This window comes from Aulonocara sp. 'chitande type north' Nkhata Bay, linkage group LG6 (assembly GCF_057382095.1).
Source record: "Aulonocara sp. 'chitande type north' Nkhata Bay isolate Kocher_YH1m ecotype deep benthic linkage group LG6, A_spYH_male_GT1.1, whole genome shotgun sequence".
Taxonomy (NCBI): Eukaryota; Metazoa; Chordata; class Actinopteri; order Cichliformes; family Cichlidae; genus Aulonocara; species Aulonocara sp. 'chitande type north' Nkhata Bay.
The window spans coordinates 8,160,932-8,305,110 of NC_141349.1; the positions used below are offsets into that span (position 1 = coordinate 8,160,932).

Here is a 144,179-nt window from a genome sequence, read left to right on the forward strand (position 1 = left end):
ATTTATCGTGGTGGCACAGGGCCACGGAGAGACAATCACCACATCCTCCTCCCTGTCATTAGTCTCCTCTCTCTTCCTCTCTCCTCTCACTCCTGTGTCTTTGTCTGGATTGAGGCTTTGCTCGTGTGACGGCAGAATGCCGCAATGCCTCGTCTGTCCTGGGAGATTCTTAACAAACATCTCCTCCTCAAGAAGAACAGCAGCACCGCCGCCGCCTCCCCCTCCTCCTCTTCCCCTTACTGCTCAAGTCTTAGATAATTATAATTATTTCTCACTTGGTCACTTGGTTCAACAGTCTGGTTGATATTCACCTCATGATTGGCTGCGTCTCTCATGTGGACACTCTGATTGGCTGGCCACAGCAGCCAAGGGAATATGGGGACAGATAGACCTTCCTCATCAATAGTGTGATTATTAAAAGGTGCGGTTAAAACAAAAGAAGACAGTCGGACCACGGCGTCCACGCGCGCACACATACACACACACACACACACACAGCACTGACGTGCTCGGTCAAATGTACCTACGCCCAATTAGTTTCAGATTTGCATTCGAATAGCTCATATGTATGCACACACGCACGCATGCAGCAACATATTTGGCAGCCTGTTCTCTTGTTGTTATAGACAGCTCACCCACACACACACACACAAACACAGATTTACACACACAGACCCACACACAGAAGTGGATACAGATATACAGGAGGGGAGAGTTTGGCAGGGATTTGCATTCTGTGAAGAAAATGGAGTCGAGACAGAAATGAAGCAGTGGTCGATGGAAAATGATGGTTCACGTAATGAAGCAACAAGGGACCCACACTATTTAGCTGCTTCCTTTGTGTGTGTATGTGTGAGAGCGACCTAGGGCGGCAGCAAAGAAGAGAGAGAGAGAAATGTATACATAAAGAGGCGGCGAGACAGAAAGATGTAAACAAAGAGAATGGAAAACAGAGAGACAGGCGAGGACACGGAGAAAAGAGGGAGGGAAGAAGACGAGAGAAAAAACAATTGGGGAGATGAAGAGAGGGGTGGGGAGAGGAAGAGAGGGGGGTGGGAAGTGTCAGAGTCCTGGCTGCAGTTTTGCTGCTGTCCCATGCAGGAGTACAGGATGTTTAAAAGGCAGCAGCAACTGGACATCTGGGAGGAAATTTGTAGATTAAAAATCCCCTACTGCAAAAAAATCTGAGTGTTGGAGATTTGCGTTACTTATAAGGGATTTTTATGTTTTTAAAAAAATATCCAGGAAGAGTCGAGCTGTAGTCATGACATGCAGCGTGCCCGCAACACATCTGCACGTTTGATATCATACACATATACAGACTCTGTGCTGTGTATATGTCACTCTGCAGGTGTGTGTGTGTGTGTGTGTGTGTGTGTGTGTGTGTGTGTGTGTGAGAGACAGGGGGAAAAAGAAAGGTATGCCGCTCTCGGAGGCAGACAAAAACAAACAGCCACTCATCTCAACCTCTGTGCACATACCACCCACACACCCACACACACACACACACACACACACACATACAGACCTTGCAGAGCTGAGCACCCAAACCACCCACACACAGTGACAGACATGCGCAGTCGCCCCATGAAGCCAGACACACACGTATGCAGCACATAGATCGAGACGCAGACCCAGCCTGGCATAGGCATGCGCATTACACACACACACACACACACACACACACACACACACACACACACACACACACACACACACAGTACCACTGTCAAAAGCTCTTTCTAGTGAGGAGGCAGACATTAACATGCCATAAATGGAGATAGAGGGAAGCGAGAGGAGAGGAAAAAAACTGCATACATACATTAATATGCGCACACACACACACATTAAAAGCACACCCACACATTCTGTTCGCCCACAGATACACACACACACACGCACACACAAAGCCTTTACAAACAGCTCCCCAACCCACCCTGCAAGAAACCACACACACACACACACGTACATACACAGCCGTATGCATGCATGCATTCACACCAAATCATCCGAGCGTCCCAGCCACCACCCTCCCCCCCTCTTCATCCGTCCCTCTTCTCTATGGAGGCTTACACTGTCCTCTCCTTCCCTCTCCATCTCTCCCAGATTCTTTTTGATTCCCTCATTTAAGACAGTGCTCTTACACAAAACACTGCGAATGAGCCAACGCACAGAAAAAGAAAGCAAAACAAAAAAAGTGCAAACTGTCCATCCCCCCCCCCCTCCCTCTCCATCCTATATCTTTCTCTTTTTCTTTCCTTGTTCATGTCTCACACTTGTTCTGTCCCCAGGTATCGAACTTGGTAGAGTCTCTGTGGATCGTACCATGTGGTCCATCACAGAGGGTGGGGCAAGGCGCCTCCCCACTTCCTCCTCTTGGCCTTTAGGTGCTTGTCTCAAGACTAAGGGTTCTTTGACTAAAAGCATTTGATTTACATCTAAATATGTATATTAAAAAAAACAAACAAACACATAAACATCTTTCCTCATAAAACAGGTTTTAAAAAGCAGACAATTTTTTTTCATAACACTGATCTATAAAAACTGGTTTCGTTCAACGCGCCCCAGAGGTTGCTTTTTTTGGTTCCACACTAAGATCTTGTACAGGGTTGTTTCTGCGTTTCGCTTAAGAGACAGTCTGACTACAGACTCTTTGCTTTGCGTGTGCGAGCGTGTGTCTGTATGTGTGTGGGCGGTGGGTAGAGTCACAACAGCAATATGAAACTGTGACAATGATATTAAACAGTTCAAATAGCTCCACTTGCCCACTTCACTAGCATTAAGGTGCTTCAGGTTTCTTCTATCGCAAAAACACGGGCCACGTATGATTAGGAAAAAGAAATAAAACCTGTGTCCCGTTTGGGTTTTGCCGTGCTCAAAAAACAAAAAATCCACATTTTTGATGTGTTTGTCACAGTGGAAAATTGAAAGTAACGCACGCAGGAAGACAGGAATTAAGAAAGGGGGAATATTTAAAGTGACAAAAGATTTTAGCAAAGCCTGACTGACACTGGGATTTAGAGGAACAATGAAAACTGAGATCAAAGATGCATTAATCTGCTATTTAGGTTTGATTGTGGGCTGATCCATTTGGTTCCATTCTTAATTGCTCTGTGTGGAGGCATTTCGAGCCTGCTACTCTTAACTTTGACTAAATCTAATAAAAAGTTCTTCCGTCACTCTCATTAGGTTTGCTTTAACAATTCTTAGAAAGCTTTTATTAAACTTGGAGTAATGTAACAGGGTTATCTCCATTAACTCCATTAATATTATTTGACCTCACCTGTCTCTTGTCAGCACCAGTCGCAGCACTATTTCAGTCTTGATTCAGTCTCAAGACTGAAAGAGAAGCATCAGTGCACACCTGTGCTGTCTATTCAATTACAAGTTATAGCAGGATAAAGATTTTCACATATTTTTCTGGATGTGCAGGTATATACAGTCTCAGTCCTCTCCATTGCAGCACCAACTGTCATACTGCAGTTCACCTCACTGCCAACTTAGTGACTTTGCTGGAACATTTAGCGCCATTTACTGACCTTTTCCTCAAAAAAAAAAAAAAAAAAAAAAAAAAAAAAACTCCTAGCAAAAAGCGCTACTTCACAGATCCTCACCACCTACAAGAACTCCCCTCAGAGTCAGATGCATCTCTCTCCTCCTGCTGCTTAGCGAAGCACCAACCAAAATCTGAGCTCTGCGTGATACAACAATGCATTTCACAAACTAGCACTGCGCTCTGAGACCGCTAAGAATATTGTAAACAATAAAGTGGAAGTCGCTCTTTCCATTTCTACATCGCTTCAAGGATGATTTTCTTTTTCAATAAAGAATAACATATATGGAAATACAGATTCATCTGTATTGCCAATATTGCCCAATCAATATGTATCAGTCAGGCTCTAGTTATTAGTTCATTGTTATTGATTGCCACTGCTTTGATTTGAACAGGCAAGATTAAAGGACTGAAATTAAAAGCTGGTTATAAAACACACTGAACATCCATTTCAGGCAGCACAGTGGCATTGATGATCAGAGTACCAGTGGGACTAAATCAAACGTTCCTCTGGACCTGCATTCAACTTCAAACTGAACAAGAGCAGAAAGCCCTTTCCAGGGTTTTCTTGATGACTGTATTCAGCTGCGTTGCCAAAGCTGAAGGCCAGTTTTTTTTAAAAGAAAAGATCTACTTCTGCACTCTTGTTCTTTTTTTTCTTGAAAGCTACCACTCACACACGCAAGTACCAAAAGCAACCATGACTGCAACGACTTTCAGGGTTGTTTCTATGCCAACATTTCTCTGACTTCTATCATTTAGCAGCTTTCCTTTTTTTGTCATTATAAGCACTTATAAAGCCAGGAATTTCACTTTCAAACAGACGCGCACAACTTTGAGCCACTTTTCTATCTGCTGCATTCTCCTCAAACACAAAATGTATCTGAAACGTATCGCTTCGATGCGATTCCCCTTTAATTCCCACGTCGCTCTGGTGTACTGTAGCCGATGCAGCTGACAGCCCCCAAATGCGTATTAGCGCATGTATGTGTGCTCACTGCAGTGATGGGTGAATGAATCGCCCAAGCGTGTGTGAAACGCTCTGTCTGGCCTCCCTCTCTCTCTCACACTCTCTGCGGCAGCACAAACTGTGCGGCCATTCAGACGCACACCTACATGCGCGCACGGAGCCGTGCTGCTCGCCATGTACCGCCGTCTGAATTAGCACCTTTGTCCGTGCCAGGCGAGCACATATCCAGGCGGGCAGAGCCTGAGGAAGCCCGTTCCGTTAATATTCTCGGAGAAATCAATTTAAACATGAGCTGACATGAAAAGAGCACCGCCGCTGTATCCTCTCTCACACACACACACACACACACACACACACACACTCAATTTGTCACTAAGCTCACAGGCAGAAACTCGCTTTAAGACAATTCTCGACTTTCGTTCAGATTTTTTTTTAAAAAGGGGAGAGGGGGAGTTAAACAAACTTAGAGATTGGATTCTAGCTTTTTCTTATTTTTCTCTTTTTTGCCTTTTTTAAAATAAAGCCACACCGTTTTCTCAGTCCGATACATACAAAAACTTAGTTCGATTGTACTCATACCGCAGGAAATAACACAGTGCATTTATCACACGCAAACTCTTTTACAATCATCGGTAACAAATTTCCTCTCCTTCAGGAGTCTCGGCAAACATCACACACAAAGGTGACAAAAAAAACAGAAAAAGTAAACAAACTGATATTTTATTTTTTGTTTTTTTAGAGTTTAACGGCCAAAATGTGGGGAAGGTTTGGGAGGGGGGAAGGTTATTGATTAGGCTTTAAACTCGCTAACAAATCTGAACATATCACCAGCCAATCGAAAAGCTGCTGTCCAAGTCAGAGCATTTCTCTGAAGACCAGTAGGTCAGCTTCCCGGCATGGCCAGCTGGGGTTAAAGAGCAGGCTGAGGTCGAGGAGATCATAAACCATGCCAATATACATATTAATATTCATTTCAACCCCTGACCTCACCGAGCCCAAACACTCAGAGAAGCTTTCATCTGGCAGATGAAACAAAGCAAACCAAAACAACAAAACAAAAAGGGCTCGGCGCAACCTCACTCAGCTGCATCTCGAATGCTTCGCCACGCATACATTCAATATGAAAAACAACAGTGTTACCGAAGTTTGGAGAAGGAGCCTTCTCCAAACTGGATTACCCCTCCCCGCCCCCCTTCCCCTAGGGAATGTCTGTGATTATGGTAAGAAAAGGTTTTTAGTGACAGTACACACTCTTAAAAACATAAAAAAATAAAGGCTGAAATCAGGTTTCTAAAGGTTGCAGAAGGATGAGGAACTGGGGGGGAGCGAACCTCCTTCTGCTACCTTTCACCATCTCTCTCCACAAGAGCATTCAAGAACAAACTGCAGAGATTCATTCTGAGCTGTGGAGACAGACAGAAACGTGGACAAACAAAGGAAGGCAAGCAGAACAAACTGAAGAAACATATCCCCAAACATAAAGCGGGCTAGGGGAGGAGTGATTACTGTCAAGACCAGAGTGGCCATCGTTCTGTTCTCATCACCCCAGAGATATTCCACCCCTCCTTCCATCAATCTGTCCATTCTATCTATCTGTCCGTTCACTCACTCAAAACAAAGTGCTGCTATCTCCCCCCGCCCCCTGCAGGCCGTCTGCCGGCGTGGCTCCGCTTCCCGCTTCGCTGTTGTTGGCTGCTGCCGCTGCAGCCACGGCTTCCAGTGAGGCGGGGTCAAAGCCTTGCTCCGTCCCCAACGCGTCGGCCTCCATCTTCACGCTGTCGGCCAGGAACGCGGAGTAGGCGTCGCTGTCGGCCATCAGCAGTTTCAGTTTGGGGATCCAGCTCTTGCGGACGACGCGGCGGGCGTTGGTGCACATGTCGGCAGCGATGGCGTTCATTTCGCTCTCCTTGAAGCTCGGTGCGAAATTCTGGCAGTAGACTGGAGCGAGGCAAAGAGTATGTAAAGGGACAATAAGAGGAAATGATGGGAGAGAAAAACATATGGCAGAGAAACGCAGAAACGCATTAGAGCCTAAATTCTAAAGCTGCAGCTTTGCATACTGACATGCAATCACAGACTGTATATAAACATAGGCCAGTGTGATGTCATTGATTTGTAGACTTTAATTTTGAACAAAGGGGAACCTTTGGGTACATCATACTATTTATTCATCTCTGGCTCTCTTCCACAGCATGTTTTTTGTTCTCTCTTCCTTCTCTCACCCAAACTGGTCCCTGAGCCTGGTCCTGCTGGAGGTTTCTTTCTGTTAAAAGGGAGTTTTTCCTTCCCACTTTCACCAAAGTGCTTGTTCATAGGGGGTCATATGATTGTTGGGTTTTTCTCTGTATGTATTATTGTAGAGTCTACCTTACAATATAAAGCACCTTGAGGCGATTGTTGTTGTGATTTGGCGCTGCATAAATAAAATTGAATTGAATTGAACTGAACTTGAGGCTGGCTCCAAAAGCAAGTATCATAGACTCCCAAGCCCAATTTGTCTTCTGTAGCTAATGTACATTTTCATAACAACTGTTATAGTTTGCCCTCATATTTATTAGCGTTTAAAACTCTGGGTGTGCTTGCTTTATGTGACTAGTTGATGCTGGTAAAGGCGACTGTAGCTTCCAGCTCTCTGCTCGGCCTCAGAGCCACTAATTTGAGTCACTTAACTGGATGTCTAGACATGGAGTTTTGGTGTTGGTGTACTGTGAGGAAATTCTACTATAAATATCTGACAAGTCTCCTTGCTTTCTGTGCAGTCAATTCAGTGAATTGAGTGAAATTTTAGTGCGTTATTTGTAGGCTATTTAGCATTAATTAGCAGGTATCTGTACCTGGGCCATGTCAATGACAATCCTTTGTGCTAGCGTTAGCTTTTAACTGAGCACATTACCCTCTTCTTTAAATGTGGTCACTTCTTGCTTCAAACTGAAACAGACAGCGGTGACCAAAAAAGCTAACATACCATTTCAAAATGGCACTTCACAGCACAAAAGGTTACAATGGGTTGTGTACATCTTTTATATACAGTCTATGATGCAGAAGCCTGAACTTTGACATTTTAGTCACCAGAAAGCAACATGGTCTGAGGTTTAAGGCAATTTCATTTTGGCTTCACTTTTCCAACCCGACGGGTACGTCCATCTTCCTTATACAGTCTATGCATGTAACTCTCAGTATACATACACTGTACGTCTTCTGTATGACTCACATTTGACAGCGTGCAGCACTCTGTTGTCCAGAGGTTTACGACTGGGATCATTGGTTGAGGAGCGGATGCCGGTTCCACAGCTGTTAGCCAGAGTGCTCCTGAGCAAGTTAAAACAAAACAAAAATACACATCAACACATAAAATACTTGAATGGACAATGCACATCTTTGTCTGCTGTCAACAAGCGCAAAAATGATCAACCATAAAATCTTTATTATATCAGTCTTACAAAAATAACCCCCCAAAATCAGACACTGACCTGTCGAAGAACGCCGCCAGAAGGCGTCTGAGCAGCACTTTGTGGCGGGTGCCGGCGCTGACGTGGCAGTTCATGAGCTGGGCGCGGGAGATGAACACAGAGGTGCCGCTCACCAGTTCCAGCTTCTCAGCCGGGTCTCCTTCCTCATACAGCTTTGGGTGGCAGCGGTTTCCGATCTGGCTGATGAGCTCGGCGGGCAGCGATGCTAGTTCCTGCCGGGACCGCCCCCCTCTGCCCCCCCGCCCGCCCCCTGAGTCTGGGGCTAAGTCTGGCAGAGCCTCCACCCGCTCCCCGACAACTGAGGAAGGGAAAGATCGAGTGTTACCTTTCTTTTTTTTTTGCAATGAGGGTTAGGGATCATTTAAAAATTTTATATAGTAGCAACAGCTTTTCAGCAGTGATACAAAACTTCTAAAGGGAATTACAAAGGGGGCCAGCTCTCAGATGTTAAAAAAACTGGATGCAGGCCGTTCAATCATACACGTTAGCCATAAACTTTTAACATCCAGTTCTAAATGTACTTCTGTTAATGGTCCTTCTTGTTTGAAACCACTGCATATTTACTGTAAGCACATGATGCTGCTCCTTCGAACTTTTCAGTCTCAAGTCTGATCCTAAAACATTCAATAAACAACAAACCTCGCTGTGCCCCAGTTTCCAATTCCTGCATGTAACAAAATACCGTTCGACCAACTTTATTCACCATCGTTCCATTCAAACCTCCATGTGATTGTCCTCAAACTAGTGATCAAGCAGACCATAAACAGCTCACAAACTTAAAGCAGGACCACAGCTTTCAGCGGTTTCAGTGTTTTGAACATTTCGCTCTCGCTAACATCCTCCACTATTGAGAAAGTTGGATAAACAAACTTTCCACCATTCGTACTCGTAAACACACTACAAGCGCTGCAGAGATCAGAGGAGGAAACTTTTAGACGGAGCTGCACAGTAACCCTGGAATGAACTCACCCGCTGATGCATTTATCCTGCTGTCAGCGCTTACCTGCTGCTCCGGCGTTCAGCATGCTGTACATGGTGTACATGTTGCAGATCTGTCTGTACTGCTCTTCAGTCTCATCTGCTATATCATCCTCCTCCTCATCGTCGTGGTAACTGATGGGCGAGTCGCTGGTGTACATGCTCAGGGTGCCCGGGCTCGTACCCTCTGGGGTCCCGCCGTTGTTGTTGTTATTGTTGTGGTTACTGTTGAGCACAGCTCCTCCCACTAAAGCGCTGCCTCCGCTGCCCACCAGAGAGGCGTTAGCGGCAGGTCCGCGGCCAGAAGCGTCCTGGGTTATTGTATTGGAAGAGGACGAGGAAGAGGAGGAGGAAGAATAGCGTGCGGCCTTCCTCAACCCGCCGCCCCCGCCCCCTCCTGACCCCCCTCCCCCATCACGGTTACCCCCCTCCCATAGCCGCTTGGCCACAGGGGTGCAGACCACAGAGTAGGGAGAGCCCTCCGGCTGAGGAAGAGAGAGAGGGAGAGAAACATGCTGGTTATAAACCAGCGCCTGACTGGAACACTCAATAAAACACAGTAATAAACAAATGTCATTTCATGGTTTCGTGGCTTAGAGTACAAATGGTACGTTTCCCATCTCAAGCAGCATCAAACAAATATCACTGGAGGTTCTGGCAGCACGTTTTTAATGCACATATATTGAACAGAGGTGCCGGCCTCAGCTGAAACAGAGCACACATGCTCGTTATTAGAAATGATTTGACTGTAATGAAGCGAGATGGGTTTGAGATAAAACATTCATTCAGCCACTCATTGTCAGTTCGTCAAATGCCTCCCACTGACCATCTCAGACAGGGGAAGATGTACTTCTTACAAGTACAAAATTCCAGGTCGCTATGGTCATAAGTTTATCAAAAAAGGATTTCAATAGATGATGGTGGGTTTTCTTTTTAGTACAATAGAATTCAGCTATGTAGAAATGATCTTCGGTGTCAAACTCAGGACCTTCTTTCTGTGAGGCAACATTGCTAACCACTGCGCCACCATGCTACCCTGCATCCCCGTTTGTAATTCAAAAAATCACACTGAGAAAATGACAATAAACACAAATCACAAATTCTGCATATATTATGAACTGAGTTGTTCTGGTACATGGTGTCATACCTGGGCAATGTCACACTGATGGTGGATGCTTTTTTCTCTATTCTAGCTTTAACATCTCAAGCCTTTATCAGTTTTCAAGAATATTATATGCCTCGTGTGTAAGAAACTGTGAATTCAATATCAGTCATCTAAAGGCCCCCAGATCTGCTGATAATGATTGGACATCCTAATATTTTAGGGATTCTCCATACTCATGAAGACATAATACCAGCACCGCACCCATCTCTTAAAGTATTTTTTAATGACAGCATAGATCTGAAATTTTGCATAAGAAGAAGAATCTTTTCCCAGGAATTTTTCAGGTCAAGTTAAGATTTTTTTGTTTTGTTTGTTGCTTTTTTAATTGAGATGAATTGAGATGGAAGGGCAAAAAGGCACAATTTCACACAGCCAATAATATGTAACTGAGCTATCGGGAGTATCAAATATATGACCCAAAGGCCAGAATCAGCCTTCCAAGGGGGGGGGGGGAATCCAGTCCACTGAAGGCTTTGCAGAGAATGAGAGCATGAAAATGAAAGATGCGGTTACATTTTCTGCGTGTAGTTTTGGCAGCAGAATGACAAAATGCAAATCTCAGGATGTTCATTTGCTTTATATAAAGTTTATTATTTAAAATTCCATCCATCCATCCATCTTCATCCGCTTTATCCGAGGCCGGGTCGCGGGGGCAGCAGCCTAAGCAGAGAAGCCCAGACCTCCCTCTCCCTAGCCACCTCATCCAGCTTATCCGGGGGAATACCAAGGAGTTCCCAGGCCAGACGAGAGATATAATCTCTCCAGCGTGTCCTGGGTCTGCCCCGGGGCCTCCTCCCAGTGGGACATGCCCGGAACACCTCACCCAGGAGGCGCCCAGGGGGCATCCTTGTCAGATGCCCGAACCACCTCAACTGGCTCCTTTCGATGTGGAGCAGCAGCAGCTCTACTCTGAGCCCCTCCTGGATGGTTGAATTTCTCACCCTATCTCTAAGGAAGAGGCCAGCCACCCTTCGGAGGAAGCTCATTTCTGCCGCTTGTATCCGCGATCTCGTTCTTTCGGTCACTACACACAGCTCGTGGCCATAGGTGAGGGTAAGGGCGTAGATCGACCGGTAAATTGAGAGCTTCGCTTTTACACTCAGCTCTCTCTTCACCACGACATACCGGTGCAGCGTCCGCAGCACCAATCCGTCTTTCGATCTCCGGCTCCCTTCTCGCGAACAAGACCCCGAGATACTTGAACTCCTCCACTTGGGGCAGGAACTCATCCCCAACCCGGAGTGGGCACTCCACCCTTTTCCGGCTGAGAACCATGGCCTCAGATTTGGAGGTGCTGATCCTAATTCCTGCTGCTTCACACTCGGCTGTGAACCGTTCCAGTGCGAGCTGGAGGCCATCATCCGATGAAGCCAACAGAACCACATCATCCGCAGATGATGTGGTTCTGACGAGTTTCTGAGGCCACCGAAGTGAAAGCCCTCCACCACTTGGCTGCGCCTAGAAATCCTGTCCATAAAAATTATGAACAGAAATGGTGGCGGAGCCCATCATCCACCGGTAACGAGTCCGACTTATTGTCGGCAATGCAAACCAAGCTCTTGCAACGGTTGTATAGGGATCGAATGGCCCGTAGCAATGGGCCAGACACCCCATACTCCTGCAGCACCTCGCACAGGACACCCCGAGGGACACTTATTATTTAAAATTAAAATTAATTACATTAAATGTGTCAATAAATAATCAAAATGTACTTCTTTACACTAAAAGAAAAATAGGAATATTTGTCTCAAATATGAACTCCAATGATGTTAACACTCCTGATTTAACAATCACATAAATAAATCATAACACAAGCTGTAACAGAAACTGATTAATTGGGCCCAACTTTTATTAAAATAATTATATTTAATAACCAGCCCTCTTGCTATTTTTCTAAATCGTCTGAAAATATCTGATGATCTGTTTTCTTGGCACTATTTCAATATTCAATATTTCAGTCTCTGTTTGTTTGTTTTTTGTTGTCTTTTTAACTGTGAAAACAAATCAGTGGTGGAAAAAGTCTGACGTCTACAGGTTAACATTTCACTTACAGAAATGTTAAGTGAAAATAAGAAGTAACATGCAATATATCAGCTTTAACAAGATCGCACGTCTCACACACAACTAACGTTAAATCTGCCACTGATGGGGAAACACTACACCTGACAAATATGATGATGTTTGCTTATCTATACCAAAAGTATGTGATGATGATCACACTGCCCCTAAAGAGATATGCAGATTAGCAGCACTTGACATCACATGAAAACTATTTTTGGAACTCACAACAGATGCTTTCCTCCATTTTCAATGAAAAGACATGAACATATCCAGTATATATACTTCGTTATTAGGGTAATCTGACTCTACCTGAAGCTGAAGTAACCGAATAAGGAGTCTGACCTTTAAAAAAATTCATGTTCCTTCCTCGGAAAGTTTTTGGACTCTTACTTCATTTCAAGATTATGATTCATCCGCCAAAAAAGAAAGAAAAGACAAAAGCATGTGGGGTTGTGTAGCAAGGCCCAGACCAAACCTACCTGCTGTGGCTGTGGAGCTGGCTGAGGTGTTGTGGCTGTATGTTCAGTCTTCACCTTGGACACGAGGGGAAGGGGTGTCAGGCAGGAGGCAGGCCTCCCTACAGTGGCAGCACCGATGCCAACTCCGCCCACTCCCACTGTTTGAGTGACGGGGCTCTGAGGCTCAGAGGATGGGGTCTCCTCGGTGTGGAGACCCTGGGAGTCACAGCTTGGAGAGGAGACCTGGTGTGGGGAAAGTTTCATGAATATGATCAAAACATATTATGCCATTAGAAGGGTAAATCTACTGTAAACATACTGTATGTCTGATATCTACTCAAATCTGATGGTAGCACTGAAGACAGGTAAAAAGAGACAGCACTATTAAATATATACATATATTAAATATTTACTGAGGGAAACTTGGTTGTTTGATGGAGCTGGGCTTAACATTTCTCAAATAAGGTATCAAAAATGTGTCCAGCACTCTGTTTTAAATCTCAGGCAACACATGGCAGCAGTGGTGTAATAATTTAGTAATAAAGAACGTAAATGATGACATTAGGAAGCATCCTGAGCTTGAACAAATGAAGCCAACACTTGTATTACAAAACCTGCAGTTCCTCTAGTGGACAACAGAGGCTCGCTCCAAAATTGAGTTGATCCTCTGTCCGAACATACCCAAATATTAAATTTCCGAAAACAATCCTTAAAAGGGTGATTCAACAAACAGAGCTGGAGTCTTTGCATCATTGTTTTTATGAGGCGGAGGGGGGGATCACTGATCTATTCTTTTTCTTTAAGGCTTAAAATTAGGGGTGTAGCTTATGTTATCAGAATATTTTGTCATTTTATTAGAAGTAACTAATAAAAAGTCTGTCCAAGAAGTTTGCACTTGGCCTCAGTTAAGAAGAAACTTCTGTTTTATTTGTATGTTACTTAGCACTAGCTAGCTAATCTTCTATACACAATCTATGGAAATGACCAAAGTAATTCACACCTGAAGTTCATGTATAATGGTACAAAGAAGCCAGAAACAAATGACCATACAAGCCATCAATGAGCCAGTGGAATGCTCCAGTAGTAGTTTAACAATAAAATAGTAATATCTGAAAAATATGTGCTGATTAAAAGGTTAATATGTTCATGTTATTGTGGTTACAATCTAAAGCAGTATAATCAAATTAAGCGAAAAGTCCTGGAGTTCAAAATTGACAGTCTCCATATTATAATGCTGAAAAGAATTCTCCTTAATGAAACATTCACACACACAAAACATATAAGGCAACTTTAAATCTAGTAATCATGAATCAAACATGGACATCCTGGCTACTTAACATCACAACACTACTGGGAACTAAAAGATCGTTCATTTTTAGCACTATTTGGTCATTGTATTAACAATTCTATCAAAAATTTCTGCCAAAATAGCTGATGGAGTAAGAAAACTACAAATAATGAACATTTTAGGAACAGTAAACTGTGATTGCACGATATGACTTTTCTAGTATCAAATCTTGTTGTATTGATCGTTTTTCTACTGGTCTACTAGCACATAGCTGGCATTTTATCAACCCTGTGTCTAGAGGTGTTAAGTGGAACTTTCAAGGAAATCAGTCCCCCTCATTAATATGCTAATTTATGCAGCCAGGCACTCCAGATCTAATCAGATCATCTGCTACTATAGAGGGAACCTGTAGTGTCAGTACGACGTTTCAATTATTCTCGATTCACGAGAACGTGTCTACAAACAGAGACGCCCCCATCACAACATAATGCCACGCATAATGTCACGCACAACAGGTAACACGGCGGCAGCACGCAGAAACGGCTATTTTTACATCTGCTTCATTTTGATTACATTTAAATAATCCTCATATTCACAGAAGTGTTCCTATGGATGCTCTTCTACATTTGCATTCAACTTTAACAGACGTTTAAATGACTCGATTTGTGATTGCTTCATTATCAGCTTACCTTAAGGAAAAACTCGGTGCCTTTCTCCATGATCTGTTGGATCTGGAGGAAGCCGGCGGTGTACATGAGCAGAAACTGGTCTCCCACATTCATGCTGAGGCGCCCCGTGTAGCAGAAGGCCAGGATCTGCTGGAAGCTCTGCGGCTGCACGGCCGGGGGTAGCTCCACCACCGAGCTCTTCCCCCCAGCATTGAACAGGTCCCGGAAGTAGGAGCTGCTGGCTGCCAGCACTGCACGGTGGGCCTGAGGGGTAAACAGCAGGGGTAGTGAAGTCGTAAGGGTTTAAAAATACATAGACTCCGATGCAGTAAACAGTATATATCAACATCCATATCCGGAGATTTGCACTTGCTCATGTTTGTTGTCAGTAAGGCAGAAGACATAAACAAACAGGAAAGTAGTAACAGAAGAAGACTAATACATTTTTATTGTTAATCTCTGGTTGAATTTATTTTAATGCAAAGCATGAAAATTGCATCCTGTTGTAAAGGAAACTTCACGTATTGCTCAACAGTAACTTTTGAAGCACTGCCAAAATTAGTGTCTTCAGGTTACGATGTCAAATTGCACTAAACAGTCCAAAACTAAGTTTACTGACTGATCAGGAGAGGCAGACAAAGGAAGCTCAAAAAATGTTGAGACTATTAGTTTTTGACCCGAGGCATCGTTTTTTTATCCTACCAAGAGATTCTCACCAAAATCCTGACACTACATGCACAAACAGTACTCCAGGCAATTCATCTGCACATTCTGGCAACAAGGAAACACGAGGACCTAGAATTACCAGCTTGTCGCTGTGTCTCTCAGTGAACTGAGTCAAGCTGCATTTTACATCCGTGCTTGTCTAGACTCATACGTAGAAGACTAAGGTTGCAGTGGCTGAGATTTTTCCAGTTCAAATACGACACCTTGGCTTGGGTTATCTTCCATTTAGTGAGTAGCTGTCAGACACCAATGTCAAAATAATAAGCTGTATTCACTCTGAGGAAGAGACTGGGAGTCAGTCTTTATGTGTAAGCCAACATGAGGCTCTACTTAAACACTAACTTTGTAAAACAAACTGTGGCAAATAAATACACCCAAGAATAGAAATGTATTGAATTGGTATGTCATAGTAATTATTAGCATGTGGAGTGGAACTGACAAGAGACAGATAATGTGAAAATATATTCATGGAGTGCAAAAAAAGCTCCCCAACAAGTGTTACACTGAACATAGTGAGAGAGAAGGGACGGCAACAGCCATGTCGCTGTCAAAGCTTCTCAGTCCCGTCAAGTTATATGTCCATGCTGTGCAGTTTGCATTAAGTCAAAAGTTACTGCAAACTTAAAAGAACACTTACTGGTGAAACGTGTGAAATACCTCCAAACATACTGCCAAAAGTATTCGCTCATCTGCCTTCACGTGCATATAAAAAAGAGTTCTTAATCCATAGGGTTTGATATGATATCAGCTTCAATTTATCTGGGAGGGCTTTCCACAATATTTAGGAGTGTTAATGGGAATTTTTGACCATTCTTCCAGAAGTGCATTTGTGTGTTCAGACACAGATTTTTGGATAATAAGGCTCACAGTCTCTGCTCTAACTAATTCTAAAGGTGTATGAGGCTGAGGTCAGGACTCTGTGCAGGCCAGTCGAGTTCTTCCACACCAACAGGAGCAAACAGAACAACACAGAATTGACTGCAAAGAATAGATGACTCCCACAGATCAGTTCGCTCACCTTGATAACAACTCACTAACAACTACATCCCTAAAAACAACTATAAAGGAATTTGATAGGCTGACACCAAAGATCAGTGTCACCAGGTCATTATCTGTCCACTGATGAAATATGGCCACAATCTCTTCTTCTCTTTTTCACTTATGACGTTGAAAAATTAATAACACTAGTGCTTTTGCATTTGGGTCATCCGACATAAATGTTGTCATAATCAGTAAAAGTTTTCTTGAGTTACAAGCAAAAACATCTTTTGAAATGTCACAGTGACATTGAGATCCTTTCATACTTTAGTGAGAGTGCACATTTCTGCCAAATTTGGAGAAATTCAAAGTAAATAGATTACAGTAAAGAGTTGTATTCAGCATGGATGGGTGCACAGACAACAAGAATGTGTTTGGCAATGAGAGTAAGCTATGTGGAGACATAAAAAGATAAATTACTTTTAACTTTAAATATGCGCTTTTGATTCTGCCTGTATTCAGGTCAAACAAAAACGGCGTTAGCTATATTAGTTTGAATGAAGTCGTCAAAAAACTTAATTCTGACCTTGAAGGCATGTCCCTTGACGACCACGGAGACGTCACAGTAGAGGCCCTGCAGCCGCTGCTCGTTCAGACACTCCAGGACATTGTTGCCAAAGTTAGGGATCGCCATCTGCAGCGTCTGAGCCATAACGCTCTGCCCAGCACCACAGGGTCTGCAGGAAGTAGAAACAAGTTAGTGTGTGGATAACAGGAGCACTGGAAGGTTAAAAGGAAGGAGTGGGTGATGGAGGAAAGGAATTATCTGGAAGGACGGTAGATGACGGGATGATGGGGACATACAGGTAATTGGCAGGAAGGTCAGGAGAGTTGGGAATTGGTACAGGAAAAAAATGAGAGACGTGATGGAAAGGAGACGATAAAATGAGGCAGCGTGACAGGGGCAAAGGAAACCAAATAAATGAGTTATGAGATAAGAGCGCAAAGAAGAACTGGAAAATATGCAAAAAACACAAGCAAGGCAGAGTTAAGGAGGGACGAAAGAGACTTAAAATAAAGAAATGGGGTAAGTAAAGTGTGTGATGATTAATGAATTAAGTATCTGGTAAACAACTTTAATTCAAAACTCTATCTTTCAAATGAAACAGAATTTGGGGCCACCAGCCACAGTTACATAAGCCTTTATCTTTTTTCTTTAAAAAAAAAAAACCCTTGTTTCATGACATCTAATTCTCAGTTAATAAACTGTTTTGGTGGTTTTTGGCCTACTTTGTTATTTTCTTGTCGTTGCTTCCCAGTCAAAACACAGCCTCTTACATAACTCATCTATTTCACTCGTCTTCGTCACCATCCAACAAAGAAGCTTGTGATCAAAAGTGGAAGAACTGTCAAAGTACAGAAAAGGAATAAAATAAAGCAGGACTTTATCTCTAAAATCAGTGTTTCTCATGACTGAAGTCATCACTTTTTTGGTTTTGTTTAAAAATGCACAATACAAACACAGAACGACTCGAACGCCAAGTATGACAAAGCAGAAGTAAACAGACGAGAGCACAAAGGTGAGTCACGACTCCACTGAACAAATACGTTATATAGAGGATCGTGGCCTCCGAGTGATGGATGGTGGCCGAGCTTAGCTGACACCGACAAGTATTTGGAGCGCAGCTTGTGGTGAGGAGCTGATGATGATGAGCTCCTACCCTGGCTACAAACCCAAACAAACCACTAATAGGAAACTGATTAGCCTCGTTCCTCCACTAGGAACGAGGCTCACAGACCAAGCCTAGAACCTACACACCAGCTTTCTAACTCCGGTTCTCCTCATACATTTGCGGGAGTGTGTACAGTGATGCAGCAGCAGACACTTAAAGGTTAAAAAATATCATATATACAGCTTTTCTTGAGGTTGCTCCCTTCTGGGGCTGCACCAGCAGATGATCTGCTTCCCTCTCACCCTATTCCTAAAATCTAATTCTGTCACACAAATACACAAACTTCATGTCCTCTTTCACTACATCCATGAACCTCCTTTGTGGGATTCCTCTTTTCCCCCTGCCAGGCACCTCTATATTCAACATCCGTTGTCCAGTAGATCCACTGTAGGTGTTTTTCGAACAAAGACTTTTTGGGATTCCCAAAGGGTAACTACTTGGGGTCCACCGATTTTTCGGCGGGCTGATATTGTCGGTCAATATTAGCCATTTGGTCATCTATTGGCAGACAAAGGAAAATACACAAAAAATAACTGATCTGCGAAGCATGGGACAGAGCATTATAGAATAAATAAATTTAACAGGTTTTGTTAAGATGTGTCTGAAATAATAAAAAACATACTTGCAGATACATCAGATTTTTAAATCACCAAATCCATATCAGTCTTAAAAATCCTTTATTGGTGAGGATCTAGGAGCTGTTCCAAGACCTACTTACCTCGGACAGCGTTTTTTCTGTTTTCATTTTAACCACTAATAAAAATGCGAACATGACAAAATGGCATTTGACACTGCAGCAGCAACAACAACTGCAAGGAGATAAAGCGTGAAACACCCAGTATAACGTCATTACGCTACATGTGGCGTGGACAGAATAGTGTAGCATGAAATGCAAGCTAAATCTTTAGTCAGTGTTGTGTGGTTTGTTTTTTTTACTTTGGTCAGCTACATGATGATTCGCTGGTATTACACAGCTAAACTTTACATGGATTATTTTTGTCAGTCATCAGCAGTGTTGGTCAAGTTACTTGAAAAAAGTAATCAGTAACTAATTACTGATTACTTCCCCAAAAAGTAATCCCGTTACTTTACTGATTACTTATTTTCAAAAGTAATTAATTACTTAGTTACTTTTTAAAAGCACGATTTGCAACATGAATAGGTAATAAAGCGATAGATCTTTCAGCCCAATTCTACTTTTTCTACATAATCCATCATACAAAATGTAATCAAATGGAAAAGTCTCTTTTTTTAACTTGTTTTATCAGTTTTAATCTTTTAACTTTATGCATCAAGAAAAAATTTAATTATATGCAACATTCTCTGACTTGAATAAATTAGTTTAACATTTAAACCTATTTTCTACACATTCCAGCACATAAGGAACAACTTGTGTTTCTAAGGCGAATATTTTTTTTCATAGATTGTCTCCTGCTTTGTGAGTAGCTTGAGTAGCAAGTCAACATCTTCCACACAAACTATTGCCAACTGCAACAACCTGCTAGCAACCAAAACAACAGCACCAAGTGCCTCTTTGAAGCAAGGTTCCCATTAACAACTGCGAGAAAAACCTCCCCAGCTTGTCATAGAATACACATTTTTTCCTTGCGAGTAGAAGTTACCAGATGGTTGCCTAGTTGGTCTCTAGGCCTGTATGACTGAGGCCTTACTCAAAGGTCTCGCTTGTGATGTAAAATACTTTCCCTAAAGTTGAAACTAAAAAAGAAAATGCAAGAGGTTCTCAAGGGAACTAAGAACCAGTGCCACTTGAGAAATAGCTTCAAATGTTTTAAAGTATCAGATTTCTATGCCTCTGAGCTTATCAATTCCTTTATCAATGCCTGCAGGTGCTGGCAGTGTGCACTTTGATTGCAAAACAACCTCATACACATGTCTAGTGCTACCACATAAAGGAGTTATGGCAGAGAGGAAGAAGAGGCTCAGAGCATGACTTGATTTCAGTAAGAAAGAAGAGAACAGTTGTGTTTACAAAGTCACAAAGTGATTATTTCAGGTAGGGATGGAAACACCAGCAACATGCTGAAACATCTTACACACAACGTGAGCTTCACTTCCATGTATGTGACGCTCTAAATACATGCAGAACAAGTGCTGTTGCTACTGTCGCCCAACAGTGCTGCTCAGTGGTAACTGGCACTAAATAAGCTGAAATATAATAACATTAGCACCATGCTTAAAGCTTAAATTGAGGGTTGGGAAGAGGGTTCAGAGGGTTGGGAAGCTCATCTGTAACCGGAAGGTTGCCGGTTCGATCCCCCTGCTCTCTCTCTCTTGAGCAAGACCGCCTGCTGGTGTTGGCCAGAGGGGCCGATGTTGCGATATGGCAGCCTCACTTCTGTCAGCCTGCCCCAGGGCAACTGTGGCTACAACTGTGGTTTACCTGCACCAGTGAGTGAATGAATAGTAGAATTGTAAAGTGCTTTGGATGCCCAGAAAAGCGCTATATAAATGCAATCCATTATTATAAATTAAAACAAATGCCACACAAACATGCTCTCATTTCCTCCACCTCAGATGCCAGCTAGCATTAAGCAGTACTCTGTTTGGGACTTTAGATAATGAAGCTGTTCTGACAAAAAAACCTCGCTGTACTCATTTTCTCACATAATTGAGCCAAGAATTGATAAAGAACCAGATCAATAAGCACATCACATTAAAGAAATCTACAAAATCTTATCAATTCCCATCTCTAGCCTTGACACAAAAAACTACCTGCCATTCAGAATGGGAAAAGCGTGACTGATCCATGTTGCTTATTTGAACTGTCACAGGAATGTTAATGGAAACCTGGATGTAATAGCATAAATCATCAAAGTGCGCCGATGCAAAGAGCTTCTAGGGTAGGTACTTCAATTTCTGGTAAAAGTTTTCAATATCTGGATTCAGATTTTTTCATAACAACTTACTGCCAAACACGCCTGTCCCTAGCATGTTTCAAAGCCTTTCAGTGACTTTTTAAAAAGTCAAAATCATTGACTCTGGGACAATGAATCATGTACTATTCTAGTCTTCTTAACTCTGATCTAATATTCATCACACATCTGACAGAACTGCTGGATCACTTCATCAGCTGGAATCAATAGAAAAAACATCTTGATAATAAGAAATTGCTCACCTGACGTATATTGTAATCTTGAAAAGGTCTAGAACTCTGTAGGTCATTACTTCTTAAAGTCTGATTAACCTCCCTCACTTGAGGTCATAAACAGATTGAGTACAGTTTTATTATGTAGACACATCATCAAATCACAAAGAGCTCATGTTATAGAAGAATATTTATTCATCTCTGGTTTACAATAAAAGAAGACAATTTGACTGTCATTAGCTACTTTATAATACAGGTTCCTTCACCCCCACGCCACATGACCTGCTAATTGTGGCTTTCTTTATTAATTTACATCACCTGACTTACTGTTTACTTTACCGAGGAATGGCAGAACTGGCTTCATGCCTGAGTACACACCGTACTCAGGTCTTAGGTAAATGTTAAAGGATTCAAAATGCCACCATCACACAATACAAAAATGATTATTTGGAACGTAGGGTATTTTGCCTTAATAACCAAGAACAAACTTCTGGCAGACTAAATTAAGTTTACCTTTTATATGACAAAATTGATCACATGTGAAATGTTAAAACTGCAATCCAATTGTTAAGTGATGACGTGACGAATCCTACTTCCGGGTCTAAAGTAGTCTGCGTTTAATATGGCTTTTGTGTTGTTGACATGTTTAATGTTATGTATTTTCTTCTATTTAATCTCAAAAAGCTCCTAAAACAGTCAGTGATCACTGTTGACCTCCCTCGGCTTTTATTACCGCTAATCATTTATTTAAGCTCAGTTTTTAAAACCTTAGGATGTAACTACAGCCCAGCCCATGCAGCAGTATATGAATGACTAACCTCGTATTGTGGATGGATTATCTCAGTTGTTCTCCTGGCTGAAGTTTGGTCCTTTTACAGCATCCTGCCATGCGATTACATTTGTTCCTGACCACCAACAACACTCACGTTAACTTTTATCCAGTGGGAAAAAAGTTAGCTTGTTTATATTATGCTAACATAGCTGTGTAGCTAGTGGTCACGTAGCACATCATTATATACCAGCTAGCCCAACTTCAGTAACCCTACAAACGTCACTGCTGTTTAGTTTCCTGTCTTGATTTATGCTGGAAGTGATAGCAGAGCTGTACGTTTTAATTTGTTTCCAAAACCCCGCAGTCAGGACATGCTATATTGTATTTAGATAGAAGCTAGCGAGCTAACTCCCTGCTAACTTCTAACTCCATTAAATGTCATAAATTCCGTTTTCATGGATGCCTGGATGTTAAACTCAATTGTTACACCTGGTAGAGCAGAACGCTGATCATTTTATTAAAGATGAAAGACTTTAGACAGTTTTCCAACTCTCAGTAATGCCATAGTGATCGTTTGATATATGGACCTGCAGCGGAGTTTAGGTCCAGACACGGCTAGTGACGTCAGACTGAACAACCGGATAAGTAGAAATCAAAAACAGGCAACCCCCCCCCCCCACATGAGAAAAAACAATAAGAAAGACAACAAACATAAGAACCACAGCTTTTCTTCACCTTTGTCTAGTAAAAAGCCATGGTTATGCACATGCTCTTATGCCATGTCATTTGCCTTCGAACAGTCGAACAGGACTCAAAGCCATTCTGCATTAAGTGAATTTAAAAATGTCTTTGTACAGTGGATTTTATTAAAATTCAATTATAATTTTCTAGTTAATGTGAAATATTCTACAGCCTGGCCAGAAGTGAATGTGGGCTTTTAGGAAGTGAAAAAAAGCAATGGACAAGGGGTGCACTGGATTATCATACTGTTTTCATAATTGATGAAGGCCAAAGTAAAGTTTGATTGATTCCCCGGCCTTACTTTTTGCTATTTACTCTCAATCTGGGTTTGGCCAAAGTATTCCATCTAGATTTTCTAAAGCCAGAGGCCAGGCTTAAAACAGTAAGTCAAACTCCAAGTATCTCCAGTGATTACAGTCATGATCTGATTTAACAAGTGATTTGTTGTGCAGCTGTAATGAACAATATTAAGTCAGCAAAGACAAATGCCGAATAAGAAATGCTGATGCATAACTTCCCCAGCACTACACTTTGGTAGTTATCCATTCAGTCACAAGTGAACAAAGAAGGGCAGAGGGCTTATAGCCTTATAGTACAGTTTTTTTATTTCATATTTCTGTATAGTTTTTTTATTTCATATTCTGTATAGTTTTTCATATTTATATCCTGTTCATATCCTGTACATAGCTTGTACTCACTACAGCCTGTACATACATATAGTTATAGCATATTCATAACATACTTCATACCGTGTACATTATAACATACCATAATAGATCCATTTCTGTAATATACTCACATATCTATATTATTGCTAATATATATTTGTAATATATCTATATCATGGCTAAAGCACTTCTGGATGGATGCAAACTGCATTTTGTTGCCTTGTACCTGTGACATGTGCAATGACAATAAAGTTGAATTCTATTCTATACTATCATAAACAAAATGTATCCCCTTACAGGAAATTCCATCGCCACTTAACTCAAGCACAATAGCCCTTTTTAATGCTCATAAATGGCAAATACATGTTTAGTGGGTGGAGCTCAGTTGGTGACAGAAAGTGAATGTTTTCCAGTTTCATATCTTGTGGGAAAACCCAGCAAATGTACTGAAGACAATTCACTGACGTACCAAATACAGCAGGAGGCAAGGCCATAGCATGTAACTGTAAAAGACGTAGGCTATGGACTTTCCACACACTACCTCTGTTCTGAAGAAGTAACAGTGAGGGAACAAATTGTGGACTTTTAGATCCCCTGAGAGAAATCCTCTATAACCACATAGTCACATATCACATTGTTCAGTCTACTGAAAGTGGCAGCTTTGCAGTTGCTTTACTAACTACATCTCTAACTGTTCCTTTATGTGTGTTTAAGATCTTCTATCTTAAAAATGCACTCAAATTCTGAATGGTTTTGTTCACTTTAATCTGCTTATTTAAGCGTTGGAACTAACATTATTCCTCATCGCTAACATTAAGATATCACAATGCTCTTTGTCTAAAAAGTGTTACCTTTCTCATGAAGTCCCAGACTGAGGCTGAGAAAAGGCAACAATGGCTTACACTCCAAATTGGTCTACAAACACAGATGGAAATCTTACAAGCAAGCACGACATGGTCCCAAGTCTGTAACTGACAGACTGTTGTGACTATGCTGGACAGCTTTTTCCTTTGGGTCATGCTGCTAAAGCAAGCCACCATCAGTTCGTTCTTTCTACAGGAAACCAACAACCAACTTGATTTGGTTCAAATGCAGTGATCTGAGTGTAAAACAGAATCTGCCTACTTCACAATGCACTTTATTCCTGAAAAAAACTATCATGCAACAAATAAACCTACAAAGGGATTGGAAGCACCACTTTGCAAGGAAACTGGACATAAACTGATGATAAATGGGCAGAAAACCCACCAAATACTCATACAATACTGATACCATATGTATGTCCATGTTTTTCTCTTGTAGATAAAAAAAGCTGACCAACTGTCAAAGTGACAACAACAAAGTTTACATAAATTGAAAGTGAGTGTGTAAAAATTTGTCTTACACCTCCCAATTCAACTCCATGATTCAAGCTGCTGTAGGACAAACATGTTTTAATCAGCCAACATATCAAGAACATTAAATTTAGACTGCACCCCATGAATGCTGCGGCCAGCTGGCATGTTTCTGTAACAGTTTGGACCGGCTCTGCCCCGCAGTTTCTCCCTATCTATGGAAATCTATCAATCCATTGTTTACCTCAGCTGTCAATGCTGGTTGAAAAGCATCTACCCTTATTTAATCTAAACGAGGCTGTAAAACTTTGTGAAAAAATAAGGATATAGGTCAGTGTTTCAAAGAAGCTCACTTCTATCTGATGACAGCCATACCGCCGTATTGTGGTTTTTGCCACAATAGCCGCTGGTAGTCAAACTATCCCTGAAGTAACTTTGTTGGAGTCTCTGGAGAGAATAAACTTCCATGAGATAGGAAAGTGTGATTTTTAGGGTATCGTGAGGGAACATGGTGACTTCCACAAACCACAAACCTACTCCTGTGTATTTTAAATTTATATTAATGATTTTTTTAATTGACTGATGTAAGTTTTTAAGTTTAGGAGAACGCATCAATTAGTTGGAAGACATAATTGTTCACTAAAGTATGTATATTGATGAGTACAATTTTTTTTTCTATTAAATAACCTCAAAAAATGACTAACTCCACTGTTAAGGGGTGGGTTGTTTTTTGTTGACTTGCTCTCTCACAATAACACAAAGTGGGTAAAAGGCAGACATACAGATTTCTATGCAACCAGATTCAGCCCAAAAATCGGATCTGCAGCAATACCTCTAACTTTGCTGAAGTGGTGACAACAGCTATAACTTTGTCATAAGAACAAGCCAAGACACATGACAATGCCTCTAGTTCCAAACCCACTTAATAACTGCACATTCAGCATACAGCCCAAAAGTGACCAACGCTTTAATCACCGGGAGTCCTTCTGGGAAACGTTGACAAAGAAGGTTTTGCAAAGGTTAACAAAACAAGAAAATTACAACTTTTCGCAAACTAACCTCACTCCTGGAATGGCTTCCATCGAAATTACAAAACAAATGTCTGGAGGTGGATTTTTCCCTCTAAACCATAACTCCTTCAGTTGAGCTTCTCCTTGGCCGGTAATAAAAGGCAGTGGCTGTATGGTGTGAAGCTTCCAGGTGTGAATGGTGGGTGCTGCTCTGGCATGCACGCTCAGCAAACCTTCACTGGCTGAAAAATAAAGGGTGAACAAATTGGACTAAAGCAGTCCTGAGCTCCTGCCTTACGCCTACATAAGGGCAGCGCTGAGAATAGGGGGCCATCATAATTAATTATGTTTATAGTGACTAATTAAATCTGATTGATGCAGGCATGAAAACTATGACAGTGGACTGAAAGGGAAGAGTAAAATGTGATTACTTACAACTCCACTGCCACACATTACATCAAAAGCATTTTAATTTTTGTTTTAATGAGGCTTGATCTAACCTGCACAGATCAGCCTTGGCTATCAGCATTTTTATATACAGATAGACAGAGAGATAGATTTCAACACTAGCCACCACATAAAGTGGAATATAATGCCTTAAAATTGCAAAATATTACTATGTTTATTAATTGTGTAAACTGCTCGACAATATAATTACACTTAATTAATTGTGCAGTCCTGTTCTGTACGAGGACAATTATGATCACAAACGGATTATTGGATTGGGAGCACTCTGTACAATTTGTTCTGTAAAAAACAGTCTCATTATATCGGGTCTCTGTTACCGAGTGCATTGTATATAGGTTAGTTTTCTCCTACCTTTTCTTTTTTAATCGATAAAGCTTTGGCAATAAGAAAGTTCGTTTGTGCCTTGCTATTGTACCTGGACACGTTATTGTGGCTTGACAGTTTGTGTCGATGTAAAGAAATCAATATGCATTGAATAAGTGCAATTAAAATTCAACTGTAGAGGCTCCGAGTGATATTTACTCAGCGCAGTTTGGGTCCTATACAGGATTTGTTTACACGCATTACTTCTACTTTAATCAGAACACAACGATCTTACTGGGAAATGTGGGTCGTTGTCTTTACAAAACAGTGTTTTGATAGCGAAGAAAGTCTAAAAATGACTGTTTCTGATTCTATGGCACTAAAAATGCACGATCTGCTCCGCTAACATCTGCACTTCCCATGGCCTTGAGCAAGCAATTGAACTGACAAATGTCCCAGTGGAGCATCTCAGCGACCAATGGTGAGATGTCTGTGGCTGTTTCCAGGTGTAAATATGTGCAGTCGTATGAATAATAAGAAGCTGCCAAGACAAAGCATGTCTGCTGAAAAAATAAATAAATAAAATCTCCCCACAGTATTCGAAGACAAAAAGAATAAAAATAAAGCAGCGAACGCATCGAGTGACAGTGTGCACAGTTGCTGATAATGACAATAATATGCTGGCGATGCTGATAAAAGTTTCAACATTTTAAAAGCAGAACATTTTTTTTCATGCAAGCTGGTTTCCATTCACACTGCTTCATTGACATGTCATGTCACACAGGGATATGGTACCAGGCACCTTTTGCTCCTCACAGGTCAGAGGTCACAATAACTTCCAAGAAACAGAAAAGGAGAGTTAACTCACACTACTTGACCCTTGCCCTGTATTCCCCATGTGCCCCACTATGTGCTTTGACTCCACAAGAAAAAAAGAGTGTGTGACTGCGTGTGTGTTTCAATCATCTGCAACTTTGAAAATTGTTTTCCAGCACCAAAAATAAAGCAAAAATATATATATATACTCAGGTTTATGCAAACTAACCACATGCTGCTGCTAATACCAAAACACCAACATCAGATTACCGCAGTCATTTTGTTGCCAGATAATAAACCCGAGCAACCACGTGAACACGGGCTTTTGATATCAATATCAATCACTGCCTAATCATATTCAGTTTCCTGGTTTGGGGAGGTTAAAGGTGGCCTGTTAGCAAGTAGCAGGCTAAAGCTAAGGCTAACACTGGCAGAAGTAAAAACAGTTCACACATGCACACAACTCACAAACAAGGCTCCAAATCACGTGTAATAAACGCCAGCCTTGGGTGGCCTTTAGTTTGCAGCCGTTTGGGCTAGAAATCCTGTATTTACCGAAACTCGTGAGCAGACAGGCATCACAATGTGGCTATAGTCGTAGCCTCCCTTGAGCACGACTAGAGCAGAAACTTCAAAACCGAGATATCATTTATACACATTAATTATACATCAATTAATCTCACATGAAAGTCTCGCAGAGTCTCGCTGGCGGACGCCTCGGAGAGAAACAGCCCGCCGCCACCAGCGGTGCAGCAGGGCAGTCAGAGCGGGCAGAGAGCTCTCGGTGCCCCGCCGTGTGCCAGCCTCGATGCCCGGTAGAATTTGGGAGTCCTCAACTGGCCCGGGCCGGTGTGTGCGTGCATTCAGCGGAGGGAGGGGGCGAGGGAGGGGGCGGCAGCGGAAAATGGACAAAAAAAGGAGAATGAGAGAGCTCCTCTTTTTTATTTTTGAATGTCAATGATGGTTTTTAACTGCCCTCAACACACACGTTTATCGTCTGGGGGACCAGGGGTACGAAATATGGCACAAAAATAGTCGGGGGCGGGGGGTAAAATATTCAGCAGTTCCCGTCTCCCCTCCACTCCGTGCCAGCGCGGTGTGATGTCCGTTAAGACCGAGTTCCCTCCTCCTCCTCCGGCCGAATGGCAGCTACCAACATGGGACAGACACGCGTTGTTCCCCCTCCAAAATGTCGCTTATACTATATCACAGCGAATAAATGCTTTATTGCATCTCCACCAAAAAGCGGACTCGGGAACCACGCGGGGCTATCTTCACTCTGAGGAACTAAGATTCTTAAGGTATTTTTCTAAAGGAGAAGCGGGGGGTCTACAGCGGAGGGCGATCCTGGCACTCCATCTTTAGCCGACATCAACAGGTCATCCCGGGACACAAATGCGCTGCAACTGTGGGCGAGACAGACGGATGGATCCGGCATGGCGAGAGAGGAGAGGAGAGGAGAGGAGGGGAAAGGAAAGTAGGGGGCTGGCTGTAAAATCTTAACCCATTTACCGACAGCAGCCTATGCCATGAGATTACACAAATAAGCAACTACCAGCGTCGTTCAAATGCAGCAATGTCTAAAAGGAAGAGGGGAATAAATTCACCCCTCGCTCAAACCTCAGGTAGTTTCTGAGAAAGTTCAGGAATGCTAGAGAAAGAGGAGCATAGGTCTCACGAGAAGACAGTCGCCCAGGGGTAGCCCGAGGCGACGAGTGAGTGGTGCCGGTGTGAAGTGGTTAAAGTTTTGGTCTGTCCCCAAGCACCCATCCCCCATAGGAGCCAGCACAACTTTACCACCCCACTCCCCTAAAAAACAATAGCCTAACCTCCACTTCAACAAAACGCCGAAGTCCCATACACCACCCCTCCATCTAAATTCACCCACAGAAATGTAAGCATATACAAACACGCAGTGGTGGGCACGGGCAACTAGCAAACCCGGTCCCCCAACCACCCTCCCCAACGGGCCGAGTCCGAACCGTTACACACGGTGACCCGCCGAGCTTCCACTCACCCCTCGGCTGTGTTCGCTGGAAAGTGTTTCAATGGAGGAGCAAAGCAGAAGTGGTCTAGTGTCTCCCTCCGCCTCACTACAGACACTCATTCTCTGTGACTGTACGCCGTGAACCAGCAGCGGAGCACGCATACACATACATTACTTTGCGAGCGCGCAGGATGTCGGGCGTGCACGCACGCACACACACGTGCCAGCGAGAAGAGCGCGGAGCTATCGAGGAGGACGCAGAGGAGCAGAGCGGGGATTTTTTTTGAAACTCTCCCAGGGGTTGCAGACAGATCGCAGAGCTACCGATGGACAGACAGACACACACACAGAGGCTGTATGCACTATTTTATTGGGCACTTTGTTTACTGTGTGCTATATTGTCAGCAGGTCACAGGTGCGTAATCTAAAATGACTAGCCCACCTATTGATGTATTATTAGTGTCTTTACATCAAAAAAAGTCAGAGTTGCATGATGTCATAACTTCAAACCAAAGTAAAATAAAAAAGTTTACCTCAGTGGTAATCAAAATAAACCTCACCAAATCTTTAATTTGTCTCCAAAGCCTTTAAAAACAAGTTAAGGGGTAAATTATAGGCTCGCCCACACACTCACTCTGTTTTCATTCAGTGCAGACAATGCGGAGCAAAGTTTACATTTTTCTGCATTTAAAGATATAGCGATTTTTTTTCATGTCAAAATGCATAGATGTTTTTTCATCGCTTTTATTCGTTTTATATGAGGCTAAACTGTTTTGTTTTTTCGTTTTGAAAGATGGTTAAATAAGACAGAAATAATTTAGAAAGCCGGTAGAAATGCATAGAAATACAGAAATAGTCACACGGGTAATGTAAATACAGATGTAGCCCAACAGCAATAAAACTGGCGGTAATCAGATTACATCCGAAGGAATAACGGATCACGGGTTCGAGCCCACGCGCCGCTGCGGGCAGGTAGACTGCCAGCGTCCCCAGCCGACCCGACCGTCTGAGCCCCACCCACCAGTCCACCCACTCAACCCCACTCACTCACCGGCGTGTCTTTGGTGCTGGAACCAATTCCCCTCCGATGCCCGACACCGCACGGACGTGAAGCCTACCGGGCCGGCGGTTCGATCCCCGCTGTCTGATCTGTACTGAGAGTGCGTCTAGACTCCGGGCAGGTGAGCCCTCCGGGGCCTCCAGGCGCTGCGCACAGTGAATACTAAACAGGATGAGACTGCATTCAGGCACGGCACTGCGCTCCCCGCTCTCTCTCCCTGTCATGCCAAATACTATTAACTCTATAATTCTCCTGTGTCAGATGTATAGCGCCACGCTCTCTGGGCATTCATTGTCACAGCGCCCCCATCCAGATGTTCAGGCTCGTGTGCGTACAGTAGAAGCAGAACCCTCTATTTTTTATTTTTCCTCTTATTTACAGTCAACCATGTCCCATTTTGTGGAAGCTGGCTGCAAACCGCTCAATAAGCAGATGGTAGATATTTGATAGTGAATACGAGAAAGCCTGCTGTATATGCAATATATTGCTTTTCAGTGTAACTCATTCGCTCTACTGTTCAAGTTGTTACCTATAAAATATTTGTAGCCAGGTGAAATTCCAAACAGCACAGAAAACAAAAACCATCTTTAGGTAATCAGGTATAACTTACACTTCACCAGGAGAGCTGGAGCTCTGTTTCAGGAATAAAATGGTAACCATTGCTGTACTTATTTTATTTTAATTTCAGGTTGTTGGGTCCCCCGCCCCCCCAAATTGCTTACATTAAAACACAGCGTGAGATCTGTGCCAAAAGCGCACATGCCCTCTCTGCATGTCAGCTAAAGGACAATCTCAGGATTGAGTTTGACAGTGTGTTCATTTAGACTGATGTAACAGGGAAATAAAGGAAATGTTCTTCTACCACACAATATTAAAATAATACAGGTTAACCCAAAATACAAGCTGAATCTAATCTGAGAAACAAGAACCAATTTTACTGTATATAAATAAATAAGATTGTGGGAATTGTATCAGATATTTATATATGGCATAGATGTTGCCCGAGGCAGTGTTTATGCAAAGTTTCATCAAGATTGGGCACTTGTCTAGGATGCAATAGTGAACACACAAACATACATATACTACAATCATCATTATCATAATTATTTATATTATTTATATTATCTTCATTATCATCATTATTAGTAGTAGTATTAGTAGGATTGTTGTACAATGTATTACAATGCAAAATGTGCAATACTGTAATAATTCAGTTCAGCTATTTTATTGTTAGCACACGCAGAAGACTTGTTAATGTAAAAAAAATATAGTGAGAGAAACTGTACTTAAACCAGTAATGGCTTTAGCAGTTGTTACAGTACTCATATAGCTACAAGCTACAACTGTGGTTTCCCTTCACCAGTGTATGAATGTGAGAGTGAATGAATAGTGGTATTGTAAAGCACTTCGAGGGGTCCCGAAAAGCGCTATATAAATGCAATCCATTATTATTATTATTATCATATAGAATGCTGTAGTGTACATTTCCATACATCTTATGCTTCAGTAGAGCTGTAGGTGTAGCAGAGCACCTTGTTGAAACCTGAAAAAAACATGCAAGTATTTTATCAAAATAATCTTGGCCTCAATGCAGGCTCGTAGTAAGACTCATAAAAGTTGCAATCAGCTGATTTTGAAGGCATTTTCTGTGGCACACATTCAACAACGTGTGGAAGCATTCCTCTGAGATTTTGGTCCATATTTGACATGACAGCATCACACAGTTGCTGCAGATTTGATAGCTGCACATTCATCATGTCAGCCTCCCATTCCACCAATCCTGAAAGTTGTCTACTGGATTGGGATCTGGTGACTGTGGACACTACTTGAGTACAGTGACGGATCTGAAGGATGGATCCATGCAAAGATGCCTCACACCAGACAGCATTTTTCCAATCTTCGCTTATCTCATTTTTTTGAGCCCCTGTCAACTGTAACCTCAGTTTCCTGTTCTTAGCTGACAGCAGTACAGTCTGCTGCTGCTGTAGTGCACCTTCTTCAAGGTTTGACATGTTGTGCATTCAGAGATGCTCTTCTGCATACCTTGGTTTTAACAAGTGGTTATTTCATTGCTGTTGCCTTCAGCTTGAAGCAGTCTGGCAATTCTCCTTTGACCTCTGACATCAACAAGGCATTTTCACCCAGAGAACTGGGGCTCACTAGATATTTTGGACATCAAACGTGAGCAGGCTATCTTGACCATATCTACCGGTGTGAATGCACTGAGCTGATGTCATGGGATTGACTGATTCAAAAACTGAATTTACAAGTAGATGAAGAGGTGTAGCTGATAAAGTGTCCAGTGAGTTTATGAATCACAATGTTTTCAGCATGTTTTATGCTTTTAAATAATGAGTACAAAGTGATAGGATTTCTGCAGTGGCAATAAAAGATAATCGAATAAAGGACAAGCATCTGAAATAGGACATAACTGTCTAGGAAGTCGGGCTTATTGTAGGGGAGATCATGCTTGCTAGGAACTGCTGGGTTCTAATGTTCGCCACATTATCTGAATAAAAATGTCGTTTTTATCTACTGGGATATTAACAGACCCGCGTTTGCTGTGTGGTAATTAGATTGCCACAGAAGGACAAAACAGAGACAGTGACACAGTGACCCTCTTCTGGACTGCACTGCTGATATTGTGCAAAAAGCCCTTGTAGTTGGTGCGGCTACAGCTTTCCAGCATTGTTCTCTATAATAAAAATAAGACAGGAAATACATACTCACAGTACCCTGGGTGTGACAGCATTGTCATCTGCAAGAAAATGGCAAGAGCAGCACAAACGCAAGCTTTTAATTGTCTCATCATTGTCACGCAATAACGACCTACATTTCATTAACCGCTCCTGTACAACGCGTACAGCCGCACGGCACTGACCCGAGCTGACCTTATTCTCTCTAAGGCAGTTTTTATCTCCTCACATCATAGGTCTGAGTTAATCCATAGGCTATGTTTAGCCTTTTCATCAGAATGCATCACTAACTTCGGGCACGGTGAGATTAAATTAGATTAATCATGATGTGTTTTCCAGTTTCCTCGCATGTTCACTGCGGGGGAAAGTAGGCCAGTTTGCGCAGCGGCAGAGCGATAGACCCTCTCTCTCATGTGTCCTCACGTTACACAGTTTCCCTTACATTACATGGCTGTAGGCGGAGGTTAGGGGAGGGGGCGGGGAGCAAGCCTTTTTAGCGCTCTATTTTCTGCCCGCGCGGGCCTCCGTAGAGTCGCTCGCTTCAAACATGGCAGCTTCCATGTGTTAATGTGAGAGCGAACCGCAAGCGGTGTGTAACAGAGAGTAAACAGCTAGCACAGGGGTGCCCGTTGCTTTGGAAACAAAATAATAAAACTTCTGAGAAAACAGGAGAGCCAGTGTCCACGCAGAGGAGGTGACACGGGTAAAAGCACTTAACCTTTGCTTATTTAGCCTAGCTAGTCAACATGCTAATTAGTTTGCGGCGATAATGTATGTTGTATGCAGAAACGTTACCGTAGTAACATCCGTTTCTGCTCCGTTTCAACAGAGCAGAGATTTACTCACTGTTATTTTATTGAACGACTGAACTGTAGAAGCTACAAAGGTGAGTTAAAAGTACATTTTAGAGGATATTCCATCAGTGACTGGGCGAACCTGTACTCTGCAGCAGCTGTGTAAGCCATTTAAAAAGTTAAAACTTCTTTGGGGACTCAAAGGATACCATTAACGTTTTGATGAGCACGATAAACTAGTGTGCTAAAATGCATATGAATGTGTTCATTCACACTCCAGTGAAAGGAAAGGCTCGGGTATGTGGCTTTTTGTCACATCACAAATGAAATATGAGTTTCCAAGTTCGGTCAGAAAACCTATTTACCGTTTAAAGCTTTTCTAAGAACACTAAGAAAATTGCACCTCTCACTTTCATTTATTTTTATTAATCAAAAAAGTGATTAACAGCTGCTTAGCTGCTCATTCAAAGAAATCAGCTAGAGATCATCTGGTTAATGGTTAATGGCAGAACACCCATTGATTCTTCAAAAGCATGAACTCCAGACGAGTCAAGCTCTACTGATGTGGTATTGTCATGGTTGTAGTGTGTGCTGTCTCACACAAAATAACCCATATTTTTTGAGATCTGATGACTGCCAAGGCTGTAGTGTACCATTAAGAATTGCATGTAACGGCTCTTTATTGAAGGTGTGCGTGATTCAAGTCTGTGTTGAGGAAACTGTGAGGTTGTTCTTTTTTTAAGCCAACATATTACTTAAGACATTTTAAATGTGTGTTTCCTTGCAGCCATTGTGGCTTTATGCTGGTGCGGACAGCCCGGCTGTTCCCCTTCATCATCTCCCATCACCTGCATCCCTCTCGCACGCATTCAGCCGGACACGGATTTCGGTGGAGTGCAGCTGCTGCTAGCAGGGGAGTGAGATTCATGGAAACTGAAGTTCCTGCCTCTAACCCTCCAGCTGCATCTGCTGAATCTTCAGCAGATGGCACGGGCCAGTCCGCCACTATCTCTACAGGTGACCAGGAGAAGATGCCTTCTGTGGGACTGTTACCAGGAGAGACAGTGGTTAAAGAGGGAAAGGCAGCCATCTTGTTCCCCAGTGCCAATGAGGTGTTTTATAACCCAGTGCAGGAGTTCAACAGAGATTTAACGTGAGTATGAACTTCGCCTTTATTGCCACTTGCAAAGTATCCACAACTGTCTCCATGTTAAAAGAAAAACTGATGGAACAGTAACAGTCAAAGTGTGATTTAGATAAAATAAGGTGTCTAAATCCAGGTTTTTCCAGGCTCATTGAGATGTGATATAAGCATGTTTTGACTATGTCATTGACACTTTATGAAACATATTAAAGAGAGACAAGGCCCTACTTGTTGGGTCTATATGTCAGAGAGTTGGACAAGCTAAACTCTGTAGGTATGTAATTAAGACTGATTTTTGTAGCTCTGATTAAATCTAATAATAATAATAATAATTGATTGGATTTATATAGAGCTTTTCAAGGCACCCAAAGCGCTTTACAATGCCACTATTCATTCACTCTCGCATTCACACACTGGTGGAAGCAAGCTACAGTTGTAGTCACAGCTGCCCTGGGGCAGCCTGACAGAAGGGAGCCTGCCATATCGCGCCATCGGCCCCTCTCACCAACACCAGTAGGCGGTAGGGTAAAGTGTCTTGACACAACGACCAGGACACAGAGCCCGGGGATCAAACCGGCAACCTTCTGGTTACAGATGCGCTTCCCAACCCCCTGAGCTGCGGTCGCCCCTAGAATGCAGCTCTGTACCCACTCCTGTAACCTGTGCGGTAGCCTTAAGTATACCCTCCTAATAGAGCTGGGCGATATATCGAGTTTTTAAAAAATATCGATATATTTTTATACGAGATATAAGATCTGACAATATCCTTTATATCGATATAGTCTATGTTACGTTATAATTATACTTGTGTAGCCGCAAGTTTGCCTCTCTTTCGTCCACTTCCGTCTCTACGCAACGTTACTCGGCCTCGCCTCTCTTTCACTGAACACAACTCCCCCTCCTCCCCCATCGCTTCACCTGCAGGAAGCGACAAGATGGACACGGCAAATCTCCGTTAACGAGTTACTGCGCATCGCCCCGTGCGTGGGGCTGGACGGCGTCAATGTGTTAGCTAGCTAACCACGCTAACGAGCTAACCACGCTAACGCCATGCAGCCCAGAGGTGCTGCACGGACTAAAATCCTTTCATTTTCTCAAAAGTTGACAGCGCGCCTTATGTATGAATTCTGGTTGTGCTTGATGGCCGCGAACCGATTTTATGTGGAACACGGCGCTCAGCAATCTGTCAAAAAATGTTTTAGTACGACTTTGGTAAGCTACGGAGCTGCACCGCTTGATGGATTGTCGGAGCATTACGGCTGAGCCTCGCGGAGTGATACGTACTGTGCTTCAACGTAATATTACCCTACTGTGTATAAGGACCATAAATGGCACCTGTTAAGAGACGTGGTTGCGAAGCGGATTTCAAACTCCAGGCTGTCAGTCACGCAGTACAAGTAGGGAACAGAGCAGCTGTGAAATCTGTCTTTGTTATTGTGCTCAGCGTCTTTTAGTTTACATTTTGACTGCACAATTGTGAGCTTTTTGTTATGCACAAAAACAACATTGTTTTCTTTTATTTATGGAGCATTATTATTTAATAAATGCTCATAATTTATTTTTGAGTAAATTTTATGTACATCTGCTCTATGTTAATAAAAGTGCCTGTGTGACATCTGGGACACAGCTTTGACTAAGAACTCTCTTCTTGTTCTTACTTTATGGCTTTAAAAAAATATATCGAGATATATCTTATATCGCCATCCAGCTAAAAAATATCGAGATATGAATTTTGGGTCATATCGCCCAGCCCTACCTCCTAACATTAACACTAAAGTGACTCAGTGAACTGTGACATGTGCGTTTAGTAGGAATATGTGGTGTAAATAGAGCGTTTTGTTTAGCACAAGGATATTACTTCTGTAAAACAAATTACAGCAGGTGGTAATTGTGTCTAGCATGCCCATTATACTAATAAAATAGTACGTATTCCCCAAACATATGCACTGTGAACATATGCAGTTTCTTTATTTTCATGGCTCAGATGATCCATGCATTGACTCTGTCCTGAAGTCTCACTTCTTCCTGTGTTTCTGTTATAGTAACTCGTGTTTAATTAATTATCCAGAGCAACACAGACACAAACCAGTATATAATCCCAAGTGCAAAAAGTTGGGACCCTGTGTAAAATGTAAATAAAAACACATTGCAGTGCATAAACTGAGACATTTTATTAAATTATTTGCTCATTTTGAATTTTATGGCAATTGCACGTCTTAAACGTTGGGCTGTGGGGAATAAAGGCTGGAAAAGTAAGTGATACTATAAAGGATCACTCGGACAAACATTTTTCAACTAATTAGGTTATTTGGCAACAGGTCAGTAACATGAAGGAGAATCAAAAAAGCATCTTAGAGAGACAGTTTGTCAGAAATAAAGTTGGCCACAGGTTCACCAATCTGAGAAAAATCAAAATCCAAAAATTCTGTAAAATTACAGAAATCTCTGTGCGGACTGGACAAGGCCATAAATCATTACTGGATGCCCTCAGGCAGCACTGCATTAGAAACAGGCATGTTTTGTTTTAGGGGCCAAAGCCCATTTAAAATGGACTGAGCCAAAGTGGAAAACTGTTCATAATGTGCAATTCTGTTTGGGAAAACGTGAACACTGCATCATTTAACATGGTAGTAGAAGAGTCCCGGTGGTGAAGTGGCCTGCCTCGGGGCAGGATTTCACTTTCATCAGACGGTGACGTCCCTGTGGCTTCATCCATCCTTTATGTACAGTAATAATCTGCTTTTCCTGTCATTTCATTAACAAAAGTGTGTTAATTAATAGAAAAAAGTCACAAAAACCCCTGAAATGCTGGTGACTTTCCCTGGTCAGGGAGAAGATTGTTAGAAATCGCTTCTACAGTGGCCTCAAAAGTATTTGCATTGTTAAACAATCAACAAACTTCCTGAGCTTTGTTGACCTTTCTTTTTTACAGGATGAATTTTTAAGAACTTGCCATTAAAACAAAAAACAAACAAAAAACGAACCATAACATATATTTTTTACTACTGGCCACATAGTGGCACAATCGAGACCTGCTCTTTGTTCTCAAGAAACCATCTAGATTCATTAAATGTGTCTTTTTGCAAGGTAGTTTTGAGAGACGAACACTTCAGAGCAACACTCAAGACTGAAAACCTAAAACCTTCAGCAGGACACGGCTGCTCTCTTTACAAAGAAAACTCATCACTCAGTTGCTGTTTGACAACCTTGTTTGAGCATCTTTGGAAAGATCGAGCCACAACTACAAGAAACTACAGAGCAGGATTTGTGATTTTTTTTTTTCTCTCTCTAATTTTCTTATTGGTCTTTCATCTGTGTGGACACATCTCCCGTGTCACAGGAGATGTGTCTGAAGGAGAGAGAAAGTCCTGAGAGTTACTGCTCTGCCTGGACCCCGTTCTCATTTTTCTCTCACGTGTGCGTTTATAAGTAAACATTCCCTTTCTTCTTTCCAGATGTGCTGTGATCACAGAGTTTGCGAGAGAGCTGCTGGCTCAGCGAGGGGTGAAGGTGGTGGTGCCAGGCGAACAGGAGAGGGTGGTGGTCTCTCTGTCAGAGGAGACAAACGAGGCCGAGGCACAGACGGAGGAGAAAAACGGATCAGAGGAGCCAGCTGTAACGGCAGCTGCGGGGGAGAGATGTGAGGTATGTAAGAGTGATTTATTTATGTATTTTTTAGTGCAGTGGCACACCAACAGGCTTTTATTGCTATGTATGAATACAAATGCAGGATTTTAATGGTACATGTATCCAGCTTCTAGTTTAGAAGGTTTTGTTCATGCGTACGATCCAGAGCCTGATTTATTCACGTGTGGAAGTTAAATTAAATACCATCTGAAGACTTTAGGATGATAATGAACATGAACAAGGCAGAACAAGTGGTGTACTTGTATTTCTATGTGAATGGTTCTGTATCTAAAAGCCAGGTATTATTACTGCCCAGAGGGACCTCCCATGCTAAAATCATATGCACTGGTTCCAGTGGAAAATCCTTCGATAGAGGCCAATTTCACACTTTGGGGGCCACAAGTGGTCGAGAGGCAATTGGATCATTTTCAAGAAACTTCAAAACATGTTATGAAGTTGATATAATCTCATTAGTGTCATTAGACTGAAGGTTTTTGTCTTTGTTTTGTTAATTAGAACAGTTGCTGGTGATCCCAGCTTTCCCTGAATACAGCTCTCACATTTTTTTAATTAGTTTCAGTTTCACTTTGAGTTGATTAATTCTCAATAAGGAAGGAAAAACATGAGAGCAGCGACCAGCTTCAAAATGAAAATGTTTTTTTGGCTACGTTCACACTGCAGGCGAAAGCACATCAAATCCGATTTTTTTTTGACCCTATGCGACCCATATCCGATCATGGTATGACAGTGTGAACGGCACAAATCCGATATTTTCAAATCCGATCTGGGTCACTTTCGTATGTGGTACTGAATCCGATACATATCCGATGTTTTAGAAAGCGACTGCTGTTTGAACGGTCAGGTCGCATTAAATCCGTCTTTTACGTCACTGACACAAGACAGACGCCAATTATCAGCGCCAGAGAAGCGCCAGAGAAGCGCCAGAGAAGACATCGCGAACGCTTCTCTGGCCATCCAGTGTAGATGTCAGTGAAACTGTTGGGAAGACGATGTTGGAGAAACGTGAACATTTTATTTGTACTGTATAATCTGCAGATTCTGACAGAAATCTGCAACTATCCTTTGAAGCACCGCTCCTCTCTAAAACAGCAATAAGGATCATTATTAGGTTATTTACATTATTATGTAAATAACAAAATAACTTAAAGCAAAAATTGGGAAATGTAAAGTCCGAACTCTTTATATTAAGGGCCATCAGTCAAACAATACTGTTTGCTCTGGGTCTAAACAGAGCGCGTTGTGTGTGAAGTCTTCTTTTGCGCATGCGGGCCGCTTTGAGCGTTCACACTAGAGCGCGTTTGCTGTCGCATTTTATTTGTAGTGTGAACACGCAGACAAAAAAATCGGATTTGATCAAAAAATCGGAATTGAGCATTAAGACCTGCAGTGTGAACGTAGCCTTTGAGGGAATATGTACACAGAGGGAGCAACGTTTTCACATTTTCTGTTCCAGCAGTTGTGAATTGACCTGAGAAAAATAAAGAGTTGTTCCATATAAGTAAACATAAAATCCTCCTCAGCACTGTTTCTGTGTCTTCCAGTCAGTCTTTGCATTCTTTTGCAGAGTCGATGATCAATCATGAGCTCAGTGAAGAATGTTGTTGTTAAAGAGTTGGATTCTTTTTTTATTGTTATTATCGAGTTATTGGAGACCAAAATGAAGCGAAATGAGAGTAAATCTAGTTGTAACTGTAAACTTGCTCTCTTGTGGGAAAATCTTACTCAAGGTTTAGGAGTGCTTATGGGAATTTTTGAGCATTCTTGTAGAAGTGTATTGTGAGGTGAGACACAGATATTGGATGAGAAGCCCTGGCTAACAGTCTCCACTCTAATTCATCCCGAAGGTGTTCTGTCGAGTTGAGGTCAGGATTCTGTGAAAGCCAGTCAAGTTGTTCCAAACCAAACTCGCTCATCCGTGTCTTTATGGACTTTGCTTTGTGCACTGATGTGCAGTCATGCTGGAACAGGAAGGGGCCATCCCCAAACTGTTCCCACAAATTTGCTTGTTTTTATACACCTGTGGCCTTGGAAGTGATAGGAACACCTGAATTATATCAGAGACTACTACACCATATATTTGGAAGATGTGGTGTATATTCAAAAACGTAAAGCAACTCTTTGATTAAAGAGCTCGTAATTTTTGGCCGGCAATGTGTAATTTTCGTTTTCAGGACTTGTTTCTGTTGCTGCCAAGAGGCCAAAGAGTGCGTGTGTGTGTCTTTGTGGAACGTTAAGTGTGTTTCCCCAAACCTTTTGTGTCAGCGTGGTCTGCGTGTCCTGGAGGGCCTAGCAGCATCTGGTTTGCGCTCGGTGCGTTTTGCTCTGGAGGTCCCAGGCCTGCAGAGCGTCACTGCCAACGACTTCTCTGCTAAGGCGGCGGCTCTGATCGCCAGGAATGCCCAGTACAACGGAGTGAGCCACCTGCTCCAGGCCAGCTGCAGAGATGCCAGGTATGACTAGTCAGCATGTTCTGCTGCTTTACTTCCCACTTTTATCAGCTCCACTGTTCAGTACCATCTTCTTTCCCCCCCATTACTTCTTGTTTCATTGTTCTTCACTTTTGACCTTTGACCTCCTGTTCACATTTCTCATGAGCATCTTTTTTTGTTGCTTTTATCCAAATTTACCATTTAAGATAAATAAATAAAAATTTCTCTCTCGGGTTTTAAACACAGCATGCTGATGTATGACATGCGAGCGAAGAAGGATCGCTATGACGTCATTGATCTGGATCCCTACGGTAGCCCGGCCTCTTTCCTGGATGCTGCCGTTCAGTCTGTCAGTGAAGGAGGTGGGTAGTTCACCGTAGCAGCTCCTCTAGGTTTCATCACTTTCAGGGATGTGGAAAGTTTCAGATCACTGTTGTAACTGCAAATATTCAACTAGTGCAGAGGCTGCTGACACATGCATGTATGCAGTCTTTTAAAAAGCCAACAGCATGGTGCATGTGTGTGATAGACTAAATGTTAACTGGCTGAAAGTTTCAATTAAATGTGATTTTTATAGCAACAAATCACAACAACAGCCACCTCTAGGTGCTTCATATTCTAAAGTAAAGATCGTACACTAAGGAGCTCGGTAAAGTGCTCCTTGCCAGCTTAATGGCCTGTTGTATGTAGCCCAATAATGGAGGTAGAAGCTGACACCACACGGAGCTGTTTTCAACACTGCGTTGCATCTGAAGTGAATTCAGATTACTTTTCAAAATTCACCATAAAATCAGTTTGGCAGCTGCTCAGAAGTGGGCGAGAGATTGTTAGTGAAATAATTCTTGTTTGGTTTGATCCACTTTAAGTGTCAAAATCACTTTGTTTGTCACAAAGCAGAGAATAGCGTGTGCGTGTGTGTGTGTGTGCGTGTGCGTGTGTGTGTGTGTGTGTGTGTCTTTTTGTGTATATGTATGATGTCTAATCTACACGGTTAAGCTGCCACTGCAGGTTTATAAATTTCAGTCTTTTAGATTTCTCGTCTTCTCTCTCTCTCCCCCCCCCCCCAGGTCTTTTATGTATAACCTGTACAGACATGGCGGTGATGGCAGGAAACAGTGGAGAGACTTGCTACAGCAAATACGGTTCAGTCTCCATCAAAGCCAAATATTGTCATGAAATGGTGAGGGCACAGAGTATACACACAAACAAACACTCTCCACACTCTGGCTCACTCTCAGAAATGTGAAAATGACACATTGCAGTACATGCACAGTCATGTTTGCATTAGTGTGTAAGCATGCAGAATGTATCTGAGTGAGACGGTGACGCTGTAAGTAATCGTACGTTCAATTTAGCCAAGTGAGTTTTCGTGACGTCAAAAACAAATGATATTTTATTCTTGTTGCGATTGTCTGAGGTTATAATCCTTCAGTGTGCACACTTTGGGAAAAGAAATAGCAGAGCAATGATTGGCTACCTCTCCAGAAGTTCCTCTTCTTGTGGATCATCTCCAGCTCCTCCATTTTGGACCGCAGATGGTGACTCTACTTTCTGTTCAACCTGAAGGCATCAAGCCTGCACTTGCTTCAGGTACAGTGTAAGTTGGACCTCCGGCTAGTAACGGATCACCGGGACAGCCGTCACCAGCTGCAGTCCAAGATGTTGGAGTCAGTTTCGGGATGAGAGACTCAGAATTGACTGTTTTATTACATGTAATTAGAAAACTCCCTGAAAAGCCTTCAGTTGATCCAAAATGATGCAGCGAGAGTACTGACAGGGACTAGAAAGGAAGAACATATTTCTCCTGTTTTGGCTTCTCTTCACTGGCTCCCTGTTAAATCCAGGACATAAAAGATCTTTAATAATCATCCCCCATCTTATCTTAAAAACCTCAGAGTACTGTATCACCCCAGTAGATAACTTCACTCTCAGACTGCAGGCTTACTTGTGGCTCCCTTTCCTGTTAAGATTTGGGAGACAAACACTCTCTACCTTTAAGATTAGGCTTAAAACTTTCCTTTTTGATAAGGGATAAAGTTAGGGTTGGATCAGGTGACCCCGAATCCTCCCTTATATATGCAGCAATAGGCCTTGGCTGCTCGGTGCTTCCCCTGATCCACTGGGTGTTTCTTCTAAACTCATTATGTGTTTAATTATTAGTAATTGATTAATCTTTGGATCACGTTCACAGTATGCCTTTGTCTCGTCTCCCTCCCCTCATCCCAACGGGTCACAGCAGATGGCCCCGCCCCTCCCTGAGCCTGGTTCTGCTGGAGGTTTCTTCCTGTTAAAAGGGAGTTTTTCTTTCCCACCATCACTAAGTGCTTTCTCATGTTTTGTCAGATTTGTGAGTTTTCTCTGTATTATTGCAGGGTCTTTACCTTTATAATATAAGGAGACTGTTGTTGTGATTTGGCACTATATAAATAAAAATGAATTGGATTGAAATGAAATATTAGTAAAATAACAAAATATATGCAAAAAATACAGAAAAAAGTAAAAGACATAAAATATATACCACACAATTCTACATGTTTGAAAAGCAGAAGGATAAATTTTACACTTATTTGATGAGTGAAAGTCACGACTGTTACCTGCCTGTAGGGAAACATGAGACAGGAAGACTGTAGGTGGCTTTTTAAAATAAGGGTGAAGGGCTTATCGAGTCATCTAAGTCAAACATGCAGCTGTCTCAGTGGGATCCAGATGGATAACAATAAATTACACAGTATGCTTGGGCAACCATCCAAAGAGTCATCGTGTAGACAACGCCGTTCTCGTTGAATATTTTCTTTGGCAGAAATACAAGAAAAGAGCAACTGGTGAATGTGTTTGCACCACAGCCAGAACATGTGTGGTGTTCTCATAAAGGTCTTTTCTTCTTTTTCCCACCTTCTCATGTGCTATCATGATCTGATTTCATGCTGCATATAGCACAAGTAGTTTTCCACACAGTAGTGGAATTCACACAATCTCTAGCTGTGAGTGGCAGTAATGGAACATAAATGCAAGGATCATTAAAAAAAACTCATAAATTCTATTTGATTTGATGAAAAAGAAACCCCTCTGCAGCTGAATAAAACTTCTTATCCAACATAATTTCCTCACATCCCTGTAAACAGATCCGAGATGTTTTCCAGATTTTCACAGCAAGAGAAAAAAAAAGTGCTGAATACGTGCCTCTCTCCATCTTTGAACTCCAGGCTCTGCGTATCATCCTGCACAGTTTGGACCAGAGGGCAGGAGTGTACCAGCGATACATCCAGCCCCTGCTGTCCGTCAGCGTCGACTTTTACATTCGAGTCTTCGTCCGCGTCTTCACAGGACAGGCTACAGTCAAAAACTCAGCCAGGTGCTCGCTCACACACACGCACACACTGTCTGCTAACAAAGGCTGATCTATCCTGTGTGATGAAAGATGAATGATCCTGAAACTGGGTCACTGCAGGAACAAATGCACAAAGTAACAGCAGCAGGGGGATTTGTGAGGGTAAAAGTAAAGTGCTAATAGAATAATAGAAATCTGGGTACGTGACACTAAAAGATGATATTATGACTGATGTGCTCAGTATTGAAACACAAAATGACACTGCAGTTGCGTCCCGTCTCTCTTTGTTGCAGTAAGCAGGCGCTGGTGTACAACTGTGTCGGCTGCGGGGCTTTCCACTTGCAGAGAATGGGCAGGAGAACAAGCAACGGAAAACAGTGAGACACTAAACACTCTGCTGCTGCTTCTAATGAGGTTCTGTGTGTGATGGTTCAGTCGAGGTGTGCTCATCAGTGAACTGGCGGCTTGAAATAAAGTCCTCAGTTTATGGTGTTTCTGTTTCTTTTTGGATGTAAAAATCTTAGGTTGAACTCAATCAAAAGGTTGACTTCAAGGAGCCATGGATGGATACGTTTGGCTAAATGCTTTACTATTAAATGTGAGGTTTGCTGTTCAGAGAACCCCTCTGTGTTACTTGATGATCACTGCGTGCGGTAAAGTCGATGTCTGTTTGATTTCAGCATGAAGTATTCTGCTGCCACCGGGCCACCGGTTGGACCAGAATGTGAGCACTGCGGACAGAGACATCAGGTGATGCACAAACACGTCACGTCAGTGTGCTAGCATTCGCTCTGGGTTACAGTTTTTGTTTTGGTGGTTATGGCAGAAATGTCCCACTTCTCAAGCATATGATCACTGATACATTCACAGTACTTGGCTGGGCCTCCTCCTTACCACATATTACTGTATGGAGGCGATCAGCTTTTGGCCCTGCTGAGGTGTTACTGAAGCCCAGGTTGCTTTGACAGCTGCCTTCAGCTTGTCGGGTGGATCTTCCTCTTGAAAATACTTCACAGATTCTGTGTGGGGTTTACGCTAATCGAGCACAGTAATAACATGGTTGGCAAACCATTTGGTACTAGTTTTGGCACTGTGGGGAGGTGCTAAGTGCTGCTGGGAAGTGAAATTAGCATTTCTATAAAATGTCTTAGCAGATGGAATAATGAAGTACTCTAAAATCGCCTTCATTGACTTTGCAGCACAAGTTATCAGACTGTGGAAACTGTGGATTCAATTGAAAAACATCAGAATGTCGAGTGTAGTGCTGGTTCATGCAGGACTAACACCAATCACATCAGCTGATCTTATGTTTGTAATACAGAGCACAGTTTTGAAGCTGTTTTGTCCTACCTAGAGTTTGTGGGCATCTGTAGGTTGCCTAGCAACCCAACTCCACCTGTTGTGCTGTGTCCAGTCAAATCAGTGTGGTTGTGTTGTCATTTACAGGGAGTGCAGAATTATTAGGCAAGTTGTATTTTTGAGGAATAATTTTATTATTGAACAACAACCATGTTCTCAATGAACCCAAAAAACTCATTAATATCAAAGCTGAATGTTTTTGGAAGTAGTTTTTAGTTTTAGCTATTTTAGGGGGATATCTGTGTGTGCAGGTGACTATTACTGTGCATAATAATTAGGCAACTTAACAAAAAACAAATATATACCCATTTCAATTATTTATTTTTACCAGTGAAACCAATATAACATCTCCACATTCACAAATATACATTTCTGACATTCAAAAACAAAACAAAAACAAATCAGCGACCAATATAGCCACCTTTCTTTGCAAGGACACTCAAAAGCCTGCCATCCATGGATTCTGTCAGTGTTTTGATCTGTTCACCATCAACATTGCGTGCAGCAGCAACCACAGCCTCCCAGACACTGTTCAGAGAGGTGCACTGTTTTCCCTCCTTGTAAATCTCACATTTGATGATGGACCACAGGTTCTCAATGGGGTTCAGATCAGGCGAACAAGGAGGTCATGTCATTAGTTTTTCTTCTTTTATACCCTTTCTTGCCAGCCACGCTGTGGAGTACTTGGACGCGTGTGATGGAGCATTGTCCTGCATGAAAATCATGTTTTTCTTGAAAGATGCAGACTTCTTCCTGTACCACTGCTTGAAGAAGGTGTCTTCCAGAAACTGGCAGTAGGACTGGGAGTTGAGCTTGACTCCATCCTCAACCCGAAAAGGCCCCACAAGCTCATCTTTGATGATACCAGCCCAAACCAGTACTCCACCTCCACCTTGCTGGCGTCTGAGTCGGACTGGAGCTCTCTGCCCTTTACCAATCCAGCCACGGGCCCATCCATCTGGCCCATCAAGACTCACTCTCATTTCATCAGTCCATAAAACCTTAGAAAAACCAGTCTTGAGATATTTCTTGGCCCAGTCTTGACGTTTCAGCTTGTGTGTCTTGTTCAGTGGTGGTCGTCTTTCAGCCTTTCTTACCTTGGCCATGTCTCTGAGTATTGCACACCTTGTGCTTTTGGGCACTCCAGTGATGTTGCAGCTCTGAAATATGGCCAAACTGGTGGCAAGTGGCATCTTGGCAGCTGCACGCTTGACTTTTCTCAGTTCATGAGCAGTTATTTTGCGCCTTGGTTTTTCCACACGCTTCTTGCGACCCTGTTGACTATTTTGAATGAAACGCTTGATTGTTCGATGATCACGCTTCAGAAGCTTTGCAATTTTCAGACTGCTGCATCCCTCTGCAAGATATCTCACTATTTTTGACTTTTCTGAGCCTGTCAAGTCCTTCTTTTGACCCATTTTGCCAAAGGAAAGGACGTTGCCTAATAATTATGCACACCTGATATAGGGTGTTGATGTCATTAGACCACACCCCTTCTCATTACAGAGATGCACATCACACTAATATGCTTAATTGGTAGTAGGCTTTCGAGCCTATACAGCTTGGAGTAAGACAACATGCATGAAGAGGATGATGTGGACAAAATACTCATTTGCCTAATAATTCTCTACTCCCTGTATGGCTGCTCTGTTCTCTCACCTGGCTTTCCATATGACCGGTCCCAGAGCAGCGCCAAGTGGCCACATAAATGACTGCTGATGGAACAAAACAGTCTGACTGTAGAGGTTCTGACTGAAATGTGATTCTATTGTATTTGGGAACAAATGTAAAGGTAGCTGACTTTTTTTTCTCCATTAAAGTTTTTTTAAAATGACTTTAAAGTCAAGGGTGCAGTGGCCCACTTAAAACCAGAAAAATCCCACAGGGACCTCCCAAAGTTTTCACTCTAATCAAAATACAAGAGAGAAAGATGGATTCATTGAAATTTTCATTCAAGAAACATAAACGACTCTGGCTGTTGGCTATTAATTGCTAATGCTACCCAGTCACATGCACCGTGTTAAAGCAACACACCTGCCAAACAGGGCATCAACTTCAATATAATAGCAGTGAATTTAGGTTGGAGTAATGAGTAATATCACAAACTAACCACCTGCTATTACCAGCTTTAATTCACTTTTTTATTGAAATAAATACATTTATATAAATGTATTACTGTACATAGATGTAAGTTCAAGCTGACTGCCTGCATTACCCTTGCAACTCTCCAGGGGTCCCCAGCACATACTTTGGGAATCACTGACTTAAATGGTTTATATGTCCATAAACTGGCCTGCTTGTTTCTGGTTGTTACTGTGTGGGCATGCATAAAACTCCATTTGAAGCCTCTACCTCTCCTCTTTGCAGCTGGGCGGTCCGATCTGGGCAGAGTCCATCCACGACCTGGAGTTCGTCCAGAAGGTTTTGTCTGCCGTGTTGGGGAACCCTTGCAGGTTTGGGACATCTAAACGCATTGAGGGCGTGCTGAGCATGGTGACTGAGGTACTCATTCCCTTTCTTATATATGCTCTCACTGCTGGAACAGGTGCTATTTAATGGGATTGTCCTGTGGGTGTGGTTGGTGGCGTTAGCCGGCTTTTTGTTGTGTGAGATAGACTGTGATCACGTTTCAGTCGTAGTTTCCTGTCAGACTGAAGCTTCATTGCCTGTGACGTGCTCTGTGTTTCAGGAGTTGGAGGATGTGCCGCTTTATTACACCGTGGACAATCTGAGCAGCACGATGCACTGCAATACTCCATCCCTGCTCCAGTTTAGGTACACACACACACACACACACACACACACACACACACACACACACACACACACACACACACACACACATACATACACACACACACAGTTTGCATCAACTGATGGTCTGTATGCATTTCTTAAAGACTTACAACTCATGCTTTCTTAAATTTAGTTGTAGGTCGTAAGCTGCGACCGCACAGGAAGTGATTCACTCGATGCATGTCACTTTGAAGCAGTTGGCAGCGGTTATTTCACCCGCAGTCATTTTTGATCGTGGAGTGTTGTTCACGCGCTCTCTGATTGCCACTTCGCTTCGCTGGTTGATACAGCTTTACTGTGAAAGAACTCTTTGCAAATGTGTAATTGTGTAACTACACACAGACACTGTTAGACACTACTGTCTTTAAAAAAAAGTTTTTATTTGATTAGAGAATTGTCAGTGACAGCAAAATGTATTCTTTAGAAAGGTGTCACACACCCAGAAAGGTTACAAAGCACTGTGTAACACACACACACACACACACACACACACACACACACAGACACACACACACACACACACACACACACTTTGCTGATAGAAGGAAGTCAGCAGTAACTTGAAAGAGCATCTCTTTCCACATGACATGTCAAACCTTGATATTGAAATCTGACACACGGCTTTGACTGAGGCATACCACCTGTTGTTGCAATCTTTTGTTTGCAAGGGTCAGCCAATCAGAAGAAACAATCCTGAAAGGGGAGAGGGGAAGGCAAGGGAGCTGAAATGGCTTCTTTCAGACAGACGATGAACTCGGCTGCTGCACCAAAGCCCTGGATCAAATTAATAAGAATATTTTGATTATTTTAAACTGTCAAGTATACAAAGCTCCAGTATAATCCTTAAATAAAAAATATGGAGTTGGAAATGAGCATAGCTGCCCCCGCTTTAAAGCTCTCATCCATTTATATCTAACACGGTCTGTGGCATCTTCTACCTTGTTGTTTAGGTTATTCTCCTGCTGTGCATGTGTGAATGTCCACATTTGTTTGTTTTCAGTGATTCCAGGAGGAAAAAAAATATCTTACCCGTGGCTTTCCGTTTGTCTGTTTGTAGGGAAAACCTTCCTCCTCTCACATTTCTCACAAACTGAATCATCAGCGCATCCTTCCTCTATCTCACTCTTTTCAGGTCTGCTCTCCTCCATGCTGGCCACAGGGTCTCCCTCTCTCACGCCTGTAAAAACGCCATCAAAACAGACGCCCCTCCTGCAGCCATCTGGGACATCATGCGATGCTGGGTAAACTTTACAGGAGAAAAAGAAAAGCTATTTTTTGTAATCCTGAACACAGCCACACGCTGTTGTTGCTTAAACATTTCCATGTCCTGCTGGAAATGTCGACACTAAATAAAAAGTGAACATGCTTATTCAGAATCGTGTAACACATTTAAAGTCACACATGCATGTTTGATGATCTGCTGCAGGAGAAAATCAACCCTGTAAAGAGGGAGAAATTATCTCCGACCAGCCCCGCATTCAAGATCCTCTCCACTGAGCCCAGGTGAGCCACTTTGAGCCATCAGGAGCACATTTACCGCTTTAAAAGATTCCACTGTCTCTGAAAAATGCACAGCCCTAACCTGCAGATCTGTAATGTTTGTGTGTTTGTAGCTTTGAGGCCTGTTTCACTGTAAGGGAGGACGCCAACCCTCAGTCCCGTAAGCGCCACCTGACCCGGTTCCAGGAGAATCCTCAGGCCTTCTGGGGACCCAAAGCTCGCGCCAAAGCTGGGTAACCATAACAACAAGTTTGTTCGTTTTTTTTAATAGTCCAGAGGTCACAAGTGTCACATGCTGATGTTTCCAAAGCAGCTAAAATGTGTGTCAGTTGAATCAAGAAGTACGGTGGCCTTGAGTGGTCAAACACACTGCAACTTCAGAAAAAACTGCAAAGACGCACAAAACACAACAGAAATACGAGGGCAAACCCAGAACTAAGGTCTCCAAAGCAGTGGTGACGTAGAGAAACTGTTCATACGGCTGTTTGCCACACTGTTGTGATCGGTGCTTCCTCCACTCCCGAACAAGCATGCGCAGCTTCGCTGGGACGCTCCATCTTGGCTTGGCAGCCCTATGAAAATGGAGCTCTCGCTGAACGCTACCGCCAAGTGCGTGCAGGGGGTATTGTTGGTTGACTTTCTGCCACAATAAATGCTGACAGGTACTGTGAAACACTGAAAAAAAACTCAGAAGGGCAATTCAGAACCAGAGAAGAGGAATGCTGAGCAAGGGCGTAAGCATTCTCCACGACAACGCGCGACCGCACATCGCTCGTCAAATTGTCACTCTCCTGCAAAACTTTGGTTGGAACTTCATCACCCACCCATCCTACAATCCGGACTAGGCACCCAGTGACTCCCACCTGTTCCTAAAGTTGAAAGAATATTTGTCCAGAAGGTGATTGTGTGGCGCCAGCAAGCGGGTATGACATGGGCATTGTAAAACTGCCACAGCATCTGCAAAAATGCAGCGAGTGAAATGGTGATTATGTAGAAAAATAAATAATTCTTCAACCTTTAAAATGATGTAAATATTTCTAAAACGATAGGTGACCTTACTTTTGAGATTGCCCTCGTAGGAAAAAACCCCAAACCTTAAATACCCTGAATTAGTTTAGTTACTTAAAGTAGTCCTGAGTTTTTCTTTGGAGAGAAAAAAAAGCTGTGTCCATGTTCTTCCAGTGTTCTTTGTTTCTTGCACATGTTGCTCCTTCTATCATCTCCACTTATTTATTTTTTTTATTCTCTTTTCTCTGGTTTCCTGTTAATCTTTCTCCTCATTTGTTCTCTCCTTCAGTGGTGGAATCTCTGCTGACCTGCAAGACAAGAGGAAAAAGTTCCAGAACAAGAGAAAGAACCAGATCACAGACTCTTCTCAGCTCAAGACCTTCCCCTGCAAGAAGTTCAAACAGGTCAGATTTACTAAACACAACCTAAATACACTTTTTTTTTTTTTTTTTTACATTAAAAACTCTTAAATAGTGCTTTTACCTGCATCCCACTCAACTGAAGGTGAAAATGGTGACTAGCTGGTGAACATAGCATAACATTTTGGTAATGACTTGGTGGAGACCAAAATGATGCTGTTCTTCTTCTAAGAGGCCATCTGTGCAAAAGGCTGCCCACCCCAGGCATGGTTCTGCTCAGAGGGGTTTTCTCACAAACTAGGAGTACGTGAAAAGGGTTTCTGCCTGTTTAACATTTAGAACTATGTTTGTGCACAGCACAGTAAAATGAGAGGAAGAGCAGAAAGCATCGTTACTGTTGCAGCAGCTGACGGAGTCGCTGCAGGTGAGGATCGCTTCAGCACGTCGGGTTCTTTATCATACTGTTGGCACACTCAAGTCCCTCTGAATTAAAGGCAGGCAATTACCTAAATACTAATTAGTCCCGTAAAGTCTCGATGTCCTGGGCGGAAAATGAAACGGCAGACTCGTGCTGACGAATTAGTCTTCTCCATAGGTTGCTTTGGCAGGTCGCCACACACTGCTGGTTTCCTGCCAGAGAAGCTGCGCGCTGCCTCGGCAGCCACAGCCAAAACATACTGCTGGCTGTTCAGACGTTACTACATCAGAATCCAACAGCTTTCATGAGTATTTCTTTATTTTTGTCTTTCAGGGAACATGTACCCACGGAGACGAGTGCTGCTACTTCCATGACTCGGAGCAGACAAATGAACAGAAAACAGAGTGATGACTCTATATTTTTCCTTTATTTTAAAATAATCTTATTTCTGGAATTTGAATGGATGTTTGAATGTTGCGCAGCAGACTGTTTTGGCTTTTAAAAGTTACTGTACATAACATTTCCATGATTTAGTTCTATACCAGAGGGTTTTTTCTTTTTGACTGTCAGCCTGTGTTCACACCAATAAAGTCATTGCTGTGAGACTGTTTTTGATATTCATAAATAACATCAGGTGGACGATTATAATCTGACACACCTTTGTCACTCAAAAGGTCAAATCGTTATGAAAAGCACCTCTTTGTATAGTTTTCTTTACGTTTCCACTACAAAAACAGTTGCTTGTATAGCACCTCAGCAGCCATTTAGCTTCTCACACTAAAAAAACACCAAAAAACCCTTTTTGATCATCCGAGGCTTCACATCGCTGCGTGGTTGAAGACACGCTGGAGACAGGCACAGATGACTGTCACTGGAAAAGGTCTGCAGCAGCAACAGCACAACATCTGTTCTGATGTCAGATTATCAGCAGTTAAATGCTGCTTCACTGATTATACACAAGATTTGTGGCACAAACACGAGGGCAGGACAGTAAGGAGGATTGATTTTTATTATTAGCTGCTTCTTGATAAGTAGAAAAATCTAAGTATACACAACATGGCAGAAATGCAAAGATTATACTTTATTGCACATATCACTTTGTGGGAGACGATATTCTGTTACTGCAACAGCACAAAAAATCCCCACAAATATAAATGTTCTCAAAAATGTTAAAGGCAGCTTTAACAAATTCAATCTTATTCAGACATTCTGTATCAAAGGCTGAAGGCATCCTGAAATGACTTTTGCCCAGGTCAGTCCGGGCTACAGCTGTGATCCGATTTTAAGTCGTAGGCAGCGTGAATACAACTTCTCATTCATTTTTCCCCTAAAAATCCACACTTTATTAAATCAGCAACGTAAACAAGCCACAGGAATGTCAATATACGATAATTCATCCTATAAAATCTCATGTGTGATTGGCTATCTAAGGTTGACTTTGAGAAGAAACGTTCGGATCTCCATTGGCCTTAAGGTCACCTCCCACGTGGACGGGTCTTGAAATGTCTTCAGCAGTGGCTTTTCTCCTGGAAAACAGACACATTATGTGAGCACAATCACAAACGACACAAAGTGTTTTTGGTTGGTTAATCTTTAAACACACCAGCAGTGTGAATGTGTGTGTGAATGGGTGGATGACTGGATATGTAAAGCGCTTTGGGGTCCTTAGGGACTAGTAAAGCGCTATATAAATACAGGCCATTTACCAGTGACACGGGTCAGTGATCAGCAACCAAGTCTCCTCACAAGGAACAAAATAACATGTTGAGCTCCAGAAACACCTTGTAGTATACATTACATTATGAAGCATATCAATCTGTTTATGACGCTTTATGGCTCCCTGCTGGCTTAATTAGCACCTGCAGGGAAACTGTTAAGTCGATGACTACAATCAGAGATTTCTATCAGCCCAGCGCTCCTTCAGTGCATGGTCACCTGCCAGATGTTGAAAAATCCAGATGTTGCCAGTCTTTATATTACTATATAAAATATTATAAATAATGTAATGAAATTGTGACAACACTAAACGAAGGCCAAAATCTGCAAATATCAGGGAATCCTCACTATGGAAGTGTGATTGAAGAGCAGTGTACTACAAAGCCAGAATAACGGATTACTGAATTATGTTAAGTGCAGTATATGTTTGCAAATAAGTTTCGTATTGAAGCCATACATTAAAAAAAAACACTGACTGAAGCACAGACTGTGCACTTCATTGTCACTGGATTATAAATGTATTCAGTTGATGATGCAGAAAATGTGTAAATGTTTATATACTTTATTTTGCTGCTGCTACATTTCTTTCACACAGCTGGAACTGCAGCTACGAGCGCACAGAACATGCATCATTTAATCTATTAAATTATTTTCACTTTGATCTGACAACGAACCAAAGTGATTTCCACAGAAGTTCATACCTGGTCTCTGAGATTTTACCACCGACCTCCAAAATGCACAAAGCTCAAAGCAGCTGAGTTGGAATCCATATTAAAATAAGCCCGAGGAGACGACATTCATTGAAATTTAGCCAAATTTAAATCGAGTCAGACTGGAGAACACATCCAGCTTTGAATCTAGGGTGACGTTCAAAACTGCAGTGGTGAACTAACTGACACAACACTGGTGTCCTGTACCTTTCTCAGGAGTCCAGTCAAAACGTTTCATTTCATCTTTCCACTGATTGGCCGACAGGTTCAACTCAGCCACACCCAGAACCTCCAGAGTTGAAAACAGCTTCTGCACAGACAGGAAAGACGATGGGATTAGTTACAGCAAAACGACATTCCACTGCATTGCAAACGAGAAACGACTGAATGACAGATGACCGTACGGTCGCTTTGAGTGTAACAAGGTTTAAACTGTTTCTGAATGTCTGACCTGCAGGTTGACTGTGACTGGCTGAGAGCTCACTTTGCTCTCTGAGCTCTGGTACTGATGCTCCAGTCTCAGCAGCACTGAGTCTTCATCCCACTGACTGAGTGTCAGCAGGTGGACAGCAGGGGGCAGTGCAGCCAGGAGCCCTGAGAACTAAAAGACAAAGACCCCTCACTCACAGAAACCATGCCTTTAAAAAAAAAAAAAAAAAAAAAAAAAAAGATTATTTAATGTATTCCAACCACATTTTCTATAAAATTACTACATAAAGTTGATATGAATTTCGACCAATCGCTGGCTCTGAAAACATGTCAGCAGCAGTTGCCGCTAAAGGCAACACAGCTTAGCTCAGTTCCCCTGAGAGCGAGTGAAACCATGTCTAAAAAATGCAAATATGTACACAGCAGGACAGAAATGGGTTATAACCAGCAGCATAGACAGTTGGAGACAATGACTCAAAACAAGCAGCAGACTCTCACAGGAACAGCCTGCAGTTTGTACAGTGCAGGTCACAGCACTGTACAAAGCTTTTCTTAAGCTTACACACAGGAGTTTAAGGTGTTTGAACAGGAACCTGCAAGATGGAGGCCAGCTGGTTCTTGCACTGCTAATATTTCAAACACAGATCACATCACTGTGACTTCTGAAACCCGATTAGTGAAGTGTGTTAATAACATGTCTTTAAAATACATGCAGTATTTGTACAAGTACTGTACGAATGTGCATGTGATTGGGTGAATGAGTAGAAAGGCACTATACAAGTACCAGTCCGTTTACCATTTACATACCTCCAGCTGAGTGTTTGGCTTCAGATCTCCATCAGTAAACGTAAGCAGCGGCTGCAACACCATCCCCTCTGCGAGGGGGCGGTGCGTGTCGGCAGCAGTCTGCGGGGGATTGAGGGTGAGGAGGAGGCGGCCGCGGACCACCAGCCCGTCTGGGAAGATGCCAGAGATCTCGTTGAGAGGTTCACCAACACCACGGAAATCATCGTGGAGCAGCCGGCGGTGGAGCTGAGGGTGAGGAGGTTGGATAGAGAGACTTTAATAAGAACTCCTTGTGTGCGCTTAGATGGGGTCAACATGCTAATGGTGATGAGCTACGACTTTATGCCTCACCATGATCTCCAGTGAACCATTCTGGATGCTGCCTCCACCCTGAGAGCGATCCGTTACCACAGTGAGTTGGTCCACATCATCCTGAAGACACACAAGTGAAAGGAAAACATCACTTGTGATAATTCATAATAATGGATTGGATTTATATAGCGCTTTTCAAGTCACCCAAAGCGCTTTACAATGCCACTATTCATCCACTCTCACACACTGGTGGAGGCAAGCTACGGTTGTAGCCACAGCTGCCCTGGGGCAGAGTGACAGAGGCGAGGCTGCCATATCGCGCCATCGGCCCCTCTGGCCAACACCAGTAGGCGGTAGGATAAAGTGTCTTGCCCAAGGACACAAAGACCAGGACAGAGAGCCCGGGGATCGAACCGGCGACCTTCCGGTTACAGATACGCTTCCCAATCCCCTGAGCCACGATCGCCCCGTACTGTCATAGAACTGACAGTCAATGCTTTTTGTTGCCTGTCTCTCCAAATGGAAGCTAACAAACACACAAACCTTGATATAAGCGCGAGAGTTGATTGGGTAGTAGTTTCCAGCAATGGGCTCTGACTGTTTCAGGTTCCAGGTGGGCCGGAAGTCTTTCCTGTTTGGGGGGGATGGGACACACACACACTAAGTGTACAGAATTGGATTCTTTTAATGTAAAACTATCACATAACTGTACAGCTGTCTTACTTTGTATATAATCTGTAAAATATCAAAATCCAAAACAACTGCAACAACTTTAAAAGGTTAAAGTGCATTTTCCATCATCAAAAAACAAAAAGCAAACTCTTACTTCCTCTGCAGAACTTCTCTGCCGTTGGAATCAGTGTAGAAATATTCAGAGGTTTTGATGCTGGTGTCCAGACGAGTGATCACCTCCTTCCCCAGGCTGTCACTAAAAGGTCAAGACAGCAAGTGTGACGTGGGTTAAAGGTGGGTGGTGTGGGGAGCATTTTGGCCAAGATTCCTCACTTTTCCTTGAATTTATTTCTCTCGCTCACAAATAAAAAAAAAAAAAAAAGGCTAAAATAGACCTGAAATTATGAGCTAAATCTATTCCCCAGTGGGTGTGCATGGAATCTTATGGTCTAAAATTCCCTCTTTCCATGTATTTATAATCTGACATGGGGAAAAAGATAACAGCGATCTAAGCCAATCACTTGCTATGATATGAGGAAATATTTAGAAGGGCAAAGCTCTGCCACAATATTGCCCCATATGAGGTTTTTCTCCCCTGAAAGATCAGTTGACATTAAGGCACTGAGCTTTTAGAAAGGTTGAAGAGAACAGAAATTTCAACAACCACTTATCTCTAAAAACATCTCCATTACATATGTAGTGTGCACGTGTTAAACTCACTCTATCGGCACAGGTCCCACAGTCCACTCGAGCTCCAGAGCTCTGCTGTCAGCATAGAGACGAACCACCTGAGACACCCAGGGAGCAAACCACTGCCTCACCTCCTGCACCACTGACGTCTGAGGATGAGAGCATTGCAGTACAAAATTAGACGCTGCATATTAGCCTCTAAACAGGGAGGTAAAACATGTTGGCACGTTCATTCTGACACCCACACATATAAAATGACAGCAGCCTATAATTTAGAAGTAAACTGAATAACAGTGTAAAAACAAAGCTTTGATACTAGGAATCTACGTCTGGATATGAGCAAACATCTCTACCTTAATGATCTCCGTCTTGGCCGTCCGGCTGATGATGAAAGGTGTGGAAGAGTTGGGTCTGAAGATGTAGGCTCCAGAAGGCTGCCTGCTCTCTACGTTGTTACCGGCACTGGCGTTGTACCTGGGACGTTTTAACAACACATCATTTGGAAGCTCAACTTAAAAAAAAAAGCGTGTTCATTTTGTTATTTTTAGAAACACTAACCAGTAGAAATTCTGTGTCAGTTTGATGATCTGTTTGGTCTCCTGATTGTTGAGGCTGCTTATCAGGCCTGTCTCAGGGTCAAAGGTCACTTGTAGGAACTAGAGTGCACGAAAACAAACAAAAACAGTTCCTTTTTCAGAAGATTTTGTTTATTTATTTGAATATTTTGGACTTTCTTCTGTGTTCTGACCTTATTCTGGATCACTGGGGGTGCGCGCTGCTGTGCAGGTGCAGGTGGAGGTCCGTCCTGGATCAGGGCCACCGTGTACGTGGTGTAGCCCAGAGGAGGTGCCTGAACCTGGAACACCAGCTCATTGACTGCAAAGCCTCGTTGTCTTCTAACTTCGTGAGTGGCCTGTGACACGTGAACCACCTTCAACGCAAACACATTATCGAGTGTTATCTTTGTTTATATTGAACATGTTGAGTGATACAAAAAAACCAGTGCTGTGAAAAAGTATCGCAGACTTCATTCTCTGAGATGAGATCCATCTATATCTTGTGTCTGACAACTGCACAGCTTGTTTTGGATCATCTCATACTTGCTGCTGGCACACATACTGACCTGGCAGTCCACCGCTTTGCCACTAGCATCTGACACGCTGTACGCTGTTCCATTGACCGGCAGCCTGACGGGCCAAGTGACGGGCCGAGCGAGAGGGTTGTACACATTGACTGAGAACTGAATGACAGACAAAAAGACAAGCGAGAGAAAGGCAGCGTCAGCATTCAGTCTTATCTGTAATTACACAGAATGTATTTACAATAACTGTAGCCCAGGTTTTTTAGGCTGTACACCTTGAATACACTGTTTGTTCCGAGGATAAATCTCAGAGGGTCAGAGTGTTCAGAATTACATTTAAGATGACAAATTGTGGTTTTTTTTTATTATGTTACCGGTGGATGGTTGTTAAACATGGTTTAAATGACAGGATCAGTACATGTACAAGTAAGACTTATGAGCCAAACCTTCAGATTTTAAATGCTCACTTTCAGACAGGATAGTGACTCGGGCACGCAGCTGTGACTCTACCCACTTGCTGTTCAAATGTCTTGATGCATCCTCAGTCATCCAGGTAAGGAACTCTTAAAAATTAATTCTGTTCATCTGGACGTAGAGTTTTCAGTGGGAGAAACATTTCGTCACTCATCCAAGTGACTTCTTCCGTTTCGGCTGACCGCAGGTTTCACTGATCACATTAACTGGGTGGACCATCACATTAGGTTCACCTGGGAGGTTATGGCAGGTTAGCCTTCTTAGACTGTGAGATTTACACCAGTAAAGGGGGACATTTAAAGTTGATGTGTACTGTAAACAAATGCTCACGGGTGAGTATTTAAGGTTTGACTCTCATCATCCACTGGAGCACAAACTGGGTGTCATCAGGACGCTACAACAGACACAGCGGCCAGGGAAGTAGAAGAACATCACATCATGAAGGCCCTGAGTAAATATGGTTATCCCAGCTGGACTCTTGTCAAAGCTTGGAGGCGCCAATCAATTCAGGAGAGAAGCAAAACTGCTGCCTAAGCGAAAACCCTAAGCGATCCCGTATGTGTCAGGAGAAGCAGAACATTTGAGATACATTTTTTTCTAAACACCGGGTCTCTGAGGCTTTTAAACCCCAAAACACACAATGCAAAAATTGATCCACCCCAAGGATCGGGTCCCCCGACACAAACAGAGTAACATAGTGTACACTGTTAAGTGCCAGGAGGATTGCCAGGATTTATACATCGGGGAAACCAAACAACCTCTGGCGAAGCAGATGGCTCAACACAGAAGAGCCACCTTGTCAGGCCAGGACTCCACAGTCTATTTACACCTACAGGCCAGTGGACACTCTTTCAATGATGTACACATCCTGGACAGGGAGGAACGCTGGTTTGAGCAAGCAGGCCAGGAGGGGGCCTAAGGGTACATCTTTCACCATCTTACAATGCTGTGACTGCAGCCATTCCCCAACTTTCTGTGAATGGTACTCATGGTTGTTGATCAGTGATTGTTGATCAATGGTCATGACAATTTGCATATTAATGATCAAGAAACTGACCTCACAGCAGATTGCACAATGACTGAAACCAGCCCACTGAAGGAACAAATGTACTGTTTATAAGATTGGGGAAACCTGCGTCAGCTGAGTCTGAAGAATTCACTTGGATGAGTGACGAAACGTTTCTCCCACTGAAAACGTCACATTCAGATGAACAGAATCAACCTTTTTGGGATTGCTGTTCAAACCTTTTGCCAGTGGGTGGTAATCAGACAGATGACTTAAATAGGACTCTAAATTGGGCTGCACCAGTGCAAAGATTACTAAGGATTTCACTGTAAATCATGCAAATCTACTTTAGTCAATTCCAAAAAATAAAGATGAGTTGGAAATGAGTAAAGCGGGTCCCCTTCAAAGTCTATTTTCTGTGTTTTTTACCTTCTTGCTGGATTCAGTGAGAGGACACACGCTGACGTTGAGGTTATCACAGTAGATTCGCTCAGCAGACAAGCCGCTGAGAGCAGCCAGACTGTTACTGACTAAAACCTGAAAGAGAGACAACAGTTAGACAAGAAACCTGTGCAAGAAAGTTTGGACTGAAGAACACTTCAGGGATAGCTCAGTAGGTAAAGTGGTCGCCCCATGATCGGAAGGTCGGCGGTTCGAATCCACTTAACGGCTACCCTGAGGTACCCCTGAGCAAGGTACCGTCCCTACACACTGCTCCCCGGGCGCCTGCTTAGTGGGCTGCCCACTGCTTCACTGAGTGAATGGGTCAAATGCAGAGAAAAACAAGTAATTTCCCCATGGGGATCAATAAAGTATCCATTATTATTATTATTATTATTATTATTATTATTATTATTTCTGCTAAAGACATGATAATATATTTTCCTGTACAGAAAATGACAAATTTAGCACAAGTAACTTCTGTTGGGTAAGATAATGTACTGTGAAGCCTGGAGTACCTGACAGTGTTGCCAGCCGTTAGCAAGCTTCCTGGCGTAGTCATTTGCTACGTGTTGCTTTTCTGTGCCCGACACAGCGTCATGGTGCTGAGCCACAGCCATGGCTTTCTCTACCAATGAAAGCAGCCGTCACTCAAGCTCTTGTCTGACATCCAATTGGTCTTAGTAACACAAATACAACTTTTAAAAAGTGTCCATATTCTTAACCGGTTCACCAATTCACAGTTGTGGGGAGGCTGGAGCCCATCCCAGCTCTCCTACATCCTGGACAGGTCCATCACAGGAGTAGCACTTGAAGACAGCCAACCATTTATGGTCATGCTATTACATGTTAACCTAATACGTAAGTCTTTAGACTGTGGCAGGAAGCCAGAGTACCTACAGTATGCCTATGCAGAACCCACTAAGGAGACACAAAAAAGATTCAATCAAATCTTACTCATGGTCTGGCTTTCACCTTCCCCAAAGGGTCCTTTCCTGGAAGCTGGACCACCAAATACCTCCAGCTGGTTACAAGTCTATTAAGAGGGAAAAAATGAACACAATTTAAACATATTAAAATAAACACAATTTAAAAAGTCTCACAGGTATAAATTTTCCACCATTAAACCTATATTTCCACATCTTAAGGTAGTTCTATAGACGCAGGATACCAGTGATAGCTTTATTAAGTGCCAGCTAACAGTGTGCTTCATGCTATATATTAGCATTTATTTGCTTACAGTTCATGTTAGGAGTTAGATAAACTTTGTTTTCCCAGAACAAAATTTAAAGCTTGTTAGTGTAATGTGACAATGTTATACTTATCTAGCATATGTCATGCTAACATTCTTAAAGTTTGAATGTTAGCATGCTAACTACCATCTACACTAAAACAATTAAATTTTTCTGAAAGCTCTAAAGTTGTGGGACAGGACTTACAGTTACAGAGGTAATTCTAGAAAAGCAGAAATTTGAATGTTGTGATGTCGTCGACACAAAGTGTAATGCTGAGCACACTGTAAAATCGCCCCGCACAAAGTAAATCTCAGAGTACCTGCAGGTTGCTGTTGCTGATCCTCTCATATCGCTTCAGCGCTGGTCTGCTTGTAAAGTAGCCAGTCCAGAAATCATGAGCGTCGTCTGCATAGGGGAAGAAATCATCTGTCTTCAATGGCCTGGATAGAAAACCAATGGATTTAGCTGACATTAAAATGCAAAAGACGACACTTTTTACAATAGAGTTTAACACCAACAGTGCTGCTAGAACAAGAAAACATTATCCTGCCCCTTTAAAGTTCACAGTACCAGGTGAGGTTTGCTCGGTGCAGCTCCTGCAGGTAACAGGACGGTGTAGAGTAGAGCACGTTGACTTTGCTGCCATTTGCCTGCCGGGCATTTACATAGTGGATCAGCTTGTCCAGGTTCTTGTACCACAGGTTGGCATTCTCATATTGAAAGTCTGAGCCCATGGTCATGATGATGTGGTTGGTCTTATAGACCGTAGACTAAAAAAGGAAGAGGAAATAATGCTTAACAGATTAAACTAAACAAAAAGGAAGAAAAGGGAAGAGTGAAATTAAACAATTCACACATCTCTTCAATCACACACACCTCACACTATTCAAAGCACATTTATATGATGGCTAAAGTGGTGAATGTGGATTATTAAAGGAGGACATTGCATTACACTATCTGTAGATGTCTTTATTATTGTGATCATGACAGGTTCATAAAATAAAACCAGACAGGTTGAGAAAAGATTTATGGGGACCTGCATGAAGATATGCTGACATTACTTGAAACAAGAGGTTCCTACTGAAATTTTACATGTCATGTTAGCTAGTCACAGCTGTATATGGGCTGGGATAAAAAGCACAGTATCCCTTCTGTTTCCTCTTTTTCTAAATCAGAAAGCGTTGTTTGATGTCTTTTGATTTAACATGAGCATTTTTTTCGTAGTGTTAGTTAAACATGCGGTGTTAAGAACACCACGTGACTGATAAATCAGTGTCTCTGTGCGCCAGTGTGGAGTTGTGTCCAACCTGACTGTTGGCGATGACAAGGAAGCGTCCCACCACATCATCAACATTATAGTCTTCAAGATCAGGATCGTCTCTGATAGGTGGGTCACTGCAGAGCTGGTCCCAGCAGAAGCCCTCAGGAGGGTTGTAGCCATTAGGAAGGATCCCTGTTGGTTAACGGGGGCAAACGGTTAAAAAAATAATGTGACACCGTCCTGTTGCTGAGTCCAGAAGTCATTAACATAAAGGGATGAAGAAAGAAACTTTGCATACCAGTAAAGAGGTCAGCCATTGGAGGAGTGAGGCTGTCGGAGGCTCTCCATAGAAGCTCCTGCTCCTTATTCCTCATCCTGCGAGCCCGGTCTTGATAGTCTAGACGACCAAAGAAGAAGCCATCGAATCCCATCTGCAGCAAAAGACAGACAGTTAATGGTTAAAGGAAAGTCAAATGGAAAGCCAGTGAACTAAATTGTGCCTTCATGTAATAATGCAGCATTCTGGAAATAAGCCCATTTGATTCATTGCAGAGCAGCAAATCTGATAATGACGATACAGCCAAAAATTTGTAATGAGAAAACGGAGAGTCTTTCTCGACGTGAGTGCTACCTTAACTCTAATTAGCCTCAACTCTCTTCTTTAACTGATAAATTCTCCCATTTTAAGTCTCACTAGAAATCAGGCCTTCCTTAAGGTGACCAATTATGCTCATCCTTCTATTCTGCCCTATACTGCTGATATTAAACATGGCCAACGTTTGAAAGTGTGACAGTGAATGAGCTGAGCAATTCTGAAGTGTGACTCGTACAAAACTCGAAGAATAAACATAAAGAGCTATGCTACCTGTGCAAACATGGAGGCGTGTTCCCGGGCGTGGCCAAAGGGGTCGATGTGCCAGGCGACGCGGGGACGGCCACAGGCTCCAAAAGTCTCATTAAGGAACCTCAGACCAATGGTCATCTGGTCAATGACGGCGCTGTAGTGTGTGGCAGCCTCGTCGCTCATACACCAACCACCATTCACAAATTCCAGACGGCCTGCGGGAGGAGCAGCTTTTGGTAAGGATGCACTGAAACACTTAACGCAGCTGTATAGTACTGAATGGGTATTTACCTTCATTAACCAGCTGTTTGACTGTCTGCTGCATGCTGGAGCTCTGACTCTTCCACCAGCGGTAGAAAAAGGCCGTCTCCACATAGATGAACCTCCTGTCTGGATTCTTCAACAACTGATCCACAACTGAGTCCAGGATGTACTGAACACCAGCGTGCTGGATGTCATTACGATCTACGCACACAAATGTGCACAGATTTAGGACAAAAGAGACATTATTTTGTAACACAGAAGTCAATGCTTCAAGAAGTGGTCAGAATTTAGTTGCTGTGTGTCACAGTTTGAAAAATATTTATTTACACTAACGTATCTTAACAGCAAGAAAGTATATGTGCTCATCTGCATTCATGCATATGCCCAAACAAACCACCCTCAGTGCAGATGAGTTCTGCTTACATATTAACCCAGACTGGAAATCAATATCAGATGATGGTCACCTGCACAACACCTGGCCTTACAACTTACTATAAACAACATGTGACATTAAAATAAGCAAGCTCGACAATCAATTGCACTAAAAGCATAAAACTCTAAAGCAATGAAGAAGTAAACTGTTGCAGTAAACAGTACATTATGAGGCAGTGTGAAATACACGACAGAGTATAAAATGAAACGAAGGTGTTTTAATATCGTCTTCTGATACATTTCAACAGTGGCTCGGGCCACTTCGGGGGTGGGGTGCCCTCGGCCTCTCGGCCTGGGGCTCGGTCACTCTGGCGCAGCTGGCTGCCGGCGGAGCTCCCGGGCACGTCACTGCAACCCCCCCTGGCTTCTGCTCCACAGCTGCTGAGTGAGCCCTCATCTGGGGCTCTCCTCAGCTCTTTCTGGGACAGTGGCACAGCTGCCCCTCCGTTGGTCTTCCTTGGTCTCTTGTGCTCTGAGGGCCTCTGAATGTCTGGAGTCTTGATCTCCTCCATACCTGCTTCATGCCCTGGAGGACGGGGCTGTGGCCCCCCACACCCTCTAGCAGATCATTACATGAAGGAACCTTTTAAAAACAAGCGCGTCCATGCTCACAGGTGTACACACGGGTGCTCACACACACAAACTACACCCTTTTTGGCTCCTACCTCAAGGCACACTGTGCGCTGTCGATCTTACGTGCTGCACAATAATGTTTAACATTTAGTATTTACTGTTATATTGCCATAGATCATCATGATGTTGTTTATTCTATTGCTCTAGTCTTCTTCTGCTTGTTTTCTTTTTTCTTTCTCAACAGGTGATCCAGGAAAAGAAAAAGAGAAAAAAAAAGGTGATGAAGCAGATTTTCATTGTCTTTTCTCTCTCTTTTCTCCTTTTTCTTTCCCTCTCCTTCTGTTAACTTTCTTCTGAACTTTTCTTCTTGTTTTTCTTTCCTGTCCCCGAGTCCAGTCTGGCCTGATTACAATATCTTAGAATAAAAATAACTAATAAAGATCAAATAAACTATGACAATCAAGTGGGCCAGTATAGCAAAAGGCCCACTTGGGAAAGTAAATCTGTTGGGCATTTTTCTTGGCCTTCAGACAATAATTCTGATTGCTACAGTGCCAGACAGGACACAAAAAAAAGAAAAAAAAAAGATACATTTCCACATTTCGCACAGCCCCAACAACAGAGAGTAGTTCGAACATGAGTGATGGCTGTCACTCCAGTTCACATTCAAATCAAATCCAGAGATCATGTCCATGAACCACCATTAAAACACATCATAGGGCTTTAAAGCAGGAGGATAACGCTGCTGGTCACAAGACCCACAATCACTTGTAGCAGCAATCAGGAAGATATTTAGTACCAGTCAATAGAGCAGATTTACTTGCATCAGCAGAACTACTAGAGTAAATAGAAACATATGCAAACATTTGACAGAGTAAACACAGAGCAGGAGGTTGGCTAATAGCTTCACAGTGTTTTTTCTGTATGTGTCACACTGACCTCCATAGAAGTACTGGTCCACGGTCTTGAGCCAGCCAACGTCATCATGTGTGTGCGGGACCAGGTGGACATTCAACATGCCCGGCTTGGTGGCATGACATGACTGCACACAGACACACACTCTATGAATACAGCTGTACTGCTCTGTCGGAAGAGTCATAATGTCGACAAATATTAACTCCAAAAAGTGATCGTCTGCCAAAAACTGATTTCTGGTATTTACCAAAAAAAGGATTGCTCGCATTTAAACTGCTATACATAACTTGTTAGTCTATAATATGTGAAACCTATATCAAATGTATCCCTCATGAATGATATAAGTCATCTTGAGCCACAAACAACATTCCTGTAACAAAGTAGAAGCTGCAATCAGTTTTTGGCAGTGACTTTTATATATCCTTTATTTATGCAGTTAAAAGAAGCTTGTTGACATTAAAAATGTGTTTTAAAGAAGAATCTGGCCAAGAGGACAGCAGATATTGAAAGACATCTAACAATAGTTCTGTAAACATATTTTAAGTGGACAAAAATGATGGAATTGGTTGTAATGTAAGTGCAATAAGACAGAGTTGAAAAAGATGTAACTGTAAAATGTTATATCTAGCCCCTTTGTAAAGCCTGTTGACCGAAGTCTATTTGCCAACATAGGTAAAGATATTACACATAAAAACACAGGTAGACATTGGAAATCAGTTTTTGGCAGGCGGGCACTTTTTGGCACAACACCAGCACTTCCTTGTATGTGAGCACAGTCATGTGAGTGAAACAGAAAGTAGCGCTAACAGCTCCATTGAGCTTTTTGACATGTACCTTAACCCTAACACATGTAAATAAAATACAAAAGCGCGACATAAAGTAGCTAACCTCGTATCCGCAGGTTGGAACGTCTGTTTTCTTCTCGCCGACAGGAAAACTTAAAACTACGCTGAGGATAAACAGGAGAGCTGTAGCCAGCTGCTGCGACCTGCCCGCCATGTTGGAAAACAACCCGAAAATCATGTGACATCTGTTTATGTTGAGCTGGGTCACGTGACCGTCACCCTGTCTACCGCATGGCTGTGGAAGCTGGAGAGCACTGAATTGTTTTCCCTCCAATCTGACTTGAAGGCACTGGGGAAAAGTAAGCGACAAACCGCGGAATGAGAGGACTCAGCGAAAATAAACATAAGTTAACATGACAAAGACTGACATTACATTACAGTGATATATATATATATATATATATATATATATATATATATATATATATATATATATATATATATATATATATTCTCAGTGTACTCTCAGTGGCAAGGGAACAATAAGAGAACAGCACCACCAAGGCTGGAGACGGAGCAATACTGGAAGAGCATATGGGAGAAGGATGCAACCCATAACGGCAATGCTCAGTGGCTAGAGGATCTGAGGGCAGACCACAGCGACCTCCCTGAACAGGGTCCAGTAACCATCACAGTGGCAGATATCCAAGAAAGGGTCTCCAGTATGAAGAGTTGGACAGCACCAGGGCCCGACATGGTTCACGCCTACTGGCTGAAGAAGCTAACTGCACTCCACGAGCGTCTGGCAGCACAAATGAACCAGCTGCTAGTTAACGAGAGACACCCGGAATGGCTAACTGAAGGCCGGACGGTCCTGATCCCCAAGGACCCCAAGAAGGGACCGGTCCCCTCCAACTACCGACCAATAACCTGCCTCAGTACTACATGGAAGCTCCTGTCAGGCATCATATCGGCTAAGATGAACAGGCACATGGGTCAATACATGAGCGGGACACAGAAAGGAATTGGCAAGAATACCAGAGGCGCAAAACACCAGCTACTGGTAGACAGAACAATCAGCCGAGACTGCAAGACCAGACTGACCAACCTGTGCACTGCCTGGATTGATTACAAGAAGGCCTATGACTCAATGCCCCACAGCTGGATACTGGAATGCCTAGAATTGTACAAGATCAATGGGACCCTAAGAGCCTTCATCAGGAACTCAATGGGGATGTGGCGTACAACACTAGAGACTCCAAGCCCATAGCACAAGTCACCATCAAGTGCGGGATCTACCAAGGAGATGCTCTGTCCCCACTGCTGTTCTGCATAGGCCTGAACCCCCTCAGTGAGATCATTAACAAGACTGGCTACGGATACCGACTACGGAACGGAGCAGTTGTCAGCCACCTCCTGTACATGGATGACATCAAGCTGTATGCCAAGAGTGAACGAGACATCGATTCACTGATCCACACTACCAGGCTATACAGCAATGACATTGGAATGTCGTTCGGACTGGAGAAGTGTAGTCGGATGGTAACAAAGAGAGGGAAGGTAGTCAGAACTGAGGGGATTGAACTACCAGAAAGCAACATTGCAGATATAGAGGACAGTTACAAGTACTTGGGGATCCCGCAGGCGAATGGGAACCATGAAGAGGCCGCTAGAAAAGCTGCAACCACCAAGTACCTGCAGAGGGTCAGGCAAGTCCTGAGGAGTCAGCTGAATGGTAAGAACAAGATCCGGGCCATCAACACGTACGCCCTGCCCGTGATCAGGTACCCTGCTGGGGTAATAGGCTGGCCAAAGGAGGAGATAGAAGCCACTGACATAAAGACAAGAAAGCTCCTTACCATGCATGGAGGGTTTCACCCCAAGTCCAGCACCCTGAGGCTGTACGCTAAGCGGAAGGAAGGGGGCCGGGGACTGGTGAGTGTCAGCACCACAGTCCAGGATGAGACAACAAACATCCAAGAATACATTGGGAAGATGGCCCCAACTGACCGAGTGCTCAGTGAATACCTCAGGCAGCAGAAACCCAAGAAAGAGGAGGGAGACGAGGGACCATCATGGAAGGACAGGGCCCTGCACGGTATGTACCACCGGCAGATAGAGGAGGTGGCTGATATCCAGAAATCCTACCAGTGGCTGGACAAAGCTGGACTGAAAGACAGCACAGAGGCACTAATCATGGCAGCACAAGAACAAGCTCTGAGCACAAGATCCATAGAGGCTGGGGTCTATCACACCAGGCAAGACCCCAGGTGCAGGCTGTGTAAAGATGCCCCAGAGACAATCCAGCACATAACAGCAGGGTGCAAGATGCTAGCAGGCAAGGCATACATGGAACGCCATAACCAAGTGGCCGGCATAGTGTACAGGAACATCTGTGCCGAGTATAACCTGGAAGTCCCGAGGTCAAAATGGGAGATGCCCCCAAGGGTGGTGGAGAATGACCGAGCTAAGATCCTGTGGGACTTCCAGATACAGACGGACAAAATGGTGGTGGCTAACCAACCGGACATAGTGGTGGTAGACAAACAGAAGAAGACGGCCGTAGTGATCGATGTAGCGGTTCCGAATGACAGCAATATCAGGAAGAAGGAACACGAGAAGCTGGAGAAATACCAAGGGCTCAGAGAAGAGCTCGAGAGGATGTGGAGGGTGAAGGTAACGGTGGTCCCCGTGGTAATCGGAGCACTAGGTGCGGTGACCCCCAAGATAGGCGAGTGGCTCCAGCAGATCCCGGGAACAACATCGGAGATCTCTGTCCAGAAGAGCGCAGTCCTGGGAACAGCTAAGATACTGCGCAGGACCCTCAAGCTCCCAGGCCTCTGGTAGAGGACCCGAGCTTGAAGGATAAACCGCCCGCAGGGGGCGTGCTGAGTGTTTTTTATATATATATATATATATATATAACTTAATTTTTACCTTTCTTTGTTTATTATCATATAAACAGTACAGTGATTACATGCATTATATACAGTGATATATATATATATATATATCACTGTATATAATGCATGTAATCACTGTACTGTTTATATGATAATAAACAAAGAAAGGTAAAAATTAAGTTAGTTAAATATATCAATTAATTTGCAGACATGACCTTTTTGTACCCTTCCTGCCACTAAGCAAGAGTTCTAGCATTTGCAGCCCAATAATAAAACTAAAAACATGGCAGACCAAATCCAGCCTCAAGTTTAGACTTAGATAGATCAACTTTTGATATCCTATGATTTTTATAGCCCCAAACAAATGGTAATACTACTGACTCGATCATTTGAAAAATTGCTTATTCAAAAAGATAGGTACGTTTAAAAACAGACATAAGAATTTAGGGAGAGAAACCATTTTGATTGCATTTATGCGACTCATCATGCAAATAGGGAGAGCCCTCCATTTCTCAATGTCCTTTTACAGTTTTTTCAACTTGTTCAAGATAATTCAACTTAAAGATCAATTTAGGATCATTGGGCAAAAGAACACCAAGGTATTTAAGTCTGTCTGTAATTTTCTTTCTTTCTTTCTTTTTAAATTATAAATATGTATTTATTTGATTTGATTTTCGGTTGTTACAGACAGGACAGACATGACTGGGGGATAAGACAGGGAGAAAGAATGAAAGAAAGAGAGGGGGAGAAAGAAAAATAGAGGGGAGAAGAGATGGTGAGAAAGGTACGCAAGATCGACAGCGCACAATGTGCTTTGTGGTAGCAGCCAAGAAAGGTGTAGTTTGTGTCTGTGAAAACCCGTGTGTTCGCCTGTGTGCACACCTGTGTGGATCAGCATGCTTGTATTCAAAAGGTTTCTCCATGTAACGATCTGTGGGGTGTGTGGAGTGTGGGGAGCCATAGCCCAGTCCCCCAGGGCATGAAGCATGTATGGAGGAGATCCAGGCCCCAGACATCCAGAGGCCCCAGAATATGAGGACCCAAGGAGGACCACCAGGGGGGCAACCGTGCCACCCTCCTGGGAAGAGCTGAGGAGAGCCCTAAACAAGAGATCACCCAGCAGCCACAGAGCAGAGGCCAGAGGGAGTTGCAGTGGCCAGCACCTCCTCCCAGCCCCCCTACCCAGACGGTTAACAGAAGACCCCAGACATCCCTCCACCCGCTCATATGTAGTGTTGCTGCGTCCTGTTCTTAAGTGCATTTAATTATTATTGTCTGTAATTTTAAAAAGCAAAGTTTTCAAGAAATCAACATCCAGGTTTGCAGTTAAAGCCACAAACTCACTCTTCTACCAGTTAATTGCATAACAAACAACCTCACCAGATCTAATAGTACAGGAACAGATCGCTCAGGATTTGACAGGACCAAAACTGCATATATATTCCACAATCACATAGGGATGGGGGTGTGTGTGTGTGTGGGGGGGGGGGGGGGGGGGGGGGGGGGGGGCTCGTGTTTACTGATGTTTGTTGCATTTGAAATTATCTGACAGTTAAAATGTTTTATTATTTGTATTGCTCAAAATGACAGCGTGTAATCTGTTTGTATTTAATTAAATATTTGAGTTTAGGGTTTAATGGGGTTTTTTGATTTTCTTCTTTAGTGTTTAGTTTATTAACAAACTAGATTGTACTGCATCGGTTGTGATTTATGATTGTGTTTGTTTTGTTACCCCTCATGTGTCACAATGGTCTGATCAGCCATTATATATACCCTTGTATGTTATTTCATGTTTAGGTCAATTATGTATGTTTGGGCAGTCATTTGGTCAGTTAAGTTTGCAGTGTTTGCCTGAGTTCAGTTTTGTTTCTTTGACCTCTTTTATGAGCTCAACATTTATTACTCTTGTAAATATAATTTTTGGGGTTAAATAAATGGAAACTATATTTTTCTAATAATTCCTGGGACTCCTGTTTTTCAACTCGGTCCATCACACACACTCTAGATCTTGTTTTAACATACGACATAGAAACTGAACATTTAACAGACAGCTCGTAAGCTGGAGATGAAATGGTGTGCAAAAATGTAATAGCTCATCATTTAGCCTGCTTTATTAAAAAAGCTAGAACATCTTACTATTCATTACTGATTGAAGAAAATAAGAACAACCCTGAGTTTCACTTCAGCACTGTAGCCAGACTGACCAAAAAGTCAGAGTACCATTTAGCCAACCATTCCCATTCCTAGCCTCCATTTCTTGATGGTTTTGAGATAGAACAGGCTTCAGACTGACCTCCTAGTGTCCTTCTACCGTGCCACTATCGAGAGTGCGCTGGACAGGCTCGGTCGTTGTGTCCTTGGGCAAGACACTTCAACTGTTGCCTATTGGTGGTGGTCAAAAGGCCCGGTGGCGCCAGTGTCCGGCAGCCTCGCTTCTGTCAGTGCGTCCCAGGGTGGCTGTGGCTACAATGTAGCTTGCCATCACCAGTGTGTGAATGGGTGGATGACTGGATGTGTAAAGCGCTTTGGAGTCCGAAAAGCGCTATGCAAATACAGGCCTTTTACCATTTCACCCCTATTTATTTTATTATATAACTGCCCTTGTATACACCCACAATGTTTCTGTTTCAATGTTTCTTACGCATACACCATGTATATAGTTGGTTATTTTTTTCCCTCGTTGTACATTGTTTTCTCTTCTTTACTTTCATTGCATCTCCAGCCCACATCTCCAGCCACTGTACTTAAGGGAAGTTGGGACAATGTAAAAGACTTTCTTTAGGCAATTGCATTTGAATTACCTAAATTCATGACAGGCATTCAAGCAGTAATGCCTGGACTGAGAAACAAACACACCAAGCTTCTGTGTTGTTTGAGCCAGAGACTGGACTTGTGGATGAACAATACAAACATTTTATGTTTATTATGTCAGTAATGTAACTTGCAATAAAAAGTTATGGGAAGCTTAGACTTAGTTTCAGAATAATTACATCTGATAATTTGTTTTATTGAAAAGGTTATTAAAGTTTTAAATTGTATGACAAATAAAATAATAAATTACTAAAAAAAACACCAGCTACAATATTGGTAATATGTGTGTTGTTCAGCAGAACAGTGTCCAGTATGTTAGTTGATATACTTTATTTACATTTGAAAACAAAAGTTGGCATTACAAGGAGTGTTTTTAATTCTTAATTTTTAAATAAACATGCAGTGTTTATATTAAGTGTTGAATTAGAAAAAGATTCAAGGATATTATGTCAGACAATGGCAGTAAGAAACATAGTGTTAAAATAGCTGTATATAGCATTATCTCTTTGATCTGAAGATTAATCTGGAGAAGAGGTCAAAGGTCAGTTATCGTTATGGGGTCTTGCTATATGCTATGACACAAACATAACACAGTTGTAAATATCACACCGAACGCGATGGACGCGAATAGAGCGTCAGGTTTACATGTAAAGTCAATGGAAAGGCGCGATGACACGCGATTGCGGGTCCCGCGAAAATTCGGAAGCAGATTTGCGTCGCGAAAACGCCAAAACGCGTGAAACGCGCGTCAGTGTAGCGCGTCTGGCGCGTTTGACTCGCGAATAAAACCACGCGCGTGAGTTTTTGTGTTGCATTTTGTGCATACGCGCGTTTCGCGTCTACCGCTCGAGTTGGAAAAATCTGAACTCCAGCGTCAAATCGCGCCGCGACAACCAATCAGGAGCCTGGTGACGTGGCTGTTACCTAGGTCAAAGGGGCAGATCCAGCCAAAGCCTTTCATACTTCAATGGAGGGGAAGGCTAATCAATGCGGTAGCAAACAACTCGGAGCTGTACAACACCAGCTGCTTTCAGTACCGAGACAGGAATAAAAAGGACCGAGCTTGGAGGAAGATATGTGAAGAGATCGGGCAACCTGGTAAGTTCATTCATTTCTCTTTTGAAAGTTTTCACTGACCCGGGGAAGCCGCACAAAAGCTAGCAAGCCACCGCTATTTTCCCACTGACGTACAAATACCGTTCTGCTTTTATGCATGTTATCATTTAGGAATATATTTTATTGTTTATTAATAAACAGCACACAGTGGTCCCGCTGTTCATCCGTCACTGCTTTGCTTTTTCGCTAATTTTTTATTGCACAGTACAGCATTGCATTCTGCAGCCTGATTGACAAATCTCCTGCGCTTGCCAAATTTATCACGTTTGGTTTTGATAACCATCGCGTCCAATAGAAAAAACAGCACAAAAACACCCATAACTATGAGCCTCATTCGGAAATAGACACCTGCACCGTGAGGGAAAAAGGCGCACGAAAGTGGCGGGCAGATGAAGACAAACCGCGGCATAATAATACTTTTACGTTTTGCAATCTACAAAGGTTTGCACTTTGAGAATCAATTGTGAGAACTGTGACCAGGGGCTAGTTATTCTGAGAACCCCTGCAATAAATGAGGGACCACTGTCTACTCTACGATTATTATATCGAACCTGTTAACATTTAATACTGTATTGATAGAACCAACTGATTCTGCAGCAGAGCATCCCCAGTCCCTGAGCTCCTGCTGCTGCACCCACAGATATGTACAGCAAGCACTGATACCTTTTTAGTCGGTGGGATTCCCTTGTGATCACCTTTACTAAATATCTACAACCAATCTGATTATATCCTGTTATTGTTTTTTTTTTTTTTTCAATGTTGAAATTAAAATCTAGTAGCAGCCTTCTCATTTCTTTGTGTTTTGTGCTGTTTTACAGGCCCACAGAGGAGGACGGCTCCGAGGCAGATGAGGGACGGGTCCCAGGACGGTCCATCGGCGGTGGAGCTGGCCATCCTGGAGTCCCTGAAGAGGCCACACCAGTCTCCAATGGAGCATTTCCTCCTCAGCCTTGTTCCTGCTCTGGAGAGCAGCTGGTCCTTTTTATTCCTGTCTCTCTGTAAATTCTTATATTTTATATATTTATGTTTAATGTTTTTCTGTTTGAGACTTTTAATATTATTTCAAATAAATGTTTATAATGACTAATGTCTCAGTTCTACTACACAGCAAATGTTGGCACACAACTTGACACATGTAGAATTTATTTCATATTATACTAATGACAAAATATACTGATACAGTGGGATGCAGAAGTTTGGGCAACCTTGTTAATAGACATTATTTTCCTGTATAAATTGTTGGTTGTTACAATAAAAAATGTCAGTTAAATATCATACAGGAGACACACACAGTGATATTTGAGAAGTGAAAAGAAGTTTACTGGATTTACAGAAAGTGTGCAATAATTGTTTAAACAAAATCAAGCAGGTGCATCAATTTGGGCACCACAAAAAAGAAATGAAATGAATATTTAGTGTATATCAATGTGTGTGTCTCCTATATGATATATGGGGTGCCTTTGTCTGGATGTGCTTCCCATCCAGAGCTGCACAGCACAGAGGAAAGTTCCAGCGCTCCTGGAATCCCTCTGTGATGGAGCGCCAGTCTCCAGGTGAAGGCACAGCCATGAAGTCGTCCACTAGACAGTCCCAGATGGACGTCGCTGCCTGGGGGGTGATCTGGCTCACCGTGGACACACCGACTCTGAAACTGAACGCGATGGTCCTGAAGGAGTCCCCGGTGACAAGGAACCTGGACAAAATTGTTCAAAATCAGTATTATGTGTACTGCAGTTACAAAATACATTATTCAAATTCCAAAATACTTTTGTGATGTCAGATTTAAATCACAAAACATGAATCTTACATAAAACCTTTTGTAATTATAAGGATAATTACAAAATGTATATTAGATAATATCTAAAACAGTTGTGTTTTGTTTTAACTTTAACATATCATAATTTGATTGGTAGCAACTTTCACAACTACAGTGAGCCAATCACTCATAATTCCTAAACATGTCAATCAGGTAGGAATGAAGTGAGACATTAATAGAAATAAAGAGTTGTATGTTGACATGTAGCCCTTTCCTTGCTTAAATCATTAATATTTTTGAAAAATTAATCTGTGATAAGACATAGCTTATCAAGATAGAACCATGTAACTAGAGATGAACCAAACTGTTCACAGTTTTATCTAACTCTGTTTTAATAAAGGCTGTGACCCCTGCTATAGAGTCTGACAGCTGCAGGGATTATATACAAATATTCAACTATCCCAGAATTAAACCAGGTCTAAATAAAAAGGAGTGAGTATCACTACAAGGTTAACTCAGTGGTCCTAATGCTACAGTTTGATATCAGCAAACACCGAGCGCATACATTGATGTGACACCACAGCCATGCTATCATTCAAACACTGATAACAGCATAAATCGAATTAAATCGGGACTTGATGAGACCTTCTGAGTATCACTAGAAATATTATAAAGAGTCGTCTCTGTACCACAGTTTGCTTTCAGTAAACACCGACAGCATTCACTGTTAGCATAGCACATCCATGTTAGCAGTGTATAACTGGATGGATTAGCATATTAGCACAGATATCAATAAAGGACTACCGTATTAAATAGTTTTACTAACCTCAGGCAGACGGACAGGCGCTCTGCAGGTGGGATTGAGCGTCTGTAGTTGGTGTCTAGGCGGGCAATGCTGGGACCGACGAGGGAAAGCAGGTCCTCAAACTGGCCGACGGTGATAGCGCTGGAATCGGCCGTCATCCAGGCGCAGCTCCTGGAGCAAGTGGTGAAACTCACCAAACTGCTCATGCCTCTGGAGGACCTGATGGACCCAGGTACGGCGAGGACGTCTTTTACGCTGCTGCTCTGCTCTCCACAGTACATAGAGAAGGGAGACTCTCTCTTCAAGCGCTAGCTCGATAGCTGCCATCTTGCAAAGATACCGGTCTGGCACAACTCCCTCCCACATTCCTCCCACATTTTGACGCGCGATGGATTTTTCTTGGACACGCGTTGAGACGCGAATGTACACGCGTCAAATTAGGGGCGTTTGGGGCGTTTTATTGGCGTCCATCGCGTTCGGCTAATTAGCGCGGCTAGCATTTTAATATCTGTTAAATGGTGTCATTGCTAACATATACCTGTTTTACAGCATGGTGAGTAGCGAGAACGCTAAGTTATTGTTAGCTTCGATAAGAAAAATGTGAAGATGTAATATTACCATGAGCTATATGCTAATGTTATTCACTCAAGCAAACATCTCAGTTACTGATTTGCTGCTTTCTAATATCTATGTTTATTTCTGGATATACCTATACCTACGTGCTTATATTACATCCCATATAAAGGGTGACAACGGCAGTAACTATAAATGACCATAAATTAACTGTAAATTACATTGCAGTGAGCTCCATTCTTATAGTTTTATTACGTGCACACGCAGTTGGCAACCGTAACCAAGGCGAGTGTTTAAATGCACTTCCACAACGTTCCATTCGTTCTTTTGTGCTGGCTCGTGAACTTGTCTTGACCTGCTCCAAACTCAGCTTGTGGAAAGATAACTTTTGGAGAATATTTCTACAGAAAGCGGAATTTACTAGAAAGCGACAGTACAAACGACTCGAAGAAGTCGTTTGTACTGTGGCTTTATGACGTGTTTCATAACAGCAAAGCTGGCTGGCTCGTTGTGGATCCGGACTCATTGAAAGTCACCTGGCTGGTACGTTTCAAAGATTCTTCAATTATTTTAAGAGTCACTAGACAACTATAATAATTTAACAAGTTCCAGTGTGAATATCAAATTTTAATGTGATCAAAATATGTGTATTCCAAGATTTTTCCCGGTAAATTGCTTGTATGCTTTAAATTTTGCGGGACAGCTGTAGAATTCATTAACGAGTGGCGTATGAATGTGAAAAAAGGTGTTACTTTGATTGAAGGCTTCAAATTTGACACTGCCCCCCAATAAAATGGTTAAACTAGCTAAACGGACAAAGATTCGTAAAATACTCCCCAAAAAAAGAATAAAAATAAAATCAGTTTCTATGGTAACAGCATTTCGTCACAATGATAGAACATGCAGGTGAACACACCAGATCCCCTGTAGCTCCTAACATCATTTTCTTCTCTGGATCAAAAGCTTCATTAGGTAAACTATAACGTTTTTTCCCAGCTACATAACGCAGTGATAAAAAAAATAATCAAAATAAAATAATATAAAAATAATATTGAAAACATTAAGCATAGTCAAAATAATCATGAAGTCAAACCTTTATGTGTGTGTTTTATTTTGTGTTTTATTTTAAAAATATGTGCTTGGAGTTCCACTGCCTTTGTTTGTATTGGGAACATTTAGGACATGAAATTGGTACATTAAACCTCTGATGCTGTTTCAAAATGTGTTACATTGTTAATGAAAGAATCGTAATAAATAAATAAATAAATAAGAGAATGAGCTGCCTAGTTAGTTATACATTTCCTGTAGTATAATTATGTAACAAGCTATTTATGTCCAGTTATTTAAAAATGAGTACCTATTATCCATTACCGACTCCAACGTAGTGTTTGCATAAAGGTTTAAAAAGGACAAATAAAACAAAATGAATGTATACAAAATAAAATAGTGTTACCATAAAAGTGTAGTGTGCACAGAGTGAGCTGCCTTGGGGGAGGTTTGGTGCTCTTCTATTAAAAATGGATGCTTCACTTAATGATGTGAACTTAGTTGACATCTTTTGATCTCACATGAAAAAGTCGAAGTGTCACTCAGTCTGACATAAATGTAGCCTAAAATGCTCTTCTGTCATCATCTGCTCAAACTAACAGATGTAGGTCTGTTGCTTTAGCACTGGCTGTTTATTACATTCCTAATGTTATTTTAAACTTGTTTCCTTACAGACTGTCTTGACTATGTGGTTGAGCGTCCTGCAGAAGAAGGCCTTCCTCAAGTCATCAGGATCCTGGATGACAGTCTCCTGAACGCCATCTCTTCTGATGAAGCACAGGACACTGATGCCCAGCGTGTCGGTGACGGTGAGTATATCCCTCCCTCAGTCTTCCCCTTTTCTCATAAAGAACTGGATGCTGATGCGTGTCAGCGAAGTGCAAGATGAAAAAACCCTCCCTGAAAATGAGGAATCAATGCTGGAAAGTCATTTTATTACTTTTAGGTCTGTTTGTTGCAAATCTCTTTCACTTGTCTTTATGTCTTGTAATATTTAAGTGTGTATTTATGTCTTGTATTGCTGGTAAGTAACTTTCTTGCACTGAGGTCTGTTTATTGCAAATATCTTTGACTTGTTTTTATGTCATATAATGTTTATGTGTGTATTTATGTCTTGCATTTCTGGTAAGTAACTGTCTTGCACTGAAGTCTGTTTATTGCAAATATGTTTGACTTGTTTTTATGTCTTATAATGTTTGTGTGTGTATTTATGTCTTGCATTTCTGGTAAGTAACTGTCTTGCACTGAGGTCTGTTTATTGCAAATATGTTTGACTTGTTTTTATGTCTTATAATGTTTGTGGGTGTTTATATGTCTTGTAATGTTTATGTGTGTATTTATGTCTTGTATTGCTGGTAAGTAACTGTCTTGCACTGAAGTCTGTTTATTGCAAATATGTTTGACTTGTTTTTATGTCTTATAATGTTTGTGTGTGTTTATATGTCTTATAATGTTTGTGTGTGTATTTATGTCTTATAATGTTTATGTGTGCATGTATGTCTTGTATTTCTGGTAAGTAACTTTCTTGCACTGAGGTCTCTTTATTGCAAATATCTTTGACTTGTTTTTTTGTCTTATAATGTTTATGTGTGTATTTATGTCTTGTAATGTTTATGTGTGTATTTATGTCTTGTAATGTTTATGTGTGTATTTATGTCTTGTAATGTTTATGTGTGTATTTATGTTTTGTATTGCTGGTAAGTAACTTTCTTACACTGAGGTCTGTTTGTTGCAAATATCTTTGACCTGTTTTTTTGTCTTGTAATGTTTATGTGTGTATTTATGTCTTGTAATGTTTATGTGTGTATTTATGTCTTGTAATGTTTATGTGTGTATTTATGTCCTGTAATGTTTATGTGTGTATTTATGTTTTGTATTGCTGGTAAGTAACTTTCTTACACTGAGGTCTGTTTGTTGCAAATATCTTTGACTTGTTTTTATGTCTCATAATGTTTATCTCTGTATTTATGTCTTGTATTGCTGGTAAGTAACTTTCTTGCACTGAGGTCTGTTTATTGCAAATATCTTTGACTTGTTTTTATGTCTCATAATGTTTATCTCTGTATTTATGTCTTGTATTGCTGGTAAGTAACTTTCTTGCACTGAGGTCTGTTTATTGCAAATATCTTTGACTTGTTTTTATGTCTTATAATGTTTATGTGTGTATTTATGTCTTGTATTTCTGGTAAGTAACTTTCTTGCACTGAGGTCTGTTTATTGCAAATATCTTTGACTTGTTTTTATGTCTTATAATGTTTATGTGTGTAAGTATGTCTTGTAATGTTTATGTATGTATTTATGTCTTGTATTGCTGGTAAGTAACTTTCTTACACTGAGGTCTGTTTATTGCAAATATCTTTGACTTGTTTTTATGTCTCATAATGTTTATCTCTGTATTTATGTCTTGTATTGCTGGTAAGTAACTTTCTTGCACTGAGGTCTGTTTATTGCAAATATCTTTGACTTGTTTTTATGTCTTATAATGTTTGTGTGTGTATTTATGTCTTGCATTTCTGGTAAGTAACTGTCTTGCACTGAGGTCTGTTTATTGCAAATATGTTTGACTTGTTTTTATGTCTTATAATGTTTGTGGGTGTTTATATGTCTTGTAATGTTTATGTGTGTATTTATGTCTTGTATTGCTGGTAAGTAACTGTCTTGCACTGAAGTCTGTTTATTGCAAATATGTTTGACTTGTTTTTATGTCTTATAATGTTTGTGTGTGTTTATATGTCTTATAATGTTTGTGTGTGTATTTATGTCTTATAATGTTTATGTGTGCATGTATGTCTTGTATTTCTGGTAAGTAACTTTCTTGCACTGAGGTCTCTTTATTGCAAATATCTTTGACTTGTTTTTTTGTCTTATAATGTTTATGTGTGTATTTATGTCTTGTAATGTTTATGTGTGTATTTATGTCTTGTAATGTTTATGTGTGTATTTATGTCTTGTAATGTTTATGTGTGTATTTATGTTTTGTATTGCTGGTAAGTAACTTTCTTACACTGAGGTCTGTTTGTTGCAAATATCTTTGACCTGTTTTTTTGTCTTGTAATGTTTATGTGTGTATTTATGTCTTGTAATGTTTATGTGTGTATTTATGTCTTGTAATGTTTATGTGTGTATTTATGTCCTGTAATGTTTATGTGTGTATTTATGTTTTGTATTGCTGGTAAGTAACTTTCTTACACTGAGGTCTGTTTGTTGCAAATATCTTTGACTTGTTTTTATGTCTCATAATGTTTATCTCTGTATTTATGTCTTGTATTGCTGGTAAGTAACTTTCTTGCACTGAGGTCTGTTTATTGCAAATATCTTTGACTTGTTTTTATGTCTCATAATGTTTATCTCTGTATTTATGTCTTGTATTGCTGGTAAGTAACTTTCTTGCACTGAGGTCTGTTTATTGCAAATATCTTTGACTTGTTTTTATGTCTTATAATGTTTATGTGTGTATTTATGTCTTGTATTTCTGGTAAGTAACTTTCTTGCACTGAGGTCTGTTTATTGCAAATATCTTTGACTTGTTTTTATGTCTTATAATGTTTATGTGTGTAAGTATGTCTTGTAATGTTTATGTATGTATTTATGTCTTGTATTGCTGGTAAGTAACTTTCTTACACTGAGGTCTGTTTATTGCAAATATCTTTGACTTGTTTTTATGTCTCATAATGTTTATCTCTGTATTTATGTCTTGTATTGCTGGTAAGTAACTTTCTTGCACTGAGGTCTGTTTATTGCAAATATCTTTGACTTGTTTTTATGTCTTATAATGTTTATGTGTGTATTTATGTCTTGTATTTCTGGTAAGTAACTTTCTTGCACTGAGGTCTGGTTGTTGCAAATATCTTTGACTTGTTTTTATGTCTTATAATGTTTATGTGTGTATTTATGTCTTGTATTGCTGGTAAGTAACTTTCTTGCACTGAGGTCTGATTATTGCACATATCTTTGACTTGTTTTTATGTCTTATAATGTTTATGTGTGTATTTATGTCTTATAATGTTTATGTGTGTATTTATGTCTTATAATGTTTATGTGTGTATTTATGTCTTGTATTTCTGGTAAGTAACTTTCTTGCACTGAGGTCTGGTTGTTGCAAATATCTTTGACTTGTTTTTATGTCTTATAATGTTTATGTGTGTATTTATGTCTTGTATTTCTGGTAAGTAACTTTCTTGCACTGAGATCTAATTAATGCAAATATCTTTGACTTGTTTTTATGTCTTATAATGTTTATGTGTGTATTTATGTCTTGTATTGCTGGTAAGTAACTTTCTTGCACTGAGGTCTGGTTGTTGCAAATATCTTTGACTTGTTTTTATGTCTTATAATGTTTATGTGTGTATTTATGTCTTGTATTGCTGGTAAGTAACTTTGTTGCACTGAGGTCTGTTTATTGCAAATATCTTTGACTTGTTTTTATGTCTTATAATGTTTATGTGTGTATTTATGTCTTGTATTGCTGGTAAGTAACTTTGTTGCACTGAGGTCTGTTTATTGCAAATATCTTTGACTTGTTTTTATGTCTTATAATGTTTATGTGTGTATTTATGTCTTGTATTGCCGGTAAGTAACTTTCTTGCACTGAGCCTGTTTGTTGCAAACATCTTTGACTTGTTTTTATGTCTTATAATGTTTGTGTGTGTTTATATGTCTTGTAATGTTTATGTGTGTATTTATGTCTTGTATTGCTGGTAAGTAACTTTCTTGCACTGAGGTCTGTTTATTGCAAATATCTTTGACTTGTTTTTATGTCTTATAATGTTTATGTGTGTATTTATGTCTTGTATCGCCGGTAAGAAACTTTCTTGCACTGAGGTCTGTTTTTTGCAAATATCTTTGATCTGTTTTTTTGTCTTGTAGTGTTTATGTGTGTATTTATGTCTTATAATGTTTATATGTGCATGTATGTCTTGTGTTGCTGGTAAGTAACTTTCTTGCACTGAGGTCTGTTTATTGCAAATATCTTTGACTTGTTTTTATGTCTTATAATGTTTATGTGTGTATTTATGTCTTATAATGTTTATATGTGCATGTATGTCTTGTATTGCTGGTAAGTAACTTTCTTGCACTGAGGTCTGTTTATTGCAAATATCTTTGACCTGTTTTTTTGTCTTATAATGTTTATGTGTGTATTTATGTCTTATAATGTTTATATGTGCATGTATGTCTTGTATTGCTGGTAAGTAACTTTCTTGCACTGAGGTCTGGTTATTGCAAATATCTTTGACTTGTTTTTATGTCTTATAGTGTTTATGTGTGTATTTATGTCTTGTATTGCTGGTAAGTAACTTGCTTGCACTGAGGTCTGGTTGTTGCAAATATCTTTGACTTGTTTTTATGTCTTATAATGTTTATGTGTGTATTTATGTCTTGTATTGCTGGTAAGTAACTTTGTTGCACTGAGGTCTGTTTATTGCAAATATCTTTGACTTGTTTTTATGTCTTATAATGTTTATGTGTGTATTTATGTCTTGTATTGCCGGTAAGTAACTTTCTTGCACTGAGCCTGTTTGTTGCAAACATCTTTGACTTGTTTTTATGTCTTATAATGTTTGTGTGTGTTTATATGTCTTATAATGTTTATGTGTGTATTTATGTCTTGTATTGCTGGTAAGTAACTTTCTTGCACTGAGGTCTGTTTATTGCAAATATCTTTGACTTGTTTTTATGTCTTATAATGTTTATGTGTGTATTTATGTCTTGTGTTGCTGGTAAGTAACTTTCTTGCACTGAGGTCTGTTTATTGCAAATATCTTTGACCTGTTTTTTTGTCTTGTAATGTTTATGTGTGTATTTATGTCTTATAATGTTTATATGTGCATGTATGTCTTGTGTTGCTGGTAAGTAACTTTCTTGCACTGAGGTCTGTTTATTGCAAATATCTTTGACCTGTTTTTTTGTCTTGTAATGTTTATGTGTGTATTTATGTCTTGTATTGCTGGTAAGTAACTTTCTTGCACTGAGGTCTGATTATTGCAAATATCTTTGACTTGTTTTTATGTCTTATAATGTTTATGTGTGTATTTATGTCTTGCATTGCTGTTAAGTAACTTTCTTTCACTGAGGTCTGTTTTTTGCAAATATCTTTGATCTGTTTTTTTTGTCTTGTAGTGTTTATGTGTGTATTTATGTCTTATAATGTTTATATGTGCATGTATGTCTTGTATTGCTGGTAAGTAACTTTCTTGCACTGAGGTCTGTTTATTGCAAATATCTTTGACCTGTTTTTTTGTCTTGTAATGTTTATGTGTGTATTTTTGTCTTGTATTGCTGGTAAGAAACTTCCTTGCACTAAGGTCTGGTTATTGCAAATATCTTTGACTTGTTTTTATGTCTTATAATGTTTATGTGTGTATTTATGTCTTGTATTTCTGGTAAGTAACTTTCTTGCACTGAGGTCTGTTTATTGCAAATATCTTTGACTTGTTTTTATGTCTTATAATGTTTATGTGTGTATTTATGTCTTGTATCGCCGGTAAGTAACTTTCTTGCACTGAGGTCTGTTTATTGCAAATATCTTTGACTTGTTTTTATGTCTTATAATGTTTATGTGTGTATTTATGTCTTGTATTGCTGGTAAGTAACTTTCTTGCACTGAGGTCTGTTTATTGCAAATATCTTTGACTTGTTTTTATGTCTTATAATGTTTATGTGTGTATTTATGTCTTGTATCGCCGGTAAGTAACTTTCTTGCACTGAGGTCTATTTTTTGCAAATATCTTTGATCTGTTTTTTTGTCTTGTAGTGTTTATGTGTGTATTTATGTCTTATAATGTTTATATGTGCATGTATGTCTTGTATTGCTGGTAAGTAACTTTCTTGCACTGAGGTCTGTTTATTGCAAATATCTTTGACCTGTTTTTTTGTCTTGTAATGTTTATGTGTGTATTTATGTCTTATAATGTTTATATGTGCATGTATGTCTTGTGTTGCTGGTAAGTAACTTTCTTGCACTGAGGTCTGTTTATTGCAAATATCTTTGACTTGTTTTTATGTCTTATAATGTTTATGTGTGTATTTATGTCTTATAATGTTTATATGTGCATGTATGTCTTGTATTGCTGGTAAGTAACTTTCTTGCACTGAGGTCTGTTTATTGCAAATATCTTTGACCTGTTTTTTTGTCTTGTAATGTTTATGTGTGTATTTATGTCTTGTATTGCTGGTAAGTAACTTTCTTGCACTGAGGTCTGGTTGTTGCAAATATCTTTGACTTGTTTTTATGTCTTATAATGTTTATGTGTGTATTTATGTCTTGTATTGCTGGTAAGTAATTTTCTTGCACTGAGGTCTGATTATTGCAAATATCTTTGACTTGTTTTTATGTCTTATAATGTTTATGTGTGTATTTATGTCTTGTATTGCTGGTAAGTAACTTTCTTGCACTGAGGTCTGGTTGTTGCAAATATCTTTGACTTGTTTTTATGTCTTATAATGTTTATGTGTGTATTTATGTCTTGTATTGCTGGTAAGTAATTTTCTTGCACTGAGGTCTGGTTGTTGCAAATATCTTTGACTTGTTTTTATGTCTTATAATGTTTATGTGTGTATTTATGTCTTATAATGTTTATATGTGCATGTATGTCTTGTATTGCTGGTAAGTAACTTTCTTGCACTGAGGTCTGTTTATTGCAAATATCTTGGACCTGTTTTTTTGTCCTGTAATGTTTATGTGTGTATTTATGTCTTGTATTGCTGGTAAGTAACTTTCTTGCACTGAGGTCTGGTTGTTGCAAATATCTTTGACTTGTTTTTATGTCTTATAATGTTTATGTGTGTATTTATGTCTTGTATTGCTGGTAAGTAACTTTCTTGCACTGAGGTCTGATTATTGCAAATATCTTTGACCTGTTTTTTTGTCTTGTAATGTTTATGTGTGTATTTTTGTCTTGTATTGCTGGTAAGAAACTTCCTTGCACTAAGGTCTGGTTATTGCAAATATCTTTGACTTGTTTTTATGTCTTATAATGTTTATGTGTGTATTTATGTCTTGCAATGTTTATATGTGTGTTTATGTCTTGCATTGCTGGTAAGTAACTTTCTTGCACTGAGGTCTGTTTATTGCAAGTATCTTTGACTTTTTTTATGTCTTATAATGTTCATGTGTGTATTTATGTCTTGTAATGTTTATGTGTGTATGTATGTCTTATAATGTTTATGTGTGTATTTATGTCTTGTATTGCTGGTAAGTAACTTTCTTGCACTGAGGTCTGATTATTGCAAATATCTTTGACTTGTTTTTATGTCTTATAATGTTTATGTGTGTATTTATGTCTTATAATGTTTATGTGTGTATTTATGTCTTGTATTGCTGGTAAGTAACTTTCTTGCACTGAGGTCTGATTATTGCACATATCTTTGACTTGTTTTTATGTCTTATAGTGTTTATGTGTGTATTTATGTCTTGTATTGCTGGTAAGTAACTTTCTTGCACTGAGGTCTGTTTATTGCAAATATCTTTGACTTGTTTTTATGTCTTATAATGTTTATCTCTGTATTTATGTCTTGTATTGCTGGTAAGTAACTTTCTTGCACTGAGGTCTGTTTATTGCAAATATCTTTGACTTGTTTTTATGTCTTATAATGTTTATGTGTGTATTTATGTCTTGTATTTCTGGTAAGTAACTTTCTTGCACTGAGGTCTGTTTATTGCAAATATCTTTGACTTGTTTTTATGTCTTATAATGTTTATGTGTGTAAGTATGTCTTGTAATGTTTATGTATGTATTTATGTCTTGTATTGCTGGTAAGTAACTTTCTTACACTGAGGTCTGTTTATTGCAAATATCTTTGACTTGTTTTTATGTCTCATAATGTTTATCTCTGTATTTATGTCTTGTATTGCTGGTAAGTAACTTTCTTGCACTGAGGTCTGTTTATTGCAAATATCTTTGACTTGTTTTTATGTCTTATAATGTTTATGTGTGTATTTATGTCTTGTATTTCTGGTAAGTAACTTTCTTGCACTGAGGTCTGGTTGTTGCAAATATCTTTGACTTGTTTTTATGTCTTATAATGTTTATGTGTGTATTTATGTCTTGTATTGCTGGTAAGTAACTTTCTTGCACTGAGGTCTGATTATTGCACATATCTTTGACTTGTTTTTATGTCTTATAATGTTTATGTGTGTATTTATGTCTTGTATTTCTGGTAAGTAACTTTCTTGCACTGAGATCTAATTAATGCAAATATCTTTGACTTGTTTTTATGTCTTATAATGTTTATGTGTGTATTTATGTCTTGTATTGCCGGTAAGTAACTTTCTTGCACTGAGCCTGTTTGTTGCAAACATCTTTGACTTGTTTTTATGTCTTATAATGTTTATGTGCGCATGTATGTCTTGTATTGCTGTTAAGTAACTTTCTTGCACTGAGGTCTGATTATTGCAAATATCTTTGACTTGTTTTTATGTCTTATAATGTTTATGTGTGTATTTATGTCTTGTATTGCTGGTAAGTAACTTTCTTGCACTGAGGTCTGGTTGTTGCAAATATCTTTGACTTGTTTTTATGTCTTATAATGTTTATGTGTGTATTTATGTCTTGTATTGCTGGTAAGTAACTTTGTTGCACTGAGGTCTGTTTATTGCAAATATCTTTGACTTGTTTTTATGTCTTATAATGTTTATGTGTGTATTTATGTCTTGTATTGCTGGTAAGTAACTTTGTTGCACTGAGGTCTGTTTATTGCAAATATCTTTGACTTGTTTTTATGTCTTATAATGTTTATGTGTGTATTTATGTCTTGTATTGCCGGTAAGTAACTTTCTTGCACTGAGCCTGTTTGTTGCAAACATCTTTGACTTGTTTTTATGTCTTATAATGTTTGTGTGTGTTTATATGTCTTGTAATGTTTATGTGTGTATTTATGTCTTGTATTGCTGGTAAGTAACTTTCTTGCACTGAGGTCTGTTTATTGCAAATATCTTTGACTTGTTTTTATGTCTTATAATGTTTATGTGTGTATTTATGTCTTGTATCGCCGGTAAGAAACTTTCTTGCACTGAGGTCTGTTTTTTGCAAATATCTTTGATCTGTTTTTTTGTCTTGTAGTGTTTATGTGTGTATTTATGTCTTATAATGTTTATATGTGCATGTATGTCTTGTGTTGCTGGTAAGTAACTTTCTTGCACTGAGGTCTGTTTATTGCAAATATCTTTGACTTGTTTTTATGTCTTATAATGTTTATGTGTGTATTTATGTCTTATAATGTTTATATGTGCATGTATGTCTTGTATTGCTGGTAAGTAACTTTCTTGCACTGAGGTCTGTTTATTGTAAATATCTTTGACCTGTTTTTTTGTCTTATAATGTTTATGTGTGTATTTATGTCTTATAATGTTTATATGTGCATGTATGTCTTGTATTGCTGGTAAGTAACTTTCTTGCACTGAGGTCTGGTTATTGCAAATATCTTTGACTTGTTTTTATGTCTTATAGTGTTTATGTGTGTATTTATGTCTTGTATTGCTGGTAAGTAACTTGCTTGCACTGAGGTCTGGTTGTTGCAAATATCTTTGACTTGTTTTTATGTCTTATAATGTTTATGTGTGTATTTATGTCTTGTATTGCTGGTAAGTAACTTTGTTGCACTGAGGTCTGTTTATTGCAAATATCTTTGACTTGTTTTTATGTCTTATAATGTTTATGTGTGTATTTATGTCTTGTATCGCCGGTAAGTAACTTTCTTGCACTGAGGTCTGTTTTTTGCAAATATCTTTGATCTGTTTTTTTGTCTTGTAGTGTTTATGTGTGTATTTATGTCTTATAATGTTTATATGTGCATGTATGTCTTGTGTTGCTGGTAAGTAACTTTCTTGCACTGAGGTCTGTTTATTGCAAATATCTTTGACCTGTTTTTTTGTCTTGTAATGTTTATGTGTGTATTTATGTCTTGTATTGCTGGTAAGTAACTTTCTTGCACTGAGGTCTGATTATTGCAAATATCTTTGACTTATTTTTATGTCTTATAATGTTTATGTGTGTATTTATGTCTTGTTTTTCTGGTAAGTAACTTTCTTGCACCGAGGTCTGTTTGTTGCAAATATCTTTGATCTGCTTTTTTTTGTCTTATAGTGTTTATGTGTGTATTTATGTCTTGTAATGTTTATGTGTGTAATTATGTCTTGTATTGCTGTTAAGTAACTTTCTTACACTGAGGTCTATTTATTGCAAATATCTTTGACTTGTTTTTATGTCTTATAATGTTTATGTGTGTATGTATGTCTGATAATGTTTATGTGTCTATTTATGTCTTGTATTGCTGTTAAGTAACTTTCTTACACTGAGGTCTATTTATTGCAAATATCTTTGACTTGTTTTTATGTCTTATAATGTTTATGTGTGTATTTATGTCTTATAATGTTTATGTGTGTATTTATGTCTTATAATGTTTATGTGTGTATGTATGTCTTATAATGTTTATGTGTGTATTTATGTCTTATAATGTTTATGTGTGTATTTATGTCTTATAATGTTTATGTGTGTATTTATGTCTTGTATTGCTGGTAAGTAACTTTCTTGCACTGAGGTCTGATTATTGCAAATATCTTTGACTTGTTTTTATGTCTTATAATGTTTATGTGTGTATTTATGTCTTATAATGTTTATGTGTGTATGTATGTCTTATAATGTTTATGTGTGTATTTATGTCTTGTATTTCTGGTAAGTAACTTTCTTGCACTGAGGTCTGATTATTGCAAATATCTTTGACTTGTTTTTATGTCTTATAATGTTTATGTGTGTATTTATGTCTTGTATTGCTGGTAAGTAACTTTCTTGCACTGAGGTCTGATTATTGCAAATATCTTTGACTTGTTTTTATGTCTTATAATGTTTATGTGTGTAATTATGTCTTGTATTGCTGTTAAGTAACTTTCTTGCACTGAGGTCTGTTTATTGCAAGTATCTTTGATCTGTTTTTTTGTCTTGTAATGTTTATGTGTGTATTTATGTCTTGTATTGCTGGTAAGTAACTTTCTTACACTGAGGTCTGTTTATTGCAAATATCTTTGGCTTGTTTTTATGTCTTATAATGTTTATGTGTGTATGTATGTCTTATAATGTTTATGTGTGTATGTATGTCTTATAATGTTTATGTGTGTATTTATGTCTTATAATGTTTATGTGTGTATGTATGTCTTATAATGTTTATGTGTGTATTTATGTCTTGTATTTCTGGTAAGTAACTTTCTTGCACTGAGGTCTGATTATTGCAAATATCTTTGACTTGTTTTTATGTCTTATAATGTTTATGTGTGTATTTATGTCTTGTATTGCTGGTAAGTAACTTTCTTGCACTGAGGTCTGATTATTGCAAATATCTTTGACTTGTTTTTATGTCTTATAATGTTTATGTGTGTAATTATGTCTTGTATTGCTGTTAAGTAACTTTCTTGCACTGAGGTCTGTTTATTGCAAGTATCTTTGATCTGTTTTTTTGTCTTGTAATGTTTATGTGTGTATTTATGTCTTGTATTGCTGGTAAGTAACTTTCTTGCACTGAGGTCTGATTATTGCAAATATCTTTGACTTGTTTTTATGTCTTATAATGTTTATGTGTGTATTTATGTCTTATAATGTTTATGTGTGTATTTATGTCTTGTATTGCTGGTAAGTAACTTTCTTGCACTGAGGTCTGTTTATTGCAAATATCTTTGACTTGTTTTTATGTCTTATAATGTTTATGTGTGTATTTATGTCTTGTATTTCTGGTAAGTAACTTTCTTGCACTGAGGTCTGTTTATTGCAAATATCTTTGACTTGTTTTTATGTCTTATAATGTTTATGTGTGTAAGTATGTCTTGTAATGTTTATGTATGTATTTATGTCTTGTATTGCTGGTAAGTAACTTTCTTACACTGAGGTCTGTTTATTGCAAATATCTTTGACTTGTTTTTATGTCTCATAATGTTTATCTCTGTATTTATGTCTTGTATTGCTGGTAAGTAACTTTCTTGCACTGAGGTCTGTTTATTGCAAATATCTTTGACTTGTTTTTATGTCTTATAATGTTTATGTGTGTATTTATGTCTTGTATTTCTGGTAAGTAACTTTCTTGCACTGAGGTCTGGTTGTTGCAAATATCTTTGACTTGTTTTTATGTCTTATAATGTTTATGTGTGTATTTATGTCTTGTATTGCTGGTAAGTAACTTTCTTGCACTGAGGTCTGATTATTGCACATATCTTTGACTTGTTTTTATGTCTTATAATGTTTATGTGTGTATTTATGTCTTGTATTTCTGGTAAGTAACTTTCTTGCACTGAGATCTAATTAATGCAAATATCTTTGACTTGTTTTTATGTCTTATAATGTTTATGTGTGTATTTATGTCTTGTATTGCCGGTAAGTAACTTTCTTGCACTGAGCCTGTTTGTTGCAAACATCTTTGACTTGTTTTTATGTCTTATAATGTTTATGTGCGCATGTATGTCTTGTATTGCTGTTAAGTAACTTTCTTGCACTGAGGTCTGATTATTGCAAATATCTTTGACTTGTTTTTATGTCTTATAATGTTTATGTGTGTATTTATGTCTTGTATTGCTGGTAAGTAACTTTCTTGCACTGAGGTCTGGTTGTTGCAAATATCTTTGACTTGTTTTTATGTCTTATAATGTTTATGTGTGTATTTATGTCTTGTATTGCTGGTAAGTAACTTTGTTGCACTGAGGTCTGTTTATTGCAAATATCTTTGACTTGTTTTTATGTCTTATAATGTTTATGTGTGTATTTATGTCTTGTATTGCTGGTAAGTAACTTTGTTGCACTGAGGTCTGTTTATTGCAAATATCTTTGACTTGTTTTTATGTCTTATAATGTTTATGTGTGTATTTATGTCTTGTATTGCCGGTAAGTAACTTTCTTGCACTGAGCCTGTTTGTTGCAAACATCTTTGACTTGTTTTTATGTCTTATAATGTTTGTGTGTGTTTATATGTCTTGTAATGTTTATGTGTGTATTTATGTCTTGTATTGCTGGTAATTAACTTTCTTGCACTGAGGTCTGTTTATTGCAAATATCTTTGACTTGTTTTTATGTCTTATAATGTTTATGTGTGTATTTATGTCTTGTATTGCTGGTAAGTAACTTTGTTGCACTGAGGTCTGTTTATTGCAAATATCTTTGACTTGTTTTTATGTCTTATAATGTTTATGTGTGTATTTATGTCTTGTATTGCCGGTAAGTAACTTTCTTGCACTGAGCCTGTTTGTTGCAAACATCTTTGACTTGTTTTTATGTCTTATAATGTTTGTGTGTGTTTATATGTCTTGTAATGTTTATGTGTGTATTTATGTCTTGTATTGCTGGTAAGTAACTTTCTTGCACTGAGGTCTGTTTATTGCAAATATCTTTGACTTGTTTTTATGTCTTATAATGTTTATGTGTGTATTTATGTCTTGTATCGCCGGTAAGAAACTTTCTTGCACTGAGGTCTGTTTTTTGCAAATATCTTTGATCTGTTTTTTTGTCTTGTAGTGTTTATGTGTGTATTTATGTCTTATAATGTTTATATGTGCATGTATGTCTTGTGTTGCTGGTAAGTAACTTTCTTGCACTGAGGTCTGTTTATTGCAAATATCTTTGACTTGTTTTTATGTCTTATAATGTTTATGTGTGTATTTATGTCTTATAATGTTTATATGTGCATGTATGTCTTGTATTGCTGGTAAGTAACTTTCTTGCACTGAGGTCTGTTTATTGCAAATATCTTTGACCTGTTTTTTTGTCTTATAATGTTTATGTGTGTATTTATGTCTTATAATGTTTATATGTGCATGTATGTCTTGTATTGCTGGTAAGTAACTTTCTTGCACTGAGGTCTGGTTATTGCAAATATCTTTGACTTGTTTTTATGTCTTATAGTGTTTATGTGTGTATTTATGTCTTGTATTGCTGGTAAGTAACTTGCTTGCACTGAGGTCTGGTTGTTGCAAATATCTTTGACTTGTTTTTATGTCTTATAATGTTTATGTGTGTATTTATGTCTTGTATTGCTGGTAAGTAACTTTGTTGCACTGAGGTCTGTTTATTGCAAATATCTTTGACTTGTTTTTATGTCTTATAATGTTTATGTGTGTATTTATGTCTTGTATCGCCGGTAAGTAACTTTCTTGCACTGAGGTCTGTTTTTTGCAAATATCTTTGATCTGTTTTTTTGTCTTGTAGTGTTTATGTGTGTATTTATGTCTTATAATGTTTATATGTGCATGTATGTCTTGTGTTGCTGGTAAGTAACTTTCTTGCACTGAGGTCTGTTTATTGCAAATATCTTTGACCTGTTTTTTTGTCTTGTAATGTTTATGTGTGTATTTATGTCTTGTATTGCTGGTAAGTAACTTTCTTGCACTGAGGTCTGATTATTGCAAATATCTTTGACTTGTTTTTATGTCTTATAATGTTTATGTGTGTATTTATGTCTTGTATTTCTGGTAAGTAACTTTCTTGCACTGAGCCTGTTTGTTGCAAACATCTTTGACTTGTTTTTATGTCTTATAATGTTTATGTGTGTATTTATGTCTTGCATTGCTGTTAAGTAACTTTCTTTCACTGAGGTCTGTTTTTTGCAAATATCTTTGATCTGTTTTTTTTGTCTTGTAGTGTTTATGTGTGTATTTATGTCTTATAATGTTTATATGTGCATGTATGTCTTGTATTGCTGGTAAGTAACTTTCTTGCACTGAGGTCTGTTTATTGCAAATATCTTTGACCTGTTTTTTTGTCTTGTAATGTTTATGTGTGTATTTTTGTCTTGTATTGCTGGTAAGAAACTTCCTTGCACTAAGGTCTGGTTATTGCAAATATCTTTGACTTGTTTTTATGTCTTATAATGTTTATGTGTGTATTTATGTCTTGTATTTCTGGTAAGTAACTTTCTTGCACTGAGGTCTGTTTATTGCAAATATCTTTGACTTGTTTTTATGTCTTATAATGTTTATGTGTGTATTTATGTCTTGTATCGCCGGTAAGTAACTTTCTTGCACTGAGGTCTGTTTATTGCAAATATCTTTGACTTGTTTTTATGTCTTATAATGTTTGTGTGTGTTTATATGTCTTATAATGTTTATGTGTGTATTTATGTCTTGTATTGCTGGTAAGTAACTTTCTTGCACTGAGGTCTGTTTATTGCAAATATCTTTGACTTGTTTTTATGTCTTATAATGTTTATGTGTGTATTTATGTCTTGTATCGCCGGTAAGTAACTTTCTTGCACTGAGGTCTATTTTTTGCAAATATCTTTGATCTGTTTTTTTGTCTTGTAGTGTTTATGTGTGTATTTATGTCTTATAATGTTTATATGTGCATGTATGTCTTGTATTGCTGGTAAGTAACTTTCTTGCACTGAGGTCTGTTTATTGCAAATATCTTTGACCTGTTTTTTTGTCTTGTAATGTTTATGTGTGTATTTATGTCTTATAATGTTTATATGTGCATGTATGTCTTGTGTTGCTGGTAAGTAACTTTCTTGCACTGAGGTCTGTTTATTGCAAATATCTTTGACTTGTTTTTATGTCTTATAATGTTTATGTGTGTATTTATGTCTTATAATGTTTATATGTGCATGTATGTCTTGTATTGCTGGTAAGTAACTTTCTTGCACTGAGGTCTGTTTATTGCAAATATCTTTGACCTGTTTTTTTGTCTTGTAATGTTTATGTGTGTATTTATGTCTTGTATTGCTGGTAAGTAACTTTCTTGCACTGAGGTCTGGTTGTTGCAAATATCTTTGACTTGTTTTTATGTCTTATAATGTTTATGTGTGTATTTATGTCTTGTATTGCTGGTAAGTAATTTTCTTGCACTGAGGTCTGATTATTGCAAATATCTTTGACTTGTTTTTATGTCTTATAATGTTTATGTGTGTATTTATGTCTTGTATTTCTGGTAAGTAACTTTCTTGCACTGAGCCTGTTTGTTGCAAATATCTTTGACTTGTTTTTATGTCTTATAATGTTTATGTGTGTATTTATGTCTTATAATGTTTATATGTGCATGTATGTCTTGTATTGATGGTAAGTAACTTTCTTGCACTGAGGTCTGGTTGTTGCAAATATCTTTGACTTGTTTTTATGTCTTATAATGTTTATGTGTGTATTTATGTCTTGTATTGCTGGTAAGTAACTTTCTTGCACTGAGGTCTGATTATTGCAAATATCTTTGACTTGTTTTTATGTCTTATAATGTTTATGTGTGTATTTATGTCTTGTATTGCTGGTAAGTAACTTTCTTGCACTGAGGTCTGATTATTGCAAATATCTTTGACCTGTTTTTTTGTCTTGTAATGTTTATGTGTGTATTTTTGTCTTGTATTGCTGGTAAGAAACTTCCTTGCACTAAGGTCTGGTTATTGCAAATATCTTTGACTTGTTTTTATGTCTTATAATGTTTATGTGTGTATTTATGTCTTGCAATGTTTATATGTGTGTTTATGTCTTGCATTGCTGGTAAGTAACTTTCTTGCACTGAGGTCTGTATATTGCAAATATCTTTGACTTTTTTTATGTCTTATAATGTTCATGTGTGTATTTATGTCTTGTAATGTTTATGTGTGTATTTATGTCTTGTATTGCTGTTAAGTAACTTTCTTGCACTGAGGTCTGTTTATTGCAAGTATCTTTGATCTGTTTTTTTGTATTATAATGTTTATGTGTGTATTTATGTCTTGTAATGTTTATGTGTGTATTTATGTCTTGTATTGCTGGTAAGTAACTTTTTTGCACTGAGGTCTGATTATTGCAAATATCTTTGACTTGTTTTTATGTCTTATAATGTTTATGTGTGTATTTATGTCTTGTATTTCTGGTAAGTAACTTTCTTGCACTGAGGTCTGATTATTGCAAATATCTTTGACTTGTTTTTATGTCTTATAATGTTTATGTGTGTATTCATGTCTTGTATTTCTGGTAAGTAACTTTCTTGCACTGAGGTCTGGTTGTTGCAAACATCTTTGACTTGTTTTTATGTCTTATAATGTTTATGTGTGTATTTATGTCTTATAATGTTTATATGTGCATGTATGTCTTGTATTGCTGGTAAGAAACTTCCTTGCACTAAGGTCTGTTTATTGCAAATATCTTTGACTTGTTTTTATGTCTTATAATGTTTGTGTGTGTATTTATATCTTGTATTGCTGGTAAGTAACTTTCTTGCACTGAGGTCTGTTTGTTGCAAATATCTTTGATCTGTTTTCGTTTCTTATAATGTTTATGTGTGCATTTATGTCTTGTATTGCTGGTAAGTAACTTTCTTGCACTGAGGTCTGATTATTGCAAATATCTTTGACTTGTTTTTATGTCTTATAATGTTTATGTGTGTATTTATGTCTTGTATTGCTGGTAAGTAACTTTCTTGCACTGAGGTCTGATTATTGCAAATATCTTTGACTTGTTTTTATGTCTTATAATGTTTATGTGTGTATTTATGTCTTGTATTGCTGGTAAGTAACTTTCTTGCACCGAGGTCTGTTTGTTGCAAATATCTTTGATCTGCTTTTTTTTGTCTTATAATGTTTATGTGTGTATTTATGTCTTATAATGTTTATGTGTGTATTTATGTCTTGTATTGCTGGTAAGTAACTTTCTTGCACCGAGGTCTGTTTGTTGCAAATATCTTTGATCTGCTTTTTTTTGTCTTATAATGTTTATGTGTGTATTTATGTCTTATAATGTTTATGTGTGTATTTATGTCTTATAATGTTTATGTGTGTATTTATGTCTTGTATTGCTGTTAAGTAACTTTCTTACACTGATGTCTGTTTATTGCAAATATTTTTGACTTGTTTTTATGTCTTATAATGTTTATGTGTGTATGTATGTCTTATAATGTTTATGTGTGTATTTATGTCTTGTATTGCTGGTAAGAAACTTCCTTGCACTGAGGTCTGTTTATTGCAAATATCTTTGACTTGTTTTTATGTCTTATAGTGTTTATGTGTGTATTTATGTCTTGTATTGCTGGTAAGTAACTTTCTTGCACTGAGGTCTGTTTATTGCAAATATCTTTGACTTGTTTTTATGTCTTATAATGTTTATATGTGTATTTATGTCTTGTATTGCTGGTAAGTAACTTTCTTGCACTGAGGTCTGATTATTGCAAATATCTTTGACTTGTTTTTATGTCTTATAATGTTTATATGTGTATTTATGTCTTGTATTGCTGGTAAGTAACTTTCTTGCACTGAGGTCTGATTATTGCAAATATCTTTGACTTGTTTTTATGTCTTATAGTGTTTATGTGTGTATTTATGTCTTGTATTGCTGGTAAGTAACTTTCTTGCACTGAGGTCTGTTTATTGCAAATATCTTTGACTTGTTTTTATGTCTTATAATGTTTATGTGTGTATTTATATCTTGTATCGCCGGTAAGTAACTTTCTTGCACTGAGGTCTGTTTGTTGCAAATATCTTTGATCTGTTTTCGTTTCTTATAATGTTTATGTGTGTATTTATGTCTTGTGTCGCTGCTAAGTAACTTTCTTGCACTGAGGTCTGTTTATTGCAAATATCTTTGACCTGTTTTTATGTCTTATAATATTTATGTGTGTATTTATGTCTTGTATTGCCGGTAAGTAACTTTCTTGCACTGAGCCTGTTTGTTGCAAACATCTTTGACTTGTTTTTATGTCTTATAATGTTTATATGTGTATTTATGTCTTGTATTGCTGGTAAGTAACTTTCTTGCACTGAGGTCTGATTATTGCAAATATCTTTGACTTGTTTTTATGTCTTATAGTGTTTATGTGTGTATTTATGTCTTGTATTGCTGGTAAGAAACTTCCTTGCACTGAGGTCTGATTATTGCAAATATCTTTGACTTGTTTTTATGTCTTATAATGTTTATGTGTGTATTTATGTCTTGTATTGCTGGTAAGTAACTTTCTTGCACTGAGGTCTGATTATTGCAAATATCTTTGACTTGTTTTTATGTCTTATAATGTTTATGTGTGTATTTATGTCTTGTATTGCTGGTAAGTAACTTTCTTGCACCGAGGTCTGTTTGTTGCAAATATCTTTGATCTGCTTTTTTTTGTCTTATAATGTTTATGTGTGTATTTATGTCTTGTAATGTTTATGTGTGTATTTATGTCTTATAATGTTTATGTGTGTATTTATGTCTTGTATTGCTGGTAAGTAACTTTCTTGCACTGAGGTCTGTTTATTGCAAATATCTTTGACTTGTTTTTATGTCTTATAATGTTTATGTGTGTATTTATGTCTTGTATCGCCGGTAAGTAACTTTCTTGCACTGAGGTCTGTTTGTTGCAAATATCTTTGATCTGTTTTCGTTTCTTATAATGTTTATGTGTGTATTTATGTCTTGTGTCGCTGCTAAGTAACTTTCTTGCACTGAGGTCTGTTTATTGCAAATATCTTTGACCTGTTTTTATGTCTTATAATATTTATGTGTGTATTTATGTCTTGTATTGCCGGTAAGTAACTTTCTTGCACTGAGCCTGTTTGTTGCAAACATCTTTGACTTGTTTTTATGTCTTATAATGTTTATATGTGTATTTATGTCTTGTATTGCTGGTAAGTAACTTTCTTGCACTGAGGTCTGATTATTGCAAATATCTTTGACTTGTTTTTATGTCTTATAGTGTTTATGTGTGTATTTATGTCTTGTATTGCTGGTAAGAAACTTCCTTGCACTAAGGTCTGGTTATTGCAAATATGTTTGACTTGTTTTTATGTCTTATAATGTTTATATGTGTATTTATGTCTTGTATTGCTGGTAAGTAACTTTCTTGTACTGAGGTCTGTTTGTTGCAAATATCTTTGATCTGTTTTTTTGTCTTGTAATGTTTATGTGTGTATTTATGTCTTGTATTGCTGGTAAGTAACTTTCTTGCACTGAGGTCTGATTATTGCAAATATCTTTGACTTGTTTTTATGTCTTATAATGTTTATATGTGTATTTATGTCTTGTATTGCTGGTAAGTAACTTTCTTGCACTGAGGTCTGTTTATTGCAAATATCTTTGACTTGTTTTTATGTGTTATAATGTTTATATGTGTATTTATGTCTTGTATTGCCGGTAAGTAACTTTCTTGCACTGAGGTCTGTTTATTGCAAATATCTTTGACTTGTTTTTATGTGTTATAATGTTTATGTGTGTATTTATGTCTTGTATTGCTGTTAAGTAACTTTCTTGCACTGAGGTCTGTTTATTGCAAGTATCTTTGATCTGTTTTTATGTCTTATAATGTTTATGTGTGTATTTATGTCTTGTATTGCCGGTAAGTAACTTTCTTGCACTGAGGTCTGTTTGTTGCAAATATCTTTGATCTGTTTTTTTGTCTTGTAATGTTTATGTGTGTATTTATGTCTTGTATTTCTGGTAAGTAACTTTCTTGCACTGAGGTCTGATTATTGCAAATATCTTTGACTTATTTTTATGTCTTATAATGTTTATGTGTGTATTTATGTCTTGTTTTTCTGGTAAGTAACTTTCTTGCACCGAGGTCTGTTTGTTGCAAATATCTTTGATCTGCTTTTTTTTGTCTTATAATGTTTATGTGTGTATTTATGTCTTGTATTGCTGTTAAGTAACTTTCTTACACTGAGGTCTATTTATTGCAAATATCTTTGACTTGTTTTTATGTCTTATAATGTTTATGTGTGTATGTATGTCTGATAATGTTTATGTGTCTATTTATGTCTTGTATTGCTGTTAAGTAACTTTCTTACACTGAGGTCTATTTATTGCAAATATCTTTGACTTGTTTTTATGTCTTATAATGTTTATGTGTGTATTTATGTCTTATAATGTTTATGCGTGTATTTATGTCTTATAATGTTTATGTGTGTATGTATGTCTTATAATGTTTATGTGTGTATTTATGTCTTATAATGTTTATGTGTGTATTTATGTCTTGTATTTCTGGTAAGTAACTTTCTTGCACTGAGGTCTGATTATTGCAAATATCTTTGACTTGTTTTTATGTCTTATAATGTTTATGTGTGTATTTATGTCTTATAATGTTTATGTGTGTATGTATGTCTTATAATGTTTATGTGTGTATTTATGTCTTGTATTTCTGGTAAGTAACTTTCTTGCACTGAGGTCTGATTATTGCAAATATCTTTGACTTGTTTTTATGTCTTATAATGTTTATGTGTGTATTTATGTCTTGTATTGCTGGTAAGTAACTTTCTTGCACTGAGGTCTGATTATTGCAAATATCTTTGACTTGTTTTTATGTCTTATAATGTTTATGTGTGTAATTATGTCTTGTATTGCTGTTAAGTAACTTTCTTGCACTGAGGTCTGTTTATTGCAAATATCTTTGGCTTGTTTTTATGTCTTATAATGTTTATGTGTGTATGTATGTCTTATAATGTTTATGTGTGTATTTATGTCTTGTATTGCTGGTAAGTAACTTTCTTACACTGAGGTCTGTTTATTGCAAATATCTTTGGCTTGTTTTTATGTCTTATAATGTTTATGTGTGTATGTATGTCTTATAATGTTTATGTGTGTATTTATGTCTTGTATTGCTGGTAAGTAACTTTCTTGCACTGAGGTCTGATTATTGCAAATATCTTTGACTTGTTTTTATGTCTTATAATGTTTATGTGTGTATTTATGTCTTATAATGTTTATGTGTGTATTTATGTCTTGTATTGCTGGTAAGTAACTTTCTTGCACTGAGGTCTGATTATTGCACATATCTTTGACTTGTTTTTATGTCTTATAGTGTTTATGTGTGTATTTATGTCTTGTATTGCTGGTAAGTAACTTTCTTGCACTGAGGTCTGTTTATTGCAAATATCTTTGACTTGTTTTTATGTCTTATAATGTTTATGTGTGTATTTATGTCTTGTATTGCCGGTAAGTAACTTTCTTGCACTGAGGTCTGTTTGTTGCAAATATCGTTGATCTGTTTTCGTTTCTTATAATGTTTATGTGTGTATTTATGTCTTGTGTCGCTGGTAAGTAACTTTCTTGCACTGAGGTCTGTTTATTGCAAATATCTTTGACCTGTTTTTATGTCTTATAATGTTTATGTGTATTTATGTCTTGTATTGCTGGTAAGTAACTTTCTTGCACTGTGGTCTGATTATTGCAAATATCTTTGACTTGTTTTTATGTCTTGTAATGTTTATGTGTGTATTTATGTCTTGTATTTCTGGTAAGTAACTTTCTTGCACTGAGGTCTGTTTATTGCAAATATCTTTGACCTGTTTTTATGTCTTATAATGTTTATGTGTATTTATGTCTTGTATTGCTGGTAAGTAACTTTCTTGCACTGTGGTCTGATTATTGCAAATATCTTTGACTTGTTTTTATGTCTTATAATGTTTATGTGTGTATTTATGTCTTGTATTGCTGGTAAGTAACTTTCTTGCACCGAGGTCTGTTTGTTGCAAATATCTTTGATCTGTTTTTTTTTGTCTTATAATGTTTATGTGTGTATTTATGTCTTGTAATGTTTATGTGTGTAATTATGTCTTGTATTGCTGTTAAGTAACTTTCTTGCACTGAGGTCTGTTTATTGCAAGTATCTTTGATCTGTTTTTTTGTCTTGTAATGTTTATGTGTGTATTTATGTCTTGTATTGCTGGTAAGTAACTTTCTTACACTGAGGTCTGTTTATTGCAAATATCTTTGACTTGTTTTTATGTCTTATAATGTTTATGTGTGTATGTATGTCTTATAATGTTTATGTGTGTATTTATGTCTTGTATTGCTGGTAAGTAACTTTCTTGCACTGAGGTCTGATTATTTCAAATATCTTTGACTTGTTTTTATGTCTTATAATGTTTATGTGTGTATTTATGTCTTATAATGTTTATGTGTGTATTTATGTCTTGTATTTCTGGTAAGTAACTTTCTTGCACTAAGGTCTGATTATTGCAAATATCTTTGACTTGTTTTTATGTCTTATAATGTTTATGTGTGTATTTATGTCTTGTATTGCTGGTAAGTAACTTTCTTGCACTGAGGTCTGATTATTGCACATATCTTTGACTTGTTTTTATGTCTTATAATGTTTATGTGTGTATTTATGTCTTGTATTGCTGGTAAGTAACTTTCTTGCACTGAGGTCTGATTATTGCACATATCTTTGACTTGTTTTTATGTCTTATAATGTTTATGTGTGTATTTATGTCTTGTATTTCTGGTAAGTAACTTTCTTGCACTGAGGTCTTGTTGTTGCAAATATCTTTGACTTGTTTTTATGTCTTATAATGTTTATGTGTGTATTTATGTCTTGTATTGCTGGTAAGTAACTTTCTTGAACTGAGGTCTGTTTATTGCAAATATTTTTGACTTGTTTTTATGTCTTATAATGTTTATGTGTGTATTTATGTCTTGTATTTCTGGTAAGTAACTTTCTTGCACTGAGGTCTGATTATTGCAAATATCTTTGACTTGTTTTTATGTCTTATAATGTTTATGTGTGTATTTATGTCTTGTATTGCTGGTAAGTAACTTTCTTGAACTGAGGTCTGTTTATTGCAAATATCTTTGATCTGTTTTTTTGTCTTATAATGTTTATGTGTGTATTTATGTCTTGTATTGTTGGTAAGTAACTTTCTTGAACTGAGGTCTGTTTATTGCAAATATCTTTGATCTGTTTTTTTGTCTTATAATGTTTATGTGTGTATTTATGTCTTGCATTGCTGGTAAGTAACTTTCTTGAACTGAGGTCTGTTTATTGCAAATATCTTTGACTTGTTTTTATGTCTTATAGTGTTTATGTGTGTATTTATGTCTTGTATTGCTGGTAAGTAACTTTCTTGAACTGAGGTCTGTTTATTGTAAATATTTTTGACTTGTTTTTATGTCTTATAATGTTTATGTGTGTATGTATGTCTTATAATGTTTATGTGTGTATTTATGTCTTGTATTGCTGGTAAGTAACTTTCTTGAACTGAGGTCTGTTTATTGCAAATATTTTTGACTTGTTTTTATGTCTTATAATGTTTATGTGTGTATTTATGTCTTGTATTGCTGGTAAGTAACTTCCTTACACTAAAGTCTGGTTATTGCAATTATCTTTGACTTGTTTTTATGTCTTATAATGTTTGTGTATGTATTTATGTCTTTTATTGCTGGTAAGTAACTTTCTTGCACTGAGGTCTGATTATTGCAAATGTCTTTGACTTGTTTTTATGTCTTATAATGTTTATGTGTGTATTTATGTCTTGTATTTCTGGTAAGTAACTTTCTTGCACTGAGGTCTGATTATTGCAAATATCTTTGACTTGTTTTTATGTCTTATAATGTTTATGTGTGTATTTATGTCTTGTATTGCTGGTAAGAAACTTTCTTGAACTGAGGTCTGTTTATTGCAAATATCTTTGACCTGTTTTTATGTCTTATAATGTTTATGTGTGTATTTATGTCTTGTATTGCTGGTAAGTAACTTTCTTGCACTGAGGTCTGATTATTGCAAATATCTTTGACTTGTTTTTATGTCTTATAATGTTTATGTGTGTATTTATGTCTTGTATTTCTGGTAAGTAACTTTCTTGCACTGAGGTCTGATTATTGCAAATATCTTTGACTTGTTTTTATGTCTTATAATGTTTATGTGTGTATTTATGTCTTGTTTTTCTGGTAAGTAACTTTCTTGCACCGAGGTCTGTTTGTTGCAAATATCTTTGATCTGCTTTTTTTTGTCTTATAATGTTTATGTGTGTATTTATGTCTTGTATTGCTGGTAAGTAACTTTCTTGCACTGAGGTCTGATTATTGCAAATATCTTTGACTTGTTGTTATGTCTTATAATGTTTATGTGTGTATTTATGTCTTATAATGTTTATGTGTGTATTTATGTCTTATAATGTTTATGTGTGTATTTATGTCTTATAATGTTTATGTGTGTATGTATGTCTTATAATGTTTATGTGTGTATTTATGTCTTGTATTTCTGGTAAGTAACTTTCTTGCACTGTCTGATTATTGCAAATATCTTTGACTTGTTTTTATGTCTTATAATGTTTATGTGTGTATTTATGTCTTGTATTGCTGGTAAGTAACTTTCTTGCACTGAGGTCTGTTTATTGCAAATATCTTTGACTTGTTTTTATGTCTTATAGTGTTTATGTGTGTATTTATGTCTTGTATTGCTGGTAAGTAACTTTCTTGCACTGAGGTTTGATTATTGCACATATCTTTGACTTGTTTTTATGTCTTATAGTGTTTATGTGTGTATTTATGTCTTGTATTGCTGGTAAGTAACTTTCTTGCACTGAGGTCTGATTATTGCAAATATCTTTGACTTGTTTTTATGTCTTATAGTGTTTATGTGTGTATTTATGTCTTGTATTGCTGGTAAGTAACTTTCTTGCACTGAGGTTTGATAATTGCACATATCTTTGACTTGTTTTTATGTCTTATAGTGTTTATGTGTGTATTTATGTCTTGTATTGCTGGTAAGTAACTTTCTTGCACTGAGGTCTGTTTATTGCAAATATCTTTGACTTGTTTTTATGTCTTATAATGTTTATGTGTGTATTTATGTCTTGTATTGCCGGTAAGTAACTTTCTTGCACTGAGGTCTGTTTGTTGCAAATATCTTTGATCTGTTTTCGTTTCTTATAATGTTTATGTGTGTATTTATGTCTTGTGTCGCTGGTAAGTAACTTTCTTGCACTGAGGTCTGTTTATTGCAAATATCTTTGACTTGTTTTTATGTCTTATAATGTTTATGTGTGTATTTATGTCTTGTATTTCTGGTAAGTAACTTTCTTGCACTGAGGTCTGATTATTGCAAATATCTTTGACTTGTTTTTATGTCTTATAATGTTTATGTGTGTATTTATGTCTTGTATTGCTGGTAAGTAACTTTCTTGCACCGAGGTCTGTTTGTTGCAAATATCTTTGATCTGTTTTTTTTTGTCTTATAATGTTTATGTGTGTATTTATGTCTTGTAATGTTTATGTGTGTAATTATGTCTTGTATTGCTGGTAAGTAACTTTCTTACACTGAGGTCTGTTTATTGCAAATATCTTTGACTTGTTTTTATGTCTTATAATGTTTATGTGTGTATGTATGTCTTATAATGTTTATGTGTGTATTTATGTCTTGTATTGCTGGTAAGTAACTTTCTTACACTGAGGTCTGTTTATTGCAAATATCTTTGACTTGTTTTTATGTCTTATAATGTTTATGTGTGTATGTATGTCTTATAATGTTTATGTGTGTATTTATGTCTTGTATTGCTGGTAAGTAACTTTCTTGCACTGAGGTCTGATTATTGCAAATATCTTTGACTTGTTTTTATGTCTTATAATGTTTATGTGTGTATTTATGTCTTGTATTGCTGGTAAGTAACTTTCTTGCACTGAGGTCTGATTATTGCAAATATCTTTGACTTGTTTTTATGTCTTATAATGTTTATGTGTGTATTTATGTCTTATAATGTTTATGTGTGTATTTATGTCTTGTATTGCTGGTAAGTAACTTTCTTGCACTGAGGTCTGATTATTGCAAATATCTTTGACTTGTTTTTATGTCTTATAGTGTTTATGTGTGTATTTATGTCTTGTATTGCTGGTAAGTAACTTTCTTTCACTGAGGTCTGTTTATTGCAAATATCTTTGACTTGTTTTTATGTCTTATAGTGTTTATGTGTGTATTTATGTCTTGTATTGCTGGTAAGTAACTTTCTTTCACTGAGGTCTGTTTATTGCAAATATCTTTGACTTGTTTTTATGTCTTATAGTGTTTATGTGTGTATTTATGTCTTGTATTGCCGGTAAGTAACTTTCTTGCACTGAGGTCTGTTTGTTGCAAATATCTTTGATCTGTTTTCGTTTCTTATAATGTTTATGTGTGTATTTATGTCTTGTGTCGCTGGTAAGTAACTTTCTTGCACTGAGGTCTGTTTATTGCAAATATCTTTGACCTGTTTTTATGTCTTATAATGTTTATGTGTATTTATGTCTTGTATTGCTGGTAAGTAACTTTCTTGCACTGAGGTCTGATTATTGCAAATATCTTTGACTTGTTTTTATGTCTTATAATGTTTATGTGTGTATTTATGTCTTGTATTTCTGGTAAGTAACTTTCCTGCACTGAGGTCTGATTATTGCAAATATCTTTGACTTGTTTTTATGTCTTATAATGTTTATGTGTGTATTTATGTCTTGTATTGCTGGTAAGTAACTTTCTTGCACCGAGGTCTGTTTGTTGCAAATATCTTTGATCTGCTTTTTTTTGTCTTATAATGTTTATGTGTGTATTTATGTCTTGTAATGTTTATGTGTGTAATTATGTCTTGTATTGCTGTTAAGTAACTTTCTTGCACTGAGGTCTGTTTATTGCAAGTATCTTTGATCTGTTTTTTTGTCTTGTAATGTTTATGTGTGTATTTATGTCTTGTATTGCTGGTAAGTAACTTTCTTGCACTGAGGTCTGATTATTGCAAATATCTTTGACTTGTTTTTATGTCTTATAATGTTTATGTGTGTATTTATGTCTTGTATTGCTGGTAAGTAACTTTCTTGCACTGAGGTCTGTTTGTTGCAAATATCTTTGATCTGCTTTTTTTTGTCTTATAATGTTTATGTGTGTATTTATGTCTTGTATTGCTGTTAAGTAACTTTCTTGCACTGAGGTCTGTTTATTGCAAATATCTTTGACTTGTTTTTATGTGTTATAATGTTTATGTGTGTATTTATGTCTTGTATTGCTGTTAAGTAACTTTCTTGCACTGAGGTCTGTTTATTGCAAGTATCTTTGATCTGTTTTTATGTCTTATAATGTTTATGTGTGTATTTATGTCTTGTATTGCCGGTAAGTAACTTTCTTGCACTGAGGTCTGTTTGTTGCAAATATCTTTGATCTGTTTTCGTTTCTTATAATCTTTATGTGTGTATTTATGTCTTGTATTGCCGGTAAGTAACTTTCTTGCACTGAGGTCTGTTTGTTGCAAATATCTTTGATCAGTTTTCGTTTCTTATAATGTTTATGTGTGTATTTATGTCTTGTATTGCTGGTAAGTAACTTTCTTGCACTGAGGTCTGTTTATTGCAAATATCTTTGACTTGTTTTTATGTGTTATAATGTTTATATGTGTATTTATGTCTTGTATTGCCGGTAAGTAACTTTCTTGCACTGAGGTCTGTTTATTGCAAATATCTTTGACTTGTTTTTATGTCTTATAATGTTTATGTGTGTATTTATGTCTTGTATTGCTGTTAAGTAACTTTCTTGCACTGAGGTCTGTTTATTGCAAGTATCTTTGATCTGTTTTTATGTCTTATAATGTTTATGTGTGTATTTATGTCTTGTATTGCCGGTAAGTAACTTTCTTGCACTGAGGTCTGTTTGTTGCAAATATCTTTGATCTGTTTTCGTTTCTTATAATGTTTATGTGTGTATTTATGTCTTGTATTGCTGGTAAGTAACTTTCTTGCACTGAGGTCTGTTTATTGCAAATATCTTTGACTTGTTTTTATGTGTTATAATGTTTATATGTGTATTTATGTCTTGTATTGCCGGTAAGTAACTTTCTTGCACTGAGGTCTGTTTGTTGCAAATATCTTTGATCTGTTTTCGTTTCTTATAATGTTTATATGTGTATTTCTGTCTTGTGTCGCTGGTAAGTAACTTTCTTGCACTGAGGTCTGTTTATTGCAAATATCTTTGACCTTTTTTTTGTCTTATAATGTTTATGTGTGTATTTATGTCTTGTATTGCTGGTAAGTAACTTTCTTGCACTGAGGTCTGATTATTGCAAATATCTTTGATTTGTTTTTATGTCTTATAATGTTTATGTGTGTATTTATGTCTTGTATTGCTGGTAAGTAACTTTCTTGCACTGAGGTCTGATTATTGCAAATATCTTTGACTTATTTTTATGTCTTATAATGTTTATGTGTGTATTTATGTCTTGTTTTTCTGGTAAGTAACTTTCTTGCACCGAGGTCTGTTTGTTGCAAATATCTTTGATCTGCTTTTTTTTGTCTTATAATGTTTATGTGTGTATTTATGTCTTGTATTGCTGTTAAGTAACTTTCTTACACTGAGGTCTATTTATTGCAAATATCTTTGACTTGTTTTTATGTCTTATAATGTTTATGTGTGTATGTATGTCTGATAATGTTTATGTGTCTATTTATGTCTTGTATTGCTGTTAAGTAACTTTCTTACACTGAGGTCTATTTATTGCAAATATCTTTGACTTGTTTTTATGTCTTATAATGTTTATGTGTGTATTTATGTCTTATAATGTTTATGCGTGTATTTATGTCTTATAATGTTTATGTGTGTATGTATGTCTTATAATGTTTATGTGTGTATTTATGTCTTATAATGTTTATGTGTGTATTTATGTCTTGTATTTCTGGTAAGTAACTTTCTTGCACTGAGGTCTGATTATTGCAAATATCTTTGACTTGTTTTTATGTCTTATAATGTTTATGTGTGTATTTATGTCTTATAATGTTTATGTGTGTATGTATGTCTTATAATGTTTATGTGTGTATTTATGTCTTGTATTTCTGGTAAGTAACTTTCTTGCACTGAGGTCTGATTATTGCAAATATCTTTGACTTGTTTTTATGTCTTATAATGTTTATGTGTGTATTTATGTCTTGTATTGCTGGTAAGTAACTTTCTTGCACTGAGGTCTGATTATTGCAAATATCTTTGACTTGTTTTTATGTCTTATAATGTTTATGTGTGTAATTATGTCTTGTATTGCTGTTAAGTAACTTTCTTGCACTGAGGTCTGTTTATTGCAAATATCTTTGGCTTGTTTTTATGTCTTATAATGTTTATGTGTGTATGTATGTCTTATAATGTTTATGTGTGTATTTATGTCTTGTATTGCTGGTAAGTAACTTTCTTACACTGAGGTCTGTTTATTGCAAATATCTTTGGCTTGTTTTTATGTCTTATAATGTTTATGTGTGTATGTATGTCTTATAATGTTTATGTGTGTATTTATGTCTTGTATTGCTGGTAAGTAACTTTCTTGCACTGAGGTCTGATTATTGCAAATATCTTTGACTTGTTTTTATGTCTTATAATGTTTATGTGTGTATTTATGTCTTATAATGTTTATGTGTGTATTTATGTCTTGTATTGCTGGTAAGTAACTTTCTTGCACTGAGGTCTGATTATTGCACATATCTTTGACTTGTTTTTATGTCTTATAGTGTTTATGTGTGTATTTATGTCTTGTATTGCTGGTAAGTAACTTTCTTGCACTGAGGTCTGTTTATTGCAAATATCTTTGACTTGTTTTTATGTCTTATAATGTTTATGTGTGTATTTATGTCTTGTATTGCCGGTAAGTAACTTTCTTGCACTGAGGTCTGTTTGTTGCAAATATCGTTGATCTGTTTTCGTTTCTTATAATGTTTATGTGTGTATTTATGTCTTGTGTCGCTGGTAAGTAACTTTCTTGCACTGAGGTCTGTTTATTGCAAATATCTTTGACCTGTTTTTATGTCTTATAATGTTTATGTGTATTTATGTCTTGTATTGCTGGTAAGTAACTTTCTTGCACTGTGGTCTGATTATTGCAAATATCTTTGACTTGTTTTTATGTCTTGTAATGTTTATGTGTGTATTTATGTCTTGTATTTCTGGTAAGTAACTTTCTTGCACTGAGGTCTGTTTATTGCAAATATCTTTGACCTGTTTTTATGTCTTATAATGTTTATGTGTATTTATGTCTTGTATTGCTGGTAAGTAACTTTCTTGCACTGTGGTCTGATTATTGCAAATATCTTTGACTTGTTTTTATGTCTTATAATGTTTATGTGTGTATTTATGTCTTGTATTGCTGGTAAGTAACTTTCTTGCACCGAGGTCTGTTTGTTGCAAATATCTTTGATCTGTTTTTTTTTGTCTTATAATGTTTATGTGTGTATTTATGTCTTGTAATGTTTATGTGTGTAATTATGTCTTGTATTGCTGTTAAGTAACTTTCTTGCACTGAGGTCTGTTTATTGCAAGTATCTTTGATCTGTTTTTTTGTCTTGTAATGTTTATGTGTGTATTTATGTCTTGTATTGCTGGTAAGTAACTTTCTTACACTGAGGTCTGTTTATTGCAAATATCTTTGACTTGTTTTTATGTCTTATAATGTTTATGTGTGTATGTATGTCTTATAATGTTTATGTGTGTATTTATGTCTTGTATTGCTGGTAAGTAACTTTCTTGCACTGAGGTCTGATTATTTCAAATATCTTTGACTTGTTTTTATGTCTTATAATGTTTATGTGTGTATTTATGTCTTATAATGTTTATGTGTGTATTTATGTCTTGTATTTCTGGTAAGTAACTTTCTTGCACTAAGGTCTGATTATTGCAAATATCTTTGACTTGTTTTTATGTCTTATAATGTTTATGTGTGTATTTATGTCTTGTATTGCTGGTAAGTAACTTTCTTGCACTGAGGTCTGATTATTGCACATATCTTTGACTTGTTTTTATGTCTTATAATGTTTATGTGTGTATTTATGTCTTGTATTGCTGGTAAGTAACTTTCTTGCACTGAGGTCTGATTATTGCACATATCTTTGACTTGTTTTTATGTCTTATAATGTTTATGTGTGTATTTATGTCTTGTATTTCTGGTAAGTAACTTTCTTGCACTGAGGTCTTGTTGTTGCAAATATCTTTGACTTGTTTTTATGTCTTATAATGTTTATGTGTGTATTTATGTCTTGTATTGCTGGTAAGTAACTTTCTTGAACTGAGGTCTGTTTATTGCAAATATTTTTGACTTGTTTTTATGTCTTATAATGTTTATGTGTGTATTTATGTCTTGTATTTCTGGTAAGTAACTTTCTTGCACTGAGGTCTGATTATTGCAAATATCTTTGACTTGTTTTTATGTCTTATAATGTTTATGTGTGTATTTATGTCTTGTATTGCTGGTAAGTAACTTTCTTGAACTGAGGTCTGTTTATTGCAAATATCTTTGATCTGTTTTTTTGTCTTATAATGTTTATGTGTGTATTTATGTCTTGTATTGTTGGTAAGTAACTTTCTTGAACTGAGGTCTGTTTATTGCAAATATCTTTGATCTGTTTTTTTGTCTTATAATGTTTATGTGTGTATTTATGTCTTGCATTGCTGGTAAGTAACTTTCTTGAACTGAGGTCTGTTTATTGCAAATATCTTTGACTTGTTTTTATGTCTTATAGTGTTTATGTGTGTATTTATGTCTTGTATTGCTGGTAAGTAACTTTCTTGAACTGAGGTCTGTTTATTGTAAATATTTTTGACTTGTTTTTATGTCTTATAATGTTTATGTGTGTATGTATGTCTTATAATGTTTATGTGTGTATTTATGTCTTGTATTGCTGGTAAGTAACTTTCTTGAACTGAGGTCTGTTTATTGCAAATATTTTTGACTTGTTTTTATGTCTTATAATGTTTATGTGTGTATTTATGTCTTGTATTGCTGGTAAGTAACTTCCTTACACTAAAGTCTGGTTATTGCAATTATCTTTGACTTGTTTTTATGTCTTATAATGTTTGTGTATGTATTTATGTCTTTTATTGCTGGTAAGTAACTTTCTTGCACTGAGGTCTGATTATTGCAAATGTCTTTGACTTGTTTTTATGTCTTATAATGTTTATGTGTGTATTTATGTCTTGTATTTCTGGTAAGTAACTTTCTTGCACTGAGGTCTGATTATTGCAAATATCTTTGACTTGTTTTTATGTCTTATAATGTTTATGTGTGTATTTATGTCTTGTATTGCTGGTAAGTAACTTTCTTGAACTGAGGTCTGTTTATTGCAAATATCTTTGACCTGTTTTTATGTCTTATAATGTTTATGTGTGTATTTATGTCTTGTATTGCTGGTAAGTAACTTTCTTGCACTGAGGTCTGATTATTGCAAATATCTTTGACTTGTTTTTATGTCTTATAATGTTTATGTGTGTATTTATGTCTTGTATTTCTGGTAAGTAACTTTCTTGCACTGAGGTCTGATTATTGCAAATATCTTTGACTTGTTTTTATGTCTTATAATGTTTATGTGTGTATTTATGTCTTGTTTTTCTGGTAAGTAACTTTCTTGCACCGAGGTCTGTTTGTTGCAAATATCTTTGATCTGCTTTTTTTTGTCTTATAATGTTTATGTGTGTATTTATGTCTTGTAATGTTTATGTGTGTAATTATGTCTTGTATTGCTGTTAAGTAACTTTCTTACACTGAGGTCTATTTATTGCAAATATCTTTGACTTGTTTTTATGTCTTATAATGTTTATGTGTGTATGTATGTCTTATAATGTTTATGTGTGTATTTATGTCTTGTATTGCTGGTAAGTAACTTTCTTGCACTGAGGTCTGATTATTGCAAATATCTTTGACTTGTTGTTATGTCTTATAATGTTTATGTGTGTATTTATGTCTTATAATGTTTATGTGTGTATTTATGTCTTATAATGTTTATGTGTGTATTTATGTCTTATAATGTTTATGTGTGTATGTATGTCTTATAATGTTTATGTGTGTATTTATGTCTTGTATTTCTGGTAAGTAACTTTCTTGCACTGTCTGATTATTGCAAATATCTTTGACTTGTTTTTATGTCTTATAATGTTTATGTGTGTATTTATGTCTTGTATTGCTGGTAAGTAACTTTCTTGCACTGAGGTCTGTTTATTGCAAATATCTTTGACTTGTTTTTATGTCTTATAGTGTTTATGTGTGTATTTATGTCTTGTATTGCTGGTAAGTAACTTTCTTGCACTGAGGTTTGATTATTGCACATATCTTTGACTTGTTTTTATGTCTTATAGTGTTTATGTGTGTATTTATGTCTTGTATTGCTGGTAAGTAACTTTCTTGCACTGAGGTCTGATTATTGCAAATATCTTTGACTTGTTTTTATGTCTTATAGTGTTTATGTGTGTATTTATGTCTTGTATTGCTGGTAAGTAACTTTCTTGCACTGAGGTTTGATAATTGCACATATCTTTGACTTGTTTTTATGTCTTATAGTGTTTATGTGTGTATTTATGTCTTGTATTGCTGGTAAGTAACTTTCTTGCACTGAGGTCTGTTTATTGCAAATATCTTTGACTTGTTTTTATGTCTTATAATGTTTATGTGTGTATTTATGTCTTGTATTGCCGGTAAGTAACTTTCTTGCACTGAGGTCTGTTTGTTGCAAATATCTTTGATCTGTTTTCGTTTCTTATAATGTTTATGTGTGTATTTATGTCTTGTGTCGCTGGTAAGTAACTTTCTTGCACTGAGGTCTGTTTATTGCAAATATCTTTGACTTGTTTTTATGTCTTATAATGTTTATGTGTGTATTTATGTCTTGTATTTCTGGTAAGTAACTTTCTTGCACTGAGGTCTGATTATTGCAAATATCTTTGACTTGTTTTTATGTCTTATAATGTTTATGTGTGTATTTATGTCTTGTATTGCTGGTAAGTAACTTTCTTGCACCGAGGTCTGTTTGTTGCAAATATCTTTGATCTGTTTTTTTTTGTCTTATAATGTTTATGTGTGTATTTATGTCTTGTAATGTTTATGTGTGTAATTATGTCTTGTATTGCTGGTAAGTAACTTTCTTACACTGAGGTCTGTTTATTGCAAATATCTTTGACTTGTTTTTATGTCTTATAATGTTTATGTGTGTATGTATGTCTTATAATGTTTATGTGTGTATTTATGTCTTGTATTGCTGGTAAGTAACTTTCTTACACTGAGGTCTGTTTATTGCAAATATCTTTGACTTGTTTTTATGTCTTATAATGTTTATGTGTGTATGTATGTCTTATAATGTTTATGTGTGTATTTATGTCTTGTATTGCTGGTAAGTAACTTTCTTGCACTGAGGTCTGATTATTGCAAATATCTTTGACTTGTTTTTATGTCTTATAATGTTTATGTGTGTATTTATGTCTTGTATTGCTGGTAAGTAACTTTCTTGCACTGAGGTCTGATTATTGCAAATATCTTTGACTTGTTTTTATGTCTTATAATGTTTATGTGTGTATTTATGTCTTATAATGTTTATGTGTGTATTTATGTCTTGTATTGCTGGTAAGTAACTTTCTTGCACTGAGGTCTGATTATTGCAAATATCTTTGACTTGTTTTTATGTCTTATAGTGTTTATGTGTGTATTTATGTCTTGTATTGCTGGTAAGTAACTTTCTTTCACTGAGGTCTGTTTATTGCAAATATCTTTGACTTGTTTTTATGTCTTATAGTGTTTATGTGTGTATTTATGTCTTGTATTGCTGGTAAGTAACTTTCTTTCACTGAGGTCTGTTTATTGCAAATATCTTTGACTTGTTTTTATGTCTTATAGTGTTTATGTGTGTATTTATGTCTTGTATTGCCGGTAAGTAACTTTCTTGCACTGAGGTCTGTTTGTTGCAAATATCTTTGATCTGTTTTCGTTTCTTATAATGTTTATGTGTGTATTTATGTCTTGTGTCGCTGGTAAGTAACTTTCTTGCACTGAGGTCTGTTTATTGCAAATATCTTTGACCTGTTTTTATGTCTTATAATGTTTATGTGTATTTATGTCTTGTATTGCTGGTAAGTAACTTTCTTGCACTGAGGTCTGATTATTGCAAATATCTTTGACTTGTTTTTATGTCTTATAATGTTTATGTGTGTATTTATGTCTTGTATTTCTGGTAAGTAACTTTCCTGCACTGAGGTCTGATTATTGCAAATATCTTTGACTTGTTTTTATGTCTTATAATGTTTATGTGTGTATTTATGTCTTGTATTGCTGGTAAGTAACTTTCTTGCACCGAGGTCTGTTTGTTGCAAATATCTTTGATCTGCTTTTTTTTGTCTTATAATGTTTATGTGTGTATTTATGTCTTGTAATGTTTATGTGTGTAATTATGTCTTGTATTGCTGTTAAGTAACTTTCTTGCACTGAGGTCTGTTTATTGCAAGTATCTTTGATCTGTTTTTTTGTCTTGTAATGTTTATGTGTGTATTTATGTCTTGTATTGCTGGTAAGTAACTTTCTTGCACTGAGGTCTGATTATTGCAAATATCTTTGACTTGTTTTTATGTCTTATAATGTTTATGTGTGTATTTATGTCTTGTATTGCTGGTAAGTAACTTTCTTGCACTGAGGTCTGATTATTGCAAATATCTTTGACTTGTTTTTATGTCTTATAATGTTTATGTGTGTATTTATGTCTTATAATGTTTATGTGTGTATTTATGTCTTGTATTTCTGGTAAGTAACTTTCTTGCACTGAGGTCTGATTATTGCAAATATCTTTGACTTGTTTTTATGTCTTATAATGTTTATGTGTGTATTTATGTCTTGTATTGCTGGTAAGTAACTTTCTTGCACTGAGGTCTGATTATTGCACATATCTTTGACTTGTTTTTATGTCTTATAGTGTTTATGTGTGTATTTATGTCTTGTATTGCTGGTAAGTAACTTTCTTGCACTGAGGTCTGTTTATTGCAAATATCTTTGACTTGTTTTTATGTCTTATAATGTTTATGTGTGTATGTATGTCTTATAATGTTTATGTGTGTATTTATGTCTTGTATTGCTGGTAAGTAACTTTCTTGCACTGAGGTCTGATTATTGCAAATATCTTTGACTTGTTTTTATGTCTTATAATGTTTATGTGTGAATTTATGTCTTGTATTGCTGGTAAGTAACTTTCTTGCACTGAGGTCTGTTTATTGCAAATATCTTTGACTTGTTTTTATGTCTTATAGTGTTTATGTGTGTATTTATGTCTTGTATTGCTGGTAAGTAACTTTCTTGCACTGAGGTCTGATTATTGCACATATCTTTGACTTGTTTTTATGTCTTATAATGTTTATGTGTGTATTTATGTCTTATATTTCTGTTAAATGTGTAATTATGTCTTGTATTGCTGGTAAGTAACTTTCTTGCACTGAGGTCTGTTTATTGCAAATATCTTTCACTTGTTTTTATGTCTTGTAATGTTTATGTGTGCATGTATGTCTTGTATTGCTGGTAAGTAACTTTCTTGCACTGAGGTCTGTTTGTTGCAAATATCTTTGATCTGTTTTTTTTGTCTTATAATGTTTATGTGTGTATTTATGTCTTGTAATGTTTATGTGTGTATTTATGTCTTGTATTGCTGGTAAGTAACTTTCTTGCACTGAGGTCTGATTATTGCAAATATCTTTGATCTGTTTTTTTGTCTTATAATGTTTATGTGTGTATTTATGTCTTGTATTGCTGGTAAGTAACTTTCTTGAACTGAGGTCTGTTTATTGCAAATATTTTTGACTTGTTTTTATGTCTTATAATGTTTATGTGTGTATTTATGTCTTGTATTTCTGGTAAGTAACTTTCTTGCACTGAGGTCTGATTATTGCAAATATCTTTGACTTGTTTTTATGTCTTATAATGTTTATGTGTGTATTTATGTCTTGTATTGCTGGTAAGTAACTTTCTTGAACTGAGGTCTGTTTATTGCAAATATCTTTGATCTGTTTTTTTGTCTTATAATGTTTATGTGTGTATTTATGTCTTGTATTGCTGGTAAGTAACTTTCTTGAACTGAGGTCTGTTTATTGCAAATATTTTTGACTTGTTTTTATGTCTTATAATGTTTATGTGTGTATGTATGTCTTATAATGTTTATGTGTGTATTTATGTCTTGTATTGCTGGTAAGTAACTTTCTTGAACTGAGGTCTGTTTATTGCAAATATTTTTGACTTGTTTTTATGTCTTATAATGTTTATGTGTGTATTTATGTCTTGTAATGTTTATGTGTGTATTTATGTCTTGTATTGCTGGTAAGTAACTTCCTTGCACTGAGGTCTGGTTATTGCAAATATGTTTGACTTGTTTTTATGTCTTATAATGTTTGTGTATGTATTTATGTCTTTTATTGCTGGTAAGTAACTCTCTTGCACTGAGGTCTGATTATTGCAAATGTCTTTGACTTGTTTTTATGTCTTATAATGTTTATGTGTGTATTTATGTCTTGTATTTCTGGTAAGTAACTTTCTTGCACTGAGGTCTGATTATTGCAAATATCTTTGACTTGTTTTTATGTCTTATAATGTTTATGTGTGTATTTATGTCTTGTATTGCTGGTAAGTAACTTTCTTGAACTGAGGTCTGTTTATTGCAAATATCTTTGATCTGTCTTTTTGTCTTATAATGTTTATGTGTGTATTTATGTCTTGTATTGCTGGTAATTAACTTTGTTGCACTGAGGTCTGTTTATTGCAAATATCTTTGATCTGTTTTTTTTGTCTTATAATGTTTATGTGTGTATTTATGTCTTGTAATGTTTATGTGTGTATTTATGTCTTGTATTGCTGGTAAGTAACTTTCTTGCACTGAGGTATGTTTATTGCAAGTATCTTTGATCTGTTTTTTTGTCTTGTAATGTTTATGTGTGTATTTATGTCTTGTATTGCTGGTAAGTAACTTTCTTACACTGAGGTCTGTTTATTGCAAATATGTTTGACTTGTTTTTATGTCTTATAATGTTTATGTGTGTATGTATGTCTTATAATGTTTATGTGTGTATGTATGTCTTAAAATGTTTATATGTGTATTTATGTCTTGTATTGCTGGTAAGAAACTTCCTTGCACTAAGGTCTGGTTATTGCAAATATCTTTGACTTGTTTTTATGTCTTATATTGTTTATGTGTGTATTTATGTCTTGTATTGCTGGTAAGTAACTTTCTTGCACTGAGGTCTGTTTATTGCAAATATCTTTGACTTGTTTTTATGTCTTATAATGTTTATATGTGTATTTATGTCTTGTATTGCTGGTAAGTAACTTTCTTGCACTGAGGTCTGATTTTTGCAAATATCTTTGACTTGTTTTTATGTCTTATAGTGTTTATGTGTGTATTTATGTCTTGTATTGCTGGTAAGAAACTTCCTTGCACTAAGGTCTGGTTATTGCAAATATCTTTGACTTGTTTTTATGTCTTATAATGTTTATATGTGTATTTATGTCTTGTATTGCTGGTAAGTAACTTTCTTGCACTGAGGTCTTGTTGTTGCAAATATCTTTGACTTGTTTTTATGTCTTATAATGTTTATGTGTGTGTTTATGTCTTATATTGCTGTTAAATGTGTAATTATGTCTTGTATTGCTGGTAAGTAACTTTCTTGCACTGAGGTCTGTTTATTGCAAATATCTTTGACCTGTTTTTATGTCTTATAATGTTTATGTGTGTATTTATGTCTTGTATTTCTGGTAAGTAACTTTCTTGCACTGAGGTCTGTTTATTGCAAATATCTTTGACTTGTTTTTATGTCTTATAATGTTTATGTGTGTATTCATGTCTTGTATTTCTGGTAAGTAACTTTCTTGCACTGAGGTCTGGTTGTTGCAAATATCTTTGACTTGTTTTTATGTCTTATAATGTTTATGTGTGCATGTATGTCTTGTATTGCTGATAAGTAACTTTCTTGCACTGAGGTCTGTTTGTTGCAAATATCTTTGATCTGTTTTCGTTTCTTATAATGTTTATGTGTGTATTTATGTCTTGTATTGCTGGTAAGTAACTTTCTTGCACCGAGGTCTGTTTGTTGCAAATATCTTTGATCTGCTTTTTTTTGTCTTATAATGTTTATGTGTGTATTTATGTCTTGTAATGTTTATGTGTGTATTTATGTCTTGTATTGCTGGTAAGAAACTTCCTTGCACTAAGGTCTGGTTATTGCAAATATCTTTGACTTGTTTTTATGTCTTATAATGTTTATATGTGTATTTATGTCTTGTATTGCTGGTAAGTAACTTTCTTGCACTGAGGTCTGATTATTGCAAATATCTTTGACTTGTTTTTATGTCTTATAGTGTTTATGTGTGTATTTATGTCTTGTATTGCTGGTAAGAAACTTCCTTGCACTAAGGTCTGGTTATTGCAAATATCTTTGACTTGTTTTTATGTCTTATAGTGTTTATGTGTGTATTTATGTCTTGTATTGCTGGTAAGTAACTTTCTTGCACTGAGGTCTGTTTATTGCAAATATCTTTGACTTGTTTTTATGTCTTATAATGTTTATGTGTGTATTTATGTCTTGTATTGCCGGTAAGTAACTTTCTTGCACTGAGGTCTGTTTGTTGCAAATATCTTTGACCTGTTTTTATGTCTTATAATGTTTATGTGTGTATTTATGTCTTGTATTGCTGGTAAGTAACTTTCTTGCACTGAGGTCTGATTATTGCAAATATCTTTGACTTGTTTTTATGTCTTATAATGTTTATGTGTGTATTTATGTCTTGTATTTCTGGTAAGTAACTTTCTTGCACTGAGGTCTGATTATTGCAAATATCTTTGACTTGTTTTTATGTCTTATAATGTTTATGTGTGTATTTATGTCTTGTTTTTCTGGTAAGTAACTTTCTTGCACCGAGGTCTGTTTGTTGCAAATATCTTTGATCTGCTTTTTTTTTTCTTATAATGTTTATGTGTGTATTTATGTCTTGTAATGTTTATGTGTGTAATTATGTCTTGTATTGCTGTTAAGTAACTTTCTTACACTGAGGTCTATTTATTGCAAATATCTTTGACTTGTTTTTATGTCTTATAATGTTTATGTGTGTATTTATGTCTTGTATTGCTGGTAAGTAACTTTCTTGCACTGAGGTCTGATTATTGCAAATATCTTTGACTTGTTGTTATGTCTTATAATGTTTATGTGTGTATTTATGTCTTATAATGTTTATGTGTGTATTTATGTCTTGTATTGCTGGTAAGTAACTTTCTTGCACTGAGGTCTGATTATTGCAAATATCTTTGACTTGTTTTTATGTCTTATAATGTTTATGTGTGTATTTATGTCTTATAATGTTTATGTGTGTATGTATGTCTTATAATGTTTATGTGTGTATTTATGTCTTGTATTTCTGGTAAGTAACTTTCTTGCACTGTCTGATTATTGCAAATATCTTTGACTTGTTTTTATGTCTTATAATGTTTATGTGTGTATTTATGTCTTGTATTGCTGGTAAGTAACTTTCTTGCACTGAGGTCTGTTTATTGCAAATATCTTTGACTTGTTTTTATGTCTTATAGTGTTTATGTGTGTATTTATGTCTTGTATTGCTGGTAAGTAACTTTCTTGCACTGAGGTTTGATTATTGCACATATCTTTGACTTGTTTTTATGTCTTATAGTGTTTATGTGTGTATTTATGTCTTGTATTGCTGGTAAGTAACTTTCTTGCACTGAGGTCTGATTATTGCAAATATCTTTGACTTGTTTTTATGTCTTATAGTGTTTATGTGTGTATTTATGTCTTGTATTGCTGGTAAGTAACTTTCTTGCACTGAGGTTTGATAATTGCACATATCTTTGACTTGTTTTTATGTCTTATAGTGTTTATGTGTGTATTTATGTCTTGTATTGCTGGTAAGTAACTTTCTTGCACTGAGGTCTGTTTATTGCAAATATCTTTGACTTGTTTTTATGTCTTATAATGTTTATGTGTGTATTTATGTCTTGTAATGTTTATGTGTGTAATTATGTCTTGTATTGCTGTTAAGTAACTTTCTTACACTGAGGTCTATTTATTGCAAATATCTTTGACTTGTTTTTATGTCTTATAATGTTTATGTGTGTATTTATGTCTTGTTTTTCTGGTAAGTAACTTTCTTGCACCGAGGTCTGTTTGTTGCAAATATCTTTGACCTGTTTTTATGTCTTATAATGTTTATGTGTGTATTTATGTCTTGTATTGCTGGTAAGTAACTTTCTTGCACTGAGGTCTGATTATTGCAAATATCTTTGACTTGTTTTTATGTCTTATAATGTTTATGTGTGTATTTATGTCTTGTATTTCTGGTAAGTAACTTTCTTGCACTGAGGTCTGATTATTGCAAATATCTTTGACTTGTTTTTATGTCTTATAATGTTTATGTGTGTATTTATGTCTTGTAATGTTTATGTGTGTAATTATGTCTTGTATTGCTGTTAAGTAACTTTCTTGCACTGAGGTCTGTTTATTGCAAATATCTTTGACTTGTTTTTATGTCTTATAATGTTTATGTGTGTATGTATGTCTTATAATGTTTATGTGTGTATTTATGTCTTGTATTGCTGGTAAGTAACTTTCTTGCACTGAGGTCTGATTATTGCACATATCTTTGACTTGTTTTTATGTCTTATAGTGTTTATGTGTGTATTTATGTCTTGTATTTCTGGTAAGTAACTTTCTTGCACTGAGGTCTGTTTATTGCAAATATCTTTGACTTGTTTTTATGTCTTATAATGTTTATGTGTGTATTTATGTCTTGTATTGCCGGTAAGTAACTTTCTTGCACTGAGGTCTGTTTGTTGCAAATATCTTTGATCTGTTTTCGTTTCTTATAATGTTTATGTGTGTATTTATGTCTTGTGTCGCTGGTAAGTAACTTTCTTGCACTGAGGTCTGTTTATTGCAAATATCTTTGACCTGTTTTTATGTCTTATAATGTTTATGTGTGTATTTATGTCTTGTATTTCTGGTAAGTAACTTTCTTGCACTGAGGTCTGATTATTGCAAATATCTTTGACTTGTTTTTATGTCTTATAGTGTTTATGTGTGTATTTATGTCTTGTATTGCTGGTAAGTAACTTTCTTGCACCGAGGTCTGTTTGTTGCAAATATCTTTGATCTGCTTTTTTTTGTCTTATAATGTTTATGTGTGTATTTATGTCTTGTAATGTTTATGTGTGTAATTATGTCTTGTATTGCTGGTAAGTAACTTTCTTGCACTGAGGTCTGATTATTGCAAATATCTTTGACTTGTTTTTATGTCTTATAATGTTTATGTGTGTATGTATGTCTTATAATGTTTATGTGTGTATTTATGTCTTGTATTGCTGGTAAGTAACTTTCTTGCACTGAGGTCTGATTATTGCAAATATCTTTGACTTGTTTTTATGTCTTATAATGTTTATGTGTGTATTTATGTCTTGTATTGCTGGTAAGTAACTTTCTTGCACTGAGGTCTGTTTATTGCAAATATCTTTGACTTGTTTTTATGTCTTATAGTGTTTATGTGTGTATTTATGTCTTGTATTGCTGGTAAGTAACTTTCTTGCACTGAGGTCTGATTATTGCACATATCTTTGACTTGTTTTTATGTCTTATAATGTTTATGTGTGTATTTATGTCTTGTATTGCTGGTAAGTAACTTTCTTGCACTGAGGTCTGATTATTGCACATATCTTTGACTTGTTTTTATGTCTTATAATGTTTATGTGTGTATTTATGTCTTGTATTTCTGGTAAGTAACTTTCTTGCACTGAGGTCTTGTTGTTGCAAATATCTTTGACTTGTTTTTATGTCTTATAATGTTTATGTGTGTATTTATGTCTTATATTGCTGTTAAATGTGTAATTATGTCTTGTATTGCTGGTAAGTAACTTTCTTGCACTGAGGTCTGTTTATTGCAAATATCTTTCACTTGTTTTTATGTCTTGTAATGTTTATGTGTGCATGTATGTCTTGTATTGCTGGTAAGTAACTTTCTTGCACTGAGGTCTGTTTGTTGCAAATATCTTTGATCTGTTTTTTTTGTCTTATAATGTTTATGTGTGTATTTATGTCTTGTAATGTTTATGTGTGTATTTATGTCTTGTATTGCTGGTAAGTAACTTTCTTGCACTGAGGTCTGATTATTGCAAATATCTTTGATCTGTTTTTTTGTCTTATAATGTTTATGTGTGTATTTATGTCTTGTATTGCTGGTAAGTAACTTTCTTGAACTGAGGTCTGTTTATTGCAAATATTTTTGACTTGTTTTTATGTCTTATAATGTTTATGTGTGTATTTATGTCTTGTATTTCTGGTAAGTAACTTTCTTGCACTGAGGTCTGATTATTGCAAATATCTTTGACTTGTTTTTATGTCTTATAATGTTTATGTGTGTATTTATGTCTTGTATTGCTGGTAAGTAACTTTCTTGAACTGAGGTCTGTTTATTGCAAATATCTTTGATCTGTTTTTTTGTCTTATAATGTTTATGTGTGTATTTATGTCTTGTATTGCTGGTAAGTAACTTTCTTTAACTGAGGTCTGTTTATTGCAAATATCTTTGATCTGTTTTTTTGTCTTATAATGTTTATGTGTGTATTTATGTCTTGTATTGCTGGTAAGTAACTTTCTTGAACTGAGGTCTGTTTATTGCAAATATTTTTGACTTGTTTTTATGTCTTATAATGTTTATGTGTGTATGTATGTCTTGTATTGCTGGTAAGTAACTTCCTTACACTAAAGTCTGGTTATTGCAATTATCTTTGACTTGTTTTTATGTCTTATAATGTTTGTGTATGTATTTATGTCTTTTATTGCTGGTAAGTAACTTTCTTGCACTGAGGTCTGATTATTGCAAATATCTTTGATCTGTTTTTTTGTCTTATAATGTTTATGTGTGTATTTATGTCTTGTATTGCTGGTAAGTAACTTTCTTGAACTGAGGTCTGTTTATTGCAAATATTTTTGACTTGTTTTTATGTCTTATAATGTTTATGTGTGTATTTATGTCTTGTATTTCTGGTAAGTAACTTTCTTGCACTGAGGTCTGATTATTGCAAATATCTTTGACTTGTTTTTATGTCTTATAATGTTTATGTGTGTATTTATGTCTTGTATTGCTGGTAAGTAACTTTCTTGAACTGAGGTCTGTTTATTGCAAATATCTTTGATCTGTTTTTTTGTCTTATAATGTTTATGTGTGTATTTATGTCTTGTATTGCTGGTAAGTAACTTTCTTTAACTGAGGTCTGTTTATTGCAAATATCTTTGATCTGTTTTTTTGTCTTATAATGTTTATGTGTGTATTTATGTCTTGTATTGCTGGTAAGTAACTTTCTTGAACTGAGGTCTGTTTATTGCAAATATTTTTGACTTGTTTTTATGTCTTATAATGTTTATGTGTGTATGTATGTCTTATAATGTTTATGTGTGTATTTATGTCTTGTATTGCTGGTAAGTAACTTTCTTGAACTGAGGTCTGTTTATTGCAAATATTTTTGACTTGTTTTTATGTCTTATAATGTTTATGTGTGTATTTATGTCTTGTAATGTTTATGTGTGTATTTATGTCTTGTATTGCTGGTAAGTAACTTCCTTGCACTAAAGTCTGGTTATTGCAAATATCTTTGACTTGTTTTTATGTCTTATAATGTTTGTGTATGTATTTATGTCTTTTATTGCTGGTAAGTAACTCTCTTGCACTGAGGTCTGATTATTGCAAATGTCTTTGACTTGTTTTTATGTCTTATAATGTTTATGTGTGTATTTATGTCTTGTATTTCTGGTAAGTAACTTTCTTGCACTGAGGTCTGATTATTGCAAATATCTTTGACTTGTTTTTATGTCTTATAATGTTTATGTGTGTATGTATGTCTTATAATGTTTATGTGTGTATTTATGTCTTGTATTGCTGGTAAGTAACTTTCTTGAACTGAGGTCTGTTTATTGCAAATATCTTTGATCTGTTTTTTTGACTTATAATGTTTATGTGTGTATTTATGTCTTGTATTGCTGGTAAGTAACTTTCTTGAACTGAGGTCTGTTTATTGCAAATATTTTTGACTTGTTTTTATGTCTTATAATGTTTATGTGTGTATTTATGTCTTGTATTTCTGGTAAGTAACTTTCTTGCACTGAGGTCTGATTATTGCAAATATCTTTGACTTGTTTTTATGTCTTATAATGTTTATGTGTGTATTTATGCCTTGTATTGCTGGTAAGTAACTTTCTTGAACTGAGGTCTGTTTATTGCAAATATCTTTGATCTGTTTTTATGTCTTATGATGTTTATGTGTGTATGTATGTCTTATAATGTTTATGTGTGTATTTATGTCTTGTATTGCTGGTAAGTAACTTTCTTGAACTGAGGTCTGTTTATTGCAAATATCTTTGATCTGTTTTTTTGTCTTAAAATGTTTATGTGTGTATTTATGTCTTGTATTGCTGGTAAGTAACTTTCTTGAACTGAGGTCTGTTTATTGCAAATATTTTTGACTTGTTTTTATGTCTTATAATTTTTATGTGTGTATGTATGTCTTATAATGTTTATGTGTGTATTTATGTCTTGTATTGCTGGTAAGTAACTTTCTTGAACTGAGGTCTGTTTATTGCAAATATTTTTGACTTGTTTTTATGTCTTATAATGTTTATGTGTGTATTTATGTCTTGTAATGTTTATGTGTGTATTTATGTCTTGTATTGCTGGTAAGTAACTTCCTTGCACTAAAGTCTGGTTATTGCAAATATCTTTGACTTGTTTTTATGTCTTATAATGTTTGTGTATGTATTTATGTCTTGTATTGCTGGTAAGTAACTCTCTTGCACTGAGGTCTGATTATTGCAAATATCTTTGACCTGTTTTTATGTCTTATAGTGTTTATGTGTGTATGTATGTCTTGTAATGTTTATGTGTGTATTTATGTCTTGTATTGCTGGTAATTAACTTTGTTGCACTGAGGTCTGTTTATTGCAAATATCTTTGATCTGTTTTTTTTGTCTTATAATGTTTATGTGTGTATTTATGTCTTGTAATGTTTATGTGTGTATTTATGTCTTGTATTGCTGGTAAGTAACTTTCTTGCACTGAGGTATGTTTATTGCAAGTATCTTTGATCTGTTTTTTTGTCTTGTAATGTTTATGTGTGTATTTATGTCTTGTATTGCTGGTAAGTAACTTTCTTACACTGAGGTCTGTTTATTGCAAATATGTTTGACTTGTTTTTATGTCTTATAATGTTTATGTGTGTATGTATGTCTTATAATGTTTATGTGTGTATGTATGTCTTAAAATGTTTATATGTGTATTTATGTCTTGTATTGCTGGTAAGAAACTTCCTTGCACTGAGGTCTGTTTATTGCAAATATCTTTGACTTGTTTTTATGTCTTATAATGTTTATATGTGTATTTATGTCTTGTATTGCTGGTAAGAAACTTCCTTGCACTGAGGTCTGTTTATTGCAAATATCTTTGACTTGTTTTTATGTCTTATATTGTTTATGTGTGTATTTATGTCTTGTATTGCTGGTAAGTAACTTTCTTGCACTGAGGTCTGTTTATTGCAAATATCTTTGACTTGTTTTTATGTCTTATAATGTTTATATGTGTATTTATGTCTTGTATTGCTGGTAAGTAACTTTCTTGCACTGAGGTCTGATTATTGCAAATATCTTTGACTTGTTTTTATGTCTTATAGTGTTTATGTGTGTATTTATGTCTTGTATTGCTGGTAAGAAACTTCCTTTCACTAAGGTCTGGTTATTGCAAATATCTTTGACTTGTTTTTATGTCTTATAATGTTTATATGTGTATTTATGTCTTGTATTGCTGGTAAGTAACTTTCTTGCACTAAGGTCTTGTTGTTGCAAATATCTTTGACTTGTTTTTATGTCTTATAATGTTTATGTGTGTATTTATGTCTTGTATTGCCGGTAAGTAACTTTCTTGCACTGAGGTCTGTTTATTGCAAATATCTTTGACCTGTTTTTATGTCTTATAGTGTTTATGTGTGTATTTATGTCTTGTATTGCTGGTAAGTAACTTTCTTGCACTGAGGTCTGTTTATTGCAAATATCTTTGACTTGTTTTTATGTCTTATAATGTTTATGTGTGTATTTATGTCTTGTATTGCCGGTAAGTAACTTTCTTGCACTGAGGTCTGTTTATTGCAAATATCTTTGACCTGTTTTTATGTCTTATAGTGTTTATGTGTGTATTTATGTCTTGTATTGCTGGTAAGTAACTTTCTTGCACTGAGGTCTGATTATTGCAAATATCTTTGACTTGTTTTTATGTCTTATAGTGTTTATGTGTGTATTTATGTCTTGTATTGCTGGTAAGTAACTTTCTTGCACTGAGGTCTGTTTATTGCAAATATCTTTGACTTGTTTTTATGTCTTATAATGTTTATATGTGTATTTATGTCTTGTATTGCTGGTAAGTAACTTTCTTGCACTGAGGTCTGATTATTGCAAATATCTTTGACTTGTTTTTATGTCTTATAGTGTTTATGTGTGTATTTATGTCTTGTATTGCTGGTAAGTAACTTTCTTGCACTGAGGTCTGTTTATTGCAAATATCTTTGACTTGTTTTTATGTCTTATAATGTTTATGTGTGTATTCATGTCTTGTATTTCTGGTAAGTAACTTTCTTGCACTGAGGTCTGGTTGTTGCAAATATCTTTGACTTGTTTTTATGTCTTATAATGTTTATGTGTGCATGTATGTCTTGTATTGCTGATAAGTAACTTTCTTGCACTGAGGTCTGTTTGTTGCAAATATCTTTGATCTGTTTTCGTTTCTTATAATGTTTATGTGTGTATTTATGTCTTGTATTGCTGGTAAGTAACTTTCTTGCACCGAGGTCTGTTTGTTGCAAATATCTTTGATCTGCTTTTTTTTGTCTTATAATGTTTATGTGTGTATTTATGTCTTGTAATGTTTATGTGTGTATTTATGTCTTGTATTGCTGGTAAGTAACTTTCTTGCACCGAGGTCTGTTTGTTGCAAATATCTTTGATCTGCTTTTTTTTGTCTTATAATGTTTATGTGTGTATTTATGTCTTGTAATGTTTATGTGTGTATTTATGTCTTGTATTGCTGGTAAGAAACTTCCTTGCACTGAGGTCTGTTTGTTGCAAATATCTTTGACTTGTTTTTATGTCTTATAGTGTTTATGTGTGTATTTATGTCTTGTATTGCTGGTAAGTAACTTTCTTGCCCTGAGGTCTGATTATTGCAAATATCTTTGACTTGTTTTTATGTCTTATAGTGTTTATGTGTGTATTTATGTCTTGTATTGCTGGTAAGAAACTTCCTTGCACTAAGGTCTGGTTATTGCAAATATCTTTGACTTGTTTTTATGTCTTATAATGTTTATATGTGTATTTATGTCTTGTATTGCTGGTAAGTAACTTTCTTGCCCTGAGGTCTGATTATTGCAAATATCTTTGACTTGTTTTTATGTCTTATAGTGTTTATGTGTGTATTTATGTCTTGTATTGCTGGTAAGTAACTTTCTTGCCCTGAGGTCTGATTATTGCAAATATCTTTGACTTGTTTTTATGTCTTATAATGTTTATGTGTGTATTTATGTCTTGTATTGCCGGTAAGTAACTTTCTTGCACTGAGGTCTGTTTATTGCAAATATCTTTGACCTGTTTTTATGTCTTATAATGTTTATGTGTGTATTTATGTCTTGTATTGCTGGTAAGTAACTTTCTTGCACTGAGGTCTGATTATTGCAAATATCTTTGACTTGTTTTTATGTCTTGTAATGTTTATGTGTGTATTTATGTCTTGTTTTTCTGGTAAGTAACTTTCTTGCACCGAGGTCTGTTTGTTGCAAATATCTTTGATCTGCTTTTTTTTGTCTTATAATGTTTATGTGTGTATTTATGTCTTGTAATGTTTATGTGTGTAATTATGTCTTGTATTGCTGTTAAGTAACTTTCTTACACTGAGGTCTATTTATTGCAAATATCTTTGACTTGTTTTTATGTCTTATAATGTTTATGTGTGTATGTATGTCTTATAATGTTTATGTGTGTATTTATGTCTTGTATTGCTGGTAAGTAACTTTCTTGCACTGAGGTCTGATTATTGCAAATATCTTTGACTTGTTTTTATGTCTTATAATGTTTATGTGTGTATTTATGTCTTGTATTTCTGGTAAGTAACTTTCTTGCACTGAGGTCTGATTATTGCAAATATCTTTGACTTGTTTTTATGTCTTATAGTGTTTATGTGTGTATTTATGTCTTGTATTGCTGGTAAGTAACTTTCTTGCACCGAGGTCTGTTTGTTGCAAATATCTTTGATCTGCTTTTTTTTGTCTTATAATGTTTATGTGTGTATTTATATCTTGTAATGTTTATGTGTGTAATTATGTCTTGTATTGCTGGTAAGTAACTTTCTTACACTGAGGTCTGTTTATTGCAAATATCTTTGACTTGTTTTTATGTCTTATAATGTTTATGTGTGTATGTATGTCTTATAATGTTTATGTGTGTATTTATGTCTTGTATTGCTGGTAAGTAACTTTCTTGCACTGAGGTCTGATTATTGCAAATATCTTTGACTTGTTTTTATGTCTTATAATGTTTATGTGTGTATTTATGTCTTGTATTGCTGGTAAGTAACTTTCTTGCACTGAGGTCTGTTTATTGCAAATATCTTTGACTTGTTTTTATGTCTTATAATGTTTATGTGTGTATTTATGTCTTGTATTGCTGGTAAGTAACTTTCTTGCACTGAGGTCTGATTATTGCACATATCTTTGACTTGTTTTTATGTCTTATAATGTTTATGTGTGTATTTATGTCTTGTATTTCTGGTAAGTAACTTTCTTGCACTGAGGTCTTGTTGTTGCAAATATCTTTGACTTGTTTTTCTGTCTTATAATGTTTATGTGTGTATTTATGTCTTGTATTGCTGGTAAGTAACTTTCTTGCACTGAGGTCTGTTTATTGCAAATATCTTTCACTTGTTTTTATGTCTTGTAATGTTTATGTGTGCATGTATGTCTTGTATTGCTGGTAAGTAACTTTCTTGCACTGAGGTCTGTTTGTTGCAAATATCTTTGATCTGTTTTTTTTGTCTTATAATGTTTATGTGTGTATTTATGTCTTGTAATGTTTATGTGTGTATTTATGTCTTGTATTGCTGGTAAGTAACTTTCTTGCACTGAGGTCTGTTTGTTGCAAATATCTTTGATCTGTTTTTTTTGTCTTATAATGTTTATGTGTGTATTTATGTCTTGTAATGTTTATGTGTGCATGTATGTCTTGTATTGCTGGTAAGTAACTTTCTTGCACTGAGGTCTGATTATTGCAAATATCTTTGATCTGTTTTTTTGTCTTATAATGTTTATGTGTGTATTTATGTCTTGTATTGCTGGTAAGTAACTTTCTTGAACTGAGGTCTGTTTATTGCAAATATTTTTGACTTGTTTTTATGTCTTATAATGTTTATGTGTGTATTTATGTCTTGTATTTCTGGTAAGTAACTTTCTTGCACTGAGGTCTGATTATTGCAAATATCTTTGACTTGTTTTTATGTCTTATAATGTTTATGTGTGTATTTATGTCTTGTATTGCTGGTAAGTAACTTTCTTGAACTGAGGTCTGTTTATTGCAAATATCTTTGATCTGTTTTTTTGTCTTATAATGTTTATGTGTGTATTTATGTCTTGTATTGCTGGTAAGTAACTTTCTTTAACTGAGGTCTGTTTATTGCAAATATCTTTGACTTGTTTTTATGTCTTATAATGTTTATGTGTGTATGTATGTCTTATAATGTTTATGTGTGTATTTATGTCTTGTATTGCTGGTAAGTAACTTTCTTGAACTGAGGTCTGTTTATTGCAAATATTTTTGACTTGTTTTTATGTCTTATAATGTTTATGTGTGTATGTATGTCTTATAATGTTTATGTGTGTATTTATGTCTTGTATTGCTGGTAAGTAACTTTCTTGAACTGAGGTCTGTTTATTGCAAATATTTTTGACTTGTTTTTATGTCTTATAATGTTTATGTGTGTATTTATGTCTTGTAATGTTTATGTGTGTATTTATGTCTTGTATTGCTGGTAAGTAACTTCCTTGCACTAAAGTCTGGTTATTGCAAATATCTTTGACTTGTTTTTATGTCTTATAATGTTTGTGTATGTATTTATGTCTTTTATTGCTGGTAAGTAACTCTCTTGCACTGAGGTCTGATTATTGCAAATGTCTTTGACTTGTTTTTATGTCTTATAATGTTTATGTGTGTATGTATGTCTTATAATGTTTATGTGTGTATTTATGTCTTGTATTTCTGGTAAGTAACTTTCTTGCACTGAGGTCTGATTATTGCAAATATCTTTGACTTGTTTTTATGTCTTATAATGTTTATGTGTGTATGTATGTCTTATAATGTTTATGTGTGTATTTATGTCTTGTATTGCTGGTAAGTAACTTTCTTGAACTGAGGTCTGTTTATTGCAAATATCTTTGATCTGTTTTTTTGTCTTATAATGTTTATGTGTGTATTTATGTCTTGTATTGCTGGTAAGTAACTTTCTTGAACTGAGGTCTGTTTATTGCAAATATTTTTGACTTGTTTTTATGTCTTATAATGTTTATGTGTGTATTTATGTCTTGTATTTCTGGTAAGTAACTTTCTTGCACTGAGGTCTGATTATTGCAAATATCTTTGACTTGTTTTTATGTCTTATAATGTTTATGTGTGTATTTATGTCTTATAATGTTTATGTGTGTATTTATGTCTTGTATTGCTGGTAAGTAACTTTCTTGAACTGAGGTCTGTTTATTGCAAATATTTTTGACTTGTTTTTATGTCTTATAATGTTTATGTGTGTATTTATGTCTTGTAATGTTTATGTGTGTATTTATGTCTTGTATTGCTGGTAAGTAACTTCCTTGCACTAAAGTCTGGTTATTGCAAATATCTTTGACTTGTTTTTATGTCTTATAATGTTTGTGTATGTATTTATGTCTTGTATTGCTGGTAAGTAACTCTCTTGCACTGAGGTCTGATTATTGCAAATATCTTTGACCTGTTTTTATGTCTTATAGTGTTTATGTGTGTATGTATGTCTTGTAATGTTTATGTGTGTATTTATGTCTTGTATTGCTGGTAAGTAACTTTCTTGCACTGAGGTATGTTTATTGCAAGTATCTTTGATCTGTTTTTTTGTCTTGTAATGTTTATGTGTGTATTTATGTCTTGTATTGCTGGTAAGTAACTTTCTTACACTGAGGTCTGTTTATTGCAAATATGTTTGACTTGTTTTTATGTCTTATAATGTTTATGTGTGTATGTATGTCTTATAATGTTTATGTGTGTATGTATGTCTTAAAATGTTTATATGTGTATTTATGTCTTGTATTGCTGGTAAGAAACTTCCTTGCACTAAGGTCTGGTTATTGCAAATATCTTTGACTTGTTTTTATGTCTTATATTGTTTATGTGTGTATTTATGTCTTGTATTGCTGGTAAGTAACTTTCTTGCACTGAGGTCTGTTTATTGCAAATATCTTTGACTTGTTTTTATGTCTTATAATGTTTATATGTGTATTTATGTCTTGTATTGCTGGTAAGTAACTTTCTTGCACTGAGGTCTGATTATTGCAAATATCTTTGACTTGTTTTTATGTCTTATAGTGTTTATGTGTGTATTTATGTCTTGTATTGCTGGTAAGAAACTTCCTTGCACTAAGGTCTGGTTATTGCAAATATCTTTGACTTGTTTTTATGTCTTATAATGTTTATATGTGTATTTATGTCTTGTATTGCTGGTAAGTAACTTTCTTGCACTGAGGTCTTGTTGTTGCAAATATCTTTGACTTGTTTTTATGTCTTATAATGTTTATGTGTGTATTTATGTCTTATATTGCTGTTAAATGTGTAATTATGTCTTGTATTGCTGGTAAGTAACTTTCTTGCACTGAGGTCTGTTTATTGCAAATATCTTTGACTTGTTTTTATGTCTTATAATGTTTATGTGTGTATTTATGTCTTGTATTGCCGGTAAGTAACTTTCTTGCACTGAGGTCTGTTTATTGCAAATATCTTTGACTTGTTTTTATGTCTTATAGTGTTTATGTGTGTATTTATGTCTTGTATTGCTGGTAAGTAACTTTCTTGCACTGAGGTCTGATTATTGCAAATATCTTTGACTTGTTTTTATGTCTTATAGTGTTTATGTGTGTATTTATGTCTTGTATTGCTGGTAAGTAACTTTCTTGCACTGAGGTCTGTTTATTGCAAATATCTTTGACTTGTTTTTATGTCTTATAATGTTTATGTGTGTATTCATGTCTTGTATTTCTGGTAAGTAACTTTCTTGCACTGAGGTCTGTTTGTTGCAAATATCTTTGACTTGTTTTTATGTCTTATAATGTTTATGTGTGCATGTATGTCTTGTATTGCTGATAAGTAACTTTCTTGCACTGAGGTCTGTTTGTTGCAAATATCTTTGATCTGTTTTCGTTTCTTATAATGTTTATGTGTGTATTTATGTCTTGTATTGCTGGTAAGTAACTTTCTTGCACTGAGGTCTGATTATTGCAAATATCTTTGACTTGTTTTTATGTCTTATAATGTTTATGTGTGTATTTATGTCTTGTATTGCTGGTAAGTAACTTCCTTGCACTAAGGTCTGGTTATTGCAAATATCTTTGACTTGTTTTTATGTCTTATAATGTTTATGTGTGTATTTATGTCTTGTATTGCTGGTAAGTAACTTTCTTGCACTGAGGTCTGATTATTGCAAATATCTTTGACTTGTTTTTATGTCTTATAATGTTTATGTGTGTATTTATGTCTTGTATTGCTGGTAAGTAACTTCCTTGCACTAAGGTCTGTTTGTTGCAAATATCTTTGATCTGCTTTTTTTTGTCTTATAATGTTTATGTGTGTATTTATGTCTTGTAATGTTTATGTGTGTATTTATGTCTTGTATTGCTGGTAAGAAACTTCCTTGCACTAAGGTCTGGTTATTGCAAATATCTTTGACTTGTTTTTATGTCTTATAATGTTTATATGTGTATTTATGTCTTGTATTGCTGGTAAGTAACTTTCTTGCACTGAGGTCTGATTATTGCAAATATCTTTGACTTGTTTTTATGTCTTATAGTGTTTATGTGTGTATTTATGTCTTGTATTGCTGGTAAGAAACTTCCTTGCACTAAGGTCTGGTTATTGCAAATATCTTTGACTTGTTTTTATGTCTTATAATGTTTATATGTGTATTTATGTCTTGTATTGCTGGTAAGTAACTTTCTTGCACTGAGGTCTTGTTGTTGCAAATATCTTTGACTTGTTTTTATGTCTTATAATGTTTATGTGTGTATTTATGTCTTGTATTGCCGGTAAGTAACTTTCTTGCACTGAGGTCTGTTTATTGCAAATATCTTTGACCTGTTTTTATGTCTTATAGTGTTTATGTGTGTATTTATGTCTTGTATTGCTGGTAAGTAACTTTCTTGCACTGAGGTCTGATTATTGCAAATATCTTTGACTTGTTTTTATGTCTTATAGTGTTTATGTGTGTATTTATGTCTTGTATTGCTGGTAAGTAACTTTCTTGCACTGAGGTCTGATTATTGCAAATATCTTTGACTTGTTTTTATGTCTTATAGTGTTTATATGTGTATTTATGTCTTGTATTGCTGGTAAGTAACTTTCTTGCACTGAGGTCTGATTATTGCAAATATCTTTGACTTGTTTTTATGTCTTATAGTGTTTATATGTGTATTTATGTCTTGTATTGCTGGTAAGTAACTTTCTTGCACTGAGGTCTGATTATTGCAAATATCTTTGACTTGTTTTTATGTCTTATAATGTTTATGTGTGTATTTATGTCTTGTATTGCTGGTAAGTAACTTTCTTGCACCGAGGTCTGTTTGTTGCAAATATCTTTGATCTGCTTTTTTTTGTCTTATAATGTTTATGTGTGTATTTATGTCTTGTAATGTTTATGTGTGTATTTATGTCTTGTATTGCTGGTAAGTAACTTTCTTGCACTGAGGTCTGATTATTGCAAATATCTTTGACTTGTTTTTATGTCTTATAATGTTTATATGTGTATTTATGTCTTGTATTGCTGGTAAGTAACTTTCTTGCACTGAGGTCTGATTATTGCAAATATCTTTGACTTGTTTTTATGTCTTATAGTGTTTATGTGTGTATTTATGTCTTGTATTGCTGGTAAGAAACTTCCTTGCACTAAGGTCTGGTTATTGCAAATATCTTTGACTTGTTTTTATGTCTTATAATGTTTATATGTGTATTTATGTCTTGTATTGCTGGTAAGTAACTTTCTTGCACTGAGGTCTTGTTGTTGCAAATATCTTTGACTTGTTTTTATGTCTTATAATGTTTATGTGTGTATTTATGTCTTATATTGCTGTTAAATGTGTAATTATGTCTTGTATTGCTGGTAAGTAACTTTCTTGCACTGAGGTCTGTTTATTGCAAATATCTTTGACTTGTTTTTATGTCTTATAGTGTTTATGTGTGTATTTATGTCTTGTATTGCTGGTAAGTAACTTTCTTGCACTGAGGTCTGATTATTGCAAATATCTTTGACTTGTTTTTATGTCTTATAGTGTTTATGTGTGTATTTATGTCTTGTATTGCTGGTAAGTAACTTTCTTGCACTGAGGTCTGTTTATTGCAAATATCTTTGACTTGTTTTTATGTCTTATAATGTTTATATGTGTATTTATGTCTTGTATTGCTGGTAAGTAACTTTCTTGCACTGAGGTCTGATTATTGCAAATATCTTTGACTTGTTTTTATGTCTTATAGTGTTTATGTGTGTATTTATGTCTTGTATTGCTGGTAAGAAACTTCCTTGCACTAAGGTCTGGTTATTGCAAATATCTTTGACTTGTTTTTATGTCTTATAATGTTTATATGTGTATTTATGTCTTGTATTGCTGGTAAGTAACTTTCTTGCACTGAGGTCTGATTATTGCAAATATCTTTGACTTGTTTTTATGTCTTATAGTGTTTATGTGTGTATTTATGTCTTGTATTGCTGGTAAGTAACTTTCTTGCACTGAGGTCTGTTTATTGCAAATATCTTTGACTTGTTTTTATGTCTTATAATGTTTATATGTGTATTTATGTCTTGTATTGCTGGTAAGTAACTTTCTTGCACTGAGGTCTGATTATTGCAAATATCTTTGACTTGTTTTTATGTCTTATAGTGTTTATGTGTGTATTTATGTCTTGTATTGCTGGTAAGAAACTTCCTTGCACTAAGGTCTGGTTATTGCAAATATCTTTGACTTGTTTTTATGTCTTATAATGTTTATATGTGTATTTATGTCTTGTATTGCTGGTAAGTAACTTTCTTGCCCTGAGGTCTGATTATTGCAAATATCTTTGACTTGTTTTTATGTCTTATAGTGTTTATGTGTGTATTTATGTCTTGTATTGCTGGTAAGTAACTTTCTTGCACTGAGGTCTGTTTATTGCAAATATCTTTGACTTGTTTTTATGTCTTATAATGTTTATGTGTGTATTTATGTCTTGTATTGCCGGTAAGTAACTTTCTTGCACTGAGGTCTGTTTGTTGCAAATATCTTTGATCTGTTTTCGTTTCTTATAATGTTTATGTGTGTATTTATGTGTTGTGTCGCTGGTAAGTAACTTTCTTGCACTGAGGTCTGTTTATTGCAAATATCTTTGACCTGTTTTTATGTCTTATAATGTTTATGTGTGTATTTATGTCTTGTATTGCTGGTAAGTAACTTTCTTGCACTGAGGTCTGATTATTGCAAATATCTTTGACTTGTTTTTATGTCTTATAATGTTTATGTGTGTATTTATGTCTTGTATTGCTGGTAAGTAACTTTCTTGCACCGAGGTCTGTTTATTGCAAGTATCTTTGATCTGTTTTTTTGTCTTGTAATGTTTATGTGTGTATTTATGTCTTGTATTGCTGGTAAGTAACTTTCTTACACTGAGGTCTGTTTATTGCAAATATCTTTGACTTGTTTTTATGTCTTATAATGTTTATGTGTGTATTTATGTCTTGTATTTCTGTTAAGTAACTTTCTTGCACTGAGGTCTGATTATTGCAAATATCTTTGACTTGTTTTTATGTCTTATAATGTTTATGTGTGTATTTATGTCTTGTATTGCTGGTAAGTAACTTTCTTGCACTGAGGTCTGTTTATTGCAAATATCTTTGATTAGTTTTTATGTCTTATAGTGTTTATGTGTGTATTTATGTCTTGTATTGCTGGTAAGTAACTTTCTTGCACTGAGGTTTGATTATTGCACATATCTTTGACTTGTTTTTATGTCTTATAATGTTTATGTGTGTATTTATGTCTTGTATTGCTGGTAAGTAACTTTCTTGCACTGAGGTCTTGTTGTTGCAAATATCTTTGACTTGTTTTTATGTCTTATAATGTTTATGTGTGTATTTATGTCTTATATTGCTGTTAAATGTGTAATTATGTCTTGTATTGCTGGTAAGTAACTTTCTTGCACTGAGGTCTGTTTATTGCAAATATCTTTCACTTGTTTTTATGTCTTGTAATGCTTATGTGTGCATGTATGTCTTGTATTGCTGGTAAGTAACTTTCTTGCACTGAGGTCTGTTTGTTGCATATATCTTTGATCTGTTTTCGTTTCTTATAATGTTTATGTGTGTATTTATGTCTTGTGTCGCTGGTAAGTAACTTTCTTGCACTGAGGTCTGTTTATTGCAAATATCTTTGATCTGTTTTCGTTTCTTATAATGTTTATGTGTGTATTTATGTCTTGTATTGCTGGTAAGTAACTTTCTTGCACTGAGGTCTGATTATTGCAAATATCTTTGACTTGTTTTTATGTCTTATAATGTTTATGTGTGTATTTATGTCTTGTATTGCTGGTAAGTAACTTTCTTGCACCGAGGTCTGTTTATTGCAAATATTTTTGAATTGTTTTTATGTCTTATAATGTTTATGTGTGTATTTATGTCTTGTAATGTTTATGTGTGTATTTATGTCTTGTATTGCTGTTAAGTAACTTTCTTACACTGAGGTCTGTTTATTGCAAATATTTTTGACTTGTTTTTATGTCTTATAATGTTTATGTGTGTATGTATGTCTTATAATGTTTATGTGTGTATTTATGTCTTGTATTGCTGGTAAGTAACTTTCTTGCACTGAGGTCTGATTATTGCACATATCGTTGACTTGTTTTTATGTCTTATAATGTTTATGTGTGTATTTATGTCTTGTATTTCTGGTAAGTAACTTTCTTGCACTGAGGTCTTGTTGTTGCAAATATCTTTGACTTGTTTTTATGTCTTATAATGTTTATGTGTGTATTTATGTCTTATATTGCTGTTAAATGTGTAATTATGTCTTGTATTGGTGGTAAGTAACTTTCTTGCACTGAGGTCTGTTTATTGCAAATATCTTTGATCTGTTTTCGTTTCTTATAATGTTTATGTGTGTATTTATGTCTTGTATTGCCGGTAAGTAACTTTCTTGCACTGAGGTCTGTTTGTTGCAAATATCTTTGATCTGTTTTCGTTTCTTATAATGTTTATGTGTGTATTTATGTCTTGTGTCGCTGGTAAGTAACTTTCTTGCACTGAGGTCTGTTTATTGCAAATATCTTTGACCTGTTTTTATGTCTTATAATATTTATGTGTGTATTTATGTCTTGTATTGCCGGTAAGTAACTTTCTTGCACTGAGCCTGTTTGTTGCAAATATCTTTGACCTGTTTTTATGTCTTATAATATTTATGTGTGTATTTATGTCTTGTATTGCCGGTAAGTAACTTTCTTGCACTGAGCCTGTTTGTTGCAAACATCTTTGACTTGTTTTTATGTCTTGTAATGTTTATGTGTGTATTTATGTCTTGTATTGCTGGTAAGTAACTTTCTTGCACTGAGGTCTGATTATTGCAAATATCTTTGACTTGTTTTTATGTCTTATAGTGTTTATGTGTGTATTTATGTCTTGTATTGCTGGTAAGTAACTTTCTTGCACTGAGGTCTGTTTATTGCAAATATCTTTGACTTGTTTTTATGTCTTATAGTGTTTATGTGTGTATTTATGTCTTGTATTGCTGGTAAGAAACTTCCTTGCACTAAGGTCTGGTTATTGCAAATATGTTTGACTTGTTTTTATGTCTTATAATGTTTATATGTGTATTTATGTCTTTTATTGCTGGTAAGTAACTTTCTTGCACTGAGGTCTGTTTATTGCAAATATCTTTCACTTGTTTTTATGTCTTGTAATGCTTATGTGTGCATGTATGTCTTGTATTGCTGGTAAGTAACTTTCTTGCACTGAGGTCTGATTATTGCACATATCTTTGACTTGTTTTTATGTCTTATAGTGTTTATGTGTGTATTTATGTCTTATATTGCTGTTAAATGTGTAATTATGTCTTGTATTGCTGGTAAGTAACTTTCTTGCACTGAGGTCTGTTTATTGCAAATATCTTTCACTTGTTTTTATGTCTTGTAATGCTTATGTGTGCATGTATGTCTTGTATTGCTGGTAAGTAACTTTCTTGCACTGAGGTCTGTTTGTTGCATATATCTTTGATCTGTTTTCGTTTCTTATAATGTTTATGTGTGTATTTATGTCTTGTGTCGCTGGTAAGTAACTTTCTTGCACTGAGGTCTGTTTATTGCAAATATCTTTGATCTGTTTTCGTTTCTTATAATGTTTATGTGTGTATTTATGTCTTGTATTGCTGGTAAGTAACTTTCTTGCACTGAGGTCTGATTATTGCAAATATCTTTGACTTGTTTTTATGTCTTATAATGTTTATGTGTGTATTTATGTCTTGTATTGCTGGTAAGTAACTTTCTTGCACTGAGGTCTGATTATTGCAAATATCTTTGACTTGTTTTTATGTCTTATAATGTTTATGTGTGTATTTATGTCTTGTATTGCTGGTAAGTAACTTTCTTGCACCGAGGTCTGTTTATTGCAAATATTTTTGACTTGTTTTTATGTCTTATAATGTTTATGTGTGTATTTATGTCTTGTAATGTTTATGTGTGTATTTATGTCTTGTATTGCTGTTAAGTAACTTTCTTACACTGAGGTCTGTTTATTGCAAATATTTTTGACTTGTTTTTATGTCTTATAATGTTTATGTGTGTATGTATGTCTTATAATGTTTATGTGTGTATTTATGTCTTGTATTGCTGTTAAGTAACTTTCTTACACTGAGGTCTGTTTATTGCAAATATTTTTGACTTGTTTTTATGTCTTATAATGTTTATGTGTGTATTTATGTCTTGTATTGCTGGTAAGTAACTTTCTTGCACTGAGGTCTGATTATTGCACATATCGTTGACTTGTTTTTATGTCTTATAATGTTTATGTGTGTATTTATGTCTTGTATTTCTGGTAAGTAACTTTCTTGCACTGAGGTCTTGTTGTTGCAAATATCTTTGACTTGTTTTTATGTCTTATAATGTTTATGTGTGTATTTATGTCTTATATTGCTGTTAAATGTGTAATTATGTCTTGTATTGGTGGTAAGTAACTTTCTTGCACTGAGGTCTGTTTATTGCAAATATCTTTGATCTGTTTTCGTTTCTTATAATGTTTATGTGTGTATTTATGTCTTGTATTGCCGGTAAGTAACTTTCTTGCACTGAGGTCTGTTTGTTGCAAATATCTTTGATCTGTTTTCGTTTCTTATAATGTTTATGTGTGTATTTATGTCTTGTGTCGCTGGTAAGTAACTTTCTTGCACTGAGGTCTGTTTATTGCAAATATCTTTGACCTGTTTTTATGTCTTATAATATTTATGTGTGTATTTATGTCTTGTATTGCCGGTAAGTAACTTTCTTGCACTGAGCCTGTTTGTTGCAAACATCTTTGACTTGTTTTTATGTCTTGTAATGTTTATGTGTGTATTTATGTCTTGTATTGCTGGTAAGTAACTTTCTTGCACTGAGGTCTGATTATTGCAAATATCTTTGACTTGTTTTTATGTCTTATAGTGTTTATGTGTGTATTTATGTCTTGTATTGCTGGTAAGTAACTTTCTTGCACTGAGGTCTGTTTATTGCAAATATCTTTGACTTGTTTTTATGTCTTATAGTGTTTATGTGTGTATTTATGTCTTGTATTGCTGGTAAGAAACTTCCTTGCACTAAGGTCTGGTTATTGCAAATATCTTTGACTTGTTTTTATGTCTTATAATGTTTATATGTGTATTTATGTCTTTTATTGCTGGTAAGTAACGTTCTTGCACTGAGGTCTGATTATTGCAAATATCTTTGACTTGTTTTTATGTCTTATAGTGTTTATGTGTGTATTTATGTCTTGTATTGCTGGTAAGTAACTTTCTTGCACTGAGGTCTGTTTATTGCAAATATCTTTGAGTTGTTTTTATGTCTTATAATGTTTATATGTGTATTTATGTCTTGTATTGCTGGTAAGTAACTTTCTTGCACTGAGGTCTGATTATTGCAAATATCTTTGACTTGTTTTTATGTCTTATAGTGTTTATGTGTGTATTTATGTCTTGTATTGCTGGTAAGAAACTTCCTTGCACTAAGGTCTGGTTATTGCAAATATCTTTGACTTGTTTTTATGTCTTATAATGTTTATATGTGTATTTATGTCTTTTATTGCTGGTAAGTAACTTTCTTGCACTGAGGTCTGATTATTGCAAATATCTTTGACTTGTTTTTATGTCTTTTAATGTTTATGTGTGTATTTATGTCTTGTATTTCTGGTAAGTAACTTTCTTGCACTGAGGTCTGATTATTGCAAATATCTTTGACTTGTTTTTATGTCTTATAATGTTTATGTGTGTATTTATGTCTTGTATTGCTGGTAAGTAACTTTCTTGAACTGAGGTCTGTTTATTGCAAATATCTTTGATCTGTTTTTTTGTCTTATAATGTTTATGTGTGTATTTATGTCTTGTATTGCTGGTAAGTAACTTTCTTGAACTGAGGTCTGTTTATTGCAAATATTTTTGACTTGTTTTTATGTCTTATAATGTTTATGTGTGTATGTATGTCTTATAATGTTTATGTGTGTATTTATGTCTTGTATTGCTGGTAAGTAACTTTCTTGAACTGAGGTCTGTTTATTGCAAATATCTTTGATCTGTTTTTTTGTCTTATAATGTTTATGTGTGTATTTATGTCTTGTATTGCTGGTAAGTAACTTTCTTGAACTGAGGTCTGTTTATTGCAAATATTTTTGACTTGTTTTTATGTCTTATAATGTTTATGTGTGTATTTATGTCTTGTAATGTTTATGTGTGTATTTATGTCTTGTATTGCTGGTAAGTAACTTCCTTGCACTAAAGTCTGGTTATTGCAAATATCTTTGACTTGTTTTTATGTCTTATAATGCTTGTGTATGTATTTATGTCTTATAATGTTTATGTGTGTATTTATGTCTTGTAATGTTTATGTGTGTATTTATGTCTTATAATGTTTATGTGTGTATTTATGTCTTATAATGTTTATGTGTGTATTTATGTCTTGTAATGTTTATGTGTGTATTTATGTCTTGTAATGTTTATGTGTGTAATTATGTCTTGTATTGCTGTTAAGTAACTTTCTTGCACCGAGGTCTGATTATTGCAAATATCTTTGACTTGTTTTTATGTCTTATAATGTTTATGTGTGTATTTATGTCTTGTATTGCTGGTAAGTAACTTTCTTGCACCGAGGTCTGTTTGTTGCAAATATCTTTGATCTGCTTTTTTTTGTCTTATAATGTTTATGTGTGTATTTATGTCTTGTAATGTTTATGTGTGTAATTATGTCTTGTATTGCTGTTAAGTAACTTTCTTGCACTGAGGTCTGTTTATTGCAAGTATCTTTGATCTGTTTTTTTGTCTTGTAATGTTTATGTGTGTATTTATGTCTTGTATTGCTGGTAAGTAACTTTCTTACACTGAGGTCTGTTTATTGCAAATATCTTTGACTTGTTTTTATGTCTTATAATGTTTATGTGTGTATGTATGTCTTATAATGTTTATGTGTGTATTTATGTCTTGTATTGCTGGTAAGTAACTTTCTTGCACTGAGGTCTGATTATTGCAAATATCTTTGACTTGTTTTTATGTCTTATAATGTTTATGTGTGTATTTATGTCTTGTAATGTTTATGTGTGTATTTATGTCTTGTATTGCTGGTAAGTAACTTTCTTGCACTGAGGTCTGTTTATTGCAAGTATCTTTGATCTGTTTTTTTGTCTTGTAATGTTTATGTGTGTATTTATGTCTTGTATTGCTGGTAAGTAACTTTCTTGCACTGAGGTCTGTTTATTGCAAGTATCTTTGATCTGCTTTTTTTTGTCTTATAATGTTTATGTGTGTATTTATGTCTTGTAATGTTTATGTGTGTATTTATGTCTTGTGTCGCTGGTAAGTAACTTTCTTGCACTGAGGTCTGTTTATTGCAAATATCTTTGACTTGTTTTTATGTCTTATAATGTTTATATGTGTATTTATGTCTTGTATTGCTGGTAAGTAACTTTCTTGCACTGAGGTCTGATTATTGCAAATATCTTTGACTTGTTTTTATGTCTTATAGTGTTTATGTGTGTATTTATGTCTTGTATTGCTGGTAAGAAACTTCCTTGCACTAAGGTCTGGTTATTGCAAATATCTTTGACTTGTTTTTATGTCTTATAATGTTTATATGTGTATTTATGTCTTGTATTGCTGGTAAGTAACTTTCTTGCACTGAGGTCTGATTATTGCAAATATCTTTGACTTGTTTTTATGTCTTATAGTGTTTATGTGTGTATTTATGTCTTGTATTGCTGGTAAGTAACTTTCTTGCACTGAGGTCTGTTTATTGCAAATATCTTTGACTTGTTTTTATGTCTTATAGTGTTTATGTGTGTATTTATGTCTTATATTGCAGTTAAATGTGTAATTATGTCTTGTATTGCTGGTAAGTAACTTTCTTGCACTGAGGTCTGTTTATTGCAAATATCTTTGACTTGTTTTTATGTCTTATAATGTTTATGTGTGTATTTATGTCTTGTATTGCCGGTAAGTAACTTTCTTGCACTGAGGTCTGTTTATTGCAAATATCTTTGATCTGTTTTCGTTTCTTATAATGTTTATGTGTGTATTTATGTCTTGTGTCGCTGGTAAGTAACTTTCTTGCACTGAGGTCTGTTTATTGCAAATATCTTTGACCTGTTTTTATGTCTTATAATATTTATGTGTGTATTTATGTCTTGTATTGCCGGTAAGTAACTTTCTTGCACTGAGCCTGTTTGTTGCAAACATCTTTGACTTGTTTTTATGTCTTATAATGTTTATATGTGTATTTATGTCTTGTATTGCTGGTAAGTAACTTTCTTGCACTGAGGTCTGATTATTGCAAATATCTTTGACCTGTTTTTATGTCTTATAATATTTATGTGTGTATTTATGTCTTGTATTGCCGGTAAGTAACTTTCTTGCACTGAGCCTGTTTGTTGCAAACATCTTTGACTTGTTTTTATGTCTTATAGTGTTTATGTGTGTATTTATGTCTTGTATTGCTGGTAAGTAACTTTCTTGCACTGAGGTCTGTTTATTGCAAATATCTTTGACTTGTTTTTATGTCTTATAATGTTTATATGTGTATTTATGTCTTGTATTGCTGGTAAGTAACTTTCTTGCACTGAGGTCTGATTATTGCAAATATCTTTGACTTGTTTTTATGTCTTATAGTGTTTATGTGTGTATTTATGTCTTGTATTGCTGGTAAGAAACTTCCTTGCACTAAGGTCTGGTTATTGCAAATATCTTTGACTTGTTTTTATGACTTATAATGTTTATATGTGTATTTATGTCTTGTATTGCTGGTAAGTAACTTTCTTGCACTGAGGTCTGATTATTGCAAATATCTTTGACTTGTTTTTATGTCTTATAGTGTTTATGTGTGTATTTATGTCTTGTATTGCTGGTAAGTAACTTTCTTGCACTGAGGTCTGTTTATTGCAAATATCTTTGACTTGTTTTTATGTCTTATAATGTTTATATGTGTATTTATGTCTTGTATTGCTGGTAAGTAACTTTCTTGCACTGAGGTCTGATTATTGCAAATATCTTTGACTTGTTTTTATGTCTTATAGTGTTTATGTGTGTATTTATGTCTTGTATTGCTCGTAAGAAACTTCCTTGCACTAAGGTCTGGTTATTGCAAATATCTTTGACTTGTTTTTATGTCTTATAATGTTTATATGTGTATTTATGTCTTGTATTGCTGGTAAGTAACTTTCTTGCACTGAGGTCTGATTATTGCAAATATCTTTGACTTGTTTTTATGTCTTATAATGTTTATGTGTGTATTTATGTCTTGTATTGCTGGTAAGTAA

At 36.7% G+C, this 144,179-nt stretch overlaps 4 protein-coding genes and 1 long non-coding RNA gene across 10 annotated transcripts; 2 read left to right on the top strand and 3 right to left on the bottom strand.

Annotated features, from left to right (window-relative positions):
- Positions 1–2,236: 2,236 nt before the first annotated feature.
- On the bottom strand, positions 2,237–30,537 carry nacc1b (nucleus accumbens associated 1, BEN and BTB (POZ) domain containing b). 4 transcript variants are annotated; one of them, XM_086294840.1, is made up of 9 exons: positions 27,950–29,179; positions 25,729–25,921; positions 16,902–17,052; positions 14,633–14,875; positions 12,677–12,898; positions 8,997–9,456; positions 7,994–8,291; positions 7,735–7,832; positions 2,237–6,461 (listed from the first exon to the last, which is right to left on the bottom strand). In XM_086294840.1, exons 2-9 carry the CDS (start codon positions 25,749–25,751, stop codon positions 6,133–6,135), a joined length of 1,824 nt encoding a protein of 607 aa, XP_086150966.1. In that variant the 5' UTR covers positions 25,752–25,921; positions 27,950–29,179; the 3' UTR covers positions 2,237–6,132. The 4 variants fall into 4 exon arrangements, with proteins under 4 accessions (XP_086150966.1, XP_086150965.1, XP_086150968.1 ...); XM_086294839.1 differs by lacking the exons at positions 25,729–25,921; positions 27,950–29,179 and adding an exon at positions 30,305–30,537; XM_086294842.1 differs by lacking the exons at positions 25,729–25,921; positions 27,950–29,179 and adding an exon at positions 29,284–29,504.
- Positions 30,538–33,539: 3,002 nt separating this feature from the next.
- On the top strand, positions 33,540–52,395 carry trmt1 (tRNA methyltransferase 1). Of its 2 annotated transcripts, none has more exons than XM_086294846.1 (16): positions 33,540–33,712; positions 34,591–34,956; positions 38,403–38,592; positions 40,858–41,045; positions 41,271–41,386; positions 42,092–42,204; positions 44,228–44,376; positions 44,646–44,729; positions 45,033–45,102; positions 48,079–48,213; positions 48,401–48,486; positions 49,640–49,748; positions 49,934–50,010; positions 50,121–50,240; positions 51,305–51,419; positions 52,126–52,395. In XM_086294846.1, the coding sequence occupies exons 2-16, from the start codon at positions 34,604–34,606 to the stop codon at positions 52,198–52,200; spliced, it is 1,980 nt and encodes a 659-aa protein (XP_086150972.1). In that variant the 5' UTR covers positions 33,540–33,712; positions 34,591–34,603; the 3' UTR covers positions 52,201–52,395. The 2 variants fall into 2 exon arrangements, with proteins under 2 accessions (XP_086150972.1, XP_086150973.1); XM_086294847.1 differs by lacking the exon at positions 33,540–33,712 and adding an exon at positions 33,766–33,895.
- A 454-nt stretch (positions 52,396–52,849) lies between these two features.
- man2b1 (mannosidase, alpha, class 2B, member 1) lies at positions 52,850–66,663 on the bottom strand. Of its 2 annotated transcripts, none has more exons than XM_086294845.1 (23): positions 66,522–66,663; positions 65,658–65,801; positions 63,741–63,914; positions 63,471–63,664; positions 62,904–63,036; positions 62,652–62,797; positions 61,915–62,114; positions 61,664–61,784; positions 61,067–61,145; positions 60,628–60,737; positions 60,098–60,205; positions 58,231–58,347; positions 57,856–58,038; positions 57,666–57,763; positions 57,461–57,581; positions 57,138–57,256; positions 56,572–56,673; positions 56,289–56,376; positions 55,785–55,865; positions 55,455–55,679; positions 54,670–54,819; positions 54,426–54,528; positions 52,850–53,318 (listed from the first exon to the last, which is right to left on the bottom strand). In XM_086294845.1, exons 1-23 carry the CDS (start codon positions 66,661–66,663, stop codon positions 53,215–53,217), a joined length of 3,042 nt encoding a protein of 1,013 aa, XP_086150971.1. In that variant the 3' UTR covers positions 52,850–53,214. The 2 variants fall into 2 exon arrangements, with proteins under 2 accessions (XP_086150971.1, XP_086150970.1); XM_086294844.1 differs by having other exon boundaries at positions 65,658–65,760; positions 66,522–66,656.
- Positions 66,664–72,804: 6,141 nt separating this feature from the next.
- LOC147327198 (uncharacterized) lies at positions 72,805–74,335 on the top strand. The gene is made up of 2 exons (XR_015129832.1): positions 72,805–73,230; positions 74,067–74,335. It is a non-coding gene; the product is annotated as an uncharacterized LOC147327198 (long non-coding RNA).
- On the bottom strand, positions 73,454–76,180 carry LOC147327199 (uncharacterized). Its single transcript, XM_086294848.1, has 2 exons — positions 75,831–76,180; positions 73,454–74,941 (listed from the first exon to the last, which is right to left on the bottom strand). The coding sequence occupies exons 1-2, from the start codon at positions 76,088–76,090 to the stop codon at positions 74,671–74,673; spliced, it is 531 nt and encodes a 176-aa protein (XP_086150974.1). The 5' UTR covers positions 76,091–76,180; the 3' UTR covers positions 73,454–74,670.
- Positions 76,181–144,179: the final 67,999 nt, after the last annotated feature.

Bases quoted from the DNA above. Each gene is read 5' to 3' on its own strand.
- LOC147327199 (XM_086294848.1), bottom strand. From the start codon at position 76,090: ATGTACTGTGGAGAGCAGAGCAGCAGCGTAAAAGACGTCCTCGCCGTA. The intron at 74,942-75,830 runs GTTAGTAAAACT...AATTTTGTCCAG, and splicing joins CGCCTGTCCGTCTGCCTGAG to GTTCCTTGTCACCGGGGACT.
- man2b1 (XM_086294845.1), bottom strand. From the start codon at position 66,663: ATGTCACATGATTTTCGGGTTGTTTTCCAACATGGCGGGCAGGTCGCA. The intron at 58,039-58,230 runs GTCAGTATGTGT...TTTGCGTTGAAG, and splicing joins GCAAAGCGGTGGACTGCCAG to GTGGTTCACGTGTCACAGGC. The intron at 56,674-57,137 runs GTGAGTTTAACA...TTGACCTTTTAG, and splicing joins GTGGGACCTGTGCCGATAGA to TGACAGCCTGGGGAAGGAGG.
- trmt1 (XM_086294846.1), top strand. From the start codon at position 34,604: ATGCTGGTGCGGACAGCCCGGCTGTTCCCCTTCATCATCTCCCATCAC. The intron at 44,730-45,032 runs GTGAGACACTAA...GTTTGATTTCAG, and splicing joins AGAACAAGCAACGGAAAACA to CATGAAGTATTCTGCTGCCA. The intron at 49,749-49,933 runs GTAAACTTTACA...GATCTGCTGCAG, and splicing joins GGGACATCATGCGATGCTGG to GAGAAAATCAACCCTGTAAA.
- nacc1b (XM_086294839.1), bottom strand. From the start codon at position 30,537: ATGACAGGGAGAGAGAGCGGGGAGCGCAGTGCCGTGCCTGAATGCAGT. The intron at 9,457-12,676 runs GTAGGTTTGGTC...TCTCTTCCTCAG, and splicing joins CAGCTCCACAGCCACAGCAG to CCGGAGGGCTCTCCCTACTC. The intron at 7,833-7,993 runs GTCAGTGTCTGA...TAACTTGCTCAG, and splicing joins CTGGCGGCGTTCTTCGACAG to GAGCACTCTGGCTAACAGCT.